A 119,196-nucleotide genomic window follows, 5' to 3' on the forward strand; every position below is an offset into this window, starting at 1 on the left:
ACTTGAAGTGATTGAAATTCTACTTTTGGCCAAATTTTGGGGAAATATGTGACATCCTTTCCCCCCTTTTTTCTATATTTTATAACAAAAAAATGCAGATTGTTGCCATGGATACACCAAAAAGAAATTATATTTTACCATTTCATATACTGGATATGAAATCTATGGAAGATTCTGATTACATGCATATGCACATATATGACACAAACAGTTAGCTTAACATTGCAAGAAGGCAATGAAAAGGGGATGGTAAAATTTATGAGGATAAATTTTAATATTTTTTCCTAACTGTTTATTGCTACCTAAAATGAAATAGCACTTACCTCAAAAACTGCATTTTAAAATTATCCGAATTTGAAGCTTACATGTAACGAAATAATCTTTCGCTTAAAAGTTTTCATTCGTATTACATCGTGTTTGCCATGACGTAAATGCGCTAAATCATTCATGAAATTTCGTGGAATTTTTTTATAAATTTTAATTTTATGCATTTTCAAAGCTTTAATGCATTATTTTTTTTTTTTTGGTTATATGCATTAGAATAGAAAAAATTGTTATGTTTCTGTTTTTCAAACTCAATTTGCTGAAAATCCCGGGCTCCCTGCACATGCGTGTGTATCGAATAGATGGTACGTAAGTAGTTTCGGAAACATGGTTTATCAAAGTGTAAATCAAGGTAAAAAAATCTAATTAACCAATCCGTTTCAAGTATTTATAGATATGCAAATCATATAAGAATTATATTTGTTTAATAAATCTCAATTGTAAAACCTAAAAAAAAACTTAAATTGGTTCCATTTCTGATGATTTACTCTATTTAAATGATGACAAGAAAAACAATCAACTTACGGACTCAGTTCAACTTCCAAATAATCATTGGCATCATTAAGAAAAAACACCTCTGCAACTAAACGGAAAGAGGAAAATCATATTAGACCAATCGTTATACACACTTCTTCTTCACTACATAAACTGTCTATTATAAGTATAACATCAACGCATGCAATATTACTGAATCAGATTTAGAGTTCTTACCTTTTTTATATTGGGTTGTTGCACACATGACATCTATAGGACCAAGGGTTCAAAGTTGAAAAGTTCGAGGAATTCAAATAAAAGTCGTTTGCCCCACCATCGTGAGGTTATTGGAATAGCTGTGACACAAATGAACATGGATATATTCCAAATGTCCATACCATAATCTCGATTTCGTTTCCGGAATTTTTACATCCCCGCTTGAGACTTATCATCGAAATTTTACTTTACACGAGCAACATATATAACGGATGAAACTAGTAGGGCAGAACATTTTCTTTGTATTTGTGGTCTTGTTTGTCTTTTAGTCATTATCTAATTTTTTTAGGTTTTGAATGTCATCCTGGTATCTTCCACCTGTTTTCTCGACACAAATGATTGGTCGGTGATGATCATGACCAAAAAATTTGAACATAAAATCTAATATATCATATTGACGCTGCAGGACAGTTGAAACAAATAGGGACAAAAAATAAAGTCAAACACGGATATGGGATCTGTGTTATACCTGAGTTAGAAACATTCCTTGATAAAAGTCCATTGCGGTGTTTTCTTTTAATTCATTTCTCGGATTGTTCCTTTTTTCCCCTTTTATAATTCTTTTATAGTAAATATCTTTTCTGGTCTTCATTATCATATAACATTGTCAATAACATGGGTTATCCAAGGGCTCGAAATATTTTTAAGCTAAAATCTGTCAATTGTAAACACGACTTCCAAATACAAATGGTCTAAGTCGGGGATTATGCAAGGCAATGGTTTAACGCGAGAAAAGAAGACGAATATATCTTTCAGAATGGATTAAGTCTGTAAGGTGGCCGATACAAATCAGAAAACAAAATCTGACTTGATCTAAAAAATACACATGCAACATCAATCTTTAGAGACCCAAATGTTGCAAAAATACTTGTCCTACCTCCATGACATATAATAACGTTGTTGTTGCCGCAGATAAAACCCAAAACAGCATCGTTTTTGTGTGTAAATCACATTACATTAACTGTTTTGTTAATGAATTAAGTATATACAATTCACTTGGAACCTCAGCTTATACCCTGACGACAATTACAAAGGAAGAACTCTTTGATAATCATAGGTATGTTTTCTATGTTCTTTTGGAATTGTAACCAGCGAATAGAAAATGGACCTTTCTTCACTGTTTTGGATACCCAAATTACATAAATGCATTAATTTGTAAATAATATGTGTCTCACCTTCATAATCCCATAGTCTAGGAAATGGTTGACCAGGGGTACCACCAGGATTGGCTGGATCATTGAAGAAAGGTGCATCAACATTTATTATCACATTTTTGCATCTGTCTCGATCTAATGAGATTATGACTGGGTCGTGGTCAACAGGCCGACTATTCCAGGTTGTATTGATTTTGAACTTCAACTAAAATGATAATTTGATTTGCATTTTAATATATAGTTGCAATGAGTTCAAATATCTGAACTAAATGTCTGTCGTGTTTCTTATCAGAATAAGTGTTTTGTTCTGAAATTTAAAAATAGGAGGAACACTACTGGTTTCTATAGTTTCACAAGAGCTACTGACCCTTCCAAAGCACTTGATTTCTCCCAATATTTTGTACGTGTTAGTTCTTCTTCAATGTTTTGTAAATTCGTATATGGTTTTTCGTTGTTTTTCTTTTCTTTTCGTATACTCGGTTTTTCAGTTATTTTGTTGTATGTTCATTTTCGTCGAAATCTGGAATAAATGTATTATACAATATTGATATTTTTTTTTAAAGATAGTTAGGCATTTAACAACTGAGTGCTTATATTCAATTTTCATTTTTTTCAATACTATTTCCAAGTCAACAATAACAAATGATGACACACAACAAAAATTGCGCCTGAAGTAAAGAAGCTGGCGGTTCCGTCAATTTGTCATTCTATGTTTAGCATTTTCAAAGTAAGATTGACTGCATATGAATATTTCATTAATTGGAATTTTACAGGGTGTTTTGAATCGTTTGGTCTTTAATGATTAGTTAATTTCATGTACATTATTGAAAAGTCCTACATTCAGAAAAGTCTTACACAAAATCGAAAAAACACTTTATTTGAAAAGCCAAATTACGAATTGGTTTACCTTTATGAAATATCTATTTCGCAGACGACGACGAACATGTTCCAATTGTCGTGACCACAATCCCGACGTTTTTCTCCCAAATGGGGCAATATGCGTAATAGATTCTCCATAGGCGGTAATGTTAACGTTTTCTTCTGTTGCTCAGGCCATATCGTAAACTTGGATATGTATGATGGCTCATTTTGAAGCTGAGACACTTGCACATGTGTGGTGCGATTTTCGGGGTGGCAAGTGTGATTCGTTTTCCCGTCAAGTGCCCAACCCCGAACGATAGTGAAAAATGTCACTCTCCTCAGGAAATAATCCCTAAATTCTGACCATAAAAATCATTAAAAAATATGTCCTTTGTAATTATTTGTTCAGGTTTATTTTTTTATACTTTTTTTCACATCACATCAGCTCTATAAAACACCAGTCCTAGTTCATTTATGTCAATTTTTAAAATCACAGCTTCCACGATTGTATGGCGGACTAATTTTTTAATGAGAGTCATAAATCTGTGTTCCTCATCTCAAGGTCCATTAGGGATATTGACCCATATGCGACCTACCAAAGTAGACTTGTCACCTGGTTTGTACTTACATGAGAGATACGACGAGTATCGAATATGTCAAAAGATCTGCTTACTTTCCGGATGACCTGAACCCACGTATTTGTGGGTTTCGTGTTGCTCAGTCTTAATTTTTTTATGGTGTGTTTTGTTGGCTATTATTCGTCTTCCGGTTGTTTTTTTTTACCAGGCATTGTCAGTTTGCTAGCGAACTATGATTTCGACTGTCCCTCTGCTAGCTTACGTCTCTCTTTTAGTAAATGAAATACATATTATGATTCCTTAAATCTGTTAGAAAACATGGATTACAAATTTCATTAAGATATTGTTTTCATTTATTTTTTCTTTAGTACTTACGGCATTTTTTGTTGGCTTCCGCCTTCTGCATGATCTTTTAGCATCTATATTCTGTGTCAGTAATGATAATACCAAAATAAAAGTTGTGATATACTTAGTTTCCATTAAGCTAAAGTCGTTCAATTTTTTGTTATAAACAATCTATGTATCGCTGAAATATAATGATGTAATTACAATGAATGCAGTACTTTTATAATAAACAGTGAATAAAGTCATCAATCAGTGAAATCCAGACTGTTCAATTAAAAACAATATGCAAAAAAGATATATCATTGTGATTTCATGCAAATGATCATATGTAACAGTTGTCGTACTATGTATATTAGAATTTTATTCCAATTAAATGCAACTGTACATTCCCTACACAATTAGCAGAGTTGGTTGGTATTGTTTTGCTCGCTCATATCTTTTTTTTTATAGATTTTATCATGTTTTGTTTATTTTTTGTCGTTTTGTTTCTGTGTTCGTCACACGGTTTTGTTTGAGGTTTTCTCCCTTTGATTCAGTTTCACATTCCATTAATGTATAACGAAAGAAGTGGAATGACTTTATAAATCTTTCTTTGTATAAAAAAAGAAAAAAAAATATATTCCATGAGAATGCCTGAATTATTCATTAACAACACTTTTGTTTCGTTGTGATGACGTGTTTTTCAACAAACCATCGGAATTCCAATGGGAACTAACTGTGCCTCTGTTCTTTGATCATTTCATTCATATGTAACTAACTTTGTTCATGAGCTCAAGTTATACTGATACTTCATATTTCATCCTCTTTTGTTATAATTTATATTAAAACAGATTTGAAAGGAGTAACACGCTAAGAAACACTATTGGAACAGAAATTAATGACAGTTCAGAAGCCAATGAGTTCAATCTATGATTTTTAAGGGGTTTTATTCGCCTTCACTTGCTTGTGATGTGTTTGTCGACTGTCATATTATTTTGGGGGATGGTGTTGTTTGCTTTATTATTTTTTTCTTTTGACTTTTTATTTCCCACTTGGCATCTTTGTTTCGAGCTGAAATTGTTTTTGCTATTAAAACTTAAGAGTTAGTTAATATATTCATCTAGAAGAAGGAGAATCTATGTTAGGTGTAAATATAAGATATTTAAGTTAATGTATTTTCAAGTTCCATTTATTCAGTTATCTACATGGATGCTATATATGAATGCTGTAACACAAGGTTTTGATCGAAAAGGTAATTAATGCTTATGAAAATCTGTTACTTACGTCATCGATCAAGATAGTTATAATCAACACTGATCAAATAACAAAATATTCAGTTATTCATACAAGATATTTATATATAATACAAATGTAAATTATTTTGCGTAATAGATCATGTATGTGAACTATTATTCAAGAGAGATTTAGGACATATACTTTGTTTTTCAAAACAAACATTTTAGGATGATCAATAATCTTTGAAAACGAGGACAATGTCATATGATCCCATGTCAAAAAGACATATTCAACAAACAAACCTCCTATACACCAAATACAGTTTAGATATTGGCTTTGGAGAAACTGGCATAATCATGAAAACTGTGATTAAACCCATGTTATATTAAACAATACTTTTAGATATTTGGATGATATATTGGCTCTCAATAATGACGACTTCAGTATGTATACTATAGAAATTTATCTTTTTGAACTCACTTTAAATAAAGCTATTACTACCAAGGAACACTGCCCTTTCCTCGATCTTGATATCTATATTATTAACGGGAAACTTTATACCAAAATATATGATGAAAGAGATGATTTTTCATTTCCTATCGTTAATTATCCTTTTTTAGGTGCTGAGGTTCCCTTGTCACCATCTTATGGTGTTTATATATCTCAACTTGTACGATTCGCTCGTGTATGTAACAACGTATTAGATTTCAGCGAGAGAAATGCATGTATTACTGAAAAATTATTACACCAGGGTTTTCGATATCACAAACTAGTCAAAACATTTACTAAATTTATCTTCGGTACAAGGATATCATTCGTGAATATAAATCAACATGCAGACATCTTGTACGTTCAGGTATTTCAAATTCAATTTTTTATGGTAATATTCTTTACAAAGCACAAAAATGTCTGCATTCACCTCAAAATCTAAAAAAACCTTTAAACAGACTTATTAAGAAGGAGTATAGCTACGATACTGTTGTCAGGTCATTAAAGATTGCATATTTTGGCTTTAATATTGATTCACTTATAGGGTTTTTGCATCAGAAATAAACACATTTATTCTAAAACCAGTTGTTGGCATCATACGGGTTATGTTCTTCTCATATATTTTATGATGGTATAATACTAAACCCCTAACGGGAGGGATTGTGCTTGATATTCATATGATGAAGACATCATCTTTCAATCAGTTTAATTGAGGTCTGGAGCTGGCATGTCAGTAACTGCTAGTAGTCCTTTGTTAATTTATGTATCATTGTCATTTTGTTTAGTTTCTTTTGTTACCTATTCAGACATCGGACTCGGACGTCTTTTAAACTGAGTTTTACTGTGCGTATTGTTTTATTTGTTTTTCTACATTGGCTAGAGATATAGCGGAGGGCTGAGATCTCAAAAACATGTTTAACCCCGCCGCATTTTTGCGCCTGTCCCAAGTCAGGAGACTCTGGCCTTTGTTAGTCTTGTATGATTTTTAATTTTAGATTCTTTTATATATTTCGGAGTTTAGTATGAGTCCATTATCATTAAACAAGTATACATTTTTTTTCGGTGCCAGCTGAAGCACGCCTCCTGGTGTGGGAATTTCTCGATGCATTGAAGATCCATTGGTGACCTTCGGTAGTTATCTGCTCTTTGGTCGGGGTGTTTTGTCTTTGACACATTTCCCGTTTCCATTCTCAATTTTATGTTGTTAAGGTTCAGTGAACACTGTCTACATGACACGAGTCATATGCAATGATTCTACACAACAAATAGAGTTGATCTATAAAAACTCAGAAGATCATTTGATACAATGCCGCCATTATTAAGACAACTGTAGTTTACCGATGTTTCGATCTCATACATAAATAGATAAATAAAGGTCACATCAAGTTAAGAACAACTCATGTATGCCAAGCGGACATTTTGAACTCTTTGCAAAGAAGTGAAATGACTTTTAATTTACTTTATTTATATTTGCATAGTTTCTTCTTTTGGTTATTCTAATATAATTATCTAATCTTCAGGTGGTTCAGGCTGAAGTTGGATCCAATACAACCTTTGATTTCTGCCAAAATGGTAGAATCTGTATATATGTGTAGGATCATCCTCTGGATCATTTAAATTAAATGATTTCCAGTTATGTCTATCTTTTTTAATCAGTTATATGGTGGATTCGGATATTTGAGTGCACATTGTTTCAACGAAGTCCCACATGAAAAAGACTATGTATGTGTGTCTTTTTACTCGAAAACGGTGATAAAAAGAGGTAGGAGAAAACTATGGGGCAATCAAAGCCATCAACAGAGGCAAAGGTCAGACGAATCCTGTCAGATAGACATGTACTTCTAACAATCATCACATACACGAATATAGTTGACATATTGCTTGTAATATTTGAAATATGGACTTATCCAAGAACTGAAGTTCGTTCAGGCAGAAAGACAAGTAGACCTAGCAAGGATCCATATCCCGAACATAGTTATCCATTTGATAATTAATGTGCAATTCAGGTGATTAAAAATCATTCGCTTAACCTGAAAACGAGGTCATTGACATGTACAATAAAATTGAGAATGAAAATGGGGAATGTGTCAAAGAGACAACAACCCGACCATAGAGCAGACAACAGCCGAAGGCCACCAATGGGTCTTCAATGCAGCGAGAAACTCCCGCACCCGGAGGAGTCCTTCAGCTGGCCCCTAAACAAGCATGTTACTAGTTCAGTGATAATGGACGTCATACTTAACTCCGAATTATACACAAGAAACTAAAATTAAAAATCATACAAGACTAACAAAGGCCAGATGTTCCTGACTTGGGACAAGCGCAAAAATGCGGCGGGGTTAAACATGTTTTTTGAGATCTCAACCCTCCCCCTATACTTCTAGCGAATGTAGAAAAACACAAACGCACAACAATACGCATAGTAAAACTCAGTTTAAGAGAAGTCTGAGTCCGATGTCAGAATAGGTAACAACATAATCTAAACAAAATGACAATAATACATAAATTAACAAAGGACTACTAGCAGTTACTGACATGCCAGCTCCAGACCTCAATTAAACTGATTGAAAGATTATGTCTTCATCATATGAATATCAAGCACAATCCCTCCCGTTAGGGCTTTAGTATTATACCATCATAAACTATATGAGAAAAACATGACCCGTGTCATGCCAACAACTGGTTTTAGAATAAATATGTTTAATTCCGATGCAAAAACCCTATAAGTGAATCAATATTAAAGCCAAAATATGCAATCTTTAATGCCCTGACAACAGTATCGTAACTATATCCCTTCTTAATAAGTCTGTTTAAAGGTTTTGTCAGCTTTTGAGGTGAATACTGACATTTTTTTGCTTTGTAAAGAATATTACCATAAAAGATTGGATGTGAAATACCTGAACGTATAAGATGTCTACATGTTGAGTTATATTTACGAAAGATGTCCTTGTACCGATGATAAAATTTAGTAAATGTTATGGCTATTATAACAGAAGGAAAGTTCAGCAGTATATTTTCAGTGCTAAAGAAGAAACACATCAAAAGCAAAATGTCGAAATATCAAGTTACAATACTGCATTATTTTATAATCCCCTTGCATACGCAAATGACAAATATAATCTTCCTCTCTCCTTTGAGAAGTCTTTTTAAAATTCTTTTTTTTAAAACACTACATCCAAGCCCACTTTTCCAAATGATTTCATACTTATATGCACGGTAATCTTTGCCTAGGATAACAACTTCCATAGTATCTATGATTGTGTGTAATCATGTGTAGATGATCAAACAATATCACTATTTCCATTAGACACACAGTTTTGTAGAGGTTATTTAACTTTGACAATTTTAGTCATACTTTAGCTTGATAACAACATGTGAACGAGTTAAAACAATTTGATGTATTTTTCTTTCATAGGGCAGCACATTGGTATGTTACCTGAATGATGATCACTTAAATTTTCAAATTCATACCTACCCATCAAGGAAAAATGACCTTGCTTCGATAACATTGGCCAAACTTCCCTGTTTGACAATCATTTTTTTAATATATCTTTTGTCTTATCATATCCAGTTGCTTATTTTTATTTCTTAAAAAATTGTAACATTTTAAATTTGTTTTTTGTCAAATGTTTGTTAGGTACGTAAATTTGCAAATGTTGATTAACATTGTGTATAAATATCAGTCAGACAAATTTGAATAATACTACTGAGTTCATTGAAGTATATCCCGCATTTGTTATATTCATACTGAAATAAGTTTTAGATCCTAATTCCTGATGAAAAAAAACCTAAATCTATATACTCTGCCTAGAACATGATTATGTGTGATAGATGTTACCTAATCGGTAGTTCTGCCTCTGTCAGGCGGACAACCAATTAGTATGATTTTGGATTGCTATCTACAGATGACATAGATGTTCCAAAAACTAGTTAAAATAAAAAGTTTCAAAAGTTACCCACCTACAACTGCCAAAACTTAATGCATAAAAGTAAGAGAAAATTATACCATTAAGACTTACAAGTCTGGATCTGTTAATAGTAATCCTCCGTGAACAGGATACAATGATGCGTATGTTCTATTGGTCCCTGATCCATGGATTGCATAGGTATTAAAGTGAGTCACCTTTGGAGTGAAATAATTGCCTGGTATGGTAGCTTTCCCAGTCAATCTATCATTTTTAATGGTAGCTGTGTAAGTCAGTGGAAGTTGTTGCTGGAAAATATGGTAAAGTGTATTTGAACATGTACATTTAAGTAGTATACATTTAACAAATTTAGTGCAAATTATTCTGAAAGAAAAAACGCAAAACATTTCTATCAATAGCTGTCCACACTTTTTTTTTATTTTCTGTCAGTTTAAAGCTTAATTTGGATTTATACTTTTAAATTATCAATTATAGATCAGGTTCTGTCAGTTTTCTGAATGCAAGGTTTATATTGGTATGACTATATCTTGATAAGTTGGTACCACATCAAAAGAGGGACAAAAGATACCAGAGGGACAGTCAAACTCATAGATCGAAAACAAACTGACAACGCCATGGCCAAAAATAAAAAGACACACAGACAAATAATAGTACAGATGACACAACATAGAAAACTAAAGACTAGGCAACATGAACCCCACCAAAAACTGGGGGTGATCTCATGTGCTCCGGAAGGGTAAGCAGATCCTGCTCCACACGTGGCACCCGTCGTGTTGCTTATGTTATTACAAATCCGGTAGGTCACATTCGTGAAAAGGGAAAGGTATTGTAGTTACGACATACGGAACATATCCGATATCATCTGTGAAACGGTTATTCCATAACGGTCATCAAATCATCACCCTATAATATGACAAAATCAAATGATCACAAGGTCTTTAAAAGTCATAAGTACAGTCAGCTAAGCAACATTCAGATCAATCTGTAACTAATAATCAAAATAGTAATCAGCTCAATACTTCTACTTCTGCTTCTACCACTAAGTGACCACCCTCATGAGGTTGACTATCCTGTCACTGTTATCAAGTGAATGTTTCATAAGTTTTTACAGTGAAATGTTGTTAATCAGTTGATTGATTGATTTTTTGTGTTGTTATACCACTTTTAGCACTATTGACTATTTCTTGGCATCAAGTTTTATTGGTGATATAATAAATCATGTAAACTTTACAACAATTAAGTAATTGACAAAAGTTACATGTTACATTATATCTTTTGGTACTATCAAGAACTGAGGACTGAATAATTCTTAAACAGAAGTTTTCCATTGGTATTGTGCTTTTAAACTTACTTTAAAATTATGCCTAGCTCCGTGCATCAACAGAATAAGATGCTGTCCATGCCTTTAAAAGATACAGATGTAAAAAAAATAGACTGCAAACAAATATACACATCTCATTAATTACTTCAGGTATCTGTTCCAAGTCCGAAGTTATCATATTGTCTAGGAATCTGTCTAATAACTGAGAACCTATATTGCCCTCCATGTGTGTTTTGGATTTTTTTGTCACATGAAAAGGTTATAATTTCTTGTAAAATGTGAATTGTAAACTGTGAAGATTTAGATTATTTCATCTACTGGTCTTCAAATATATCTATAAACAATATAACTATCAATCACATTTGATTCTAAACATTTTCATTCATATAGACCCATGATGTTCACATAATTGTAATATCAATCAAACACTGACTTTTAGTTTGACATTACAATAATGAGAATTCCTGATTATATGACTTCATATTATATTGGTATTTGATGCGACTGGCATACAAGTGAGAGGTTTCGCTAGCTATAAAACCAGATTCAATCCACCATTTTCTACATAAGTCAGGAATATGAAAGTTGTTATCCGTTCGTTTGATGTGTTTGAGCTTTTGATTTTGCCATTTGATTAGGGACTTCCCTTTCTGAATTTTCCTCGGAGTTCAGTTTTTTGGCGATTTTATTTTTTATTTTTTACATATAATGAAACGTAATGTGATACGTTCCAATATGGCAAAATGTATGGAATTGTTTTGAGTCGGAGAGATATTTTTGCAAAAAGATGGACAATGTATAAAAATTTACTAAAAATTTCAATCCCTACATACAGCTGGTATTACCAATACTTAACCAAGCAATTTATATAAAGTCAAAATCAATTTGCAAACTTACGGACTCCAACTTCCAAGTAATCATTCTGGTCATTAAGAAAAGATGCCTCTACAACTAAACAAAAAAAACAAATATGCAAGCAATGAACAATTGACTTAAATTGAAGTAACATTGGATTAAAAGAAAGGAAATTTTTTATCAATTCTACTAATTCAGCCTTGATATATTTGACAAAAGTCACTAACAAAGGTGTTCTAACATTGTCTCCCTTGTAAAATAGGTGTTATTACCGATAAATTATAATTCTTTTTATATATCAGTTTTAATAAAACAAAACATACTAAGCATAAATTCAACAACAAAAAAACCAGCCAAATCATTTAATATAAATATTTTGATGAAAATTTTCCTTGTACAATGAGTGTTGTAAAAATTCAAACTATCCACAAACTGAAAGTGGCTACACAGTGGATACAAAAAATGCTAACTTGATGCAACTCAACACCATCAAGCTGTTTACAAAATATTTAACCATGTTCCTTTCATACAAGCAAAAATAAATTGACCAATTCCTACCCAAGGTCTTCCGTATGGACAGACAGTAATGGGCAGAATGAGTCGAGCGGTTATTACACCTTCTTTTGCCTTTGGCAACCAGGTAAAAAAAACAAGCATATGCTGATAAACTTTGTAAATTTGGATAATAAATCATTTTTTGCATTGATTGAGAACAGGTCATACCTTCATAATCCCAAAGTCTAGAAAACGGTTTACCAGGGGTATCACCAGGGTTGGCTGGATCATTAAAGAAAGGAGCATCAACAGTCATAATCACATTGTTGTGTCCGTCTTTGTCTAATCCTATTATGACTGGGTTATGGTCTATTGGCTTACCATACCAGTTAGTAGCGATACCATATGTCAACTGGAATAATAATTTCATAGATAATTTATTCAGCAATATAAATTATTAAAAAAATGAAGCCATATGAGACAATATTCTGCCTCACTTAATATTTTAGAATGAGGCATATTGAATTATCAAGTTCATGCACAATTCTAAAGACAGCTGTCCTGACACTTTAGACAGTTTGTAAATTTTTTGTCAAAAACAACTGAAATTAATGATGAATGGTGTTCATTTCCAACAACCTTGTGTATTACAGTCTTAGGTCAAAAGTGTTTCTCTTATCGGAAATTCACCTATTATTTATATAAGACCCCATTTGAAAAAAAAATTAATATCTGATTTTACTGAAATTATATATCTTAAACTCATAAATATATACAGTTTTTATTGGTATTTTGAAATATTTGCATAAGAAATCTGTATTTGTATACAAATATTGAATATATATTTTCATATGTAGCCGTATGATTTTTTTGTGTGCAGAAATTCATATTTGTCTTTAAACAGCAATTTTCTTAAATACATTAATAAAAATATGTTTTTATTAAAATTGTAAGAAAATCAAGACTTTTTTACACTTTGTGAAAAAAAATCATTCAATTTGGACAAAAAACATCTTCAGTAGAACTTTAAAAAAAAAAATTGATATGAAAAAAAAAAGAAAAATTTGCAAAAGGTGAAATACTTTTGACCAAAGAATGTAGATACATCATGATACTCTGGTTAATGCGAATAAATTCAATAGTCAAGAAGGGTGTCTTACAGTTATTTAACCTTATGTAATGGAAAAGTAGGATATAAAATGCAGGATATCCAATTGCAAATAATGAAATCTTGGTGTAATTATTTTAATTTTTGTTTTTAGATAACGAGAGGGCTTACATGAATCTTTTTGTTTTTCAATATGCAATGCACAACATTTGAATTTTAAAGGGGAAAATATCTGTATTCTTATTTGCTAGAATGACACACTGTGGACCAATTATTTTTTGTGGAATATCAAATTTGGTGGTTTTTGTTGCTAAAGTTGAACAACAAATATAAATATTCAACGAAGTACATAATTTCTATAGGTTATTAGCTTGTATGCAAACTGAACCTTTTGACTTACATTTGGGTAGAACTGCCATTCATCTGAGGTATACTGTGGGGTCCAGTTAACAGGGAGCAGTCCTTTAAAGTTGATTGGTGGAAAATAATCCATTTTGTGGCTAAAAACAAATAGCAATTTTCTAACAATTATGATAGCTTACAATGTGTATGAATGTCTAGAACATACCATTTAAAAATCTTTAAATATGTTTTAATATACTGTAAATAAATGTTATTATATTGGAAAGGAAAACAGATTTTGTCAGCATTTCTCAGAAATCTCACTATAAATTTGATACAATTCTGTCACACCTTTGTGTGTCTACTGAATTGGATTACTTCAGTTTAAATTGCATACCTACCAGTCAAGGGAAAATGACCCATGCCAAACTTAACTTCATTTTAAACACAGTTATTTTTTATCTTGTCACATACGGTTGCTTGATCTTATTTTTGGAAGTTTGCTGCATTATCTGTGTATTTTGTCACTTTTGTAAGATAAATAAAGGCAACAGTGGTATAATGCTGTTCAATAGGCATAAATGGATTAAGCAAAAACAAATCCTGGTTACAAACTACAATCAAGGGAATGCGTCAATTATAAGTCGAAAACAACGAAACAACAGAAGCACTGAACTGCAACAAGAAAAACGCCAACATACATAGAAACGAACTATTTGATACCGGATCAGTAATATTAACTAATATTGTGAATACATGTAACAAGGTTTACACTCATATTCAAAGAAATCCAATGTGCTAATAGTAATAACACAGACTGATTTTTTATGTTTACCAGTACCCAACATTTACGTGTTGACATGAACTAGATACCATCGATATAACATGGTCACAATTATAAATAAATGTTACAAAACATAGATTTTTTTTAGAAATACTAAGGATTTTCTACCCCTTGAAAAGATTACCTAGCTGTATTTGCAAAATCTTTCTGAATTTTGTGTACTAAATGCTCTTCAGCTTCATACTTTATTTGGCTTTTTGTTTTCCTTTTTTATTTTCCTTTTTCTACATCGAGTATTCCTGAGGAGTCTCTTTTAACAAAACATGCATCTGGGGTACAAAATTTAATCCTTGTATATACGATGAGATCATTTTTCCATACTGAAATATGTTTTAAATCCTCAACACATAACCCTAATTGTGTATTTACATTGGGTTAAACATTGACACATAAGTAATATAACTGGCTATACCAAATGCACAATAGCAATTATGGACAAAAGAATCTAGTTAAAACTTACAAGTCAGGATCTGTATATTTCCCTGTTGGTACAGGATACAGTGATTCATATGTTCTATTGGTCCCCGATCCATGGATTGCATCAGCATTAAATTTAGATACTTTTGAGGGAAATAACTGCCGGGTATGGTGGCTTCCCCAGTCCATCTATCATTGTTAATGGTTGCTGTGTAAGTCAGTGGAAGTTGTTGCTGGAAAATATGGTAAAGTATCTTTGAACAAACATAATTATGGTAGTATCGATCGAACAAATCTAGTACAAGTTGTTAACAAAATAAGCAACAAATGTCTTTTGGTATGATAGCTGCCCACACTTTTTTCATTTTCCAAAAAGAGTTTTAAACATAATTTGAGATTTTAACTGTATTCTACGTCCAGTTTGTAACATAAAATTTCTATTAAACTGTTAATCTTGTAATTAATAGAAAAGAATATAACACGTTTTATGCAAATGAGTGCCCAAATGACTGTCACATCCATTTACTCACATCAAAAGTAAAATGTTACACTATATCTTTTGGTACTTTCCTGACCAAAGGACTGAATCATTCTTAAACTTCTTGTGGTATCGTGCTTTTACACTTACTTAAAAACTATTCCTAACTCCATGCAGCAACAGAAATAGGTGTTGTCCATACCTTTAAAGATACAAAGGTAAAAACTAAATTACTTTGGGTGCTTAATTCAAGTCACGAACCTCGTCAGTGGTTGTTTTTTTTCTCATATCTTAATGTTATTGATATTTTTGAATAAATTTGTGTTCATGACAAAATCTTTGACAGTTTCTGTTTAATTTATTCAAAACAATTTCAGCCTCTAGACTACTTAGAGCCTGTCATTTTGTATATACACCTGTCTATTGTTGAAGAAAGCATTTCGCCCTTATGTGTGTTTTGATATTTTTTGTCATATACACATGTTTATCAATTTCCTGTTAAATATGAACTTTGACAAATTATAAATCATTTCATTGACTTTTTCAATCTATATACATATATACATATTTGATTCAAAACTATATAAATATATATATATAAACAAGTCTAAATTGAAAACAACGTTCAAACCTATGATTGCGTTGGATAAAAACCGCAATTTTTATACGTGTGCATGCAAAACAAATTTCTTGTAGAGGGGTCTAAATACAGCACAAACAACATTTTCCAAAAGACCAAAAAAGTGAAAAAGTATATTTTAACAAAACGCATTTGACTAACAGGTCGAACAACAAATGTTCTTAAACCCTGCTGACTGCCATTAGCGATTGCCAAATAAACGGATCACCGATGTAATAAATGGATCTTAAATTTAAATTTAATACTAAACAGAAAACAATAAACTTGCGGAAAAGATGTTATACCGCAAACAAAAGGTGCAAGGGTTTTTATACACCATATCCGGATTTCGACAATTAATGTCTCTTCAGTGATGTTAGGAATCGAAACGGTATTTGGAAAGCCATACAATTTACCTCAATTTAGGATCGACTCCTGAATTTTGAGGAGTCAAAATAGGATGAACGGATCATATAAACCCGAAGGCAAATATAATACAAGCCCAAACGAAAAAATGTAAACAAGTCTAAATTGAAAACAACGTTCAAACCTATGATTGCGTTGGATAAAAACCGCAATTTTTATACGTGTGCATGCAAAACATATTTCTTGTTAGAGGGGTCTAAATACAGCACAAACAACAGTTTCCAAAAGACCAAAAAAGTGAAAAAGTATATTTTAACAAAACGCATTTGACTAACAGGTCGAACAACAAATGTTCTTAAACCCTGCTGACTGCCATTGGCGATTGCCAAATAAACGGATCACCGATGTAATAAATGGATCTTAAATATAAATATATATATATTCCATTTGATTTTAATCATATTCATGTGCAATCAAGATAAGTAGTATTCCAGAGTATTATGCTTTTTTTGTCAAGTATGTGAGACTATATGTATTAAATATAAGTTGTACAACATGTATCAAAATAATGTACTGCTACATTACAACAACATGTACTAATCCATACACTGTATATAAAAAAAAAACTTGTAGTCTTACGGACTCAGTTCAACTTCCAAGTAATCATTCTGATCATTGACAAAAAATGCCTCTGCAACTAAACAAAAACCAAAATTTGCTAGCAATGACCATTCAATATAAATAGAACCAATATTGGAATAAAAGAAAGGAATTCAATATACCAAATCAAAGTCTGAAAATATGTTAACAATAAAATTGTAAAAAAAATTGTCAATTCATATCTTTAACTAAAGCAAAATCTTTCTCTTTCGTTAAGAAACGTTTGATGAAAATTTTCCTTCTGCAAATAGTGTTGTTAAATTTCAAACTATTGGTAAAAAAAAGTCTCTCCACAGTGGATGTCAAAATGATTTTTGCTACAACCTAACACTTCCCAGCTGAAGACCAAATATTTAACCAACCCTCTTTATAGATTCCTACCCAAGGTCTTTTGGATAGAAATATTGCGGTTACTATACATTTTTTTGGCCTTCGGCAACACAGATAAAATATCAGCAAATGTCGGTTAACATTATAGAATTGAAAAAACTATGTACATAGAGTGGTGTTTGAAGTGGTAAAGTAATTAAATTATAGTAATTTCTTACCATAACTATTGTACCATGACCATTTCATCCAATATGGAACTTTATGATCTATACTATTTCGTACCATTCGGGAGATTATAACGTTAACCATTTTGTACCATTGTATGCTATTGTTATATGTATTCATAATTCATAAACTATGTTTTTAATTGCCTACCATTTGATAAAATGTGCCTTCATGCAATTTCTTTTTTAAAGATTAGAAAAGAAATTGAATTTAGTTTAAACTTTCGATACCCTATTTTTTGTCATATGATTGATTGATTGCAATAACTGTCTAAATGATGTATACTTCACTTGTTCTTTTATTTATTTATTTCATGAATATCAATTAAAAAAATAAATGGAGAATGTGTGCATGGGACACAGATGACGCCCAAACCTTTTACATCATAAAAAGTTATAAAGGGACATAACTGAAAAAAGGTAATAGTGACACTACCCAAATTTGTACTTGATCTGAGTTTGGTGGTAATAAACAATTTGTGTATAAGTTTCATAACATTAAATGGTTGATGCAAACTAAAGTAAGAGAACGGTAACGAAAAATTCAGCAATTTTACTATTTGTAAAGAGTCATAACTCTATAATAATAAAAGTGACATCCCCAAAATTCAAACTTGATCTGTATTGTGTAGTAATACGCATTGTGCATAAGTTTCATAGCATTTGGTAGAGACAAACTTTAGTTACAGGTAGAGAACGGAAACGTAAAATTCAGCATTTTTTTCATTTGGAAAGGGGCATAACTCTAGAACGGTTAAAGTGACGCAACCAAAACTCAAATATGTATTGTATGTTGTGGTAAAAAGAATTGTGTAAAAGTTTCATAACATTTGGTTGAGGCAATCTAAAGTTAGAGAACGAAAATCAACCTTGAGACGTACGGACGGATGGACATACAGACGGACAAGGGTAAAACTTAATGCCCCCTCCGCTACGACGGGGGCATAAAAAAACAAACAGATTCATTTTATCTATGTCATTTTTTATTTGTGTATGTATCTACATAACAATAACAATAGAAAGAACAATAACAAATTGTACTTAATTGAAAATGGATATGGACTCAACTCAAAATAAAAAAAGTAACAAAGTATGATATGGTAAAGTTATATTTTCATATGGTACTATATGATAAGCATTTTTGACGTATGGTACAAAATAGTAAAGTATTTTTTCCATATGGTACGAAATGGTAAATCTTATTTTCCATATGGTACGAAACGGTTACTTATGGTACGAAATATAATAACTGTATGTTCATGGTACGAATTGGGAAATTTGAGGTACAATCTAATTAAAATTAAATCTCCGCACTTGCTCCTCGTTGTTTATATGTCGCGCGTGGGAGATCTAACAACAGCCGCTTGAGGGTCATGTCTAGGGTCGAATTTGGTGAACTTTGACCGACCAATCAGCGTGCAGAAAATCAATTTCGATTAACCAATCAGCGATGGGCTTGTATACCATTATCGGATCGTTAAAAAACATGGATGCGCCCAGTTTGGACAACGTTTTGACAAAAGTTTTGCCAAAATTTGGTCTAAATGATATAAAGAAGGAGCAAAAGGAAATTTGAGAGTGTTTAGTTAACAAGAAGAAGTGCGTGGCTGTACTCCCGACTGGTTTTGGCAAGTCACTGCCGTTTCAACTGTACCTTCCAGTTGTCCGGGAGGTTATTGAAAACAGTTCTGACTGAAAAGTTTTAGTCTGTTGTCCCTTAGTAGCTCTGATGCAGGACCAGGTGGAAAAACTCTCGCACATTGGAAATATTACTGCTGCATACAAAGGTAAGTATAACTTTAAGCATGCAGTGGTAGTAAGGCTTCAATAAATGGAATAGTCTATACTATAGTATTTAATGCCATTAAACACCTAATTTACATTATAATTATTATGTTGGCAGTGTTGTATAATAAAGATGTGTATAACACATGAGAAATCAGTTAGGGGGTGACATGTTATCCCCCTGTACAGTGGCGGATCCAGAACTTTTTGTAAGGGGGCCCACTGACTGACCTAAGAGGGGGCCCGCTCCAGTCATGCTTCAGTGATTCCCTATATAATCAACTAAATTTTTCCCACAAAAGGGGGGCCCAGGCCCCCCTGGATCCGCCTATGCTGTTGGAGCTACTTTTATAATTAATGCAATGCCTCTATCTTACAAAAATGTCTTAAGACGTTATTCCCACACCTTATGGTGTCTAGATGCAGGGCCCCCTTTTCCATAGTCCTGGATCCGCATCTGACCAGGCAAAGATGTACATGTATGCCTTATCAAATAAAATAAAATTTATTTGCAGGAACATACATTTAAACTTCAGTATGTCAACACATACACATGACTAACAGTAACAAAGCAGTAATATGAAACTTAGATATACATGAGCAAAGTTAAAAAAAAACTGCAGAAGCAGTTGATCATAGCCATGGTAGCACATAAATTTGTCTCATTTCACCGAGAACAGATTGTATTGGTCATATTGCCAGTATTTTACAGTCGTTTTGGCCATAATGCTAGTTCTTCATACTTTGTATAAAGATATATACTACATGTTGTATTAATGAAGCGGGAGTCCAAGGGAAATGTTGTTAATTACATGTACTAATAATCTATCTCAAAACAAATATACATGCATATAAGAATAAGAAGATGTTGTACATGTACAAGACTTGAAGTAAAATTGCCAACTCAACTCTCCACCAGACAACAAATGACAAAGTTTACAACTATAGGTAACCATCTGACCTTCAACAATGAGCAAAATGATACAGCATAATCAGCTTTACATGGCTCAGAAACGTACGGGAAACTTAATTTTTAAATTAGATTGTTATTTGTCATGTTTGTGTTCAGGTGTTAAACAATGAAAAAATAAAAAAAAAAATATGAAAAAGTGCAGTCTAAAAGACCTTGTTGTATGGCCAAACAGATACATTGGCAGAAACATCTCAAAATCGAGAAAATATGCCATGCATTCATTGAAATCTCAGCTATATTCATTTCTGTATTGGACTTTACAACAATAAGAATTATTTCATTGGATTTCAATCTTTAATCAAACGCAGTGAAATGGAGAAAGGGTATTTGTACAGTGTACATTTAAATTATAGAAGTTATCATAGAAATATGTCTTTTTGGAGACTGCCCACCTACATTTTTTTTGCATTTTACTTTAGGATCATCTTCCCCAGAGTGACGATCAAATCAAAGAGGGGTTGATAGATGTCATTTTTGCATCTCCAGAAAACATTGGTTGGTGATCCCTATTGGAGAACTTGTTTAAAGAAGTTGAACATTAAGTTGGACGTAATTGATGAGTTTCACACAATAGCAATTTGGTAAGTGGATACAATGTTTATTCCCCATGTTCATTTCTATTCGCACATTTACAGGAGGGATTATGGTATACCGTTGTGTATATAAAAAAGAATAGTGGTAGGATTGCAAATGAGACAACTCTCCACAAGTGACCAAATGACACAGAAATAAACAACTATAGGTCACCGTACGGCCTTCAACAATGAGCAAAGCCCATACCGCATAGTCAGCTATCAAAGGCCCCGAAATGATAATGTAAAACAATTCAAACGAGAAAACAAACGGCCTAATTTATGCATAAAAGATGAACGAAAAACAAATACAAATGTATGTAACACATAAACAAATGACAACTACTGAATTACAGGCTCCTGACTTGGGACAGGCACTATACAGAATGTGGCAGGGTTAAACATGTAAGCGGGATCCCGACCCTCCCCTAACCTGTGACTGTCTGTCAATCGTCAACCTGTCAGACAGTAACTCAAAAACTATTCAACTAATTTGCATGAAACTTTGATGAATTGTTTCTATATATTGATGTGTACTCCCTTCCAATTTTTATGAATTTAGATTTTCAAAAATATAGAAGTAAAAAATTAAGACCACTGGTACAGAACTGTACAGCTTTCAAGAACGAGATAACCTAATACTAAAAAGTAATCTCTTTTAAGACCACTACTTGCAAAATGATGAACCATTACAATGTAATTATAAGAATGTATGAAAAATAAAACCCTAAACAAATGTGATAGACAGCAACCAACAACAACCACTGAATGATAGGCTGTTACATAACAATATGGACAAGCACATACATGTATTTAATTTTGTTTTGCCATAAGAATTAACAATCTAGGCAAGAGGTGCTGATATTTACCTTTTATAAAAGTTTTTATAGAAGTACTTATTTCTATTTTTCTTTCAGGGGCCAAGATGAAGGAGACAGAAAAAAAGGCTTTTCGGAAATGTTTTTCAAATGTAGGTGAACTAAGATCCCTCTTTTCCGATGCTACAGTATTGGCTTTAAGTGCAACTTGCACTGTAAGCTTTAGGAAAAAAGTCATGAAAATATTGCAGCTAGCGGAGGACACAACAGAAATTAATTTATCACCAAACAAGTCTAATATTAAACTAATATCTTCCAAAATTAAAAATTAAATTGAAATGGGAATGACATGGTTAGTAGATGCATTAGAGGAAAAACGTCATGACTTTCCACGTACACTTTTGTATTGTTCATCGATAAATGACACTTCCAAACTTTATAAATACATTGTTACAGAATTGCCACATTGTTCCAAGTATTATGAGATGTTCCATTCTGAAACTCCAGATGTTAACAAAAACATCATAATTAATGCATTGAAGGAGGAAAGTAGTGTTTTGAGACTTATTTTGTCAACCAGTGCCCTGGGAATGGGTTTAGATGTAAAAAAGTGTAGTGGAGTGGTATTATTTGGACCTCCAAATAATCTGGTAGATTTGCTGCAAGAAATAGGGCGAGTGGGGAGGGATGGAAATCCATCAGTTGCCATTATCCTATACAATGGATACCACTTGCAGAAGTTGAAACCGGAAGTTAAGGCAATTCTTAAAGCTAAAGATTGTAGGAGAAAGGATCTGATGTGTAATTTCCTCAGAACTTCAGACTTGGATGATTTGATGAAGAAAGAAATCAGGAAACATTCATGCTGTGACTTGTGTACTAAGTCTTGTAATTGTGAATCCTGTGATATGTTACCTCTTGAGAAGTTATTTCTGTCAGAAGAAGTTGTTGAGGAGCTTGAGGAGCAAGAAGATTCTGCTGTTTCAGATAGCGATACTGAAGACTACAATTTGTCGGCCTATGAATACTTCGAAGATCTTGATATGGCTTTATTAGAAATACAAGATGATTAAAACAGTTGATATTTATTTATTTAATTTTTCAGTATCTGGTTTCTGTAACTTATTCAACTTTAGACTCTTCAAATTTTTTTGACTTTTAACCCCCTTACAATTGCTGTATTGCCACTCTAGATCTGGGTTCATGTCATGCCTGCAGCTGTCAATGTGACAAAAAGAGATGTAGTGTATAAAAACAAATGAGACAGTAACTGATTGACACACATCATAAGATATTTACTTGTTTTCATCTTAAAAATAAAGAGATGCGGTATGATTGCGAATCAGACAACTACCCTCCAGACTTTTCAATAACTTGATATAAGCAATTGTAGAACAACGAGAAAAACCCATGCCTTTAGTCGGCTACAAAAGGCCCCGACCAGAAAAATATGAAAAAATTCAAAAGAGAAAACCATGTCTGCCATGTCTGTCATGTCTGTCAGATATGGTTGCAGATTAGCCTAATCTTGACCTCATTTCATGAAACAAGCATATAATATTCAGGGTCAAGTCTGCATCTCGATTACTATAAACCTGATAAACAAACAGAAAAATATATTTGGTGTGGAATTATTGTAAGATGTACATGTTATATAAAAAAGAAGATGTGGAATGATAGCCAATGAGCATGATTAGACAACTCTCCAAAAGAGACCAAATGACACAGAAAGTAACAACTATAGGTCACTGTACGGCCTTCAACAATGAGCAAAGCCGATACTGCATAGTCAGCTATAAAAGGCCCTGAAATGACAAATGTAAAACAATTCAAACAAGAAAACTAACAGCCTAATTTATGTACAAAAAATGAACGAAAAACAAATATGTAACACATAAACAAACGACAACCACTGAATTACCTAAGGCTCCTGATTTAGGACAGGCACATACATACAGAATGTGGCGGGGTTAAACATGTTAGCAGGATCCTAACCTGGGACAGTGGTGTAACAGTACAACACAGGAACGAACTATAAAAATCACTGGTTGGTTTCTGACCTTGACTTTTCATGGTTTATTATTCAACAAGTCAACTATCATTGGTGTATAGAGTTATTGCTATTGATGTATGTCCTTTTGTACTAAGTTTTGGCATGGTTCATACGACATGTATGACTTTGACCTTTTTGTTCATTGTTCTTGATGATGTTATATTTGTTCTATATAGCAAACTCATTGTATTTAACTTGGTGTAGCCAACAGTATACATAGAGAATGATTATTTTTGCTCAAAATAAACATTGACAGGTTGATTGATTATTGATTTCTTCACTTGGGTTTCAGTGGCAAATATTTCATGCATATTCAAGACAATAACATGAAGTGGGACTATATCTTACTTACAACTTTGTTCAAGACCAATGTGTTCATCAAGAAAACAGTCAAATATAGACTTAATACCACATCTTCTTTTTTATACGACCACAAAATAATTTTGCGGTCGTATATTGGTATGACGTTGGCATCGTTGTCCAAAGACACATTGGTTTTCGCACTCTTACTTTAGTTAAAGTAAATGGATCTCCATGAAATTTTACCATAAAGTTCAATACCACAAAAGTCATGAAAGTAAGGTGGGGATTGATTTTGGGGGTTATGGTACCAACAGTTCAGGAATGAGGGGCCAAAAATAAGCATTTTTGTAACTTCCAGACATTACTTGTTAGTGTATGGATCTCTCTGACATTGTACCACAAGGTTCCATATCACAAAGGGAAGGCTGGGATTGATTTTGGGGGTAATTGCCTCAAAATTTTAGTAATTAAGGGCCAAAAAGGGGCAAAAAACAAGTATTTTTCTAGTTTCATGACAATAACTTGTGTGTAAGTGTATGGATCGTTCTGAAATTGTACTACAAGGTTCCATATCACAAAGGGAAAGCTAGGTTTGAGTTTGGGGATAATTTCCCTAAATGTTTAGGAATTTTGAACCAAAAAGGGGCCAAAAAACAAGCATTTTTCTAGTTTCCAGTCAATAACTTGTGTTTGAATAGGTAAATTAAAAATATATAAGTTCTTAGACCACATTTATTCTGTGTCAGAAACCTATGCTGTGTCAAATATTTAATCACAATCCAAATTCAGTGCTGTATCAAGCTTGACTGTTGTGTCCATACTTGCCCCAACTGTTCAGGGTTCGACCTCTGCAGTCGTATCAAGCTGGGCCCAGCAGAGCATTTTATTATATTAAGTTACTGTGTTTAATTTGACTAAGAAAGAAATTGAACCAAATAATGTGCACTAATAACTTCATCACTCAGGAAAGCACATTTAACCAACACCACCTTGTATAAGTTTTATCAACAGCTCTTTACATGTACATATAGGGTAAATATCTGCATGCTGGTCGCCTTGTGAACAAATCTGTAAAAGTTTGGTTTTTATCTCATTGTTGTTTTGTACAAACGTGCTTGATGTTTTCACAAAGTCATTTCGGGTCTTTGTACAGCTTGCTGTTTTACTCAAAGTCAGAGGTGGAACTGTGAACTTTAATACAGAAAAATAAGTTGGTCCCTTTTGAATAGTTGTCTCATTAGAAATCAGGCCACATTTTAATAAACATGTTTTTGTAGGTAGTTATGCTGCCTAATCAAAAATGACCATGATATTCTGCAACTAAACTGAAAGTATTTCATTACTTTGTTTGTTGGGTTGATGTCTCATTGACTTATGACACTTTAATATCAGTAACAAACTACTAAAAAGTACCAGCTAATTAAAGTTATGACTTAAGAGAAAATTAAACCTGCACACTTTATTCACAATAATTTAATTCCAAGCAATATTTTTCAAATATGTGGATTTGAAGGCGATGGAAGGGGACTGTTGGTTGATGTCATGGCGATGAATCAATGTATGAAGTCCTATAAATGCACTGTCAAATGGGTTTTTGTCTTTTTTTAGCTCCTTGCACTTAATTGTTATTATTCTTGAAGTTTTATATGTTACATGTAGTACATTTTCTTGTAGTAGGTCTTTTGCAATTTTCTGAACATCAGCTTGGTATGACCGTATATGGTGGAACCCCTTCTTTCCTGTTAAATTGGTAATGTTATCAAAATGGCTTGCAAAATTAACTAGGTGAGGATACTCTTTAGAGTGTTGAAGGATACTTTCCTTTGTCTGATGTCCCTGAACATGTTACTTTTGTATCCTTGTTCAACATCTCTCATGTATTCATCTAAGCTTATATTATTGTTTGTTCCACCTTGCAGATTAACAAATCTATTAGCAATTAATCTTTCTGATTGGTCAGCTGGTAAGACACCAGAAGTTAGTCACTTAGTTCTTCTTGAATTTTTAATGCATCTTTCTTTAGACTTTAATTTGATTGACTGTTGGACTTTTCTAAAACATTTAATACAGACGCCATTGTCATTGTCTACTTCGGCGTTTACTTCAAAACCAGTAACAACACTAGAAATTATTGCGATTCTCTCTGAGTTCTGCTGAAGTTTCAGTTTGAACAGTTTTTTTTCAACACGTTCTCCCGTTGAGGAGATTTCTATCTGGATGAAAGAAAAACCGCATAAAACACAAATATTTGTTCATACTGATATTTTCCTTGGGGTGCATACTTCACTTGATGCCATTTTAACCTCGGAAGGCAATAATACAAACTATTATTACAGTTGTATGTTACGAAACGTTTTTCGCATGGGGGCTGCCATTTTTGTTTATATACATTCGGAAGACCTCTATACGCTACTAAGACTCCTATGCCAGTCCAATACCCTAACACTTTGTAGCACCTTCGCTGATTGGCTACAGCAAATTTGACCCTAGACATGACCCTCAAGCGGCTGTTGTTAGATCTCCCACGCGCGAACATATAAACAACGAGGAGCAAGTGCGGAGATTTAATTTTAATTAGATTGTTTGAGGTACAAAATTGTCAATTTGGGTAATAAATGGCATTTATGGTACGAAATGGTTACGGTACGAAATTACTCCAGATACCAAGTATATGACTTACCTTTATAATTCAATAGTCCAGGTAATGCTTGACCAGGAGTACTACCAGGATTGGCTGGATCATTAAAGAAAGGTGCATCAACTGTCATTATCACATTGTTACATCTGTCTCGATCTAATGAGATTATGACTGGGTCGTGGTCTATTTGCCGACCATCCCAGATAGTACTGATGTTAAATGTCATCTAGAATAATAATTTTATAGATAGTTTATCCAGCAAAATAAATAAATTAACCATAGCTTTAACCTTAAGCGGAACAGATGGAGGAACACAAGGACGACCGAACGAAAGGACGAACGAAAAAACGGACGCACAGACCAAAACACATTATGCCCCTAAGTGGGCCATAAAAACATCTTATTCTACACTGTGAGCATGACATACATGTAACTGTAAGTATGAGTACATTTTTATACATGTATAATCTAGAGAAAAAAATACACAAACAAAACTTTCAATAAAATAATAAAACATGTCTATCATAATGTATCATTCTCATAATTACAACTTTAACAAGAGAGTAAAATATTCAAACATCTTTATAATAATAATAATAATAATAATAATAATAATAATAATAATAATAATAATAATAATAGTAATAATAATAATAAATTCTTTATTTAAAGAGGGTAAACAAAGTTAGTTTTACTTACTAATCTTCCCTGACGCCCTCATATACAATACAAGTAAAAAATTATAATAAGAGAAAAAAAGCAAACATACAACATATTAACACATAGTCAGTTCACAATCGTATACTCATGATAGTTCAGTGTATATGTACCATTAGAAACAGTTACAGAGTACGTGTAGTAAATAGATATTATATACAAATCAAAATCATCCATTCTAAAAATTAATAGTTGCAATTATTTCAAGACTGAATATTGGGACTGCCTCCAGTATCGTTTTGTAATTTCTTTAAAAGAAAAAGTGTTTTGCACTTTACGCATTTCATATGGTAGTCCGTTCCAAAAAAAAATGATCTAAAATAAGCAAAAGATTTTTTAAACAGTTCAGTTTTTGGATTAGGAACTTTCAAACTAGCTGGAGTAACATCCCTTAACGCATAAGGATTATTAACAGATATAGATTGAAACTTTTAAAGTACTGGTACTGTGGTGCTTCTTTCGGCATACATTGTTATAGCAGTAAAACTTTGTGGTATTTGACTCTATTTTCTACTGTATTCCATCAAAGTTCTTTAAATAAGGCGGCTGATGGGGAAAAAGGATCTGCATCAAGAATTAATCTTGCTGCTATTTTTTGAAGTTTATATATTCTTATTTTTAATAAGACAATTTTATTCAATTTAAAAAAATATGTTATTGTTTTAATCTTTAATAAAGAAGGATTACACATATCTATCTGTCTATAAGAGTATGTATTTTTAATCAATTTCTTAGGGAGCAACCATTTAACCTTAAAGGGGGAGGGATTATGGTTTCTCGTCCGGGTCAGAAAATCTTTTTGGGCAAAGAGTGAACACTTTTTTTCTAGTTTTTCAATGCTGTCAATCAAACTTTCAAAATTAAACAATTTAAGATATATATGGGGAAAATCTGGATTTAGAGTATTTTTTTTTTTTGTCATCTGCTTGACCACAATTTTCTTTCTCCATCAGATTGGGATTCAGAATATTTTTTAGGAAAAAAACATAGCCCCCCTTAAGATCAAATGATCGTATCCTTGTATCATTTTTAATAAATTTGTACTATGGTTCTTACAGCACTACCTAAGGTTTCTCGTATCCTGTATACACAATTTCCATCTACATTCTCTACAAGTATAAAAACTATATGATAAAAAGTTGAAATGAATTTAATTTCCATTTAGCTAGAAGTCAGAATGACGTTATATGTCTTGTTTGTAGGTAAACAGTTTACACAGAGAAAACAGGACGAGAACAAAACCATATGTTAACAATAATCTAATACGTCAGTCAAGGAAACCAAGACTGTTGTTCAGTGAAACAAAAACAAGATAATCAAAAACAAGATAAATAATTATAATTGTATGTTCATTACATATATCCTGAATCACAATGTGAATTGTAAATAAAGTTTTATACAATACACTTTATCTTGAATTTCCTTTTTTTATTTTTTCATTTTGTTCCATATTGTTATTTTATAATTATATTTTAATCAAACAAAAAATGAATGAAACTCCAAATATATTTATATATAAATTAAGGTCAGTCATGGTTAATTTAACACAAAAAAGCATCAAAATATGATAAAACTTTCTTATATTAACACCTACCTATAGTTTTTTTAAGTTAAATTTATTCAGATTGGTCCACTTCATCTTTATTGAAAGTATGAAAAAAGTTTAATTGTGGAACTGTGATTTTTTCACGATAATAGCCCAAAATTGAGTAAAAATTGATGAAAAATGGGAAAATCATCAAAATTGGGTACTTTCAATGGGCCGTAGCAAAATAAAAAGTGCACCACCATATGATTTTTTCTTCATCAATTATTTTTTTACAGTCATATAAACCCAAAAATCAGGTTAAGAAAAAAAATTTAATTCTAGAAATTTTTGGCTCCTCAGAGGTGTACATCCTTACGTGTTTTGACATGAAATCTAAAAAAAAGGAGGCACACTACGGGTCTCGACATTTTGCAAGAGCTACTGATCCTTCTGGAGCACTTGATTCCCTCCAACATTTTGTATGGGTTCGAGTTTCTCAATCTGTAGTTTGCTATGCAATATTTTGTAAGTTTTTATATCTTTTTTCCGTTATTTACTTTTGGGCCATGTGGTTTCCTTTCTTCGCATACTCGGGTTTTTTTAGGTTACCCTATTGTATGTTCGTTTTTCTCGATGTCTGAAATTAATGTGCTGTACAATATTGATGAGTTCTTAAAAATAGTTTAAAGCATTTAACAACAAAGTTCCAGTATTGAATTATTAAATTTTCAATACTTTTACTTATTCAACAATAATTAATGATGACACACAACAAAAATTGTGCTGACCCTAAAAAAAGAGCCTGTAGTTAGGAAGCTGGCATTACCTTCAATTTGTTATTCTATGTTTACATTTTTCAAATTGAGATTGACTGAAAAGGCATATTTAATTCATTAGACTTTTACGTGATATTTTCTTACGTTTTGACTTTGTGACTAGTTAACTTTATAAACATCATTGAAAAAGTTCTACATTAAGAAAAGTGTTACAAAAAAAACGTGAAACATAATCAGAAAAGCCAAATTACAAGTTGGTTGACCTCTATGAAATTTCTGTTTCACAGACGACAATGAATATGTTTCAATTGTCGTGACCACAATCACGACTTTTTTTCAAATGCGATCTACCGAATTAGACTTGTCACCGAGTTTGTTCTGGCATGCGAAATACGACGAAAAGGATCTGCATATCCTGTTTTTATGGGGTTCGTGTTAGTCAGTCTTCAGTATTTCATGATGTGTTATGTTGACTTTTGTTTATCTTTAAGTCGTTTTTTTTTTGTTGGTTTTTTTTTGCCAAGGCTGTTGTTGTCTCTTTGACACATTCCCCATTTCCATTCTCAATTTTAATTTTATTCCATTCTCAATTTTACCCCTATGTTCAAGTATTTCTATAGTGGCTATGTTTCTTGACGTGCAAGGGAATAAAATACAAAATTTATACTAGATAGTCTGTAACTCATTCAGCCCTAGGTTGGCTCAAAATTCAGCAGTTTCAAAGCAGACGTTTTTCCAAATAAGGCATGCAAACTAGATGAAGAAAGTGTGAAAAAATTGTCTTTAAAGGCCAATAACTCCATAAGAGGTCAATTGACAATTTTGATCATATGAACTTTTTTGTAGATCTTACTATGTTGAACATTTTTGCTGTTAACAGTTTACCTTTATCTTCAATAATATTCAAGATAATCACCAAAAACTGCAAAATGTCCTTAAAATTATCAATTTAGTTGAAGCAACCTAACAATAGATTGTTCGGTTTGGCTGAAAAATAAAGGGCTGATAGATCTTGACCTATTGAACATTTTTACCCAACGTCAGATTTGATCTAAATACTTCAGTTTTTAGTATATAAGCCAAAAACTGCATTTGACCGATATGTTCTTTTTTTAGCCATGGCAGCCATGTTTGTTGATGGATCAAACTTCGGATACAATTTATAAACTAGTTCTACCTTAAGAAACATTCAGTTAAAGTTTGAAAGTATTTGGCCCAGCATCGTATGTCGTCGTTGACGTAAACTATTTCAAGAATCTTCTCCTTTGAAACTCCTGGGACAAATACCTTCAAACTTTAACTGAATCTTACTTAAGGTATCTAGTTTATAAATTGTATCTGAAGTTTTTATCCATCAACAAACATGGCTGTCATGGCTAAAAATAGAACATATGGGTCAAATGCAGTTTTTGGCTTATATCTAGAAATACATCTAGAGACCAGGAGTTAGGGTATCTAAGAACAAAACTTTTAGACAAAATTGGTATTCTATACGAATCATAATCAAAACACGTGATGGGTCTATGAGCAGACAAGCTACATACATATATCGACAGATTAGCTTAACACGTGTTGTGCCTCAATGAAAAATATATTGTCTGTCTTTAAGTCTTTTTTTTTTTTGGTATTGACAATTCGTTTTCGGTTTATGATCTTGAACATTCCTTCGATATCTCTTTTACAATATTCAATGGTCTAGAATTTTAGTTAATATATCCTAGTTGATACGAATTTTCATGGTCTGCATATTGAATTTATATATCTAAGTTACTACCATATTCCATTGTTTGAGTTTCCTACTATGATTACTTCGATCTCTGCTTAAAATGATGTTTTAATCCAAAGTTTTTATTGGTAAAAATGACATTGTCATTTCGAATTTTTACTATGAAAGTACTACATTCAATACAATCAAATAAAGGCAACAGTAGTATATGGGTGTTCAAAAGTCATAAATCGATTGAGAAAAAAAAAATCCGAGTTACAAACCAAACCGGGAGAAACACATCAACTATTAGAGGAAAACAAAGGACCAACAGGAATACCCAAGTGCAAAAAAAATCAAACGCCAACACACATAGAAACGAACCAGCTGATAACAGCTGCCATATTTCTGAATTGGTACAGGACATTTTAATAAAAATTGGTGTATGAACCTGGTTAGATTACATACCAAATCTCACGCTTTTTGACAATGTTAAAAACTATCTACATTGTTTTGGTTTTATTTTATTATTTTTCCTTTCCAATGTTTGTGCAATTGCCTTATATATCTGACAGTCCTGTCAATCTTTTGTCCTAAAACTGTTTTCGATTTTTGACTTTCGCATTCTATCGTATGTGCCGATGTTTTCTAAGTTTACTTGTGTCTTAGAGAAAAAAGAAACATTTTGTTATGTTGATACTTCATAATGCATCCACTTTTGTTACGAATCATATCAAAACAGATTTGATAGGAGTAACACTCTAAGTATCACTGTTTGAACAGGAATTGTTGACAGTTCAGAAGCAAATGAGTTCAATCAATGATTTTTGTGGTGTTTTGTTCATCTTCGACTGTTTGTGATGTGTTTGTCGACTGCTGCATTATTTCAAGACTCTCTCATCTTGCAATTGTATTAAAACATTTGATTTTTCTACACTTTACACAAGTATTCCCCATTCCAAACAAAAAGACAAATTGAAAGAGTTGGTATTACTTTGTTTCATTAAAAAGAATGGCGAACGCAGATACAAGTATCTTGTCTTGGGGAGAAATGAATCCTACTTCGTAAAGAATCATTCTGATTCAAACAAAAAATTCTCTGAAACTGACATTATCAAGATGCTTGATTTCTTGATTGACAACATATTTGTTACGTTTGGAGGACGTGTTTTTCAACAGACTGTCGGAATTCCAATGGGAACCAATTGTGCCTCTCTTCTTGCCGACTTGTTTCTTTATTATTATGAGGCTGACTTCATACAGGAACTTCTTAGGAAGAAAGATAAGAAGTTAGCAATATCCTTTAACTTTACGTTCCGCTATATAGACGATGTTCTCTCACTAAATAATACATAGCTACCCATCTAGGAAATATGACCTTACTTAGATTACATTGGCCAAACTTAATTACGTGTTTGACACTCCATGTTTTTCATATATTTTTTATATTATCATATAAAAAAATTGTTACATTATACCTGTGTATTTTGTAAAATTCTAAATAATACAAAATTTGGTGACTATGTTGAACGAATCTATCCCATCGAACTAGGGATAAAGGATACTACAGATACAGTTAAGTCTGCCTCATATCTTGACTTACATCTAGAAATTGACAATGAGGGTCGGTTGAAAACAAAACTTTACGACAAAAGAGATGATTTCAGCTTCCCAATTGTGAACTTTCCATTTCTATGTAGCAACATTCTAGCAGCGCCTGCATACGGAGTATATATCTCCCAATTGATACGATATTCCCGGGCTTGTATTTCCTATCATGATTTCCTTGATAGAGGATTGCTGCTCACAAGGAAGCTATTGAACCAAGAGTTCCAAATGGTGAAGTTGAAATCATCTCTTCGTAAATTTTACGGACGCCATCACGAGTTGGTTGACCGTTATGGAATAACCGTTTCACAGATGATATCGGATATGTTCCTTATGTCGTAACTACAATACCCTTCCCTTTTCACGAATGTGACCTATCGAATTAGACTATTTACTGGATTTGTAATAACATAAGCAACACGACGGGTGCCACATGTGGAGCAGGATCTGCTTACCCTTCCAGAGCACCTGAGGTCACCCCCAGTTTTTGGTGGGGTTCGTGTTGCCTAGTCTTTAGTTTTCTATATTGTGTCATCTGTAGTATTATTTGTCTGTTTATCTTTTTATTTTTGGCCATGGCGTTGTCAGTTTGTTTTCGATCTATGAGTTTGACTGTCCCTCTGGTATCTTTCGTTCCTCTTTCAAGGGATGGTGTTGTTTGTTTTATTTTTTTTTCTTCCTTATGACTTTTTTTATTTCCCACAATGCATCTTTGTTTCGAGCTAGAATTGTTTTGTTATTAAAACTTAAGAGTTAAAAAATATTCATCTAGAAGAAGAAGGGTCTCTGTTAGATGAAAAAATATAAGATATTTTAGTTGATGTATTTTCAAGTTCCTTTTATTCAGTCGTCTACGTGGATGCTATGTATGAATGCTGTTACACAATGTTGTGATCGAAAAGGTCATTAATGCTTATGAAAATCTGTTACTTACATTATCGATCAAGGTAGTTATAATCAACACTGATCAAATAACAAAATATTCAATTATTCAAAAAAGATATTTATATATAATATAAATGTAAATTATCTTGCGTAATAGATCATGTATGTGAACTATTATTCAAGAGAGCTCGACTATGTCTACTTTTTTTTTGCAAACCAAACATTTTAGGTTGATCAATAATCTATGAAAACAAGGACATTGTCAAATGATCCCTTTCAAAAAGACTGATACAACAAACAAGCATGCTAAACACGAAATACAGTTTAAATATGAGCTTTCGAGAAACTGGCATAATCATGAAAACTGTGATTAAACCCCAAGTTATGTTTTCAAGGTTCGGTGTACCCTGTCTACACGACAAGAGTCATATGCAATGATTCTACACAACAAATAGAGTTGATCTATAAGAACTCAGAAGATCATTTGATACAATGCCGTCATCATTAAGACAACAGTAGTTTACCGATGTTCAAATCTCATAAATCAATAGATAAATAAATGTAACACAAAGAACACCAAGTCAAGAACAACTGATGTATGCCTGACGGAAATTTTAGGACCCTTTACAAACAAGTACTTTTTTCACTTTATTTATGTTAATATTTGCATAGTTTTTTCTTTTGGTTATTCCAAAAAAATTATCTAGCAATACAACTTTAGTTGGTTCAGGCTGAGGTTGGATCTGACGAAATGGTAGAATCTATATATATGTGCAAGATCATTCTCTGGAGCATTTAGATTAAATGATTTGCAATTATGTCTATCCTTTGTAAGCAGTCATATGGTGAATTCTGATTTAAATATTTGAGTGCACATTTGTTTCAACGAAGTCTCACCTGATAAAAGGACTTTATGTGTGAATGTCTCTTAACTTGAAAACAGTGATTAAAAGAGGTTAAGATCAGACGAATCCTGTCAGACAGGCATGCATAGGCGGATCCAGGGGGCTGGTGGACCCGACTCTCCCCTTTTGTGGGAAAAACTTGGTTACTTATATAGGGAATCACTGAAGCATGACTGGAGTCCCCCCCTTATAAAAGGTTATGGATCCGCCACTGGCATGTACTTCTAACAATCATAACATACACCAAATAAAGTTGACTTATTGATTGTAATATTTGAGATATGGACAGAGATTCGTTCATGCAGAAGGAGTAGAAGACCTTTCAAGGATACATGTACCAAATAGAGTTATCTTATTAATAATTGATGTGAAATTCGCGTGATTAAAAAGAATTCGTTTAACCTGAAAGAGTTCATGGACAATGGACATTATGACAGATGGAAAATTCAGCGTTTTGCCTGGTCCAAAAAGCAACAAATTAAATGCAAAATATCAAAATATTAGTTTACAATACTGTATTATTTTATTATCCCCCCTGCATACTCAAATGACAAAACTAATCTTCCTCCCTCCTTCCAGTGGTCTTTTTACATTTTTTTTAACACTGTACCCCCAGGACCCTTTTTCCTAGAGATTTCGTACTAGTATGCAGGTTTTGTCATTTATATGGGTAGTTGGCAACACTATAGCTTGATACTTACATCTGGGGTTGAAGGACTTTGACCATTTAGCCCATTGTAACATAGTAACAATTCTATATCATTTTTATTCCACATTGATTGTGGGAATTGAGGCACTTTAACAATATTTGCATATTGCAGCATGACACACTGAAACTGATTAAACAGCTTTCATCGTTACTATGATTGTTTGTAATCATGTGTAGTTGATCAATCATTGTTATCATGTGTAGTTGACCAACAAATATCACTATTTCGATTCGACAGCTTTTATAGAAGTTATATAACTTTGACAATTTTAGGCATATTTGAGCTTAATGACAACATGTGAACGATAATCCTGTTAGACTATTGATTAAAAGCTTCAATACTTAATGAGATTGTTTATCATCATGTATAGTTGAACATACCAATTGGCTATTGATTTGATATCTGTTGTAGGAGTTATTTAACTTCTATCACTTTACCTTTTATAGCATAATGCCACCTTGTAAATACTTCTCAATGTTACCATTTGCATAAAAGCTTTCAAACTTATTAAGTGTAGGTGCCCATTTATTGCTTTTTTAATTTGTAAATTTTTTCAGTTGTTGTCAGATTTTGACTATTCATGGCCTCTTATAGAATGCCACATTGGTTTTTTTTTGGTCCATCAGATTTCATATTCAATAAAATTATGTTGTAGTCAACCAAACATAACTAAACATTTTATTTATTTATTTTTGCAAGAGTTGTTGAAGTTTTTGGTTAGATTTGACCCTAATGGCATGCAAGAATTTCATAAAAGCTTCATATGGAAGGGTTCAAAACTATGATGAAGAAGTAATGTGTGCAGCTTCAATTTTACAGTCATCTTTTTATACTTGTATAATGCACCGTTTCAAAACTACAGCATCAAATTCACTGTGACATGGCAATCTTGTTTCCCATCATAAGTATAACAAACTGTGTGTGTTTTTAAATAATAGTTTATTCTATTTCATAATAATATGAATAACAAATAAAATCAACAGCAAAAAATATGCTGAAAATCAACATAAAATTTGATAACAATAAGAAATTATTTAGAGTATCCCAGTCCCTGGAAATATTTGAGGCAGTTAAATCATTCTTAATTTGTAGATTGACAGGGCTTCTAGGAATACTTTGTCAAAAATTACATCAAAATGATTTGATAAAAGACATTTATGAAAAAATATTGAAAATCCAATTTGGGGAAAAAACAGAAATTGCAAATGTTTCCTAATATACAGGAAAAAGACACCAATATGCATAAAAACATGTAAATGTTTATATTGCACGATTTATCCAACAATTGGGTAGTACGGCTTCCATTCCTCTGAGGTATACTGTGGGCTCCAGTTACCAGGTAGCAGTCCTATAAAGTTGATTGGTTGAAAATAATCCAATTTGTGGCTGGAAGGAAAATATCAAGAAATAGTATCTTACAATTAAGCATCTTTAAGTTTATAAGACCTTATTCGTAACATTAAAAAAGAAAAAAAATTAAATACTGTAATTCAGATATATTTTGTGATCTTTTTAATAAAGTGATTAGCAAACTTTAAGAATCTTCAAGAACTTGGTCAGTTTCTGGTATTTAGTAACACATTGATATGTTACCTGAATGATGATCACTTAAGATTTTCAAACTGCATAGCTACCCATCTAGGAAATATGACCTTACTTAGATTATATTGGCCAAACTTAATTCCGTGTTTGACACTCCATGTTTTTAATATATTTTTTATCTTGTCACATAAAAAAATTGTTACATTATACCTGTGTATTTTGTAAAATTTTTGTAAAATAAGTAAATGAGCAAATGTTTTGTTAATATTGTGAATAAATGCAACAACGTTTAACCTCCAATAAAATTTGCCTAACATTACTGGGTTCATTATATCCCACATCTGTTTTTCTTCATAATAAAATAAGTTTTTGATCCTGATTCCTGATTAAAAAAAAATGGAACTCAATATATTCTACCTAGAACATCATTATGTGTGATAGATTACATCGATGTTCCAAAATCATCTAACTTTACAAAAAAATACATTTTTATGCCCCCGCAACTGTTTTACCCCTGTCCGTCCATCCATCCATCCATCCCATTATGGGTATATAGTTATTCAGCTTAAGTCCTCCTACAGTTTGAATCCTAGGAAGTTTTCACTTTGCTGGCTGTTTGCACATATATTGAAGTATGTGGTCAGGGTTTTGATTTTTAATAATATTTGCTCTTTTGGGAGATAGTTGAACTTTGTCATTTTTTGGAGTATTTACTTGCATAAGAGGGGCATTTCCAGATAACTTCTCCTACAGTTTGAATACTAGGAAGTTTTCACTTTGCTGGCTGTTTGTACATATATTGAAGGTGTGCATGTGGTCAGGGTTTTAATTTTTATTAATATTTGCTCTTTTAGGAGATAGTTGAACTTTGTCATTTTTGGGGTATAAGTGATTAAATGTTACAGTTATTTTAAAATAACACTTTGCATCTGCGGGGGCATCAATTGTGTCTCCAAGACACAATAATATCTCAAAGAAAGTCCTACATTGACTTTGTTATAATACAGTTACTTCAGAATGGAGTGCGGGGGCATCACTTTGTCTAGTTTTTAAATGGCTTCAAATTTTATCCACCTTTCACAACTCCCAATACTAAATGCATAAAAGTAATAAAAAGTTATTTTATTAAGACTTACAAGTCAGGATCTGTATATTTTCCTGCTGGAACAGGATACAGCGATTCGTATGTTCTATTGGTCCCTGATCCATGGATTGCATAAGCATTAAATTTAGTGACTTTTGGAGGGAAATAACTGCCTGGTATAGTAGCTTTCCCAGTCCATCTATCATTTTTAATGGTAGCTGTGTATGTCAGTGGGAGTTGTTGCTGGAAAATATGGTAATTATCTTTGAACAAACATAATTTAGGTAGTATACATCCAATAACAAATAACACAAACAAATTCAAAAAGACACAAAGAAAAAGCACAATGAAGTGAATTTTCAAAAAAATTTTACAGAGAAATGCTTAAATCTGTTACAATATGTCAACTAAAACAATATCTAGTATAATTTGTTGTATTATTACATACCAAATATCAGTTAAAAGTTAACAGAAGATGAAAAAAGTGCAGAAAACTAACATATTTCTGTTTGAGGACATAAGTGACAGGGTAAACTTAGATCTATTCTACATCCAATAAGTAACACAAAAAATGCCTATCATTGCAACTGTAGCACTCTAAATCTTATGATAGGATATCAGCTATAAATTGCTTTTCAATTAAACTGTAGTCTTGCATTCAAGGGAGATAAAAATGATACTTTTATGCAAATGAAGTGTCCAAAAGGACATGTTGTCTGAAGACTGTCACTTTCATTAAATCATCAAAACTTTTTAAAATAAGGATATAAGGAATCGTCATATTTTTGGTTTGGTGACACAGGTAAAAATATATGCCTATGTTGATAAACTTATCATGACTTATTCTATCTTTTGGTACTTCATGATCAGCAGACTAAATGGTTTTTAAACATAACTTAACCTCTGAAATTGAGCATTCTACACTTACTTTAAAACTTTTTCTAACTCCATGCAGCAACAATAGCAGATGTTGTCCATGCCTTTAAAAGAAACAAAATAAATCAATTTAGACTGCAAACAAATGGTCCGGGAACACAGTTATTTGATTTTCGTTGTCCTGAATATAGTCGGAAGATGTCAAAAGATTCCAAGACTCCCTTAACATAAAATTGTCCATATCTTGAGTTAGAGCTGATGACGTTTTCTATAATTTTGATATAGTTTGTCCAAAAAGTAGTAAAACACACTGTAAAAATATAATTGATAAAGCTCAGGTGGGATTTTTTTTATTTTCATTTATTGTTAAAGAAATGCACTATGAAATAACTGTGTTCATCGGTCTAAGAGATGAACTCAGTAAATAAAGAACCTGTACTTTGGAAACTTCCCTGAATGATTTAATGGTGTCAATTTGTCAAATAGCATGAAACTAAAGGAACTAGACATCATTGAGATGGGAGCCATCTCTGTGGGTCCCGCTGTGAATAATGTGTGGTAAAAAATTTGTATCTTTACCATAGGACATGGGTTGTCATCTGAAACTTAAGTCTTTGACCTTGACCTTTGACCTAGGAAGTTGTACATACATTATGACACACCCTCTGGTGTTGGTTAATATACATGTCAAGTATAAACTTTGAAATCATAATAGTTCTCAAGATATAGAGCGGACACGATCTTTACCATAGGACATGGGGTTGTCAACTGAAACCAAAGTTTTTTACCTTGACCTTTGACCTAGGAAGTTGTACATACATTATGACACACCCTCTGGTGTTGGTTAATATACATGTCAAGTATAAAGTATGAAATCATAACGGTTCTCAAGACATAGAGATAGAGCGTCAATATTTGTGTTTCTAGGATTTAATCCAGTTGTTTTACTCATTAATGAACTCTGAATCTACAGAAAAGTAGATTATCTCAGACAAATTGTGCAAAATGTGTTGTATAAATGACCCTCATCTAATGCCCTGTTTGGATCAAGTTAAATGTGAGGAGCTTGGTACATAAAAGTTGAAGTCCATAATAAAGATTTCACTAAATTTGTATAAAAAGCACTTTACAATGTCTTGTGTACCTGTTTCATTTCACATAATATCATTCTTTTCTTCTGTAGGATAGCAAGTGGTTCAAATATATGCCTGTTGAGACTAAAATTGCATGCAAGTTTTTCACTTAAAAGTGAAAAATCTTTGTATTAGACCATACTATCTGCAAAAACAGTTGAATGCAAGAGTCCTTTTGTTTTCAGATTTATTGTATCATGTAACCTGAGTATAGAAATGATAAAAAAGAAACAAATTTTTATTTCCTATAGCTTCAGTATGCATTTTTAAATATAAATATGTACTACAGCCTAAATTGACCCTAAATTATTTTCAGTCTTACTTGGCCTAAGACCATTTTATACTAATATGATAAGCTATTTGTAATTTTTCTTTCCATTTAAAAGTTTTATGTACATTAAATACATATGTAAGGATTATTTATAACCAAAAAACTTCACAAATTTAAAATTTCTGGAAAATATTACATCTTCATGTAAGGCCCCCTTCATTGGAAAACCGCCATTTTTAAGCACAGGCTCATATAAATTTGACTTTTGAATAATTGTGATAAATCTGATAAATCAAATGAGTATCCTATTGCTTTTTATACATGATATATTATATATTAAGGGATTTAAAAAGTATTTTTTTGCAATACTTGAATTTTTAAAGCCCAAAATGTTGATAATTGAAGCTTTGGTCATACTAAGTTTTATTAAGATTGGTCAAGTCTTTCTATCCTATCATTCGTCCTGAACATGCATGAAATATTTGCCACTGGACGTAAAGCAACCAACAATCAATCAATCAATCTATCCTATTAGGTCCGGGTACACAGTTATCGTCCTTTGATTTTCGTTGTCCATGAATATAGTCCCAAGTGTGAACAGTGTGTTACTTGCCAATTTTTTTTATACCCCTTCCAAATTTACTTTTTCATGTTTCATGCCTCAAATAGCAAGTAGGTGGATGAATTACATTGTAAAAAAATTTAGGTCATGAATTTTAAAGTTAAGTAGTGATTTGGTCCAGCTGAAAAAGGTTAAAAATTAGCATTTCGAAAGCTGTCAAAAGATTCCAAGACCCCCTTAACATAAAATTGTCCATATTTTGAGTTAGAGCTGATGAAGTTTTCTATAATTTTGATATAGTTTGTCCCAAAAGTAGTACAACACACTGTAAAAATATAATTGAGAAAGCGCAGGTGGGAATTTTTTAATTTTCATTTATTGTTTAAAAGAAATGCACTATGAAATAACTGTGTTCTCGGACCAAATATACACTTATATATCTCAATAAATTAGTTGAGTTGCCTTTCCCAATTCAGGAACCATGTATGTGGTTCTCTCAGGTCTTTTTCGTCCGACTTTTTTTTGTTATTTGGAGAATTATATGTTGGTGGCTGATCTTTGTTAGTTTCTATGATATTTTATAATTCACAGTTTGTTTAGCCTCTGGACAGTTTAAAAACCTGAAATATTGTAAATACACCTGTATGTATGTTGCCCTTCATGTGTGTTTAAACTATTTTTGTCACATAAACATGTTTATTATTTTGTCAGTAAAATGTAAACTTTGACAAAGTTTAGATTATTTTCATTAGTGGTCTTCAAATTCATTGACATTTTCCATCTACATTTTCATGAACTATTAATTACATCGAATTCTAAATATGTTCATTCAAATAGAATCATAATGTGCACAACATTGCAGTTTTCAACTGACTTTTTATGTGACATCATGATAATTGTAGTATTCCTAGGTATTATGAGCTGACAGTGTGTTGGCCCATATACCATAAAAGGTAGCCTTATGCGTTCCAATATGGCAAAATGTATTGGATTGTTTTGAACCAGAGAGATGTTTTTTTTTGTAAAATTGAACTATGTATTATGCACTTAAAAGGTTATTGCTATATTACCACTTCTAAACCAAACACTGTACATTCATATAAAGTCAAAATCAATTTAAAATTGAGAATGGAAATGGGGTTGCATACTCACGGACTCAGTTCAACTTCCAAGTAATCATTCTGATCATTAAGAAAAAATGCTTCTGCAACTAAACAAATTGAAAATATTCAAGCAATGACCATTCAATATAGATTAAGTACGCCTTGATATGTTTTACATAAGTCAATAACATATGTGTTTTTGCCTTGCATCGATCCCTAGTAAAATATTTTTTGTAACAGATAAATCATAATTCTTTTTAAATCTCATTTTTAATAAAATAAAAAATATTATGGTAGAAGTCACAAAATATGTACAAAACGAAATTTGAATTAAAAAAAAAAATGTCAATTCATACTTTTTATCTTTAATTTTTAATCTTTCAATATGAAAAAATTGACAAAAATTTTTCTTGTACAATGCATGAGTGTTGTAAAATTTTATTGGCAAACTGAAAGTGGCTCCACAGTGGATGAAAATATTGCTTACTACCTACAACTCAACACTATCAAGTTGCAGACCAAACATTTAACCATTTCAATTAATTAAAGCCAAGAAAACTTCGACCAAAATTCCTACCCAAAGTCTTTTGGACAGATGCACAGTCAGACAGAATGACTGAGTTGAACGGTTACTAGACCTGCATTTGCATTCAGGAACACAGGCAAAAATATAAGCATATGTTGGTAAACTTTATAAATTTGAATAATACATCATTTTAAATTACAAAATTATAACTTATTGCACTTTGAGTAGTTTTATCAGTGATGAAGTACATGACTTACCTTCATAATCCCAAAGTCCAGAAAATGGTTGACCAGGAGTACCGCCAGGATTGGCTGGATCATTAAAGAAAGGAGCATCAACAGACATTATCACATTATTGTGTCCATCTTTTTCTAATGAGATTATGACTGGGTCATGGTCTATTGACTGACCATCCCAGATAGTACTGATTTTATATGTCATCTAGAATAATAATTTCAAAAATAAGTTATTCAGTGATATATAGTAATTTAAAAAGAAGGCCATATGAGACAATATTTTTTCCTCACTTACTATTTCAGTTTGAGGTAACTTGAATCATCATGTTCATGCACAATTCTGCTGTTCTAACAGTAACACTTTAGACTGTTTGTAAATGTTTGACTAAAACAATTGAAATTGATGATGAATGTTGTTCATTTCCAACATGATGATGAATTTTGTTCATTTCTACCAACCTTATGCATTACAGTCTTAGGTCTTAGGTCTAAAGTGTTCCACTTATTGGAAATTTTCCTATTATACAATTTAAAAAAAAAATAATTTGAGATACCATTTTACTGAAATTTTCAATTTTAAACTCATAAATGTAACAAATTTGTATGGTTATTATGAAATATTTGTATGTCATGTCACTACTAAGAATTCTTTATTTGTATACAAATATTAAAATTAAGTGTCATTTTTTTTGTGTGTGCTGAAATTCATATTTGTCTTTAAACATCAATTTTCTGAAATATATAAATCATAAATACGTTTTTATAAAGATTACAAAAAAACTTCAGACATTTTTGCATTTAATGAAAAAAAATCATTCAAAATTGGACAAAAAATATCTTTAGTGGAATTTAAATTAAGAAATGTTTTTATATGAGGTCAGAGGGGAATTTCTGAAAGGTGAAACACTTCTGACCAAAGACTGTAGATATACCATTATACTCTGGTTAATGCAAAACTTTTCAATAGTCAAGACAGGAGAATCTTCCAGTAATCTAACCTTATTTAATGGTAAGGAATGATATAAAAATGCAGGTTATCCAATTCCAAATAATAAAATCTTCGGGTAAATATTTTTATTTTCAGATGATAAGAGAGCTTACATAAACCTTTCTTTCAAAATATAATGTACAATATTTGAATCTGAGGGGGGAAAATATCTGTATTCAGAATAGCTAGAATGACTCACTGTGGATTCAATATTATTTGTTGAATATTGATTTTATTTTTCACTGTAAAGTTAAACAAAAAATTTTAATATTCATCAAAGTACAAAATTTCTAAAAGCTTGTATGCAGGCTTATTGACTAACATTTGGGTAGTACTCCTTCCATTCATTTGAGGTATACTGTGGGCTCCAGTTAACAGGTAGCAGTCCTTTAAAGTTGATTGGTTGAAAATAGTCCAATTTGTGGCTGAAAGACAAATAGAAATCATCTAACAATTAAGATAGCTTAGAATTTGTATGAATGATTAGAACATAACATTAAAACCTAAAAATGTGATTTTAAATACTGTAAATAAATGTTTTTATTATATGGGAAGGGACAACAAGATTTGCCAAGCATTTCTTAAAACTCTCACATTAAATTTTGATGTATTTTATTCTGTTACTCCTTTGTTTGTCACCTGAATGAGGATGACTTCAGTTTAAATTACATACCTATTGGCTAGGCAAAATGACCCATGCCAAACTAAACTACATTTTGAATATAGTTTGTCTTTATCATATCACATGTGGTTGCTTGATTTTATTTTTGAAGATTGCTGCAGTGTATTTTGTCAGACTTTTGTAAGATAAGTAATTGTGCAAATGTTAATTAATAGTGTGAATAAATGTAACAATGTTTACACTCAAATTCAATGAAATCAAATGTGTTTAATAGTAGTATCACTGAGTTATAATTGATGTTTACCCCACATCTTCTTTTACATCTGTACTTCTGGGTTGACATGAACTATCATTGATATGGTCGTAATAATAAATTAACTGTTTACAAAACTTAGAATTTCTGGAAAGATTACCTAAGTTGTATTTAGCAAAACCTTTCTGAATTTTGTGTACTAAAGGCTCTTCAACTGCGTACTTTATTTGGCTTTTTTTAAAACTTTTTTAATTGAGCATCCCTGATGAGTCTTTCGTAGCAAAACATGCATCTGGGGTACAAAATTTAATCCTGGTATCTACGATGAGTTCATTTTTCCATACTGGAATGTGTCTTAGATCCTTAACACATAAAAATTTACACAATTTGGTTTTTTAAACTGGCTTAAAAATTTTACACCTGAGTAATATAACTGTCAATACCAAATGCATGATAGTAATCTGGAAAAAAGAATCTTATTAAAACTTACAAGTCAGGATCTTTATATTTCCCTGTTGGTACAGGATACAGTGATTCATATGTTCTATTGGTCCCTGATCCATGGATTGCATAAGCATTGAATTTAGTCACTTTTGGAGGGAAATAACTGCTGGGTATGGTGGCTTCCCCAGTCCATCTATCATTTTTAATGGTAGGTTTGTAAGTCAGTGGAAGTTGTTGCTGGAAAATATGTTTAAGTATCTTTGAACAAACATAATTAAGGAAGTATAGATCCAACAAATTTAGTACAAGTTGTTAAAAAAATACACAAAAATATCTTTTAATATGATAGCTGTCCACACTTTTTTCATTTATCTTTGAGTTTTAAGCTTACATGGGAATTTTAATTGGATCTATTCTACGTACATTTTGTGACACAAAAAATGCCATTTCAAAAGTGATGTTCTTAATATTAAGATATCTGCTTAACATAACATTTCTATTAAACTGTAAATCTTGTAATCACAGAGAAGAACATAACCCTTTTTATGCAAATAAAGTGCCCAAATGGATAAGTTGATTGATGATTGTCACATCCATTTAGTCACATCAATTTTTTTTTTTAAATAATGATATATAAGAGGGACTGGAAATTTTGCATTCTTGAGATTTTCAAGCCCATTATTCCATTATTCTCTATTCTTATATTTTAGTATCCCATTTTATTCAATTCTTCATTTTTTGCCTATTTTTCTCTTTATATTTTTATCTGATTTTTCTGTCATATTGGCCTGTTATTCTCTATTTTGTTTACCGCGTCCATGCCCTCATATAAGGGATCACCATACTGAATAACATATAAACTTTAAACAAATTAAGAAATCAGTTTAAAGTAACATGTTACATTATATCTTTTGGTACTTTCATGACCAGAGGACTGAATTATTCTTGAACTTCTTGTGGTATCATCCCCTTTACACTTACTTTAAAACTATTCCTAACGCCATGCAGCAACAGAAGGAGATGTTGTCCATGCCTTTAAAAGATATATAATATAATTCTTCTCAAATATATATATTATATATTATTCAGGTCTCAGACAGGGTATATACTGTGACATTCATGGCTTAGAGTTTATATCCCCTGAGCCGAAGGCGAAGGGGATATAAGCCCTAAGCCGGGAATGTCACAGTATTTACCCTGTCTGAGACCTGAATTACACATATATTACGGATTACCCCTGTCTTTATGTTTTTTCCAGTGAAAGCATTTGTTAAAAATTCACAATGCAGCATGTATTATATTAATTACATGTCTATTGTTTCATAATCCATTTAAATGCACCTTTTTTATCTTCACAATTTTTTTTCCGTTAAGAAAATGTTTTCAATCAAAATAAAGTTGTTAGATTTCATGTTTTGTGTTTGAATGTGTGTGTGGCTTTGTTTTTTACAACACATATATTGAAAAACCCAACCTGATATGTTCCGCATACGTGAAGGATTTTGTAATTTGCTGTGAAAAATATTTTATCGTGTATGTAATAATTTATAATAACACTTTAAAACATTAAATTTAAGTATTTGAAGTGTAAATTGCGTGATTTTGTATTAAAAATGTATTTTTGACGGATGTACATCATTATTTTCCCTCTGTGAGCCTCTGACATTATTAAGTGTTCTATATAGCTTTTGACTACGTCACATAGTAACAGGTGTTATGATGATGTCTTTGATGTTTAAATTGGGGATAAAAAACGTCGTATATACCCCAGCAGTTTCCTGAATATATACTGACATCTCTGTGTTGTTATCCAATCACAAAACTCGACATATTTGTAATCCGTTATATATATATATATCTTAACTATCAATTCCATTTGATCCTAAACATATTCATTCAAATAGACTCATGATGTACACACATTGAAAAATTGTATGACAATTAACAAATGACTTTCAATAAGCCATAAAGATTATTAGTCTTCCTGAGTATTATAACCTGAGTGTATTGGTCCATATAACCATAAAAGGTAGCTTTATACATTCCAATATGGCAAAAAATAAGGGAATTTTTTTTAGTTAAAGATATTTTTGGTAAATGTGAGACCATGTAGTAAATATAGATTCAACCACTGCAACAAGTCTGTTACGATATTTCTCCACTCAAGACAGTTGAATTTTAATGTTTAAAGCACGAGGCTTGCTGAGCTTTTTAAATAATTAAAATTTAACTGTTGAGAGTGCAGAAATATTGTAATACACAAGTTATAGTGGTGAGATCTGTTTCTCTTCCTTTTTCAAAGATTTGAAGAAAGTTGTGTTCTTTATATGTAACGTTATCAGGCATGGTCGCCTTTTTTCATGATGTCATAGTAGGAAATTTCAGAAGAAACCAAGAAAATTTGACGTCATAATTAAATTTCGACCAATCATCTGCCGAGAACAGATATTTCACTAGTGAGGAGAAATTATTTTCTCACACCAATCATAAAATGTGAAAATAGCACAAAAATAAGAGAAGTGGTACTAAAATATTGTATTGCTACATCATCACTACATGTACTTTACCATTCACTGTATATAAAAAAAAAACTTATAGACTTACGGACTCAGTTCAACTTCCAAGTAATCATTCTGATCATTAAGAAAAAATGCCTCTGCAACTAAACAAAAAAGAAAATATGTAAGCAATGACCTTTTAATATGAACAGAACTAATATTGGAATAAGAGAAAGGATATTTTGATTCAATTCATCAAATCAATAAGTCACAAAAAACAACGAAATTGTAAAAAATTGTCAATTCATATTTTTAACTTAAAGCAAAATCTTTCTCAATATGAGAAGTTTGATGAAAATTTTTCTTGTGCAAAGAGTTTCAAATGATGGGCAAAGAAGTGTCTCCACAGTGGATGTAAAATTGGCTACAACACAACACTATCAAGCTGCAGACCAAATATTTAACCATTTCCCTTCATAGATTCCTACCCAAGGTCTTTTGGACAGACAGACAAATGGATGGATTGAGTCCAGCGGTTACTATACCTTCTTTTGCCTTCGGCGATGCAGGTAAAAATATGAGCAAATATTGGCTAACTTTATAAATTTGGATAATACATCATTTTAAATTACTGAATTATTACTCATAGCACATAGAGTGGTGTTTGAAGTGGTAAAGTACATGAATCATAGTCATTTCGTACCATAACAAAAAACCTTTCGTACTATAACCATTTCGTACCATGACCATTTCGTACCATATGGAACTTTATAATGTATACCATTTCGTACCATTTGGAAGATTATAATGTTTACTATTTTGTACCATTGTATGCTATTTTTATATGTATTCATAATTCAGTACTGAAGGTAAGTCTTACTATGTTTAATTGCCTACCATTTGATAGAATGTGCGTACAGAAAATTTCTTGATTGGAGATTAGAAAAGAACCTGAATTTAGTTAAAACTTTCAATACCCTGTTTTTTGTCATAGGATTGATTGAATGCAAATACTGTCTAAATGGTGTATACTTCACATGTTCTTTTATTCATTATTTCATGAATATCAATTCAAAAAAAAAAAATACAAACAGATTCATTACATTTATTTCATTATTTATTTGTGTACATATATACATACAATAACAATAGAAAGAACAATAACAAATTGCACTAAATTGAAAGTGGACATGGACTCAACTCAAAATAAAAAAAGTACCAAGATATGGTAAAGTTAGATTTTCATATGGTACTTAATGATATAGCATTTTTTCCAATATAGAACGAAAATGTAAAGCATTTTTTCCATATGGTACGAAATGGTAAAGCACATTTTCCATATAGTACGAAATGGTAAATTTTTTTTCCCATATGCTACAAAATGGTTTATGTTCATGGAAAGAAATGGCAAATTCATGGTACAAAATTGTCATTTTGGGTACGAAATGGCATTGGTACAAAATGGTTATGGTACGAAATTACTGGATATTTATGACTTACCTTCATAATCCCATAGTCCAGGAAATGGTTGACCAGGAGTACCACCAGGGTTGGCTGGATCATTAAAGAAAGGAGCATCAACAGACATTATCACATTGTTACATCTGTCTCGATCTAATGATATTATGACTGGGTCATGGTCTATTGGCTGACCATCCCAGCTAGTACTGATGTTAAATGTCATCTAGAATAATAATTTTATAGATAGTTTATTCAGCAATATAATTAAATTAAGCAATATAAGTAATTTAAAAAGACTTAGGCAATATGAGACAATTTTGTTTTCTCACTTACGATTAAAGTTTAAGTTTAATTCTGAAGACAGCTGTTCTAACACAAACAATTTCATGGTAAAACACGATAAATGCATTATCCAGTTACATTTTATGGAATCATGGTGTAAACAATTTTATTTTTATTTAATAAGAGAGCTAACAGAAAACTTTTCTTCTTTCAATATACAACGTACAATATTTGAAACTTTTAAACATAAATGGAAAAATATCTTTATTCTACATTGTTAGAATGACATACATGTAACAGTAAGTATGAGTACAGTGGCGGATCCAGAAGGGGGGGGGGGGGGTTCTGGGTTGTTTTTTTTTTTTTACGATCAATGCATTTGATTGGGGACATATAGTTGAAACCCCCCTTTATCCTGGGTTGGGAACCCCACTTTTAAAAATGGCTGGATCAGCCCCTGGAGTACATATATAATCTAGTGTGTATTACAACAAAGGCAGTAAAATTCAAAGATAGGCATATTACAGTTTTTTTGATAAAAAATTGTGTAAATAAGTGAGAGAGAAAAAGAAAATATTACACAAACATTAATTTCAATAAAATCATAATGTATCATTATCATAATTTACAACTATAACAAGAGAGTATATATATTCAAACATTGATCTTTAGACAATTCTATTAAGTTTCAAAAATATCTTATTCTTCTCATCTTTAAGGAAGAAGGATTACAATCTATCTGTCTATAGGAGTATGTATTTTTAATTAATTTCTTATATCATTTTTTCTAATTTTGTACTATAGTACTTACAGCACTACTCATGGTTTTTCGTTTCCTGTTTGCATAATTTCCATCTATATTCTCTGTAAGTACAAAAATTATATAATAAAATGTTGCTATGAATTTAATTTCCATTTAGCTAGAACTTCTTATGATTTTGTAAGTCTAGTTTGTAGGTAAACACAGTGATAGTGACCTATGAGTGATGAGAATAACACCACATGCCAACAATAATCTAGTACGTTAGTCATCAGACAAGGAAACCAAGATTGTTATTCAGTGAAACAAAAACAAACAATTGAAAAACAAGATAAATAATTATAATTTTATGCTAATTATATTATCTTATATATATATATATAGTAAGTAAATAAAGTTTCATGCATTAATACACTTTATCTTGAAGTTTTCAATTTTTCTTTTTGTAAAAAATATTATTTATGTTAAAAAAGATGTTTGTGAGTCTATAATTTTTTAATCAAACTAAACATTATGAAACAAAATCTATGAATTAATGTAAGTAATTCCTTGTAAAAATTATACAACCATAAATGATTTATTTAAGAAAACTGCATAAAACAAAAAACAAATTGAATGCACTCAAAATATACTAGAACACGATTAGAACCACACAAGTGTTTCTCATGTTGCAACATTAGAATCAATGAATTATAAACTGATGCCAGGTCAATGGCCAAATGAAATCTCTCAAATGTATTTGTTCATCTAAATGTGATGAATTCACATACAAAGTACATGTATGTTCAAACTATTTTCTATCTGAGGCTTATAAAATCTTATCTAAAATCAAAGATCAGTTAGAGCAAGAAGATTAATTTAAGGTTAATAAAATTGAGAATGGAAATGGGGAATGTGTCAAAGAGACAACAACCTGACCAAAGAGCAGAAAACAGCCCAAGGCCACCAATGCGTCCTCAACTCAGCGAGAAAATCCTGCACCCAGAGGAGGGCTTCAGCTGGCCCCTGTACTAGTTCAGTGCAAATGGATGTCACACAAAACTCCGAAACATATAACTGAACTAAGATTAAAAAACATACAAGATTAACAAAGGCCAGAGGCTCCTGACTTGGGACAGGCGCAAAAATGCTTTGGGGGTTAAACATGTTTTGTGAGATCTCAACCCTCCCCCTATACCTCTTGCCAATGTAAAATAAACAAACACACAGCAATGCACACAGTAAAACTCAGTTTAAAAGAAGTCTGAGTCCAATGTCAGAAAAGGTCATTATGACATTCCACAACCAACATGACAACTATAGCATACAAAATATTTTCAACATTATTATGTATATGAGGCACATAAATTTCTAATCTTAAAACATATACATATCCAATAGAGTATGAACATGAAGGTCAAGGTCATATGAAATGTCATAACCCATACCAGAGGCATATATATATGTCTCTGTCCATACTCTTCATGACCAATAACAAACAAATTATTGTTGACCTATCATGTAAAATATTAATTCAGATACAGACCATATCCTGAAATTTAAATCCGACCTCTATGGAAACGGGGCACTCAGGTCAAGGACATATGTGATCTGACTGGTGTCTATCATAAACTGTTGTTTTATAATATTGACAGGCCTGATCGATACCTTAGTGTAATATTTCAGATTTTCATGATGAGAATGTCTACCTGTGGTTTCCCCTAAACTCAACAACTATTACCTGAAGCTGCATTGTATCTTTTTGTTTATACATGAACCATGAACCTTGATGGACAGGTGACCCGGAAGATAATTTTCTTTATACAGTTATTTCCCTTTACCCGCTTAATATTTTCGCATTCCAGCGTCTTTATCTGTCGATGTTTATGTGAGAATATATAGGGTATATTATACTGATTATCTGTTTCGTCGAAATTGACTGTCAACAGTTTAATCGCCAAATGTTACCGGGTTTTTTTTTACATGTCACGTGACTTCAATCCTAAAATCGCCATTTTTGTTGTTATTTTTGGGGCGAGACAAACAACAGGTAAACTAGAAATACAGATGTATATAAAATTTGTAGAAGATTATCTTTAGTGTTTGAAAAAATAAACTCGTTACTTCTTCATTTTAAAATTACAGAAAAAGACACAATGTCACACATTTTGTGACTCACCTAAATGGCTAAAACTCAGGTAACCGTAAATTCAAAGGTATCTTACTAAACACTCAATGCAGTAATTTCCTGGCTTAATCATATACCCAGTTAAGAAGTTTTTTCTGTTCTCCAATATTGGAACCGGTTGGAATGTCATAAAATAGAGTTGCTGGTAGGGAGAATACTGTAACTGTCAAACTAGAAAGTCACTTTTTTCACCTCTGCCTCTGGGACTCTAACCTGTGTTCAAAGTCAGCACTCTTACCATCTGAGCTAAGCAATTATTCAGTTGCCTAACAGATAACTGCTGGCTAAATACATCTTCTACTCAATGGATTAACAATCCCAACATGCGTATACACCTTATCAGGTCTTGACAGTTCTGAGAGTGGTGTCAGAAAACCCCATACCTGCCAACCTCTGAAACCTTCAAAGAGGGAGATCTCCCCCTCAGCTATGACAGCTGAGGGGGAGATTTTGCGCGAAGGACATTTCAAGTTAAATATTATATATGACCTGTTTACGTATTCATCTACAAAGCACCAATAAAAGTTAATAAATATACTTTATTTTTTTCAATTCATGGTTTAATAATCTATACAAGGTGGTTTTTTTTTTTAGCCTTTTTAAATACCTCTGAGTCTCATAACTCATAACATTCCATATAATTTAAGCTGTCTTATGCACTACCGCTTGGTCTAGACAAAGACCTCTATCTTGTTGGAGTTGACATAGCAGAACTTAATCTCGAATAATTATTTATCGAACATAAAAACTACTGACCAAAGTTTTCAAATGATTGAAGGTTGTTTATTTATTTCTATTGAAAGTAATGAAAAAGCCAGAGAATTACGAACGTGGGTTATTCCAGGTCAAAATATCTGAAAGTGAGAGATTCTATACTCTCGCGCAAGCAGACCATCAAGCGGGAGATTTCCGGAAATTCATCGTTTGCACGGGAGACTCCCGCTCAAAACGAGAGGGTTGGCAGGTATGCAACCCAGTCCGTAGACAATTCGGACCATCAATCTGTCAACTTTGACCGTTTGTAAAGTCAACTCGGACTGTCTATAAATCAACTCAGACCTTCTATTATGCCTACACAGACAAATTTACAAAATTAAGAGTTTTGTAAATTATTTAATGAAAAAGACCGTCTGAAGAGAAATCATAGGGTCATTCTACATATAGGCCCATTTAAAAACGTGTATTAGATTAGCTGAACATGTGGTCATAGCTGTTCTTCTTGTGCATGTTGTGTATCACTGCATGCAAAAATTATTGGTTTTATAAGCATGATAAGGAGCGTAGTTAGCAGTGATTAGAACGCAACTGAAGATATTAATTGTTGACTTTAAAATAATAAATGAAGAATTCATCAAATAAATAAAACAAATTCAACTAAAATTTTTTTTGCTAAAATTAAGTTTAATATAATAGATTGATAAAGATAAGTAAAAATTAGAATTAACATTAAACAAGGATTTACATTGTAATACTACACTGTATATAAATCCTTGCATTAAACAAATTTTTTTTTATTATGTTTTGCAAATTCTGCAACATTCAAATGATATTGTCACATGTAAAATATAACATTGCATAATTTATGATAATTTGTTTAATTCAAATCCTCTTGCAAAACTTGTCTGAGTTGTCATTAAAGATGGTCCGAGTTGACTTTATAAACAGTCCGCATTGACTTTTTAGTCAGTCCAATTTGACTGTGTCTAAGTTGTCTCCAAGCTGCTTTGTCCCACATTTGTCTTGAGTATATCAGATAAGTTCCCATATAATTTTTAAATCACAAGAGAAAATGTCTTGCGCCACAAACAAAAATAATTGTCAAGTATGGCAGAATCTAAAATAGCATCAATTATAAACAAACTCATAGATACTGGTCAGGCTTGAAATTTTGTATGCCTGACACTCTTTTTGTCTACCAAAGACTCATTTTTGACGCTCAAATCAAAAAAGTTAAAATGGCCAAAGTAAAGTAAAGAAGAGTATTGCGGACCTTAAATTCCACATGGTTTTCCCAAATACAGCTTAGGTAATCTATAAGTGGATGATTTAATTCATGCTATCCCAGCCCAAGTTGATAAGTCCCAAGTCTGAAGATGATCCGGTCCATATTTAAAGATTTTGCCCCTATTAGAAATAATTATGGTATACATTTACAACTTGCTGTTTCAGAATCTTACAATTTCTAGGCAAAATTTTCAAAAGCCTGCACCTATACATTGTGGTTAAAAAAGTTAATAACTTCCACAACAATGAAAGTTCAACCAATGGTGTATTGTTATTTTCATATTGGTGCACTTACAATAATAATATTTGTAATCCTTAAGATTCTGAAACAGCTGATTGATATACTTTAGTAAAAGCGATAAATATTGAAACACTTTTGACCGATATTTAAGTAAAAAAAAATTATGAATCATAGCAACGATAGCTATGGTGTTTAATTTATATTTGTGCTATTGACACTTATTTCAATATATTTTTTATTCATTAGATAATATGTGAATAATTTTTAACATGTTTATCAATTTTTTTCAATAAAATTTTCCTGAATCAAAGCCACTCTTTTTTAATCAGGCAGGTTTTTAATAGGGATGTTTATGTAGTATATTTCTGGTAATTGTGAGTTTATTTAAGTTATTAATACTATGGTGTAGGCATAATTATTAAACAAACAAACATACAGGTAATAATATCTTACTGGTTCATTTACATGTACAAATGTATGTGACCAAGAGGTTTTGTCCTAGTCAGCATGCATTGCAATGTAGGCTGACTGCCCGTATGAAATTATAAGGCGTATTACGCCTGGAAATAAGGCGTAAACCAGGCGGAAGTGGTACTTACGTGTCTAGATCCAGGCGTAAGGGAGCAGGAAACGTAAATTTGTAGTCCTTACGGGCGTAGAAAAAAGTGGCAAACCTGGCGTAAATTGAAATAAGCAAGGCGTAAATTTTCTTACGGGCGTAAAACTGTTGGTATGGCGTAAATCATAATACCCATAATGCTTTGTTTAAAGGATCATGGGAATTTTTTTCAAAATTTGGCTCTTTGGTTTTAGTTTGCAAGAGTTGGACTTTTGGCAGCTTCATATGTTCAGGGATAATTAGCTTGTTTTGTGCTTTTTGAAAGAATTTGAAATTGGAAATATGGAATCAAATTGATTAATAAAAATTGTGAAAAAATGGAAAGTAAAACATGGTAAATAATAATTATGTGAGTATAACCTAAGTTATTAAGTTTTAAGTTCTAACAGTAATTTTGAAATCCCAAAACCTTTATCCTTGGATAATAACATTAAAATCTTTTACATGAAGTTAAATTGCAGTATTATCATTATATTTTAAAGGACATTAATTTATAAAAAACTTAGTTAATTAAAATGTTTAAGTTTTATTTCAAGAAAAATTAATTGTCATAATTCTTATTTAAACTTTAAACTTATTTGAGCCAGTGGCAGTGACTGTCTAAAATGTATTTATTTATATATTAGCTTCTTCAATGGTAAATATTTCCAGTTTTATGTCAAACAATGAGAAATTAAAGCAACAGTACAGAAGTTTGTATTAAATACACAAAAGAACACAGCTAGGGTAATACACTGATTTGAAATAAGTGTACTATTATGTAAGGATATTACGCCTGGTTTATTTATTGACCAGGGGTACTCATTTGCATATTACGCCTGGTTTTCTCTGGACCAGGCATACTCATTTAAATATTACGCCTGGTTTCCGCCTCAGTTACGCTTGGTTTCCGCCTGGTTTACACCTGGTTGACGCCTGGACATGCATTCCTTAAACACTGCAATGACGCCCGGATAAAGTATGATTTTTACGCCTGGTTTCCGTGTCATATACGGGCGTCACAGTTCGTACAGGTGGGAATTCCTTCTTGCAGCTGGACACATGTACATGTAGGACATCCCTGTGCCAGAGGAATCCATCACATATTCTATTGTTTGTATAAGTGCTGAAAATACAAGTCACTTTGTACACAGTCCGAAGATAAATAATGTGGATGTCATGTTGCCCATCTACAATGTAGGATTATTAATGTGGAAAATGGTTAAATATTCTTCTTGAAAATGTTCTTCTGTGTTCCATAATGTCATGAATGTGCAAAGAAGCCCAGGGTTATAATCTGTAAAAATGATTTCATTTTACCTCCTTATCTAAGATATGTATAAATATGTCTGAACTATAAGGTAAAAAAAGATATGAAAACAGCAAACCATACCTTTAAAACAAAATCTTAGTTCTGTCCTACATTGTGTACCTAAAAAATTGAAAATTGAATCTTCATCGGGTAGGGAAGTTATTTTATTCCTAGAGTGCATGAAGTAAAATAATTGTTGTTCAAAATCTTGACCACATATTGAACTTATTTCATTCGATCATCATATGTCATAAATAAGCTGCCACATTGACCATGTAAACAAAGGTAAAATAATATTATATGAACAGAAAATGTGCATGGAAGATTTAAATTTGGTCATTGAAATACAGGCTTATTTCATTTGATTAATCATATGATGTTGACCTTGTATATATATGTAACACTCAGAAACGTGTCCTTCCCCCCAAACGTGTCCGATTCCCCCAAACTTGTCCACATGACGTCACTGAACTGCAAAACATGTCTTAATGTAAAAGGGCACCAAAGCGTGTCATTTATATAAACCCCCAAACGTGCCCAATCTCCCAAACGTGTCCAATCCCCCAAACGTGTCCATATCAAGCTTAATTTTTTTCTTTTACTGGAACTATCATTCGTGTCCATATTATAAATACATAGGTTATTTGGTTATTGCTTTTTCATTAATGTATACTCATTTTACTATTTCATTAAAAAATAGAAATAAATTACTTAAGGCCTTTTTAAAACCCGCAGTATAACCTGGGTAAAAGTGGTGTGTCCGTTCAACTATGTTCGATGTAAATGTAAGCAGCTATGCTCAGTTAAATTGTAGATATTAAATCAGATACCTCGTGTAGGGAGGATGTCACTATCTTTGCGCATTAAAACCTTTATAGCATTTCACTCTTTCATGGTGCCATCAGATGTATTTTGGATGGCAACATTTTTTGTCGAGCCTTCGACTTTAGTCGAAAAAGCGAGACATAGCGATCCTACATTCTGTCGGCGTCGTCGGCAGCGTCCACAAATATTCACTCTGTGGTTAAAGTTTTTGAAATTTTAATAACTTTCTTAAACTATCCTGGATTTCTACCAAACTTGGACAGAAGCTTGTTTATGATCATAAGATAGTATCCAGAAGTAAATTTTGTAAAAATAAAATTCCTGTTTTTCCGTATTTTACTTGTAAATGGACTTAGTTTTTCTGCCAGGAAACATTACATTCACTCTGTGGTTAAAGTTTTTAAAATTTTAATAACTTTCTTAAACTATCCTGGATTTGTACCAAACTTGAACAGAAGCTTGTTTATGATCATAAGATAATATCCAGAAGTAAATTTGTTAAAAAAAAAATTTCATTTTTTCCGTATTTTACTTATAAATGGACTTAGTTTTTCTGCCAGGAAACAATACATTCACTCTGTGGTTAAAGTTTTTAAAATTTTAATAACTTTCTTAAACTATCCTGGATTTGTACCTAACATGGACAGAAGCTTGTTTATGATCATAAGATAGTATCCAGAAGTAAATTTGTTAAAAAAAAAAGTTCTTTTTTTCCGTATTTTACTTATAAATGGACTTAGTTTTTCTGCCAGGAAACAATACATTCACTCTGTGGTTAAAGTTTTTAAAATTTTAATAACTTTCTTAAACTATCCTGGATTTGTACCAAATTTTGGACAGAAGCTTGTTTATGATCAAAAGCTAGTATCTAGAAGGAAATTTTGTTAAAATTTGTACCTGTTTATCCGTATTTTACTTATAAATGGACTTAGTTTTTTTCCAGTTAACATTAAATACAGTCTGCAGTTAAAGTTTTTAAAACATTTATTAGATTCATAAACTATCCTGGATTTATACCAAACTTTGACATAAGCTTCTTACAATCAAAAGATAGTATCTAAAGGAATATTTTTATTGATTTTTTTCCTCATTTTTGTTGAGCCTGCAATTAACAGCAAAAGTAGTCGAGACACTGGGTTCCGCGGAACCCTTACGATTTTTTTTTTTTAATTTCCGTAACTTTTATTTAAAACGGCTTCTTTTACATAGCGGAGATTGAAGTAGTTTATTACTGAAGTCATAAAAAAATCGGTCTTTACTGGCTCTTATTTTTTTTAGATTAAAATCCCAACTAGTGTTAATCCCTAATAACCGTAAAAATTTAGGCCCAATCCTAAATTCCCGGTATGATAATAAAACCTATGTACAGTATTTACATGTATTGTTAACATGATGTCGTTCAAATAATGCATGAAATATTTGGCACTGGACATTATGTCTCTTGTTTGTGTGTCTTTAGTGATGTTCGAAACCTAAAATTAACCGTGTAATATTCGCCGACAGGAATGATATTAAAAGGCATATATCGGAGTTTAATAGTACAAAATAATTCACTTAGTAAATGATTAATTCAACTGTACTAAAACTATTTGTATGTTGGCTCTAAATATGCATGAAATACTTGCAACTGGACAATAAGCAATTTCATTCAAAAGTTAATTCATATGTAACAGATTAAATTTGCATTTATGATAATCATTAACAACAGGCATTGAACAAACTAATGATAATAAATGACCACTTCATCAACTGTGTCCCCCATAATAGAATTGCCGTAATCGTTACTGATGTCATTTAGGACATACGTGTATTAGCGCTTAAAGACGTGAGACGTTCTGGCGTTTAACAGTGGACACATTTTGGCGAATAACAATTATCGGACACGTTTGGGCAATATTGAATATTACGGACACGTTTGGGGAGAATAGACACGTTTGGGGGAATCGGACACATTTGGGGGGATGGACACGTTTGGGAGTGTAACATATATGCCTTGCTTCCTATAGCTTTTAACAATGGACCTTTTACTCATTACTATTACCAGTGGTCTCGTTAGCCCAAAATAGAAGGGCGCCGCGCCCTGTGTGCCCTCAGCCGCACCCTCAGCTGCCCCCTGGGTGCCTTCATCTGCGCCCTTCTGCCCTGACGCCTTTTTCCCAAAAACCATTTAGCTGTTTTGGTAAAATTGCCTTTTGTTTCATCAATTTCTTATCACAAAGTTAAATTACATATATGACACCAGGTGATTGCCCCCAGGTTAATCATGTCATTACAATCAATTACAGTGGATAAGACTTCAAAAGTGTTAATAACTAGGTAATTTAATTAAGACAATGTACCTTTTTGTCATTAATTTGATGAATGTGTCAGCGAGTGTTTTTAGCTTGGGTCGGCATTTTCGATCTCCAAGAAGAGTGTATAAATGAAGACTTCCATGACTTTAGAATAGAATTTAAGTCATCAAAATACAACTATGCCTTCACAGAACTTGTGAGCGACAAGCAAACAGTAAACTGTTAGAAATTAACTTTGGAGTTACTTCCCCTGTTTTAGCTTATTCTTATTACAAATTTGTGCTCCTTAAATATTATCTAGTATTTAAAAAAGGAATAAATTACCAATTGAATACAAAATTATATAAGAATGTTACCTTAAGGATATTAACTGTCTTTGAACATACCAAAAAAAATATTGCAATTTATTTTTGATAATCATACTTTTAGCAATCCATGTTCTATACATTGTCAAGTAAGAAATTTGTCAGGTCAATTGTTATGATGATGTTTAAACTGCAATCCTACAAAAATGGGTAGTGTGAAGTTAAACTATCATGACATCAACTTGATAAAGGTTTACTAAATAATTCCTTAACACAAATAATGAAATAAAGTTATGAGGGCCAAACTCTAGCTGAAAATTTTGAAATAAGACAACTCTGTCACATGTATGTTAAACTATGAGATGTTTAGTTTATGTTGTTGTTTTTTGGAAAAGGGGGGGGGGGGGGATAGTAAGTTAATTTGCCTCTATTGGTTTATAGAGATGTGATGTATGAGTGTGTATTGACATGTTTTATGAACATGTCGTATGAATTACATTTTCTAATGCAAATTTTATAGAATAAATAATCAAAACAACAACTTATGCATCTTTATTAACAACATATACATTAAAACAAATAATGTGAACTCGTGATACACACAGAAATGTAGACAAAAGAAATGAGCAGTGCCTTTTCCTTTCATAAAAAAGTGCCCTGCCCTCCACTGGCACCCTGCCCCTTTTGATTTCTAGCTGGAGCACTGATTACCATTGATTGTCTTCACTTGATGTCGGACCTCATCTGTCATCGGTCATTGTACTTTCTTCTCAAATTATTCTCTGCATCTACAAGGCCAATTTGCAACAAAACTGATCTATACATTTGTAAAACATGGTCATGGACTAATTATATATAAGTGCTCAATTAATTTTTCAATTTTCATATTTATATCAGATAAATGAAATATGACTTCCATTTGATATGGTAAACTTCAATGGAACAGGATGAGTATTTAATACCCGAGAATAATAAAATGAGTGAAAAGATTTGAAATAAGCATGTTGTACCTTGGATTGAATGATTTAAGCAAGTTTTCTATAAAACATTGCACTTCCTCCTTCAGGCTTTGATGATGATAAAGATATTTGTATTTTCAAACACAGTCACTTATATCCAAACGATGAATCAAATGTATGTGAATTTTCACAATTTTTTGTGAATTACACATTTAGTATGATCGAGGATGTTTATACTACTTATTACATAATATATAAGACAACATACCATCCAAGCCTGGTAATTTTATTCTTACATCTAAACTATCTCTTCCAAAAGTATGTTACCATCTTGTTTATAACGTAGGTTGACAGTCTGCTATCTTATGTAGCTGTCTGTTACAGGCGTTAATTGTTTGAACTAATTCTATCTGATGATAGTGAGTTTTGCTTACATACTTTTGAAGGTTAAGAGAAATAAGAATACATGAGAGTGTTAACATGTTGGAGAATATCTATAGTAAGGTTTGTAGGAAGTCATACTTGGCATGGGATTTGTATAAAAATAAAGAGATGTGGTATGACTGCCATTAGGAGACGTTTGTTCACCAGAACCCAAACGATGTGGATGTAAGCAACTTATTTTATCAAAAATATTTTCTTGATTGTACTACCATCATTAGAATAAAAGCATCCTCTGGGACTAAATTTGCATGCTCTGAATTTTTTTCCTATTGATGCAATGCATGTAATAACTTGGGCTGTTTCATGTGGAAATATAAACTGAGATGTAAAGTTATGACAGTACATTGCAGCTTAAGTTTAACTTGGTTACTTATAAATTAAGTACAAATCCATGATGGATTTCAACCTTATGAGTTAAAGACTATCTAAGAAATAAAAGTGAAATTACAAATAAATAGTTCAGTAACTTTAAGTAACAGTCCCTAGATTTTATCATTTTCGCTATGGACTAGTGAGATGTAAATGGCTTTGAAATAATTACTAAGTTCATGGATGAATTGTGTTTTAGTTATAAATTAAAAATGTCATATATATGGGTTGAGTTCTCACAAAAAGTTTAAATATGGATTTTAAAATTCATGGAACAGGTATTTTTACGTGTTTTAACTATTGTTATCTAGTTGTATAATCTATTTTGTAATAACACCTAGCATGCATGCACTGACTTAATTAGTAAGATCTTTCTTTGTCTTGTACAGACACATGTATGATTTGTTTTTGTATCAATAGAATTACAATGTAAGTTATTAAAATCAATTATAGTTAGATTTTTGGAACAGTTGCAAGTTTAACAGATAAAATATTTTATTATTTTATTCAATAGATGTGTTTTTAAATCATGTTTCCGGGACTGTTATTTTTTTCATTTATGTTTGCATTGTCAAAGAAAAATCTTGGGTCAATGTGAGGCTTCACTAAAAGACCATTTGAAATATTCTACTTTTTTATTGGTAAATTTTCGGTTTACTAAATACTGACTTTGCAAGCCTTTTGATGCTCACATTATCCCCCCTCCCCTTATGTCCTAACTTTTGGTTTTGGGGGTACCTGATGGAGGTTATTCAAGAAACAGTCTACATCATTCATTGTACATGTATTAAACACTCAAATAAAACATAGATGTTGATATCCATGTTTCTTAATTATATAGCAATGATTACCCTAAATTTATTCCTTACCAAAAATTTTGAAAGTGATAACTAATGACCTTGACAAATACTTCATGAAAATATATGATAGTGACAAGTTGAACTGACAACAGAGCTTTACAGTTCTTCAAAAAGCTAGAATTCTTCTTTTTCCTTATGTTAGTACAGAAATACATACTTCAGAAATTTCATGGTCAAATATGCATGAAATATTTCCTCTGATTATTGTTGATGTTTTTATGTTCAATATCTGAAAAGAGGGCGGTTACAAATAAATTCATATTTGATACTAAATTTTCTTACAAAGTAATTCTTAATTATTTATATTCATATACACAAAACTGACCCGGATTTAAAAATATGTACCTGTAGCACTAAAACATTCAGGCCAAGGTCAATTTACAAGCAATGAGGTGTCAATAGTATTACTAAGGTTAATACATAAACTTGTTGACACGAATCTTAGTCTGTCAGAAAATTCTTTTATTTAGTATCTCTCATGTTAATTGGCGTTTTAAAAGGCCACAATAGATCATGATAAGGATAATATCTTTTTTTCTTTAAAAGTTAATTTCTTAATCAAATATTTATAAAAGGTATTGAGTATTTGGTTCAAAGTAACTTCCTCGAGTAAGTAAATAGTTTGATTTAAGGTCAAACTATGGACCTAATAGACCCTAAAACAGAAGACATTTAAATATATACAATTCTATGTGTTAAAGATGTTTGTGTATGAGTTTTGATACAAGATCCTTGTGTTTTTATACGACCGCAAAAATTGAAAATTTTTTGGTCGTATATTGGTATAACGTTGGCGTCGTCCGGCGTCGTCCGAAGACACATTGGTTTTCGCACTCTAACTTTAGTTTAAGTGAATGGATCTCCATGAAATTTTACCATAAAGTTCAATACCACGAAAGGAAGGTTGGGATTGATTTTGGGGGTTATAGTTCCAACAGTTAAGGAATTAGGGGCCAAAAATAAGCATTTTTGTAACTTCCAGACAATAACTTGTGTGTAAGTGTATGGATCTCTCTGACATTGTACCACAAGGTTCCATATCACAAAAGGAAGGCTGTAATTGATTTTGGGGGTAATTGCCTCAAAATTTTAGGAATTAGGGCCAAAAAAAGGGGCAAAAAACAAGCATTTTTCTAGTTTCATGACAATAACTTGTGTGTAAGTGTTTGGATATTTTCTGAAATTGTACTACAAGGTTCCATATCACAAAGGGAAAGCTGGAATTGAGTTTGGGGGTAATTGCCGAAACGTTTAGGAATTGGGGGCCAAAAAGGGGCCAAAAATAAGCATTTTTCTAGTTTCCAGACAATAACTTGTGTTCAAGTGTATGGATCTCTCTGAAATTGTACTGCAAGGTACCATACCACAATGGAAAGGCTGGGATTGAGTTTGGGGGTGATGAATCATAAGGGGGTTCAAAAAATTTGGGGGGGGATTTTTTTTTTTTCTTTTTTTTTCTTTTAAAATTTTCCATTTTAAGTTGGTTATTTCTGATTATTTATATTTAAAAGCAAATAATAATGATATGGTAGGAGATACACACCAAACAGGATGTGTAAATTATTATATAATAATTATTACATTGGTAGCATTGAATTACATTGATTTCCCAGTCAAATAAAAACCGATAATTTCACATGTGAAATAAACGTGGTTATTTCACCCTCTGACGTCATACAACAATAGGCGTTGTCAAGACGTCGATAACGTCGGATCAAAACAAATTGTGAGTTCGTAGAAAAAAGATATAGTTCCTTACATTTTCTACATTAATTTCATTAAAAAAAGCCATTTGCCAATGTAATAAAAAGAATAACTAATCAAAGAATTCAAATATCGAAAAATATTCAACTAGTGACCGAACAACACTGATAATTAACTCATGCGCTACGCGCATTCGTGAATTAATGTGTTGTTCGGTCACTCGTTGAATATTTTTCTCTATTTGAATTCTTCGATTAGTTATTCTATAAGTATTGTACAATAGCAAGAAATTTTCAATTGCACAGTATTGCACAATAGCAAGAAATCTTCAATTGCACAGTATTGCGCAATAGCAAGAAATCTTCAATTGCACAGTATTGCGCAATAGCAAGAAATATCCAATAGCACAATATTGCGCAATAGCAAGAAATTGTCAATTGTACAGTATTGCGCAATAGCAAGAAATATTCAATTGCACAGTATTGTGCAAAAGAAGATACTTCCTATAAATTGCTTATTTCTTGATCAATTTCAATGGGGTTTTATTCTTGAATTCTTGGGGTTCTTTAATATGCTGAATCTAACCGTGTATTAAGTTTTTGGATTTTGGGCCCCATTTTTAAATTGGTCCACATTGAGGTCCAAAGGACCAAAATTTAACTTTGTTTGATTTCATCAAAAATTGAATTATTGGGGTTCTTTGATATGCCCAATCTAACCGTGTATTTAGATTCTTAAATTTTGGTTCCGTTTTCAAATTGGTCTACATAAACGTCCAAAGGGTCCAAAATTAAACTTAGTTTGATTTTAACAAAAATTGAATATTTAGGGTTCTTTGATATGCTGAATCTAAACATGTATTTAGATTTTTGATTATGGGCCCAGTTTTCAAGTTGGTCCAAATCGGGGTCCAAAATTAAACTTTGTTTGATTTCAACAAAAATTGAATATATGGGGTTCTTTGATATGCTGAATCTAACCATGTATTTAGATTTTTGATTTTTGGGCCCCGTTATCAACTTTATTTACTTTGTCCACATTGAGATCAAAAGGGTCCAAAATTAAACTTTGTTTGATTTCATCAAAAATTGAATTCTTGGGGTTCTTTGATATGCTGAATCTAACCATGTATTTAGATTTTGGATATTGGACCATAATAGGTGAATGTCCAATTTAAAATTTTTAAGTTCTCAGACCACATTCATTCTGTGTCAGAAACCTATGCTGTGTCAAATATTTAATCACAATCCAAATTCAGAGCTGTATCAAGCTTGAATGTTGTGTCCATACTTGCCCCAACTGTTCAGGGTTCGACCTCTGCGGTCGTATCAAGCTGCGCCCTGCGTAGCATTTTATTCATTTTGTGATGAAAAATCAATTGAATTTTGTAAAATAGTTATTTCACTACCAATAAGGTATTAAAGAAACAAGAGGTTAGTTCATACATGTTTTGTTATACATTTAATGTCATTTATATCTTTCTGATCAAAAGAAATAAAATGAGAGTAAAGTTTTAATTCACATGTTACAAAGTGAATATGCATATTTAAACAAATAAATATGCTTGAACAAAATATTACACCAGTCATATTGAACATTTACCTTATTTTCAATAAGTTTGATTTTTTCAGCTGTCACAACACATTTGTACTTGTGATTGCATCGTAGCCTTAACACACATTTGTATTAAACATGCATACATGTAGCTATTTACAAAAGACAACCATAAAAGCCTTTATATATGAGACATCTTACGTTGTATATTCACCACATGTCCGTTATTACTTTCTCTTTATCAGTTATCATTCATAATCTTTTCATAGTAAATGCTTTAGCTGCATTATTTTTGTCAGATTACATTATCTTATTGCACTAAGCAGTGAGAGTTGCATTTATATGCATTCACCAGTTGAGGTGTGTACAGGTATTTTACCTGGTGTGAATACGTAATTATGCATAAAATTGAACATGATTTTTAACAGAAAAGATGTATTTTATTTTATTAGATAATATATCCATTTTAATCGCTGGAAGTCAAAATGCACATCTTTTTCTTTTCAGATCATGTTGGAGATTACTTGATAGAACAAATTGTTTGTTGTTGATATGTTTAAAGTGAGAGATGAAAGAGTTTTTTAAAGCGAGATACTAATTACAAACATACAGGATGGCAACTGCCCCAGGGGAAGTAACTCAACTCCCAGGGTCAAGTGATGATGCTGCAAGAGTTGTTGGTGAAGGTATTTATTTTTTACCCTGAATTTCTGTGTTAAAGAGCTTTATGCAAATTATGACGTTTATATATAGTTAGCAGCAACTAAAATGTTTTTAGAAGATATATATATATACTCTCTTGACCATTGTTAATTCCTCATAATACTACATTTTTGTTTTGTTGTCATTATCAATACACCTTAGACCAATCTCAAGTTGTTTTTTATGAAGGATTTACACTGGTTGACCTTATGGTCAATCAGCGTCAATACCATGGCATCTTTGAACAATCTGTTCTTACTGTGACGTAATTATAACACAAGCATTAAGACATAAGAAATTTATGGGAAAATGCACAAATTTGAAGGACGTCATCAATTGACCAGTATCATTCGCAAATTTGAAAGTCATCTGTACAATTGACATGGATAATTCAAGTTTTCACTTGACAGACATGGTCAAATACATGTTGTTTTCAAACTATAAATTACAAAAATGTGTATTCATGTTTGAATATCACTGATTCAGTTGTTGGTCTTCAAAATATTATTGTTTGTAAACAAAAAGAAAATATCTAGAGATCAGCAATATACATGTACATGTATATATGCAAATGTCTGAATTTAAAATACATTTATGCACTTATGTTGGTAAACATCAGGATTTGATGTCCATCGCACTCCAGTGACACACAGGTCAGATGCAGTGTATACATGTATGCACCACTTATGTTGGTAAACATCAGGATTTGATGTCCATCACACTCCAGTGACACATAGGTCAGATGCAGTGTATACATGTATGCACTTATGTAAGTAAACATCAGGATTTGATGTCCATCACACTCCATTAACACACAGGTCAGATTCAGTGTATACATGTATGCACTTATATAAGTAAATTTCAGGATTTGATGTCCATCACACTCCAGTGACACACAGGTCAGATGCAGTGTATACATGTGTGCACTTATGTTGGTAAACATCAGGATTTGATGTCCATCACACTCCAGTGACACACAGGTCAGATTCAGTGTATACATGTATGCACTTATGTTGGTAAACATCAGGATTTGATGTCCATCACACTCCAGTGACACAGGTCACTGAGGTCAGATGCACAGTGTGATAAAAAGAAATATTTTCATGGCACTTTTTATGCTAAAAAGATGTACCGTACTTGATGTTTAAAATTCTAAAGATTGTTAATATTTCACAATCACCAAGCTTTTATTGTATGAAATGACTTAACAGTATATATATATATATATATATATTGATGTTTTCATCATTATGATAGAGTTAAGTAACATCTGGATATAAGTTTATAAGATTTAATGTATGTTTTCATCATACATCAGACGAAATAGTACATTTAATAATAAAAAATGTGAACATTGATCTTTTGATATTTATCAGATTACTTATGTTACACAAAGAAACTTTTTGTCAAGCCCTGTCATCTGATTACTCATTTCAAGTAATTACTTCTATATTGAATGTCTTTTAATAAATAATAGAAATTAAAAAGTAAATACTTAAAAAACGATATGACATCATCTGGATTTGTATAAATCTATAGTTATTGTAACTCACAATGATAATACTTTTTGAGCAAATTTAATCTACATGTACATTGTATGTCCTGAATATACATGAACTATTTACCCTCAGACATTCAGCAACCCAACAATCAATCAACCAAGTGTTTCTATCCTTTATCACACCAGTGCAGTACTAGATACTATTTAATGAACCGTAAACTGTCAAAAATAGTCTTATCATTTTAGTAAGTCATTTGATGACAGTATTTTTGCCTCAATGAAAGATGCAGATTTTATTAGGTAAATTTCCAAACAGAGGCAAAGAATATCAAAGTGACTCTTTTACCAGGGATACTTTTAAATGTTGAATGTTGTATGTATGTCAATAGAACAAACACTACAAGAATAAGATAACCAAAAATACACAACTAATAAAACAACATTCCATAGTGAATATTTCAAAAAGGTTGTGCTTGACTTGTAATTATAAATGATAATATTTTTCAGTTACCTCCCCAAGGTTATTGTGTGTATAAACACTCTTGCCTCCTCAGCCATTAAATCTGACCTCCATAAAATTATACTGACCTGAAGAAAGATGGACATTAAAGGAAATTAAACAACTAAAAACTAGCTTGAAACAAACATAGAAAATAAGGAATGATGGTGATGGCTGAATATCATATCACAACCTCCAAAAAGATATTCAAATGTTTTTCTCCCCTGACACAACACAAACAAACTATCACTATGGTCAGACATAAATTATTATACCATAAGATTACATTTTGTGTCTCCATTTAAGCTGCGTAAAAGTTTATTAGAATATTTATTTTTTTTTCGTTCCTTGTTTAGTACATAAAACAGGCTGTGGGTTGTTTCTTTGGAATTAGTTTTCATTTTGTCAAGTTATTTTTGTGATGCGGCATGGGTTTCACCCAATGTTGAGGCCGTACAGTGACCTATAGTTGCTTTGATCTATTCATTTGGTCTCTGGTGGGTAGTTTTAAAATTGGCAATCATACCAGATCTTCTTATTTTTATATTGTGGGAAGTTTCTTGCATGCCTGATGATAGTGTAAAGATGCATTTGTAAATACTATGACATTGTGTACAATGTTTGAATGTCAGAAATAAAAGAATTTGGAGCATTTTTGTCTGTGAAAAAGTGATATTCCTTTTACACTAAGAAATCCCCCAAAATTTATAGATAAGATTGTTTGATTATTTATTGCCTCAGGTCAAGTAATGACAAAGAAAAAGAAACTAGAGTACTGCCTAAAGAACTTGACATCAAAACTCTAAAAAGGACTGACAAGTGACATAGCAAAGTGAACAAGAATGGATAAGCATCAAAGATAGTAGAACAGATACACTTAAAAACATTGCACATCATATTAAAACATCACATAGCTCATATAAGAGGATTTGGCTTTTTTTTTATTGAGCCAAAAAAATTGTCCGGTCTGAATTCATATGTTCTCTCTAGTCAAGCTTTTTTCATCATTTGCTCAGTTGAAAAAGTGATTGCCCATTGATAATTTGAAAAGTTAAACTTTTGGAATAAGTATAGTTACATCTTAGTCCTCATAAGTACAATACTTTGTGAAGAACAGCAATCATGTGATCATTGACATCAGTAAAGCAATCATGTGATCATTGACATCAGTAAAGCAATCATGTGATCATTGACATCAGTAAAGCAATTATGTGATCATTGACATCAGTAATAAACTTTTGATAATGTTCATATCAGAATTGGTGCTAGATTGTATACTCTAAAAGTACCAGAAATACAAAAATAAGAAATAATACAAGAGATATATAAGTATGACACAGAGAATTCTTGCTAATAGTTACTACCTATGAACTCAAATTTAGTCACTATCTACTAGCTGAAGAATCTTTCCTGTGGATAGTAAGACAATTATAGTCCATTTAGTCACAAATAGCCACAAATATAACATTTTGGAAATATTTTTTTATGAATAAGCCAAAATGTAATTGAAATTTCAAAATGAAATCCATAGACAAATAATATGACTTCAACCTGAATAAACTTACTTTTATCATGATTTGGATTAATTTGATAGTAATTTGAAGTACACATTTTATCTATTTTAGTACTATTATATGCATATGATATAATATGGCTTCAGACCACAATTAATTCCCTCTGTTCATGGTCTAGGAATATAGTTCCCAATTATTATATGGGGTATTTCTTCCTGAGTATTCTGACTACTGTTTTCTTTGAAATGTTTACTATTTAAGTGATCCTATCAGTTACATATATATTGAAATAAGTAAAACATGTGGGAAAAATTTATTGTTGAAAGTGAAAGTAGTGATTTGGCCAAAATGAAAGTAGGGTAGAAATTAGCCCTCAGCATTTATTCAAGATTCAAATCCTACCATTGGCCTGTTAATATGGCTCTCAAAAGAAAAAGCACTGATGGATTGTCCTGGGACAGGTATATTTTATTAGAATAATAATGGTCTATAAGCAGTCAAATTTATTTCATGTTTGATGCGGTGCAAATTTTTTAATTCAATTTGACTTTTACAAGGAAATGCATTGTAAGCAATGGGAAGAATAATTGTGGTCTGAGGCCATATATAATATGTATAAGCTTTTAAAAAAGTTTTCAAATTGTATTATCTCCCTTATATCAAGAAATCAAACATGTATAGATTATGATATTACCACCTGGGTGATCTTATGGTAGCATGTTGCCTCAAGTGTGGGAGTTCATTGGTTTGATTCCCTGCCGCTATTTTAAAATGAGTATTGGCTACTTCTATTGCTTAACACAATGCCTCTAGGATTAATGGCAAATAATTTACAGTTTTGAGTCAGAATAAAGCTTCTGGTAAGCATTTCATGTCTACCTTGTCTGTTTATTGTATTCTTATCACATTAACATGTTCTAGTTCTACTGTTGGTCATGAAACATCTATTTATCTATCCAATATTAATAAATTTCATATTTCAGATCCAAGGGATGGAAAAAAGAAGAAATTCCGTCCATTTGTAGCTATGAAGAAATTCTTCAAAGGAGGAAGCAAGAAGGGTATTAAATCAGAAAGTGCTGTAGCTATAAAGTCTCGATCATTACAGGCAATAACACAACAGGATGAAAGTGATGATGATGGAGGGTAGGGAATACTTTATACAGGAATAAAAGATAGAAACACAGCTATAAGTAAAACAATAAAATGACATATCAAAGAGTGCATTTTTTTCTAACCCGAAATTTTGTCATCGATGACTATCGTTTAGTAAACGTTAAGCTGCTAGAAACAAATACATCGTTTAAAGTACTTTATCGATCCCGCATAGTAAGACATAAAAAGATTACATACACACACTGTAAACAAACAGGTAAAAATGCAGGAAATGAATGACCAGAACTCTGCGTAAACAACATGTGCTCGTTATTATTTAAACGACAGATGCAGAAACACATGTATCGTTTACACGTCTCAAAGATAAATGATCAACGACTACGCGACTATTTTGCGCGTACATCGTTTATGTGAAGGATGTCAATGTTGACCAAAAACTGACAGAAACAAATGGATTAAACGACTACGCGCGTAATCGTTTACATCATTTAGGTTAGAAACAAATGCGCTCAAAGAATAATCACAGTTACTGTAGGCAAGCTCAAAGTACATAAAGAAATCATGCCTTCTTTAATGAAAATAGTAGATGTTTTAATTTGATATATCCTATAAAATGAGGTTTTATGAATTTAGTGTTGATTTAATTGTAATTCAAATCAGTGAATTTTAATCCTAAATTTGTGGGAAAAATTCATAATTAAGCCCTTCAAAATTCCTCCCTAAATACCAGTAAGTGAATTTATCCCTAAAATTGTCTTTTATTTTGATGAAAAATGAGTTGAAAGCCTTTACACATTCTCCCATATCTTTCCATTTTTATATGGGAATAAAATGATTTATATTTTGTACATGAATATTGAGAAATTGTAAAGGGAAGATAACTCTACTTTTAACCATTTACTTCTAACTTCAAAGGTTTCGGAAGAGATCAAGAATGGGAGGCAGTAGAAGTATGTCAGAGGACAGTGTCTTTATACCAGAGGTCAAAGAACCAAAGATGAATGCCATTAGACAGACGGCTATTTCAATGGAATCACTTAATAAAGATTTTCAGGTTAGTACCAAAGAAATGGTTTATATGAAACCAGACATAATCATAAATCATATATGAAGAAATATCTTATTAGATGAATTTCTCTCATAAAAAAATTATTTGGATTCCTAATTCTAACTTTTAACTCTGAAAATTAAAACAGACTGAATTTTGCAGTTTCATGCAGTTGTCATACGCAAAATATAAAAAAATTATAAATGCATGACTTTTGTGTATCATATTCATTCATATGATATGAAATAAATTACATGTTGAATCTCTTTTAATCTTTGATACACAAAGTTCCAACCTAATAAGATATTTTATGTACCTGTATATAGTTGATCCCAAGCTCTACTGGCTGTTGTTTACCATTGGATATAATAATATATATTACTCCAGTAATATGGTGGTTTGTAACAGTAATTAAAAGAATATTAACACAAAATGCTTAAAGGTGTGGATTTATATATGACTTTCCAAATGCAAGATCTATGTTGTGATGTTGGGTATATTAATAAGCTGATTATTTTCCTTTCATTAAAAATACATTGGAATGGCATTACTAACTATGCTTATCTTAACTTAGCGATCTCTGTGGTTCAAAATCATTATGGATATAAAAAAATACAGTGGTCAAATCTCATTTTGCTACTTAGTTTACAGAATATATAGAAAATATAGGTTCAAAATATATATGTAAAAAATGTTTACTAAAAATATATTTAATAAACAGAAATTAAATCAACAAAACCTTGCCAGAGGTTGTCATTAGTTTTATTTTCCTTTATGGAATTTAGTGTTGATGGCAGATATTTGAAAGTCTTTATTTTAAATTAAACAACTTTCCTAAACTTGGGCCAATTAAGAGTTGCTGGGTTGTTGTCTCACTAAAGTATACCCCAAGTCTCCTATTGTCATGTTTATAACTCCACACAGATACACAAGATAGAAAGTCACAGTATTCCTGATTTTCCCAGGAATTGCAGCCAATGTTTCCATATTTGAAATAATATATTTAAGAAATAATTCTTTCATGCCATGCTCTATGCTCATTTTAACACGGGTAGGCATTATATTTGTCAATATCTTTATACCAGGCGTTAGTGATGTTGTAAAATGTTGACAAATATAATGCCTACGCATGTTAAATTGGTCATGGCATGATAGAAATGTTTCGATTCTAATAGGAAAATTTATAACTTTTTTACTGCGAAGCGGACCTATAATACATGTTCGAAAGGAAGCCAATTTGATTTGATGAAGTTGAAACGTTATAGAAATTCAACAGTTTCACAATAAAAAATTAACAGATACATGTGGACTTACTTTTAGAATGATTTTATTAAATTTCCTAGCGAGCAACACCAACACAAACATTCATTTTGATCTCTGGCATTCTTTAAAATACAACTGATATTGCAATTTCAATTGTAACGTCAATTGAAGAAAGTCATATTAGAATCCTTTATTAATTCTTTGTTTTATATAGATTAAATAATGTAAACTGATTTAATATAATTTCAAAATTAATTGATTTGACAAATGTATCATTTATATTGGTTCTATCTATTTTACTCAGTATACTGGTTTATTTAAGCATATAATCACATATATATTGGAAAGCAGTTCATTTGTCTTTTGAAGTTCACATTCTATAGTTGAAGGGCTTGTCATTTCACTCCTAATAACATTATGATTTTTTATATTTCATGTTGAATTTGAACCTTTGGTCTACTTGTTTGTTAAAAATAATCCCAAAACACACAAATGTTGTAAAATATCTTTTATGAGTGATGAATGTTAACAAGCACTATCTGTGGAACACTGGTGGAAAAGTAATTTCATTGATGTCTTATTGAAGGTTAAATTGGCAGTGAGATCCTTTTACATATAACCAGAATGACTGTTTATATAAAAAGAAGATGTGGTATGATTGCCAATGAGACAACTGTCCACAATAGACCAAATGACACAGAAATTAACAACTATAGGTCACCAAACAGCCTTCAACAATGAGCTCCCCATTTACCGATACTTCTCCATTCTTCATAGACAAATTGCTTGAAGTTCCAACTTTTCAGAGAGAAATGTAATCTTTATGTTATAAGTTTAAAAGTGTAAGATAAAATAAAAACTCTTTGGATAAATTTGTCTGATATCTTTTTACAAAGGATTTGTTGATGTGAACTACAAAAGAAAATGAATTGTTTAACAGCTGGGCATGTGCATGTTGAGGAATGAATGTATAACCCTTCAATTTTCAGAGTGAGCTAGCCAGTAAATTAAAAAAGCGTTATTCTCTACACTCAAGTGATGATGAGGCTCTACCCCAAAGCCCCACCCCTCCCATTACTACTGCTGATATTGTTATGGGTGGTGGCTTAAAGGTAAGTAAACATTCTTTCCCTAAAATTTTCTGTGTTAAATAATTATCAAAAGTGTGGTAGAGGTCTTAGTGCAGTGTCTAACAGTTGGAGGTGTTGATTAAAAACAATGACATGTTTCAGCCATACAAAACAAAAATGACAGTGTTGTTTTATGAAAGCTATACAACTTTTAAATAACCCTTTTGCAGTGAAAACAGTACATGTGTGAAAAAAAACTTTTTGCAAATGTTCAAATTTAAGAAACTATTAAAACTCATTTTCTTAGGTGGTATTTTTTTTTGTTGTCAATCTATAATGGAAATGTTACCATAAGCATTCTGCTTTACCTATTTATTACATAAATATGGTTTGAAAAGTTCAACAAAAATTCAAATCTAACTGACTTGTTAGAAGAAAATTGGTTGACTTATGTATGATTTTAGTTGTAAAGACCATAACCTCTAAATTCATGGTTTATATGTAGAACTGTTTGGAAAGATTTTGTCTAATGTTAGAAAAAAAATTTGAAAAATATTACACTAGTTATACACTAAATGCTGTGATACATGTAAGTGGTCTTTAACATTGGTACGTAATATAATGCTTAAATAACATATACATTATCTAGCTGGTTAAAATAAGTAAACACTTCTCTATAAGTAGTTTGAGTAGTCTCCCTTTCACTTTCACACTATAATTTTTTTAAGCAATTCAGCAAAATTAAATGGTCTAGAAAAACCTAAGAGTTTGTAGACAAGAAATACTTTTATTCTCAACCTATCCTTTCTATTGATGTCTTATGACAGTTCTAATTTTACTACAAATTTGTTACATCTATTAAGAATTTTAAATTGAGTATTAAAAGTCTTAAGGGCTTGAAATTTTCAGACATTCAGTATTTGTGACATTTTCCTCATGATGCAATTATTATCTATGATAACATTAAATGTTACCTGTATTTAAATGACTGAATTACAACTTTTGAGAGACAAGTCATAATTTAAAGATAAATTGTTAATATTTCGTCAGATGATCCCTTTTCCACATTTATTTTTTGCAATCAACATTACCAAAAATTTGATTAACAGTGATATTCTGTGGTTAGAATTTCTCTTGAAATAGGGATTTAGAATTACTTATTTAAAGATAGAAAGACATACAAATTCATTAGAAAGATTTCGTGAATTTTCCTGAAAGTGAGTTAACTGGAAATAAATTTGAATATTAAGTACCAAAACTATAGATTTGGTTTTAAATGAATTATATAGGAAAAACATTATTCTGCAATTGAAAAAAAAATTTGTCAATAAAAAATTACATTATTTAAGGAGGACATTATTAAGACCAGTTGCTATCATGAAATAAAAATAATAGTGGGGTACACGTTTTCTTTTTTTGCTAATTAATACTTTACAGGGTAAAATTTGCTGAACTGCTGTATTTTATATAATTATCTCCCCTAAATTTAAAAAATTTGTGCAAAAAGTATCTCCAAAGGCAAAACTACCGATTCTTTGATATAACTTCTCTCTTACTAAAAGATTAAATCTAATAAGAGAAATTGTTTCAAGCAAGACATTTCCTTGAAAATAAAAAATGAATTATCAGTTTTGTCTGAGTGTTTGAAAATTAAAAAGAAATATATAGACTTCTGAAACAAGCAGCAAATCTAAGATGGCAACCCCCATAGATGCTCAGAATCTTTTTACCATGACAAACAGTTATGTCAATATTATCTAATGAATAAGGGACATTTTCATGTGTTGAACATAGGGAAAGAAGTGATGGATGAAAAGATATGATTGGCTTTGAATTTAGATGTGTAATTATTTATTTATTTGATTATTGTGTCGAAGGAAACTTGCAGCTATTTTTGGTTCACAACAACTTATAGAGTATTATATAATTGGAATTGGTACTTATGGGTAATAGATTAACACTTGATATGTGGATGCAAATGTTGCATATAGATTATTGCTCATCATTTTTCACATCAATCCCATTGTCATACCCAATACTGCCATATCAGATATAATACACTAGTCTGATATGAAATCAGTAGGGATGTTATCACAACTGAGATGCAAATTGATGATAATCTCTTAATTATATTTTTTTAACATCAATTTTTTATTAAATTTAGACAACAAATGCATAAAAATTGATATGCAGTAGCAAAATTTCCCTCTGAACTCTGTACTGTGGTATCTTGAAGATTGTAAAATCAAATTAGTGGTATTTAGTATGGTTAAGAGAATTTGATGATCAATAATTTGACCAAGTGCTTTATGTTAAAAGATCTATGTTTTTTTGTGTTTCTGAATGACAGAAGGACACACAGACTGATGGGCATACAAACGGACAAAGACTTTTACTGTATGCCTTGTAGCGGGAGACAAATAATGTGAAACTAAAAAAGGTTCTTGATATGCTTATGGGGAAGAGTATGTGTTTGTGTGCAGTATTTATAATTTTTATGAAATTATGTATGTATTTAGAACTCATTCAATTGCATCTGAATATCGAAAAAATCATATATCTAGCATACATGTATGTGCTTCAAGATACAATCAATTTAAAATTTGTTAAATAGATCTAAAAATAAGTACAATGTTAGCAATTTGAATGAAACTTTAGGTCCAAAATACTGTAAAATTAAATTAATCTTTAGATTTATATTAGGAACAACTGTAATATTTATTGGTCAGTATTTGTTGGGAGAGAAAACTCCAAAAAAACTAGATAAATGGAATGGAAGTAAAGAGGCTTATTTAAGATTCCTCAGTTGGATTAGCAAGCATGAGATTAACTATTCAGATGTGCCTTTAGTTCTCTAGCTACAAATATTGTTAATTTTTGCCACCTCAAACAGAAATTCTTGGTCCTGAATATGGCAAATACATATATAACAAGTAAAAGTGATCATGTGTAATTATTATTTTTATATCAATACGTATCTTGAGACCAACTGACAGAAGATTACTGACAGATAAGTTTTGAATATCCTTAGCATCAAAGTGGAAATGTTTTACCTCCAATCAATAAAACTTGGCTTCAAAAAAAAATATTATTTTCATTAATTGTGTTGAGGAGATTACTTCTATGTCACAAGGAAAAATAAGTTTTGTTACCATGGTAACTCCAATGCTTAACAATACCATCTAATATTGATCAGTTTTTGCTGCCATATATATATCTACGTAAATATCTACATATAAGACAGAAACCAAAGTTTTAAAGACAGTCTTTGTTTTTTGAAAAATTGGAATTGAAAACAGGTTTATTTTCTAAATAGTAAGTATTATATGTACTACAGTATTGGTTGTTTGAATGGAAATCAGATCTTGTGAAAAATATGTTATTAAAAATACTGGATCAAACAATTATGTAAAGCTTATATTCATTTAGGTATGAAGCTGAAGTTAAATAATAAATACTGTTTGTGAAAAAGAAGATAAGGAATCTAGTTGTTTATATCCATTAACCCTTTTATTATAGAATATAATTGAATATTTTGAAATAAGGAAAAGAAGTTAAAACCAGGAAAAATTAGCTTATTCTTCCTATCTGAACTATGTTAGACCAATTTGTTATTGCAAATAAATATATATATAATGCAAAACTGTTTATCAGTCACAATGCATATATATATGTGGATGAAAAGATAACATCACATAATGACACTATAGCAAACAAACTGTTAGCAAAAAGTACTGAAAAAGTTTTATATTTATCCTATGTATTCAATACATGTATGACAAAAAAGGATTGTGAAAAAAATGTTGTATCTTCCACTTCTGTTTAAAGTTGAGGTGGTTAAGTCTATCAGTGTATCTGTGTATTCATCTTTGTATTTCTAACTTGCAAGTAATGACCTCTGGGCATAAAATGTTCAAACTTTCAAAATCATGTTTGCCAGAAATATAAAAATTATTTACCTGATCTCATGTTAAGATAAAACACAGGTGATCATATTTGAAAAATAACAACGATTTACAAGTTAAGGAATAATTTTTCTGGATAAAAAAAACCCTAATGAATGGTTGTATGAAAGATAGTTTTTTAGGTTCTGATCTATGTCCCCAAGCGAAAATGATTGTTTTAATAGCATTACATTGTGCTCTATACTGTAAATACTGAAATTATTGTGATGTTTTTATTATTGCGAAAAATGCAACAGGGTTATAATTGCAATAATTTAAACTCGCATTTTAAACTTTTTCTATATGAATTAAACAGGATTTTTCTCAATGTTGCAAAAATTAAAATCGCATTTTAGTCTAAAATGACAAAATCGAAATAATAAATGCACGCAACAATTTCTGAATTTACAGTAATAAAGATTGAGAAGAAAATATTATTTTATAGACCTTATCATGTACATCATTGTAGGAACCATATTTTGAAACTTTTACCCCTATTATGTACAATAGCCATGCTGAATTATTTATGCTGTGTGCTTATCATGGTATACCAATGCAGAAAGTACAATGCTTTGAGTAAATGCATAGAGATTATCTGAAATATCAGTTTTGGTCTGTATTTGAGACGATATGAGGCTTCATTTCATGTCAAAATCAGCTTATATTTATAGCATAATTCAATGAGAACCTGATAATTAATTCATAATCACTTTACCGTCTATTTTTACACATTGGTTTGACGTCAGAAAACCAATCTATTAGTCTGAAATGAAAGTAGAGACAGTTTTCAATGTGTTATCAAATTATATAAACAGTTTCGTATATCAAACACACCATCATTTTGTCAATATGTTATTGAGGACAGATACCTCTGTAGAAAGGTATTATAGTTCCCTAAGAACATTCAACAGCTAAAAAAAATACACTGAAATATGTTGCGTTTTGTTGAGAAAATTGTTTTAAATGAAAACTTTGAACAAATACAAAAGCAGGATGATAAAATAAGATAAATAGAGATTTTGTTCCTGTTTAGTAGCAAGTGCAAATCAATTAACTGTTTCTGACAAAGCACTTTTTTTCCATTCTGTAAATATGTTGATTATATATTCCAAAAATATTTTAATCACACATTTTTTCTTGTACAAATGTATTCCTGAGGGACAAAAAGACCTTTTTGGGACATCTGGATTGAGCCGTTTATTTCGTGAGAATTCTGGAATTCAGATTTATTTATATCGTGATGTGGGAACAGACTCATTATTTTCACAAGAACTCAGGATTTGACATTGTTTTCTCTGGAATTTGTGATGAGACCCTCTCCTTCCCACCCTCACTTCTCAACAGAATCATCATGAACAACTTCTATTTGGTCATCAGCTTGACAGTAATAAGTTGAAATTTGTGAGTGCTTTTAGGACCTGTCAGACACAAGACAGCTACTCTCTGCTCCTTTGGTTTTAATTAACCAGTGAAATAGATTTATGATACTCTTTGAAATCCAAGTCTGAAAACTCTTCCCTTAAATTTCCTTTGATCAATGATTCTCTTCTTCTGTATTTGTTACTGCTTGACTTCAGCCATATCCATAGTTATAATTTGGTGTAAATGAAGATCTATAAGATTACTATTGAAGTTGATTATAAGTTTGTATAGTTTTATGAGTTATCTTGTATCATCAATAAGGTTATGCACACACTGATTATATAGTTTATAACTGAAGATTATAACTAAAATTTATACTGTAAGGTTTATATTGATTAGGAAATGAGATGTGACAGTTCAGTTCAGGTTCATTTAGTGAAAATTGGATCGTATTTCTTTAGGTTTTACAGTCTTCCAGGAATGATTTCCTGACCAATTTCAAACAGCTTCTAATTTGTATCCCTATAATACAAAAAGTTGTAGAAAGGATAGAGCAATTTGGGTAGTCATTATTGTCTGGATGAATTGGTTTAGATAAAAGGTTTCTATAGCATAGATTTTTCTTCATTTTCAATAAATATGGGGTTTTATATAAAGGATTCCAGTCTTAACGATGTAGCATTAGGAATTTTTTTCAGTTATGGATTATTTTTTTTTCTTCATTAATGCTCATAGTGAAAAACCTTTTGCATGCATCTTTATTTCCTTGAGAAAAACTACATCAAGTACACAAAAGGACGAATTTGTGTGGTGTCAATTTTACCATTTTGAAGTTATGCCCCTTTACAAATGGAAAAATTGCTGAATTTTTCATTTCTGTTCTCTTAATTAAGTTTGCCTCAACGAAATGTTATGAACTGATACACAATGCTTATTACCACAAAACAAGGATCGAGTTTGAATTTGGGTGGCGTCACTTTTACAGTTCTCTAGTTATGTCCCTTTATAATGTTTTATGCAAGCAGGGGCATCATCTGTGTCCCATGGACACATTCTCATCATTTTACCCTGATGCTATAATATTTATCCTGATCTTATCAGAAATGATTTTTTCAAAAATTTTATTGTAAACTTTGGTTAACCCTTGTGTTATATACAAGCAGCATCAGGATTTCTTTAACTTTCTATGCTGTTATATTTGGAAAATTAGAGCAAATGGTGATCAGTTTATCAGTATTTGATCTTTAATTTGTAACAAGAACAAAAGATAGCAGAATGCATTTGTGTAGTACTAACTAGAAATACATGTATCTGACCTCAGTCCAGAGGCACTAGTAATACAATTAGTTACTAATTTACATGTCATTTTCATGGGCACCTGTCCATAATGGTAATATATAGGTGACCATAAATTTGTATGACAACTAAATGGACACAATATTGAATGTAATTATCACTTAGACATTCTCCTATATTTATTGTCATATATCCATTTATACATGGTTCACAGTCGCTCAGGATATGTTAAAGAGTTATACCTATTGAAATTGATTTTACCTGGATTGAAACAGCTGATTGACACCATAAGTAAGATAGGTTTATATATTTTATCAAAATTAAACAGAAAATTGTTTTCTACTAGAGATAACATGTGTATTGATAATCTGATGGTTAGTTCCTAATAGAATTATTGGATTTAGAAGGTTCAGACATGAACGTGTGATTGGAGGAGAGGATTTTTATTGAGATTTTTATTGAGGATGTTCAATATTTACCAGATACGACTTTGTGACAATTATAATTTGTATATATAGTAGGAATAGTATGACAGTGTTTCTAGTTCTAATGATTTGATTTCCTTGGGGTAAGTCTATAATCTGACTATCTATTGTACGGTTCTATTGTAATATACAGATGATATTTCATTGTATATGGTTGCAGACTTTATAATGCAGTAAAATATGCATTGGATGTTGATGTAGTCTACAGTTCTGTTGTTATATACACAGATGACCTTTCATTGTATTAGGTTGCAGACATTATAATACAGTGAAATATGCATTGATAGTCTTATGTAGTCTACAGTTCCAATATAGATTGCAGTAAATTGGACATGATTCATTAATGTCTCTCTTAGGCTTAGATTCTCTACTGCAGTAATTCCAAATACTGCCAGCATCAAATATGCCATCCATATTGCTTTTTGTGTACTAATTGTCTAGGTGGTCAGTTATTACTGTGACTTTGTCTGGAAATGCATTAGTTGAAAAAAGCTATTGACTAGCTCTTGGTTTGAGGATGTTTAGTTTAGTGAAGTCATAATGGATATATGTTGTACCTGTAATGAGTACTGTGTAAAATTAAGGTCATAACCGGGTGAGTACATGTACATGTATACATCTTAAAAGGCCATTAAAATATAATGTTGTCCTATAATATCTGCCTACACAGAGATTGACAGATAGTTTTACTCTGATCTAATATACAATCATTTAATTTGTGTCTTTCTACTGTAACAAAGATTTATATCAGGTTTTTGGATATATTTAAAGTAGTTCTTGAGCTGCACCATGCCAGCAGATGTACAGGTATCTTAATAGTTTAATATTCTATCTTTCTAATCTGTAACATTAATTCATATTTGTATTTTATCAACTAATACATTACAGGTCATGTACTAGGTCATATTTGAAAATTTGTAAATGATTGATATTTATATTTATTACATATATATATTACTGTATTTACTGATACAGATTTAATAGAATTTAAAATTACTGTGCACGTAAAACAATGCAAAAAATTGTATCCCTTAAAATTGTTGATGTGCACTATTGGGATTTTCAAAAGTTGGCAGGTTTGGATTTTCATGGCAATTTGATACATTCTTTCAGTTACGTTGTAATTTGAGAAACAAGCTTACATCTTCTATTTCTTACTTTTGCTGAATATGCTTCAAATATTTGCCATTGTACATTAAGTAAGAAACAATCAATCATTATCTTGCTTTCATTATCACATAGACAATTATTTCTATTGTGATGATGATGATACAGGTATTGACAGTATTCATATACTGCTCTCCAAAAAAACTCTTCTTGGTGTTATATGAATTTGCATCCAGATAATATTGCTCAGAACTTGCATTATCCATGTTAACATTTGTTGTTCATGTATAATAACTAGTAAACAAAGCATTTTATTACATTTTATCATGGTGTAGTTTTGTGCAATTCAGTTCAAAAACATTTTCTTGTCAGAAATGACAATTTAAATGATTTATTTTGTATTTATAGGACCATAAATTCTAAATTTAAATTTCCCCAAAATCTTCATAATGTATAGATAAGATTTTGAGAGATTGATTTTTGAAGATGGTTTATCTATAAAGCTGTGTGTTATCAAATGTACCTGTTCTGTGTTCTCAAGTTAAGTCTTCAGGATTACTAGTTTTTATTAAATAAACAAACTTAGTATTACTATGTTTCTCATGTTCTACTATTTGGTATATAAGTATCTTAGGAAATTGAATATTTTCATACTGATATTTGACTTCTCAGTAAGTGTTTGTAGGGCAATTGTAAACTTGATAGCAATGAATCATTGTGTTTGAAAGCATTTGATTCCTATGAACATATGCAAGGTACAGTGGTATAGTCTTTTATATTGATGTAACATCTATTATGAACGATTGACTCTAAAAAGTTTCACTTTTCTCAGGTCAATATTTACAATAGATCAAGCAAAAAGAAGGTGTATTTTGTTTCACTGTATTTGAAGACATTTACTTCTGCTAGAAGTTTCTAACATTATCTAACATTCATAACAAATTTGTTCTGGTTGTTTTTTTTACTACGTATGATAATTAAACTATTTGTCTTTGTCTAGCAGATTTTATAAAAATTTGTTTTGCAAGAAGATATCAAATTTAGCTGACACCCTTCCATCTGCAGAAATTTTTTTGGTCAAAGTTTTGTTGAAATTTGTAAAGAAGGGGGTGTGTCATTGTGTGTTTCACTTTTCATTTAAGAATCAAGTTAGATGTGAAACCTGATTACAAAGATTGAGGTAGATAGATGAATAGTAAGATACATCTTTATTAACATAGTTCAATGAACTGAGAAATTCTTACACCTACTGTGTAAATGTACACATTATTTTTAATCTATACTTTTTTTAAGCAAAGAGTTGAAAACAAAAACATTGTATAAGAAAATTATTTGGTACAAAAAAAGGAAAAGATTCTTGTCTGTTTTTTTGGAATTGGTTTGAAAATAGTCAACACATCCTGAGAAATGTTAACTAGGATTTATTTCTTGCATATCACCAGAAATGCAGGTTGCAAGGCTGCTATCAGCTTTTGACTCTATGTGCCTTTCAAATTATTTCATAGTTTGATAAAAATCATTTCAGATACATACATTGATAAAATATTAAGTAAGGTTTTTCTACTTAAAACTTATATGCACACTATGTATTTGAATAACTTTGCAAACTAGATTTTTTTTGATGCACTACATTGTTTTGGGGGCATTATTTTACAGAACTGTAACAAAGATTTAGACAAGCCTCTTGTGAATTGAAATGACTAATCTATTGTTGAGAGTATCTAAGATATGCTCTGCATGCTGATGTTGAAATATAGATGCAGTATCAAATTGAAAATATAAAATAAAATGATAAATAAGATGTTGGAATAGATAGACACCCCCACCCCCATACATCTGTAGAGTGTATTAATTGTCCACTTAACAATGTGGTGGGGCCTCGGTGGCTGAGTGGTCTAAGTAGTTACTACTGTAATCACTAGCCAGTCAACACTGAGGTTGTGAGTTCGATCCCCACTCATGCGGGTGCACTCGACTCCAATCTTAATTGACTAGGATTGTCAGTTTTCCTATTGAAGGTCAGTGGTTTTCTCCGGGCACTCCGGCTTCCTCCACCAATAAAAACTGGCCGCCACGAAATAGTCCAAAAGCGGTGCTTAAAAGTGGCGTTAAAACACAAAAAATCAAATCAAATCAACAATGTGGTGCAAGGGACTTGGAAATACCAGGTGTTAGACAATTTTGAAAGATCAGTACAGATCAACTATTTTTAATGGAGTTTTGCCCCTTTTAAATATAAATTATATGAAAAAAGCAGTGTAAGGGCTCTCAAGCCTTCAATTCTTGTAGGGTTGATATGAAATTTATACCAAAACTTTATATCAGCAATGAATAGGAACAATTCAAAAATGGTATGTTAAAGTGGATTTAAAATAGATTATCTGTTAAAATAGATATTTAACCCCAACCTTCCATCAAAGCCTTTTCTAATTTCCCTATTCATGGTTTGTTTTAGTATTGGTTGTATAAGCTTTGGTATACATAACAGATGATAGGATTTACTGTAAATGTGTTGTTGTTATATATGGTATTAAATACGTGTAATTTACTACAGTGTAGAGATAGTAATTTATCTTCAGTGGACAGCTGACCATTCATCCTTTTAAATTGATACATGTAGCAATGATCGGTCTCTGTGCCAGGTACTCCTGCTGGACCATGTGACAATGACCTAAGCAATCAGGGTAGCACACCTGTGTTTACAGGTAAATAGTTTGTTTATCTTATTATACCTATTTTATATACTCAGACATGTGACTATAGCTAATTTCATTGAAATATTTTGGACTAAGCAGGACAAAACGATGAAAATGTAAGTGTTTATAATTTGATATGTTGTAAATGATTGATGACTACTAATTGTGTTTTTTTAAATGTTAGTATAAAGTCCTAAACGATCAATTTTAAGTTTAAAAAGTGATTTGTTTTTTTGTTGTTTTCTCTGTATTTGTAAAATGTAAAATCATTGAATGATGTTTACATAATTGCTTAGAAGGTTAATATTGGTTTTCTCAAATGAGAAATATACATTGAGTACAAGTCAGAAAGATCTCCTTATATTATAACAAGACAATCAGATTTAGGTCCAAAAATAATATTTGCTTTTCTGATTTAAACAAAAATATTTTAAATTCTCTTTAAAAATTGTATTCAGTTCTTGCCCATAAATTTTGAATAATTTGATACATGAGTAATTCAAACTCTGGCCTTCATTTTAGCATACTAATTTGCATTCACAGTGTAAAAACGTATGTAGAATAACGAATAAAATGGGTATTATTTCCATCTCAATTTGCTATTAAGCTATAGATACCCTCTTTTTTTATAAATATATTTTTCTTTGTGAGAATAATGTTCCAATTTCAGGGGATTGCTCTTTGGAGTATAACTTGTCCTGATTTAGCCATTTTGGGATGATGTGCTATTAACATGATTAAGCTATTTTTTGTATAAAAAAAATGAAAGTATTGCTATTAATTTTTTTTCTTTAAAAAATGTTGTTAACAATTGTCCTTGTGCATGTATAGTCATTTTGCATAGATATGACATGAAGCAGATATCAATCATCTAATCAATCTTTTAAGTATGACAGATAAAAACAAATAATAGAATAAACACTTAAATTATTAGATAAAACAACCATGTTGGCCCTGTCTCTACAGGTTTCAACTGTATTGAAAAACTCAAATTTGACTTGACTTACATACATAATATGTCAGAGGTCATTGTAATGTTACATCAAGTTATGATATGTTATAGATTAAAGGACAATATAACATTGATTAAGACAAATATCTACTGAGAGAGCATAAATATAGTTTTGAAGGGAAAAGTGGTGGAATCTGTTTTGCTTATGATTTTATGAAAATCTCATAGTACAATACATGTATTTAGGAAAAGAAATGGCGGGAAGTCATGCTCGATGAATTTATCAATATATGGTTTATCAAAAATGCATCCAACTATAACTGGTTAAACTGTTATAATGATAGTATACAAAGTATTATTTCTTTTCATAAAGTAGTCCATACTCTTCTAAATTATATGTATTACAGTATCTAATGAACCAAAACCCTTCCCTGATTTATAAGGCCCTACCATAGTTATAATATTTGATCTGAATTTCATATAAGTTCACATTTGATGAACTCTGGTGTATGATGTGACTGATGCTGATAGTGCCATGTTAGTTTCATGTAATGTTCTGAAGGAAGGATAAAGGAGCATATATTTTATATTTTGTTGTAGAAGTACTAGTCACTTTAGTCCACTACATGGGTTGATATGAAAATTCAAGCTGTTCAATTTCAAAACGAATTTATTGCTTTTGGATTAGTACAAAACTACAAATTAATCATTTTGTGGTTATAAATACATACATGTCAAAGGTGTAGCACTCTGTACGGCTGGTACAGGTTGGGCCATAACACTTGTTTGACTACATAATAGAAACCCTTTAATTTAAAAGTTCAGAATTCCTTATTGATCCTGAATTACTTGGAATATATAGGACCAATTGTACACAGAAGCTACACCTGAGGATGTATGACTTTGAAATGTCAGTAAGAATTTATTGCAATATAACAGTCAGAAATTGTTTTTTTTTTTTATTTTTGGAAGAAGGTTTGTAATCAGGAAATAAGACAAGGTATTTAATTGTTGTCTGTAAAGTACCAGTACACATCAACAGCATACCAAACTACTGATATTGTTGACTTGGTACCTGATTCTCCGATGTGTCATTTAGATAAACATAATGAACACTTTTACTAAAATCATTACTACTGAATTATTTTAGCAAGGACTTCTGAAGTAAAGTTTTACTTTTTACCATAACATACCCCACAGAGACCAACGACTGTGTATCTTTACGTTTTAATTGTATTCCGGAACATAAAACGCTAGAGTGACAAACTTAAAGTGATTTTAAATGACAAATTAGAGATTAAATCAGGTTAAATAAATAGATAAAATTAATAGGTCTCAATTCACAATGTTTTGATGACCTTTAATCTTGTTGACTTGTCTTTTTAGAATTGAAATAAAATACGGGTAAATTGTTTATCAGTACCAAAGGGCAAGTGTGGTCAATGTTATTTATCTGATGAGAATGTTTAATAGTACCCAATCTTTCTGCCTCAGCAATTGATGGGGACTATATAATTACTTAGTAGTTAAATTACTAAATGTCCCTTTTGAATTACCTATATGAATTTCAATCTGTAACAACCCAGTGATTTTCCTTTTAAATGAAAAAAACATTACATGTATCAATACTAGTGTTGCCTCATAAGTGTGTTATCAACTCCTCCTACTGTTTTTCCACTAAGAGCCTCAAACTTTCTAGAACATTAGTTTATAGTCTAAAAGTGGTACACATTTTCTTTTAAAAAAACTTGCTTTACAGCCCAGCAAGTACTTTTCGTAGAAGATAATAATATATGTATATCTAAAACTCTTTAAGATCAGACTACATAATGATAAACAGTACTTTGCAATACAAATAAGAATGCTGTTATCATAAGTATTAAAATTTACGATATTTAAATGAAAAATATAGTAATATGCTTTCTTTTTATTGCAGCCTTTGAAGTCTCCAAACAGAGGAAGTGATATTAGTATAGACACATCTGAAGCTGAAGAGGTATAAGATATTCATAGATAGTTTTAAATTATAAAAAAAAGTTCTATCAAGGTCCCAACCTTAAAGATGCTACACACTTATTTATTTATTCTTGCATATGTTTTAAGAGCAAGACAATCACATTTAATGAACTGATTAGTACTGTGGATTCAGATCTATTGGTGTGGTAATAATTTTCTTGCATTTGGTGGGTATGAGATCTGTAGCCAAAACCATGTAATCAAATATCAACAAGAGTACAACTTTTCCTCAATCCATTTAAATTTGCACCTGTAAAATTAATTGAATCCACAAAATATGATTTTTATTTGATAAACACCTGAATAAAGTTGAAGTCAAATTACAGAAAACACTGAAACATTTGGCTGCCATAAGAAGTTTTATCTGACATTCAATCGTGGGAGAATGGATAAAGATGCAGACTCCATTATAGATATACATATGAATCAATTATTTTAAGAAATTATGTAATCTTTAAGATAATCTAAAGGTTTTGGCAATTCAAAAACATTTATTTTAAATTTAAAAACTATAAATTTTATACCTTTCAGATCCTGAAAATTACATAATATCTGTACATAATAGTGCTTTACAGTTCAATGTCACGGATTTATGTATTTAATGGACATAAAATGCACAGGCAGATGTATTTTAATTCAATGCCATATTAACACACATGCACTCTTTCATTTAAATCAAATCAAAATTCTATCTTGCTTATTAAAGGGCCAATTTAGAGCATATAGGTTTTTTTCATCAATGCTGATCACAAAAGCAAAATTCATACAATATCCAAACATGCATCCTATTTCATACTACCTATTAATTATTAAAAGATTATTAAATCTCATTGCTTTAGTACTGATAGAATAAACAAACGTTTAATATCACACAGGACAACATCAAATGTCATGCACGGTAAATAACAAACCTGGGAAACAGTCAAGTTTTACTGCTATTCTTCATGTTATAAGTTTCCACTTGGAAAGTCTTGTGGTTAATAAATGTGCTTGCTTTAAGTACCATAGGTTGGGGGTTGATTTCCTGTTATTTCAATCTCAAAGGTTTTAGAATTGGTATTTTGTGCTTAACTGATAAGAAGGCAGTATTTTTAAAGAAAGACCAAAGACTGGTTGGCCTGGAGCAGAATAATGTGTATTGCTGGAAGAATGGCTCATCTAACACTGTTATCTGATGAGCTAGTACAAAGCATACCACATAAATACATTATAATCATTGATATGCATGTTTATATATTTGCTGTTGAACATTAAGCATTCATTAATCATTTATGTTGATAGCCATCAGAGGCATCTTAAATACTGACCTTATGTATTGTCGTTAAACTGTTTTCTTGTTTGATAGTCAACTGAGAAGGCAATGGTTGGTTTAAGACTTATCACTGCCTGTCTAGTACAAGGTCATACGATGAAGACATAATCTTTCAATCAGTTTAATTGAGGTCTGGAGCTGGCATGTCAGTAACTGCTAGTAGTCCTTAGTTTCTTCTGTTACCTTTTCTGACATCGGACTCGGACTTCTTTTAAACTGAGTTTTACTGTGCGTATTGCTGTGTGTTTGTTTATTCTACATCGGCTAATGGTATAGGGGGAGGGTTTAGATCTCACAAAACATGTTTAACCCCACCGCACTTTTGTGCCTGTGCCAAGTCAGGAGCCTCTGGCCTTTGTTAGTCTTGTATGTTTTTATGCCCCACCTAGGGGCATTATGTTTTTTCGGTCTGTGCATTCGTTTGTCCGTCCATTCGTCCATCTGTCCCGCTTCAGGTTAAAGTTTTTGGTTAAGGTAGTTTTTGATGAAGAAGTCAAATCAACTTGAAACTTAGTACACATGTTCCCTATGATATGATCTTTCTAATTTTAATGCCAAATTAGAGTTTTGACCCAAATTTCAAGGTCCACTAAACATAGAAAATGATAGTGCGAGTAAGGCATCCGTGTACTATGGACACATTCTTGTTTTAATTTTAGTTCATTTATATGTTTTGGAGTTTAGTGGGCCAGCTGAAGCCCACCTTAGGGTGCGGAATTTTTTCACTGTGTTGAAGACCCATTGGTGGCCTTGGCCTGTTTCTGCTCTTTGGTCGGGTTGTTATCTCTTTGACACATTCCCCATTTCCATTCTCAATTTTAGTGTTGTCCCTAGAGGGTTTATGCATGGTACAGCACCAACACATTTAGAATTTAAAATGCTCCATTACTATATAAGTATATAAGCTCCCATCCTTACAAAATTCATGACCACAATTTTTTCAGTCCATCCTACTTCCTTCACAAAATTATAAGGAAAACCCTACCATGCATAGAATGTGTCAGTTAACATAGAGCATTTGTATGAAAAAAAGATTTAATGAGAATATTACCATGAAGATACTTGTTGTTTTTAAGGATGATCCATTCACAACAGATTGGAGGAAATCTGTAGCTTCAGTATCAGAAAGGAAAACCTCTACCCAAAGTCTTCCAGGTACATATATTTAACATGATCATTAATAATGGTTGAATGCCATTCTTCCAGGTATATTCCATTGTGATTAAAAAAATGAAATCAACACTTTATATATGTCATACTTTTGACACGTTTTTCTGGATTTACCTTTATCCAGAACGCTCAGAGCCAAATATTTGAAAGCCAGTGATGTATAAGAACCAAAACAATTGAGAAGCTATATGACCAAAAAGGACCGAAAAATAAAAGCCAAATCCTTCAAAGGATAATATTTTTTGAAAATCACTTATTATATATATGTAAAGGAATTTGTTCAAAATCTACAAGTATTGGGGGGGGGGGGGGGGGGGGTCATTTCATTGTTGTTATACCAAAATGGAAATGACAATATGCCCAGGGATCTCCATGACCTGTTTTATGATGGCGAACCACCATCGTTAAATTATCTTCTGCCATTGTCAAATGATCCCCGCCATCGTTAGATTATTATCTTCTGCCATTGTCAAATGATCATCGCCATCGTGAAATTATCTTCCGCCATCGTCAAATGATCCCCACTATTGTCAAAATTTGTTTTTGTTTCGCTAGTCACTGCCATTTTTGTTAGCAATTATAATCAATTGCATGTAATTGCATAACCCTTATTGTATTATAATCCAAAGGGTCCTCCCAATTACAGTTAAAAAGCCCTGCAGGATATACGACTAAAGATCACTATCACTTGTACAGATAGATCGACACACCTGACATAAGAACACTTCATCAAGATAGACGATTACTTGCATTATTTAATTAAATTTCAGCAAATGCTAAAGGAAATTTTGATTAAAAAAGAAATTTGAAATCCAGCTACGAGGAAAAAAGTTTATCAAGTCGAAGATGCGCATTTATATTGACACGCTATCAGCATCCCCCTTTTTAAACGAGTACAAAAACAGAACATGATTGCATGCCAAATAACACAAGTACAACAATTATCGATACTATTGAATCACTTTACAAGTTTAAAAGTAAATACATGAATATTAATTGCAACTTGATAATCTGATGAAATTTCCTATCGTAATTCCGAATTCATTTCATAGTTTACAATCAAATTAATACATCCTGTTTAGAATTGAAAGATGTATGTAACATAGTCGATGACTCTGACATTTGCAGTTTAAAGTCATTAAAATCATTTAAGATGTAAACGTTTGCTGTCCAAATATTTTTTCAACGCTTTACAAAACGGGTACAACAGTCTTCTTGTTGTTGATGTTGCAAATCGTCAGTATTGGTTCATGACCTGAATTTGACAGTGAAAAAAAGATCGCCCCTGATTTTTAAGTTCTAAATAAATATCAAATAGCAAAAAAACGACTTGGGAACCTTCAGGACAGCTTGTGGTCATTCTTGACTAAGGGGGAGCCATGCAGGCTTGACATTGGAATTGTTACAAACAACAATTAATGAAAATATTTGTTATTTTATAATGAAATAAATATAATAAGCAATACATCAGTCTGTTCACCATTCCGTACATAGAAATGGAGGAATGAAATACTTTCGATCACGACACGCGGAAGACACAGGGTTTTGTCATGGTGAAAGTTTCTCCATCGTTAAATTATCATCCATGAATATCCCTGTATACCTTTGGTTTAAAACCATTGTTTTAGACATTGTTTACCAATCATACATTTAATCGTACATTTTTGAAAATATTACCCAGAATGGTATCAGTAAAGTAAAATTAATTGACAATGACTATAACTGCTTTATTTCAGTGGATAGAGTGAAATTAAAACTGATGGTCTTGTACTTAGATTTTATTTTCAAAATTTCTCAAAAAATATTGATTCTTAAAGTGCGTAGTTCAATCATCAATTAAAAATGCATATAAACTTGAAGTTCTTGTTTTACTTTTCATTTTCAATGCAATAGAAAATGTTATTAGAATGTGTTTTTGGTAAATTAATACTGATTTGGAAAAACATAAATGTGTAATATTATACAAAATCTTTAACTGTGACCTTATTATTACCTGAAATAATTCTGTACTAATTCTCTGATTAGTTACCTGATAAGTACACCTGCTTTATTAATAGATACAAAATATCAGGTGAATTGCTTATTACAGCAGCTGAAAAACATGTTATTGTTAAAAATATAAAGAGACTAGTGATCATTAAAACCTTCATTATTTTATTTGAAAACAATGTCACTGTCACCTGCAAAAAATGGATATAAATATGTTGTATGAGAAAAATGAGTCCTGACAATAACATAGGATTTATACACACATGTTACCAGTTCTATAACCAGAAATATTTGTTACATATATAAAAATATTTAGTGAAACACCAGCTGATCAACTGTAAAAAAGTAAATGTTAACAGAGGACATTGATTTTATTCTAGGAGATGTAAGTTTCTGTATTTATTGTATATTCTTTTGTTTATTTCCAAGTTGAATTCTTAAAAGGGCAATTTATTACAGAATTATTTTAACAAGGGTTCAAATTTGATTTAGATAATGAAAGTCTAGGACCATTCAAATTTTCAAGTGAAAAGCTCTCCTTAAGAAAGTCAAATTCATCATCCTACAGGATGTAGCTCAAAAATGACAAATCCACATAAAAAAGTCAGGTCTCAGAGTCAGGTCTCAGACTCAGGTCTACTTCGAACTCCTGCTTATATTTAAGTTTTTCTTTTTCTAATCCCAGCAATAGATTTACTAGTAGAAATTCTGAACTTCCGCTGTTTTATACAGAATATAAATCAAAAATTGTTTTTTAATATTCAGTTATGAATAAAAGGAACTGTGGGATATATTTGTCAATTTGACAGCAACCTAAAGACACAAAAATTAAAAAAAACATCTAAAAGGCTGTAGAGGGCAGTAATTTAGATTTTAATTTGTTTGAGGTAGGAAAGAAATGCTACAATGACTGACTCTTATTCATGCTGAGTTCAAATAAGCTTTAATTTCCATACCTGAGTATGGTTATCGCATTTATACTTCATAGCTTGGATTATTCAGAAGAAATAACTTCGGTGAAAATTGTCAAATTTTGGCATGAAACAGACAACATGAAATTTATTCAACCTGTAAGTGATTCTTCATATCAGAAGTAAATTTCTTTGGAGAAATATGAAAATTGCAAACAAGGCTTAATATGGTCAATGATTGTTTGTCACAAATGTTTATAGTCAGTGTAGTTTAACTTTGCAAATAGTGCATTTGCATTATGAACATTTCCAGACAAACAGATATTTTTACATTGATACAAGAATTTTTGTAGAAACAGTATAAGCATTACCAGTCACTAAATTGCGTTATAAGAGCTAACAGCAGCTGACCTCCTAGGATGCAAGAACAAATTGAAAATGTCATGCATGACTTATTGTTAAAATGTAGTGAGGTTTAGCTCTATATGGCATTATAATTTTAATAGGATTGACCAATAGTATTGCAAACATTTATTTTGTAGATACAGTAGAAATGGATTTAGATTTGTCTGCGATAGGAAAGGAAACATCAACACTGAGTAATGATGCTGCTAGACACAGGATATCAGTTAAACGTAACTTACCTAAGCGTCGACCTTCAGGCACTAGGAAAAATAAGGACGCTAAGGTGAATTAATTAGAAATATATTAACAAATGTTTAAGTTGTAAAAATTTCTTTTGAAAACTTAAGATGGAACAATTTTGAAATATTCTACTCAAAATTGATCATATTGTGAAAAATTTCAGGTCTCAAAAAACTAAAGCATGAGTAACAACCTAACAACTAAAAATCCATTGAAGATATTAACAAAGAAATCAAGTGCTCCTGTAATGGAGGCTGTGACACATGTTCCAATACTTGCAATGTATTATATTTTACTAACCATGAATACCTCTGTAACTAAGTTAAAATTACATTTTGGTGTACAGCCAATATAACTGGGTAGTCGTTTCTGTAAAAAAAAAAATACATCAGAAACATGTAATAAGTTTTCATATTGCTTTTTAATGGTCAAAATTTAATACTACATTAGATTTACTTTTTAAAAATTTGTCATGTGAATTTCATACACAAATTACTTTCACATGAAATACTTCATTTCGAAATCACATTATATTTTCATGAACTTCATTAGAGTTGAATTGATTATGAAAACGTCAGAATTGGTAATTATACCAGTTGTTGTTAATTTTCATTGAAAAGCTGTATCACTCAGTCTTTTCAGCTAAGGATTGTGGTTTTTTTCTGTATTTAAAAAAGACAAAATTCTAAAAAGAAAGTTATTCATATAGAAAATTTAACCCAAACCATTAATCAGTAACTAGAAATTACTGTAGCAGCAAAATGATATAAGTTTGTATATAGATATGTATGATTCCCAGTAAGATAAGTGTACAAATGACATGGATTTAAGCAACTTACTATCTATGTATGGCCTTCAACAATGAGAAAAACTAGAGTCAGCTAAAAAATACATGACAAAATATGAAAATCCAAACAAAAAAACCAACATCCTGATTTATGACAAAACAATTATCAAAAAACAAATATGAAGCTACCAATGACAACCACTAATTTCCGGCTTCTGACTTGGGGTCATATAGAATGTGGTGGGGTTACATGGGCTTCTTTTTTTATTTTTCAGAGAGCCTCTGCTGCTTCACCTTTACCTCAAGTTAAAGAGGAGTCACCAACTAAATCTGATGACCAGATATCTCCTGTGACCCCTGAACCCTTGTCTCCAAAGTCTCCAGTCACGCCTATATCTCCCAAACCATTGTCACCTAAACCAGCATCTCCTAAATCTGATCTCTTTAGTAAATTTGAGGACAAGATACCAGAGAGAACTCCTCTTCCAATAGTACAGAATGTTGAAGGTATTGATTTGTGTAACACAGGCTTGAGCTTTGTTTTAAAAAATGGATTGAATAATTTGGGGGAAATTCTCAGAGTACAAATAATCTCAAATATTGAAATTTAGACAGAATAAAATTGAATACAAACATGTATGTTATTCATATAGAAAATATAAGTAACCACTGACATGGGAATAGCCAATTGTTTAAAAAGGATTGAACCCTAAGTAATACAGCACAAAAACAGGACAGTCCTGTTTCTTGTACACAGATCATTTCAGGTGATAGATACGTAAATGGATGGGGAAATACAATACCCTTCTGGCAACAGAAGGAAAGCATTAGACAACATCAACTTTAAATAATATGAATAACTGTATGTTGCACAAGCCATGCCTCTTTTGGGGAGATATATAATATTCATAGATATTTTGTTTTTAAGTTTAAACTCTTAAAAGTTTGGGGCATATAAATGTTGAAAATATGACGCACAGCCCTATGTTTTGACCATTGAATAAAAAAGTAGTGCATATCAACTTTCCGTTCTAGGATACAATTTTTTATGAAACTTCTTAGTAAAAGTGGCACAGCTTTAGCCACATAGGGAGTTCATATGGGAAATTGCATTGTCTATATTTACAGAAGTCCAACCTCTATGAAAAACTACTAAAATAGGGAACAAAGTTATAGATCATTAAATCTACCATTGACAAAAGGTTATTGGCCAAAAATATTTTTAAAAATTTATGAGAAATCTGATAATAAAATTTTAATTGAAATATTCCAAACATTTAACTGCTAGTCCAATCAAAAATTTTAGCATAAAAAAGCAATACAATATAGCTAAATATTGATTTATTTGTTTTCAGTATAACATTTTATGCCTTACGTGTATAAAATATTCAAGAACGTTTAGAAAAAAAGCATAGTTATAAAAGAAACAACTCTGGGAACTGATAAACGGATGAAACCTAATATTTCACAGAAGTTCTGTGGGAAGTATTGATTGATGAATGTTACCTTCCCTGTAAATAAATATTTACATCATTGTTAAGCTAAGTCTAACATAGAAATTTATAACCAAAAACAAAAGGAAAAATCACTTTAATATTACTGTGCATTTATTGTATCTGTGAGGTTACAAATAGATTGATTAATTCATGGGTGTTTAAAGTTTTGTTGCAAATTTGTATGCATTTTCAGGACAATAACATGTTAATGTGATATGACAATACCTTGTACTAGACTAAATGCTAAGTGAAAATTTTAACATACAATCTAAAAAGGCAACAGTCCATCAAATGAGATAACACCCAATTTTAACGCTAATTTCTGTCTCAATGCCGACCAGTCTTTGCTATTACTTGGAAATGCAGGGTACTTGGAGGGCATACATAGCAAATACCAATTTTTGGTATTGTTGGGAATCAAATGTATAGCATCTGATTTTCAGTGTCAGCAAGGTATCACAAGACCGCAAAAAATGGCTTGCTGGCCATTGAATACTTAGTTCCTCATTTATCTAGGAATCTGATATCTTATATGAATATAATGATATAAGGGTTATACATCAATGACACAGCAACCCACCGACAAAAATAACCAAAAGCATCTACAGGGCACATTGGTTTTTATACGACCGCAATAAAATTTTGGGGTTGTATATTGCTATCACGTTGTTGTCTTTTTCCGAAGACATTTGGTTTCTAGACAATAACTTTAGTTTAAGTGTATGGATCTCTATGAAATTTAACCAAAAGGTTCAATACCACAAAAGGAAGGTTGGGATTGTTTTAGGGGTGATGGTCCCAACCGTTTAGGAATTAGGGGCCAAAACAAGCATTTTTCTAGTTCAGGACAATAACTTGTGTATAAGTATTTTGATTGCTCTGAAATTGTACCACAAGGTTCAATGCCACAAGTAGAAGGTTGGGATCCATTTTGGGGGTAATTGCCCAAACCGTTCAGGAATTAGGGACCAAAAAGGGTCTAAAACAAGTATTTTTTTAGTTTTAGACAATAACTTTTGTTAAAGTGTATTGATGTCTCTTAAATTGTACCACATTTTACAAAAAGAAAATTTCTTCAAATGTTATTTTTAAGCAGTTAAGCTGCTTTATGCGAGCACCCTAGATTTGTGTTCTACCCAATAAATGCTGAAATATGTGCCATTGTTATTATCTGGCTGGCTATTATGTTATTTATAACTAATTGAACACTTTTTTCATACTTTTAATTCTGGAATACAAAAAATATGACCAGAAAAACCTTAAATGATCGTCGAACCACCCAAAAGTTTTGAAGTTGCACATAGGAAGTAGTGCTCAATAGAAATCCTTATGTAGTTTATTATCCCCTGTGCTTTTGGCCAAGATGTCAAAGAACAATTGCATGAATTATTTCATCGCCGAAAATCTCTAATTACAAGTCGTTTACAGTTGCCAAATGGCACAAAGCGCAGGAATATTGTATAACGGCTGTGACTAATATGACACGGAGTTGAAGTCTCAGTTGGCGGTAATTTTAACTTCGTCGACAAAACGTAAATCAAGGACGTGTTAAATTTGGTGATTTCTGATAATAATCATTTTGTTCAACCGCTAGCTTTATACCGAAAATCGCCAACATGTTATGTGTAAATCCGAGTAAATCGTATCTGACTGACAAAAACAACATTGAAAAACAATGGATGCCATAAACCGGAAATGAAGACAATTATAATACCGGATCTAATTCCGGGGGCGGATAAGGGTAATTCCGGGTTTGCCGATCAAATACAATAAAAATATAATAATTCCAGGCATGAGACAAAATACATCTATCATGATGAAATATAAACTCTAGAATTGAAAACCAAAGATATATTGAAAAGAAAGAAAAAGCAGGAAATATTTTATACAGAAACTCAAAATTACTTTTAGTTCACAAATTTTCATGTCAAAAACCAATAAAATGTGACAGTATTTTCCTTATCATTAATAAATATTGATATTACATGTAGATGTTTTTATTGTTTAAACATATTACTACAATTCCATGAGGTAATTTCTTCTCAATTTTGAAGGGCCTATAAAAATCTGGAAGTTTCTTACTTTATTTTCACAGAGGAACTAGCTAATATAATATATAGTGCAACTAGATATGATACACTTAAACAGTTTTGAATTTGAACTGTTTAATATGATGGTATAATTAGTAATAAATAATCAATTGTTGAGACAACACACCCACCCACAGTGATACCCTCAGCCTCCCTCAGCCTTCCTAATACAAAAAAAAAGATTATTTGAATTCATAAATTAATATACAAGACAATTACATTTATTATTAAACAAGTTAAATGACAGTGACACTGACAATGAAACAAGCTAACTTAACACCAAAAGCACATTAAAGTATCTTACTGAGTTATGAACTATTTCAAGTAAAAGCAGGACCTGGAATTTAGGTTGTGGACCTTTCAGTTTGGAGTGTCAAAGGTCCTGGACTGTCCAGTACCAAATGTTAATTTTAACCCCTGCATTCACAGTAAAGCGATTTTGACGTGTATTGCAATTCCAAGTAGAATTTACTTTTGGACATTAAACGTTTCGAATGCGTATTAAACTAATTCAAATCAGTTAATAATGTGAATCGAATTCGAATTATGTGTGAACGCAGCATTGATATATCTAAGAAATGAAGAATATTAAAAAAAGATGGACAAAATATTTGTATTAAATTTGTTGCAATTTTTGTCTTGTGAGACATATATATATATATAGGCATGCTGTTTTGGCGGAATCAACAATGTATTAGTTTGTGATTTTGTGATAAGGTCTGGTTTCTGGTAGGTCAATGACATTTTGTAAGTAGTTGTTGTCGAGCCTGCGACTTTTGTCGCAGAAAGCTCGACATAGGGATAGTGATCCGGCGGCGGCGGCGGCGGCGGCGGCGGCTACGGCGGCGGCGGCGTTAGCTAACTTCTTAAAAGCTTTATATTTTAGAAGGTGGAAGGTCTGGATGCTTCATACTTTGTATATGGATGCCTCATGTTACGAAGTTTCTGTCAGTCACATGTCCAATGTCCTTGACCTCATTTTCATGGTTCAGTGACTACTTGAAAAAAAAGTTAAGATTTTTTGTAATGTTAGATTCTCTCTTATTATAAGTAATAGGATAACTCTATTTGGTATGTGCGTACCTTGCAAGGTCCTCATGCCCGTCAGACAGTTTTCACTTGACCTCGACCTCATTTCATGGATCAGTGAACAAGGTTAAGTTTTGGTGGTCAAGTCCATATCTCAGATACTATAAGCAATAGGTCTAGTATATTCGGTGTATGGAAGGACTGTAAGGTGTACATGTCCAACTGGCAGGTGTCATCTGACCTTGACCTCATTTTCATGGTTCAGTGGTTATAGTTAAGTTTTTGTGTTTTGGTCTGTTTTTCCTATACTGTATGCCATAGGTCTACTATATTTGGTGTATGGAATGATTGTAAGGTGTACATGTCTAGCGGGCAGATGTCATCTAACCTTGACCTCATTTTCATGGTTCAGTGGTCAAAGTTAATTTTTTGAGTTTTGGTCTTTTTTTCTAATACTATATGCAATAGTTCAACTATATTTGGTATGTGCGTACCTTGCAAGGTCCTCATGCCCGTCAGACAGTTTTCACTTGACCTCGACCTCATTTCATGGATCAGTGAACAAGGTTAAGTTTTGGTGGTCAAGTCCATATCTCAGATACTATAAGCAATAGGTCTAGTATATTCGGTGTATGGAAGGACTGTAAGGTGTACATGTCCAACTGGCAGGTGTCATCTGACCTTGACCTCATTTTCATGGTTCAGTGGTTATAGTTAAGTTTTTGTGTTTTGGTCTGTTTTTCCTATACTGTATGCCATAGGTCTACTATATTTGGTGTATGGAATGATTGTAAGGTGTACATGTCTAGCGGGCAGGTGTCATCTAACCTTGACCTCATTTTCATGGTTCAGTGGTCAAAGTTAAGTTTTTGAGTTTTGGTCTTTTTTTCTAATACTATATGCAATAGTTCAACTATATTTGGTATGTGCGTACCTTGCAAGGTCCTCATGCCCGTCAGATAGTTTTCACTTGACCTCAACCTCATTTCATGGATCAGTGAACAAGGTTAAGTTTTGGTGGTCAAGTCCATATCTCAGATACTATAAGCAATAGGTCTAGTATATTCGGTGTATGGAAGGACTGTAAGGTGTACATGTCCAACTGGCAGGTGTCATCTGACCTTGACCTCATTTTCATGGTTCAGTGGTTATAGTTAAGTTTTTGTGTTTTGGTCTGTTTTTCTTATACTGTATGCAATAGGCCTACTATAGTTGGTGTATGGAATGATTGTAAGGTGTACATGTCTAGCGGGCAGGTGTCATCTGACCTTGACCTCATTTTCATGGTTCAGTGGTCAAAGTTAATTTTTTGAGTTTTGGTCTTTTTTTCTAATACTATATGCAAAAGTTCAACTATATTTGGTGTATGGAAATATTTTATGATCTATTTGTCAGTCACACAGTTTTTTTTTTACCTTGACCTCATTTTCAAGGTTCATTGCTCAGTGTTAAGTTTTTGTGTTTTGGTCTGTTTTTCTTAAACTAAAAGCAATAGATCAACTATATTTGTTGTATGGAAGAATTGTTAGCTGTACATGCCTGCCTAGCATGGTTTAGTTAACTTGGTTAATAATAAGTTTATGTGACAGTTGTAATAAAGCTTTATATTTAGGACTATCAACATAATATCAATGATAAGTAAAGAAGGCGAGACATTTCAGTGTGTGTGCACTCTTGTGTTAGCATAGGCACATCTCATTACCATAGAGAATATTTGGCCCCACCCCCTTAGTCATGGTCTATTGACTTTGAAACTTTGCATAGTTTACATGTATATGTTTGTGATTAGGTCAGTTTAGGGGGAACCACTAGTGGTAGGTCAATGATATTTGGTGTGCAGTTGTATAAACTTTTTCATTTCTAATTTCCATTGAGATTATTTGGCCCCGCCCCCTCAATCATGCTCTTTTTACTTGGAAACTTATGTTACTTTGAAATTTCATTTATTAGTTTTCGATTAGGTTAGTATTAGGGAAACCAATAGTGGTAGGTCAATGATAATTGGCATGTAGGTGTAGAAGCATTAGTACGTCTCATTTCCATAGAGGATATTTGGTCCTCACCCCTCAGTCATATGCATGATCTATTGACTTTGAAACTTTTACTTAGTTTACATGAATGAGTTTGTGATTATTATGATTATGTCAGTTTAAAATTACCAGTAATCTTAAGTCAAAGCTATTTGGTATGCGAACGTATTGGTATTCAAAAGTTTCATTTCCATGGATATTATATAACCCCACCCCCTCATTATGGTTCATTGACTTAGAAATTGAATTTGTGTTTAGGTTTGTTTAAAGGGAACGACTTATGAAAAGTCAATGGTATTTGGTTTGCAGTTGAACAAGCATTGGCACCTTTCATTTCCATAGAGATTGTTTAGCCTTGTACCTTCAGTCATGGTTCATTGACTTTGAATATCACTTACATGTTAAAGTATTACTATTTTAAGTGTAACATTTGCATTATCAAAATAACAAATAGGCAAAACATTACGTTGTGTTAATAGCTTATTATAGATTAGACATGTGTAATTATTATAAAAATAAGGAGATGTGGTATAATTGCCAATGAGACAACTATCCACCAAAATTCAAATGAAGTGGATGTAAGCAATTACAGGCAACCGTACAGCCTTCAAAAATATATGTTGCATCATTGCTAGGCCATTATAACAACATCAGCATTTCTTGTAATACTAGTATACAAGAAAATTACACCATTTCAGATAGTTTCAGGTATGATTTGATAATTGTGCATAGTGGCACCAGCTGATCCAACTAAAAGCGCTAATATGACATATTCAAACTCTAGTACATAGTGGAATTAAACCATCCACCACTGTTGGGTAATTATGTAATTGAAATTATTATTCTGAAAAGAATATTCCTCCATGCAGCCTGCAACAATTAGCAAAACCTATACTGCATAGTAAGATATAAACGACCACGAAATGACAAATGTAAAACAATAAAACTAAAGCAGCCTGATTTATGTACAAAACAATTATGAAAAATAAATATGATATACAGCAACAATCAACAATCACCAAATTACTGGGTCCTCACTATGGACAGGTACATACAGAATGTGGCGGGTTAAACATGTTAGCTGGCACAAAACTCTCCCCTAACATGGGACAGTGTATGTGCATAATCTCAGACATTGAATCTTTAAAAAATAAATTGGAAATAACTTTTGAAAGTGGTAGGATTGGATAGCAGAAACATTACGGTACAAACATTATTTGATACTTGAGAAATAGCTGAGATATATAGATTCTACCACTGCATCGAGTGTGATACGATATTTATCCACTCGAGACAGTCACATGACAGTTAAATTTTCAAATTTAAAACGCGAGGCTCGCCGAGCGTTTTAAATATTTAAAATTTAACTGTCGAGAGTGGATAAATATCGTATATCACGAGATTTGGTGGTGGAATCTGTTTCTCTAATGATTTTCAAACAATATGCAGGCAAACTTATTCCGTCTTTTCGAATGATCTGTAAAAAGATGTGTTCTTTCTATGTGACGTCATCAGACATGGTCGCCTTTTTTTCATGCCGTCACAATAGGAAATTCAGAGGAAAGCAAGTAAATTCGACGTCATAATCGGATTTTAACCAATGAAGAACTGAGATCAAACGAACCACACGTTGATTAAATTTTTTGTATACAATGGGTGCAGAAAGGGATAAATTGACGAAGAATTAGAGAAAAATATTTTCATCCATTCTTCCGCTATATTCATCTTAACTTCTGCCAAGTTTACCTTTGATTTTTTTAATTAACTGCCTATAGCGCCTTTGGTGCTTTGATTTTGAAAAGGCGGAGGGGGATGTGAAAATAACAAAAAATGTCCACAAGATTTAAGAAATTGAAAAGAAAATTTCTTCAAATATTATTTTTTTTGGAAAAGGGGAGGGGGGGTGGGGGTTAAAAAAAAAATCTGAAAAGGCAACAGTCCACCAAATGAGATAACACCCAATTTAAACGCTAACTTCTGTCTCAATGCTGACCAGTCTTTGCTATTTTTTGGGGGGGTCAATTTTTTGTCCTCAAGATTTAAGAAATTGTCAATTTCAAAGACAGATTTACTAAGTACTGTGCAACAGCACAGTGTATTGCACAACAGCTTGGTGAAGCAGTTTATTAAGATATGATTTTATTTGAGCAACACAGTCTTCAGAAGGACTCCTTTTAGATTGGACTTGCTGAAAATAATTATTAAAAAGGGCATTTGATACAAAATGAAGTTATTCTAATATATTTCAGATATGCCTCCTAAAACACTTGAGCAAAAAAAGGCAGATGAACACAAAACTGTGATATCAATTGCACATGAAAGTGAAACAGGTCGTCATATAAGTTTTGGATCAGGAACTAAACTGAATGATAAACCTGATGATAAACCTCCTATAAAGTCCATGAGTCTAGACAGAAAGATGAATTATAACATGTCAGACTATTCAAAGCCAACAGATGATATACGTCATATTGCCAAATTATCACGGCAAAGACCAAAGAGTTTACATGACTCCATGTTACCATCAAATACTTCTGAGGCTGATTCAGAATTGTCTAAAACTTTTAATAAATTGAAGAAAAATTCTGTAAAAGAGGCAGAAAGTGCTATTCCAACTGACTCAAAGCAAGATACAGGATTTGTGATAGTTGGTAGTTTTAAAAATAAAGACAGAGACAAAGATATTCCATTTGGCGCTAGACGTCCCCAACCTAAAACTCAGTCTACCCCTTTCAATGAAGGACTTACTACCAAGCCTGAAGTATCTGCAACAACTACACAAGGTAAATCATCTTCGGCAAAATCTGATCTAGTCAACAAGCCAGCCATGTCCCCGACAAAACAGAACATAACATATGTTTTGAAAAAGGAACCTCTTAAATCTCAGTCCTCCTTGTCAGGGGATAAAAAAGACAGCTCTCCTTCAAAGCCAAATGTTGCCATGGAAACTAAATCAGAAAGGACTGATTCTCATAAAGATTCTTTGAAACAAACATTAAGTGATGGCAAAAAGGAAGTGGAAAAAGAAATCATAATTGATTCTAAAGGTGCTGAAAATACCAAAGATCCTAAATCAAACTATGAAAATGTCATTTTAAATTTTGAACCAGGATCCAAAAACAAAACTAGTGACACCAAAGAATCAGAAAAATTTAAGGACAAGGTTGTGATTATTAGTGCTGATGATAATAACAAAGATAACTCTTCTTTGAAGGGTCGTAATTCAAATTATGATAACATCATTATTACAACGAATGATGCTGCAGCTAACAAACTTGCATCACCTAGGGAAGAATACAGATTGAAAAGGGCGTCAAGAAGCCGTACACTTCCTGAGCAGCCAGTTACAGCTGATATATTGTCTGGTAAGGCTACGACCAGAAAAGATTCACTTACGCAAAGTTTCAGAATAAAGGAGGAAAGCATAAAGTCAAACACTATTTTAGAAACATCTGAAACTAAACCTGAAGATTCTAAGAAGCTCATGTCAGCTAGTATGAATGCATCTTACTCTACAGATTCTACTCAACCGTTATGGAAGCAAAATTTAAAGAAACGACAAGAAGATTCAAAGGAAAAAGAAACTGAATTAGCTAAGGATAAGGACAAAACACCAAAGCCAACTTTTACTGGAGGTAGACTCGGTTCATTTTCGGATTCTGTGAAGGAAAAATCAACACCAAAATCAGTGTTTTCAAGTGGATCATCAGCAGAACCTTCCAAAGATAAAGCAGTGCCAAAAGCTTCTGAATCTTCAGGTTTTAAGACAAGTTTTAAAGGAAGTAGCTCAGGGTCATCTGAGCCCCATAAAGACACAAAAGTGAACAAACCTTCTTTCTCAGGCGTCGGTTCTATGAACAAAGACCACAAGGACACAAAAAATAATGATAAAAAGACAGAAACAAAAAGTGATGAAAAATCTCAGATTTCTGCCTCATCATTTTCTAAATCTTTTGGAGGTTCAACAAAATCATCAGCTACTGGTCGTAATGTAAGTCTTGATACACCTAAAGGATGGAAATCTAGTTCTTCAAAAGTTAAAATAGAAATTATAGAAAAGACAGAACCAAGTGAAGAGAGCAGTAAACCTCCCACTGGTCGTACAACTACAGCAAAGAAAACAGAGGAGGTTAGTCATACAAGTTATTTAGAAAATAAACTTTGATAAACTTAGAATTTCTATAAAACTGCATGGATACCATGTCAGTGCAACTAAAAATATTTATTTTGTAAAGTAGTGGCTAACCAATCAATTGTATCTGTATTGTATAGGGAGCTTTTGGAGTAATATTTGAACAGCTATCTTTAGGTGAATTCACTTTAGATTTACCCGAGTTCTACCTGAGATATTTTGGTTTCGGCATCATTCTTTAACTCACCTCTCAATAAAATTTATAAAATGACCATTTGCAAGGAATATGGTTTACACTTGTATATAATTGTGAAAAAAAAATGTTCGGAATGATATATGTTCACATTAATAATTACATAATTTACAATTCCTTCAAACATAATTTTTCAAACCTGAACAACAAAAGAATAGCAAATTCTACTCTGATCCTTAAGATATATTAGTACATTACCTATAACTTAACTACTGACAATGATACAAATAAAAACAGGTTTAGAAACATTTCTAAATGTCTTTGAATAGTAGTATTTTATTACTGAGAGCTTTAAGATGAATGAAGAGGTAAGAGCAATAAACTGCATTGAAATATTCTGTAAAAATATAATAAAAAAACTTCTATTTAAAGCATCTTATTCATCAGAACGTTTTCAAATTTTTAAATTAATGTGTTTTTAGTGTTTATTTTCATTATTTCTGAGAGTTTTTAATGCAATCTCCATCCAAGTTACAAAATGTAAATTTTTATTTTCAGAAACCTGTGAAGACAGTACCAGAAAAATGTGTTGACAGAAAATCCAAGGTGTTAGATATGGTGAAGAATTTCCAGAATAACCTTCAAGTCAGCTAGTCATATTTACAGCAAGAGTTCTGTGCCTTGGTGGTTTACATTCTTGTGTAATCATTTCATAAGTAAAATGGATCTCCCTTAAAAAACAAAATAGCAATTTACTGGTAGTCCCAAACATGACATCATACAACAGTATTTCTGATTGGTTTACTGTTTGTTATCTATAAAAAAAGAAATCTTTATAAGAGGGTTATTATGATGGGATACCTTATATGACTCTTCATGATAATTAAAAGACATTTATTATGGATACAGACTCTTTCACAATTATTTTTTTTGCTAATAGTAGCAGTTCAAGATAGTTGGACAGGAACTTTGAAAAATTTTGGTCAATATAACATTTACAATACAGTGGACTCATAATTAGATGTCAGGTACCAATTTTCATGGGTTGAAGCAAACCACGAATTCAAATGTTCAACAGAGCGTAAATTTTCTACTACACTACATGCCATTGTATTGAAACTTTTGCAAAACCACGAAATCAAGTATCCATGAAAATACAATTTTTCTGCTATCCAAGAAAATTGGTAGCCAAGAAACTAAACGAATCCACAGTAGCACGAAAAACTTCCTGACCAATCTCTTTTTTTGTTCATACACACTATATTTATGCACTCTTATTTGGTTGTAATTTTTTTTTAAAGCATCTAGTAAAGGTATGGTATTCCGTTTCCCTCAAAAGTGATGTAGAGTAAGCTTATTTGGGAGATTGTTTTTGTTTCAAATGTACAATTTTTAATGAATATCAACAAAAAAGACTATATCCGGTATTGGTAACACTTAGTTCACACCCTATTACCGGTTATCAATACAGCAGATACAATAGGATATGTGTTCCTGATTGTCATTAAAAAACATTTTGCTATCATGTACAGCAGATTTTTGACTGCTTTTACAGCTGCCATTACAATACAATGGATATTGCAATTGTGTATAGCATATTTTGATCTGTGTTGCTGATTGCATCTGCAGTTCTGATAGCCGAAAAATAGGGTGTGATTTTGATCCAATTGCAGGTATTATTTTATTTAATATGTACATAATTTCCCTTCTGATATAGAAATAGTCTAGTTTATTGCTTGCTGTTAATTGAAAAATTTTATTTCTATTGAGTTGCTAATATTACATGCACATTTTACTATAATAATAGTCTGATATTTGTGTATAGAAGGCAGTAAAGTGAAATTTTCAAACTCAGAGACAAACTTTTTTTCATTTCTCTTCATTCGAATTCACAGGGGGTCAAAATAGAAACAAAAAGTTATATTCAAAATAACATATGGTTGTTTACTTAATCTGTATACTGGTTTTGTCTCTTGGAAGAAAAGTGATTTCTTGCATTTAAAATATATATTGTTTACCTCACCTGGGGTTTAATTAGTTTTTCAAATGATTTGTGGTGTATTGTATTTTGGAATGCATACAAAAGGGACATTAAAGTATGTAAGAAGTGTAGTATACCAAACTTTGTCTGTTACTGTACAGATCTAGTCAGAGTTACCTCCCATTTCTCAGTCAATTATTTGGAAGATATTTAATGTTAGTAAAAAACATAACCTGGATTATTTTAATTGGGCATTTTGCAACTATTGGCATTGACTTAGATCGATGTGTACAGTCACATAAGTATAACAATTTATGCAGCATATGGTATACTACATCTATATAAGTTTGTTTCATTTATTTTTTGAATTTGTTACAATTTTATGAAGTGCAATTATGATAAATATTATATTATAAGTTTATGTTTATTATGTTACCTGTCTGTATTGGATATCATAGAAAGTAGTAATATTTATTTGAGTAACTTTGTAAATAATCTATCGATGGACAATAGAATTGTTTAAAATATAAATTATTATGAACTTTGAAATTGTTGTTATACAAGCAAACCTTACTATTTACAAGAAATAAAATGGTATAATGTTTTCTAAACAAAATGTGCTGAACATTTAGTTGATTATTTGGACTAAAACTAAGAAAGGACAAGTTATTATTTTTTTTTCATTAGAGCAGGATATGTTATCTTTTGTTATAAGTAAAACTAATTAGTCTTTCTAGTGAATGTCTTTTGTAAAATTATGACTTTTTTGTAAAATCCTTAAATTTTTATAATTACTCTCAACATTAAAAGCTTTTTTATGATTCAGTCAAAAGCCATTGAGATCAGTGAACAAAATACATCATCAAAGTTTTCAAACCTGCAAACAAACAATCTTTTTGTCATCTGTTTACCTTGTCAAAAAGTTGTGTTAAATATAATCTGATGCTGGTCACCTTGAAAACTATTATCAAACAAAGAACAAATTGCGTGCACTATTTGTAACATCTAAACATGACAAAGTCAATTCATTCATTAGTGTATAAAACATCTTTAAATTATGTGAAATATCAATTGTGCCAAGGCAGAACCAAACATTTTCATGGCAAAACATTCCATTTCCATATAGTTTTATTAAAAAATGAATAAAGTGCATTATAAAAAACAATTGTGTATTCATATATTGTACCAGTTTTATTGGCTTTAAGCTTAACTTTATTTTCATAAAGTGTAGAAATTTTCTACTTTCAAATTTTGTCTTACATAATTGCAATTTAAACATTTTCTTTTTTTATTTGATTTTTCTTAGAGTTTCTGTGATATGTAAATTTTTTGTGATTTAATCTTTGTGGCAATCATATTTTGTAAATACTGCTTTTTGTGAAATCTGTGATTAAATATTCTCTCTTTTACTGTCATTTCAAGTTGATTGCATGTATTAATAGGTATGTGGTGTATTTTACGCAAAAATATTTGAGCTTTGTGGATATTTTTTTTATTTGAGAACGATTCTGTGTATCACAGTGCTGCAAGAGCTTAAAGATAAAAAGATTAACAGTGTGATATTTTAGTAGGCCACAAGCCAGTTAATATTGCCAAGTAATAATGTCTTTAGAAGATCTCACTTGTCCTGCAGATCTTGTAAAGAATGGGAAAATGTTTCACTTTTGTCGGCATGTGATATCACTATCAACTTATAACATCCATTATATGAATTCCAGATTTAAATATATAGTTGGAATTCCTCTTAAAGAAATATAAATATCCTATATGTATATATAAATATGTTACATAGTCCTGTAAATTATATCATTATTTCATATCAAGTTGTACATATTAAAAGTTGACAGATATTCTTTTCTCTTGCTTCTATCCATTTTTAAAATCTTTTTTGTTTGTCTGTATGTTAACTGGTTTAATTTGTTGACCAGATATTGAATGGTTGTTATTCTTTGTGATACACTGCCAGGTGATTGTGATGATATTACATACCTATATATATAATACAACCTGTGGAGATTGTATATTTAACCAAAAATCAAATATTCTAAGATATGAGGGTCTGGATGGGGGGGGGGGGGGTCTTCATTTCTGTATTCTTTAATTATTTAGGCCATTTTTCTCTATTCTTTATATTTGAGCACCTCGTTATTCTTTATATTTTTTGCCCATTATGCTCTATTCATTAAACCCCCATCCACAAACTCAGATATGGAGTGGTTCAGAGAAATTTTAGACATGTCTTATCACTTAATACAGTTTCCTCAGTAATTTCAGAAATGACAGCTTCTCACTCCCTTTAACTTCTATTTTTTTTTTACTTACCATGTAAAGAATCTAACCAAAGTACTCTTTAAATTATGACAAAGTCAATTCATTCATTTAAATTATTTTTATATCCTTCGTTTTCCCTCAATTTTAAGTCATAGATTCCAATGTATATTATTATACTGTTCATTTATATAGAGATAAGTGAAATGACCGCACAATTTTGACTACTTCAAACTGAAAATTGTAGCAGAAGTTTACTTTTGCTTCTCTAATTGGTTGTAAATATAATATTGAAAACCTTTACTATTCTGTAATCTACCTAAAAAATCTACCTAAAAATTCCTTGCAGTTTGCATATCACTTGAATCAGATTGTGAACATGGTCTATCTTTACTGGTTGTATTTCATTTTATCAAGCTGTGTACTTGGTCAATTTTCACTGGTTGAATTTCATTTTCATCAGATTTTGTACATGGTCAATCTTGACTGGTTGTAATTCATTTTTATCTTAGAGTACATGGTCAATTTTCACTGGTTGTATATGATTTGTATCAGGTTGTGTACATGGTCAAGCTATACTGGTTGTATATCTCCACAGGTTGTATATATCATTTGTATAAAGACTGTGTACATGGTCTATCATCACAGGTTTTAGATCATTTGTATAAAGGCTGTGTACATGGTCTATCATCACAGGTTTTAGATCATTTGTATAAAGGCTGTGTACATGGTCTATCATCACAGGTTTTAGATCATTTGTATAAAGGCTGTGTACATGGTCTATCATCACAGGTTTTAGATCATTTGTATAAAGGCTGTGTACATGGTCTATCATCACAGGTTTTAGATCATTTGTATAAAGGCTGTGTACATGATATAACATTGTACAATGATACATGTATATTTATATATATATACTGAAGATTAAAAAGTCATTATTCATACTTCCTTGTCTATGTTTGATTTATAAAATATATGGTTTAAATGTGTCAAGTCATGTTGTCTTAAACTTTCTTTTGACATAAGGTTGAAAATTTACAACCATAGTTATTAGTATAGCTTGTGAAAAATATATAAAACAAATAGAATGATACAAAAACCAATAACTGTAAATTCAGAAATTATTGAGTGCATTTAATACTGTGATTTTTGAAGAAAGGACGAACATGTGTGATTAATTATTGCGATTTCAGGCAAATCTGTTTACAGTAATATGTATCAGATATCAGAATGCAAGTTATTATTGCGATATTCACCCAGTCGCATTATTTGCATTAATAAAAACTTTGCAATAATTTCTGAATTTACAGTATGTTAAAATGGAATAAAAAATAAAAAAACAGAGGTCAACACATGAATTAGACAAATCAAAATCCGCAATAGATGTACAAAATGAATATTGTTTTTGTCTCGCCTTGACAGAGTCAAAAAGGGAGACATAGGTATGCTGTTTCCAGCAGCGTCAGCTGCGTCAACAATGTATTAGTTGGTGATCAGGTCAGTTTATAGGGAACCACTAGTAATAGGTTGATGATATTTGGTATGCAGTTGTATTAGCATTGGCACATCTCATTTCCATGGATATTATTTTGGCCTGCCCTCCCAGCCATGGTCTATTGACTTTAAAACTTTTGCTTAGTTTACATTTATTAGTTTGTGATAAGGGTCAGTTTATGGGGAACCACTAGTGGTAGGTCAATGATATTTGGTATGCAGTTGTATTAGCATTGGCACATCTCATTTCCATGGAGATTGTTTGACCCTGTACCTTCAGTCGTGGTTCATTGACAAAAAGGCGAGACATATCTCTGTGTTAACAGTCTATTTATTTCTAGCTGAAATTCAATCTTTGTTGAAGTTTCTCTATTCACAGAAATTGATTGAGAGTTACCGTATACTGAAGTTTTCATTACTAACAAGTATTTTTACTGTGAAAGTTGGCGTCAGAAAAAAGGTCCTATTTTGAAGGTCCATATTAATTAATCTCATGTTTAAATGCGAGGATTTGTTAATTCAAGAATATGAAATTACAGGGGAAACCATCCTGACAATTAGCAAACTGATTTAAAATTACTAATTCTTGAATAATGATATAATAATAGTATGATCCCACAAAACTTGATATTTAGATACTTTTAACCAGGATGTTAAGGGCAAAGAACAAATTGCATATATACCTTTAAATAGCTTGTATTTTCCACTATTTTTGTGCGACCCTTACATATAAATGTGGTAACAAAATTTAGATATACTCAAATATTTTGTTTTTGGACATTTTTATCTGTTGGGCAGAAATACCTAACTTTTTTGTTTCAAAAGATAAAAAGCATTTTATGGAAAACATATTTGGTATCTCTTCTTTTCATAAGTATGCTCTAAATTTGTGTAAGAATTCTATAAAATAATTCATATCAAAAAAATTTTCATGATTTAAAAAAAAAAAGGCATTTTTTCCTATTTACTTATCCCATTTTGAAAAATTTATTGATGATGTTTTCATACAAAATTGGTATAAATGATCATCCTACATAATTTACCCAATAGTGATTTTAAAAAATCAGGGGTCCATGTTCTCGCTTTCAAGATAATGTTCAAAATCAGTGGGAAAATGCATCTTTTCCCAATATGTCACATTGTGATGTAGCGAAAAAGAACATATGTTTTACATTTGTGATGTTATTACTTCCCCTGTAGCTGTATTGTATGCCCATGCTTATCTGTGTAATGTTGTATTACAAAAATGTATTAGGTCCCCACTGATTCATCTGCGGAGGACCTATAGGAATTAGCTTGTTTATCTCAAATTGTTTCCGATCTTTAACTTTCAAACCCCTTGGAGTTGAGGAACAACTTGACATGATTATTCACCACTTCTAGAATGTGTGTCCTGTTTCAAACCCCTTGCAGTTAAAGCCCATGTAAAAATGATATGCTAATGTGACATTACCAATGGTTTCAAGCATGTTTTATTTGGTGTGTGTATGAAAAAAGTATGACTAACAGACCAATATGTTAAGTGCTCTGAGCATCCATGTATCCCAATTTCAATTGTCCTTGGTATTAATGATTTTAATAGTATATCTTACTATAAAATCCTGGTTCGTATGCATGAAATATTTACTTCTAAGTGTAAGGCAAAACTGTAAATAACAGTTTCATACTGTACAACAAGGACCTAAATCCATTTTGTTGGTTCATGTAACTAATATTTTAAACATTTTTTAACAATACCGTAGATGCATTTGCAACTGAATCTCTCATTCTGTGCGAGTCTCAATGCAATGTTTTCTTAGTTCAGTGATTAAAGTTAAGTTTTTGTGTTTTGGTATGTTTTTGTCTCGCCTTGACGGAGTCAAAAAGCGAGACATAGGTATGCTGTTTCCGGCGTCAGCGACGGCGACAGCGTCAACAATGTATTAGTTTGTGATCAGGTCTAGTTGATGGTGAACCACTAGTGGTAGGTCAATGATATTTGGTATGCAGTTGTATTAGCATTGCCACATCTCATTACCTTGGAGATTATTTGGCCCCGCCCCCTCAGTCAAGGTCTATTGACTTTGAAACTTTTCATAGTTTACATGTATTAGTTTGTGATTAGGTCAATTTATGGGGAACCACTAGTGGTAGGTCAATAATATTTGGTATGCAGTTGTATAAGCATTGGCATATCTCATTTCCATGGAGATTATTTGGCTCCGCCCCCTTAGTCATGGTCTATATGCTTTGAAAATTTTGCTAAGTTAACGGGTATCAGTTTGTGATTAGGTCAGTTCAAGGGGAACCATTAGTGGTAGGCCAATGTTAATTGGTGTTCAGTTGTATAAGCATTAGCACATCTCATTTCCATGGAGAATATTTGGCCCCGCCCCCTCAGTCATGGTCTATTTACTTTGAAACTTTTGCTTAGTTTACATGTATTAGTTTGTGATTAGATCAGTTTAAGATGAACTGCTAATGTTAAGTCAATGATATTTGGTATGCAAATTTATTGGCATTTGCAAGTATCGTTTCCATGGAGATTATATAGCCCCTCCCCTGATCATGGTTCATTGACTTTTAAACTTTTACATAGTTTACAAGTCAATGTTTGTGTTTAGGTTGGTTTAAAGGGAACGACTTATAATAAGTCAATGGTATTTGGTATGCAGTTGTATTTGCATTGGCACATCTCATTCCATGGAGATTGTTTAGCCATGTACCTTCAGTCATGGTTCATCGACTTTGAATATTTGCATAACTTACATGTTAAAGTATTGCTATTTTAATTTCAACATTTACATAATCAAAATTACAAAAAGGCGAGACATATCTCTGTGATAACAGTTTATTCATATGCCGGTACTGTATGCAATAGGTCAACTATATTTGGTGTATGAAAATATTTTACGATGTACATGTCAGTCTGGCAGGTTTTATTTGACCTTGTCCTCATTTTTACGGTTCATTGCTCAATGTTAAGTTTTTGTGTTTTGGTCCGTTTTTCTTAAAATATGAGCAATTATAGCTCAACTATATTTGGTGTATGGAATTATTGTAAGGTGTATGTGTCTGTCTGGCAGTTATCATCTGACCTTGACCTCATTTTCATGGTTCATTGTTCAATGTTAAGTTTTCCTGGTTAAGTTTGTTTCTTAGATACTTTGTGCAATAGGTCAACTATATTTGTTGTATGGAATGATTTTAAGGTGTACATGTATTTCTGGCTTGGTTTATCTGACCTTGACCTTATTTTCTATGATCATGTTAAGTTTATGTGATACTTGTAGTAAAATGTTATAGTTAGGACTATCAGCATAAAATCAATGGTCAGTAAAGCAGGCAAGACATTTCAACATGTGCACTCTTGTTCCTATGAAAAAATTGGTGGAAATAAAATCAAGTTTGTAATTAAAAGAATAAAACTAGATTAGATTTTGTTTTGATTGATTACCATTAATATAAATTGTATGTGAGAGATTAGTAATTCATTATCTAAATGCTATAGTACGAGCGTTACTTAGTTCTTATGATGAAGCAAGGGATAATATTTCTCTTAAACTATTTTAAAATTCAAATATCTTATTCAACATGCACAGAACACATTTCGATGATATACGTGCATTAAACGCAAAATTTAAATGCTAACTTATTGGCCTCAGTGATAAAGACATTATATATGATTGATCAAGCACGTGTGTGCTAGTGGCAATATAAGAATCGGTACTTTGCACCTGTAGTGGAATTCTTTTTTATGGTAAAATTCATCATATCATTTCAATATCTAATTTACATAAATAAACCATAAGAATGCATGCGTACAGATACTTTTAACCACAAAGGATACTCTGTAATGGGGAAAGTCTCTAGGAATAGGTATAAACTAAACAAATACACGAACAAATACATTATCATAATTTTAATGAAAAGATTCCAGCGGGAAAGTGGTAGGGAGTTGTTGCCGGAACCTTAATATAAATTTTATGGTTGCACTAAAAATTCGACTTACAGATCGAGAGATGCAGGACATCGGGATGCGAATCCGACGGCGATGTTACCGAAGTATATAAAACAAAAAAAATCAGATGCTAGTAGACCAGGATGCGTCATACCTTGTATATAGATGCCTTATGTTACGACGTTTTTTTCTGTCACATGTACATTGTCCTTGACCTCATTTTCATTGTTCAGCGACTAAAAAACTCGGGTTTTTTTTGTCGTGTGAATTTCTCTTTTATTATAAGTAAAATGATACCTTTTTGGTTAACCCCATATAATCTTTCATTCGTAAACAAGGTAAGATGTTGAATAACGACGAGTAACCATAATAAAAAATTCGTAAGGGTTCCGCGGAACCCAGTGTCTCGCCTACTTTTGCTGTTAGTCGCAGGCTCAACAAAAATGGGGAAAAAATTATTAAAAAATTTTCCTCTAGATACTATCTTTTGATTGTAAGAAGTTATGTTCAAGTTTAGTAAAAATCCAAGAAGGTTTATAAATCTAATAAATGTTTTAAAAACTTTAACTGCAGACTGTACGTAATGTTAACTGGAATAAAACTAAGTCCATCTATAAGTAATATACGGAAAACAGGAAATAAATTTTTTTCTAGATACTAGCTTTTGATCATAAAGAAGCTTCTGTCCAAATGTGGTACAAATCCAAGATAATTTAAGAAAGTTATTAAAATTTGAAAAACTTTAACCACAGAGTGAATGTTATGTTAACTGGCAGAAAAACTCAGTCCATTTATAAGTGAAATACGGATAAACAGGATTTTTTTTTTTAACAAAATTTACTCTTGAATACTATCTTATGATCACAAACAAGTTTCTGTCCAAGTGTGGTACAAATCCAAAAAGTTTAAGAAAGTTATTAAAATTTGAAAAACTTTAACCACAGAGTGAATGTTATGTTAACTGGCAGAAAAACTAAGTCCAAATATGAGTAAAATACGGATAAACAGGATTTTTTTTTTTACAAAATTTTCTTCTGTATACTATCACATGATTATAAACAATCTTCTGTCCAAGTTTGGTACAAATCTAGGATAGTTTAAGAAAGTTATTGAAATTTCAAAAACTTTAACCACAGAGTGAATGTAATGTTAACTGGCAGAAAAACTAAGTCCATTTATGAGTAAAATACGGAAAAACAGGATTTTTTTTTTTACAAAATTTTCTTCTGGATACTATCTTATGATCATAAACAAGCTTCTGTCCAAGTTTGGTTGAAATGCAGGATAGTTTAAGAAAGTTATTAAAATTTCAAAAACTTTAACCACAGGGTGAATATTTGTATACGCCGCCGCCGACGACGCCGACGCCGACGGAATGTAGGATCGCTATGTCTCGCTTTTGCGACAAAAGTCGCAGGCTCGACAAAAAGGCACATCCACCCGATATCCCTGTTGATACCGTCGGTAATTTGTCTCCGTTTTATATTCTTCTTTGATCTTCAACAATGTAATATAAAAGACGTTGTTTTTGTTGGGGTGTATCAGGGGCGGATCCAGCCATTTTTAAAAGGGGGTTCCAACCCAAAATAAAAGGGGGGTTCCAACCATATGTCCCTATTCAAAAGCATTGATCGTCAAAAAAAGGGGGGTCCAACCCCCGTAACCCCCCCTGGATCCGCCACTGTGTATAATGCTGCATTGCAATAGAAAATAAGGAACAGCTGTATCTCCAATTTGCCCACGAAAAGAAATAATGCATAGTGCATTTCTTCATTCAATATGATAATGCTCCGTGCATGTAGAAAGGGTACAACTCTTTGAAGGGTAAGTATGTGGGCTGTTCGGTGGCAAAATTCAAGACCCTATCCAAACTCTCATTTTCCAGCTGCAGTCCAATGTCCCCTTATTTTATGTCAAACTAAGGCCATTTACAAAAAGTTTGTCAATCTTTTCTAAAATTGAGAGCTACCAAGGCTTCATTTGTGTATTCGGAGATTGTAAAAGCACTATGTCGTATTTCTTATTACAATGACACGATGAAAAGCCGTTAAATATGACTTAAAACGGCAATTTTGAAAGATTATGGCAAAAATCATCCACAAGAAGAATAACAGAAGCCACGATTGTATTAGAGGTAAATCTAATTAAATTAATAGTTTATTTTTATTAATATAAAAAAGGAGATGGGGTAGGATTGCCAATGAGACAACTATCCACCAAAGTTCAAATGAAGTGGATGCTAGGAATTATAGGCAAACGTACGGCCTTCAACAATGAGAAAAACCCATACAAGATTGTTATTCCATGCAAAATTTACCAAAAATATTAAAAATGCAATTTTGTCTTCTGCAGTTTTTAGAGCTTAATGACATTTAAATTCATAGATTTTTATAGTTATGAACATACCCGGTATGCAACTAATGGAACGCTCAATCACTTCTCTATTTTTGAAACCTTACTTACTTCTAATACTGAGACTACTATAACACATATATATAGTAGTCTCAGATCTATACCATGGTTGCCATTGGACTGCAAACTTCATTTATATGTAGATATTATTGATTAAATTGTTTTATTTAAAGTTGTTGATTGTGTCTTAATTATACGTTTAAAATTTTCTTTCGTTTGGTTGCATTCGATTCAGCTGATAATTTAAAAAAGGTCAACTAAAGTCCAAGAGCCTGGGTTAGTTTTTATTATAATATTTATATCATTAAGGTTGCCTTTTCGACGGTTGTTGTTATCAATAGAAACCTGTATCGAATCAGTATCAATACCGTTTTCCGCTATTACTTATTTACATCCATGTTTGTACAATGATTTCAGATAAACGCTATCAGTAACAATACTTAACAATCAGTTGGGTCCTATTAATGTAATATAAAGGACTTTATGGGTTGTAATTTTAAGTCCATATCCGTAGTTTTATGGCGTAAATGTGAAAAATCTCACACAATAGGTGCTGAATATTTGTTCTTGTGGTTTCCATGACAAAACATCGCTGCACGATTCCTTCAAGGAATGTACTTGTAAATGTACAATTTTTCACCAATATTCATTCTTTTTTGGGGGGTGGGGTTCTCGAGACAAAAAATTGTTTTAAAGTTTATTCATATCTAAACTATTTATTTCAATAACATATAGGAAAAAGAAAAAAAAATTGAAACTCAATATCTAACGGTATTTTTTTTCCTGCGAATT

The 119,196-nt window shown here is 31.7% G+C and overlaps 4 protein-coding genes across 7 annotated transcripts in view; 2 read left to right on the forward strand and 2 right to left on the reverse strand.

The window, feature by feature from the left end:
- LOC127714784 (UPF0462 protein C4orf33-like) overlaps window positions 1-4,188 on the reverse strand; it is a 10,637-nt gene extending 6,449 nt beyond the window's left edge. Inside the window, exons 1-3 of the mRNA XM_052220823.1 lie at window positions 4,043-4,188; window positions 2,250-2,433; window positions 850-907 (exon numbers count right to left, since the gene is read on the reverse strand). Of these exons, the coding sequence (XP_052076783.1) occupies window positions 850-907; window positions 2,250-2,433; window positions 4,043-4,147 (347 nt within the window). The 5' untranslated portion in view covers window positions 4,148-4,188. The remainder of the gene's footprint in view (window positions 1-849; window positions 908-2,249; window positions 2,434-4,042) is intronic.
- A 14,899-nt stretch (window positions 4,189-19,087) lies between these two features.
- Window positions 19,088-22,937, forward strand: LOC127714781 (putative ATP-dependent DNA helicase Q1). Of its 2 annotated transcripts, XM_052220820.1 has the most exons (3): window positions 19,088-19,488; window positions 20,879-21,040; window positions 21,949-22,937. In XM_052220820.1, the coding sequence occupies exon 3, from the start codon at window positions 22,188-22,190 to the stop codon at window positions 22,920-22,922; it is 735 nt and encodes a 244-aa protein (XP_052076780.1). In that variant the 5' UTR covers window positions 19,088-19,488; window positions 20,879-21,040; window positions 21,949-22,187; the 3' UTR covers window positions 22,923-22,937. The 2 variants fall into 2 exon arrangements, with proteins under 2 accessions (XP_052076780.1, XP_052076781.1); XM_052220821.1 differs by lacking the exon at window positions 20,879-21,040.
- A 13,662-nt stretch (window positions 22,938-36,599) lies between these two features.
- LOC127714777 (uncharacterized) lies at window positions 36,600-52,161 on the reverse strand. The gene is made up of 12 exons (XM_052220816.1): window positions 52,039-52,161; window positions 50,370-50,422; window positions 49,316-49,499; window positions 47,922-47,979; window positions 46,299-46,350; window positions 45,364-45,554; window positions 44,321-44,423; window positions 43,032-43,215; window positions 42,298-42,355; window positions 39,232-39,283; window positions 38,356-38,546; window positions 36,600-37,063 (listed from the first exon to the last, which is right to left on the reverse strand). The coding sequence occupies exons 2-12, from the start codon at window positions 50,379-50,381 to the stop codon at window positions 36,952-36,954; spliced, it is 1,197 nt and encodes a 398-aa protein (XP_052076776.1). The 5' UTR covers window positions 50,382-50,422; window positions 52,039-52,161; the 3' UTR covers window positions 36,600-36,951.
- Window positions 52,162-52,297: 136 nt separating this feature from the next.
- LOC127714773 (muscle M-line assembly protein unc-89-like) lies at window positions 52,298-111,502 on the forward strand. Of its 3 annotated transcripts, none has more exons than XM_052220811.1 (11): window positions 52,298-52,347; window positions 66,462-66,640; window positions 71,154-71,316; window positions 72,202-72,340; window positions 74,587-74,709; window positions 88,446-88,505; window positions 90,914-90,992; window positions 94,450-94,595; window positions 95,615-95,846; window positions 104,234-106,113; window positions 106,868-111,502. In XM_052220811.1, exons 2-11 carry the CDS (start codon window positions 66,568-66,570, stop codon window positions 106,961-106,963), a joined length of 2,991 nt encoding a protein of 996 aa, XP_052076771.1. In that variant the 5' UTR covers window positions 52,298-52,347; window positions 66,462-66,567; the 3' UTR covers window positions 106,964-111,502. The 3 variants fall into 3 exon arrangements, with proteins under 3 accessions (XP_052076771.1, XP_052076773.1, XP_052076772.1); XM_052220812.1 differs by lacking the exon at window positions 52,298-52,347 and adding an exon at window positions 62,218-62,265; XM_052220813.1 differs by lacking the exon at window positions 74,587-74,709.
- The last annotated feature ends 7,694 nt before the right edge of the window (window positions 111,503-119,196 follow it).

The sequence above is a fragment of the Mytilus californianus genome, unplaced genomic scaffold (assembly GCF_021869535.1).
Source record: "Mytilus californianus isolate M0D057914Y unplaced genomic scaffold, xbMytCali1.0.p SCAF_9, whole genome shotgun sequence".
NCBI classification, from domain to species: Eukaryota; Metazoa; Mollusca; class Bivalvia; order Mytilida; family Mytilidae; genus Mytilus; species Mytilus californianus.

Coding starts and splice junctions, on each gene's coding strand:
- LOC127714781 (XM_052220820.1), top strand. CDS start 22,188: ATGGGAATGACATGGTTAGTAGATGCATTAGAGGAAAAACGTCATGAC.
- LOC127714777 (XM_052220816.1), bottom strand. Junction 39,284..42,297: donor TTGGAAGTTGAACTGAGTCC/GTGAGTATGCAA, acceptor TTTCTTTTAAAG/GCATGGACAACATCTGCTAT. Junction 37,064..38,355: donor AAATATACAGATCCTGACTT/GTAAGTCTTAAT, acceptor TTTTCCTTCCAG/CCACAAATTGGATTATTTTC.
- LOC127714773 (XM_052220811.1), top strand. CDS start 66,568: ATGGCAACTGCCCCAGGGGAAGTAACTCAACTCCCAGGGTCAAGTGAT. Junction 71,317..72,201: donor GAAAGTGATGATGATGGAGG/GTAGGGAATACT, acceptor CTAACTTCAAAG/GTTTCGGAAGAGATCAAGAA. Junction 95,847..104,233: donor AATAGTACAGAATGTTGAAG/GTATTGATTTGT, acceptor AATATATTTCAG/ATATGCCTCCTAAAACACTT.